Source organism: Amphiprion ocellaris, chromosome 3, assembly GCF_022539595.1.
Source record: "Amphiprion ocellaris isolate individual 3 ecotype Okinawa chromosome 3, ASM2253959v1, whole genome shotgun sequence".
NCBI lineage: Eukaryota > Metazoa > Chordata > Actinopteri > Pomacentridae > Amphiprion > Amphiprion ocellaris.
The window spans coordinates 24047788-24191966 of record NC_072768.1 but is presented as its reverse complement, the minus strand read 5'-3'; the positions used below and the strand labels follow the sequence as shown (position 1 = coordinate 24191966).

The window sequence follows — 144179 nt, the reverse complement described above, 5'->3', positions numbered from 1 at the left end:
AACCCTTTTAAGTGAACAGACTTTTAAGCAGAATGTCTGAGCAATCTACCCCTTTATATCAGACAGTTAGTTTACAATGATCATTAAAAACAAATGTTTTTTGCTCTCTGTCATTCCTTGCTAATGCTAAATATTCCATTATGTTGTATTTTATTTTATTTATTTATTTATTTATTTGGATGGGACAGTGCATGTTAATGAACATACAATCTCATAATATTTTACACAAGGTTGCAGTAAATACACCAGATTTAGCACAAGGCTAATTTCCATCCATTATCCCACACATTAAAGAAAAAAAAACGATAAATAAAAATGTTCACCAGGTATTTGCTAAATGCGGCCTCTATATACACTACCGTTCAAACGTTTGAGGTCACTTAGAAATGCCCTTATTCTTGACTGAAAGGCAATTGTTCATTTTCAATGAAGATAATATTAAATGAATCAGAAATACAGTGTAGACATTATTAATGTGGTAAATGACTATTTTAGCTGGAAACAGCTGATTTTTAATGGAATATCTCCATAGGGGTTCAGAGGAACATTTCCAGCAACCATCACTCCTGTGTTCTAATGCTACATTGTGTTAGCTAATGGTGTTGTAAGGCTAATTGATGATTAGAAAACTCTTGTGCAATTATGTTATCGCATGATAAAAGTGTGAATTTTCATGTAAAACATGAAATTGTCTGGGTGACCCCAAACCTTTGAACGGTAGTGTACATATTGCAGTAGCTATGTGATCCAGTGCTGATTATAGCTCATTTAAGTTAAATTTAATGTTAAACCACACTCTGTTACCCTCCAGGCACTTTTCGTTTTAATCTTAATTTGAAAACCAGTTTAAAATATTAGCTTCATGATCTCTAGATTATTCCTTTTTTCTTCTTTTACGTTCATGTAGTCCACATAAGGACAGTAAGAATAAACACACAATCACACAGACACTCTAATGCACCCACTTAACATAAAACAAACACTCCGCTTCCTCCTCCTCTTTCTTTTTCTTCCTGACAGACACACACACACACATGCACACACATCCTCTGGGCAAGCCTAAGCGGGACAGTTGCTGAGGTAATGGTCCTCGGAGAGGCAGCCGTTCTCCCCTGAGCTCCTCCTGCATTATTGAAAGGCCAGTTCATTCATGTCAACAGGAACTTCCTGCCTGCCTAAGCAAGTGTAAGGGATACACACAAGGACCTGTCCGCCTGCACACTCAGTAACTGGAGAATGCCAAGGCCTGGCTAAGAGGAGCTGCCACATCCGCCGGGCCGGGCAGGCCGAGTCGGGTGTATGTGGGTTGCGTAACCCGCCGGGACCTGACACCGACGGCGGCGACAATGGACTGTTTGGAATTTTCTCTGCTGTGATTAGTGATCAGGAGGCAGAGAAAGAAGGGTTTAGTTCACAGGGCTTTTTTTTCACGAGGACAGAAGATGGTTCACTACTCAATGAACAGATCTGAGAGGGATGACATGCTTTCAGCAAAGGAGAATAGCTGGTGCCACCCAATCCTGAACCCTAAAACTACAGTGTTAGACCCTGCTGTCCATGCTAATCAAACTTTTTGGAATTTAAATCTTAGCCTCAAAATTAGGTCCAAACCTCAAATACTTCTCTGGAATTGGTAAAAGTCAATATCTTAGACATCTGGATGGATGCTGACCTTAATCCCAACAAAAACAAGAGACAGGACAAAACAAAATTGTCCATCATGAAGTCTGTGGCTAATTAACAATGAAATTACTTGAACTTGAGTCATGTAAATGTCACGACTTACGACTTGACAATTTAAAAAACAAGACTTGCAACCTGAGAAGTTTGATTAGATTTAATAAACATGACAACAGATGATAACATTTGGTGGTGGTCAACTAACAAATAGACAGTAACATGCCAAACATTTTGAAAAAAATTACAAATTTTATTATGGTCAGGAATAACACATTTTGTTTGTGATTCTACTTTTACATGTTCTGCACTTTAGCTAATGCAACCCTGTGGAGCTTTTTGGCCACTAGCAGGCTCCAGTGCTGTGGAGCCATGTTTTAATGTACCAGCAAACAGAAATGAGCAAATTTAACGCAAGCATGACTGCAAGCTGGTTAGCGTGGACCTTTAGGCGTAAACTTCATTCATTGTCATGCCAATAACCTCTTATCTGGTTCCTAACATCTAAAGGTTGTCTGTATTTCCTGTCCAGCCCTAGGCATTGGAAAGGCAAATATGTAAGTCCTTACGGCAGCTTTCTTGACTGAGTCTATCACAGTAAAGTCAGTAAAAAGAAGCTGGACGTGACTGACTGAGTCTAGTTTGTTTTTCTTTCCACTCTCAGTATGTACATCCATGTGCTTCCTTCCCCTCTGCTACGTTGCCCATTGTGATGTCCCAGCTATACCATACCAGGGTTTGTTTCTTCCCGTTTTAACCTGGTAATTTTTCCTGCTTGTTTTTGACCTCTTGACCAGCGGTTTAGTGCTATTTGTTTAAGTATCATCATATTTGTTTAAGTATCAGATTGCACCTTTGACACACATGCACATGTATTTTTGAAGGTTTTGCGTCCACTGTTCCTACATCGGATGGTTTATATGGCTTTAATGTACACTACCATTCAAAAATTTGGGGTGGCTTAGAAATGTCCTTATTTTTGATCTATATATTATCTACACAGGGGTACAGAGGCAACCATCACTCCTGTATTCTAATGCTACATTGTGTTAGCTAATCGTGTTGAAAGGTTACTTGATGATTACAAAACCTTTGTGCAATTATGTTAGCACATGAATAAAAGTGTGAGTTTTCATGGAAAACATGAAATTGTCTGGGTGACCCCAAACTTTTGAACAGTAGTGTAAGTGAACTTTATCATGCATTTCAGTTTTGTGTCTTTAAGCTGTAGCATAAGAATGTGTCCAAACATTGTATGTCAATGTAACTTGCTGTGGATAATAACTTTACATTGTACTACTAAAAGTCGTAAAACAGGTATTCTTTGACATAAACCTACTGCATTGTTATACTATACTCAGTCTGCACTGACATGCTGGGTGGATAGATAAACTATTCCTGAAGAAATAGTTGAAGCATTTTTCTGTCCATGTACATAATAAACAGCTTGTCAGTTTGTCAGCTCTGTAGTTATTTTGTGAAGCTCGAGGATGGAGGGTCAGTCCTTTACCTGTTGACTCAGCGTTTTTTTCGCAGGTAGTCACATCTTGACCCTGATGAGTGCCAATATATGAATCTTTGTTCCGGATATTTGAACCATGTCTTCATTCAGTGCAACATGAGTTGTTGTTGTTGTCAGTTGATCCTTGATCAGAAGCATCTGCATATTTTCATGGAGCTTGTGGTGCGCTGGTTCACTCCTCAGCTTCCCCCTGTTAGGCCAGACCATCTGCCCTCAAAGGATGTCATGGGATGCAGAGGCGGAAGCCAAATTTAACCACAACGGTTCACATGACTGCTTATCAACAAACACTGCTATTCAAGAAGCAAGTATTACTAAAGCAAAGCATGTTTCACTCTGCATGTGTGTCCTGTGTACTACTTTACTCATGTGCTTTTAAAAAACTAGAATTTGACCAGAACAAGGATCAGTTTTATAGCTGTGAGGACTTGCATCTCAGAGCTCTACTCTGTATTTACATGTAAACTTTGGAAATCTTAAGTTCTTGGGTTCAGATACTTACAGCAGAATCACATAAAAAAAACTTAAACTGAAAACTGAAAACCCCCATTGTTTAAGTGAATTTTAGATGTTTCAACTCATTGAGAATGACAACGTTAGGCTTTATGTTGCAACTGTGGTGGAAACTAAACTATTCGGACAAATATTTACCAAAGGAGAGGGCATAATGACAATGACAACTTAAAAAAATTATAAATAACAATAAAATGTCCATAATTAGGAAATATAACCTCTGACAATGCGTAAAGTTGACTATCTCTTTGTTCACTACCGTTTTGCAGCTACATTCATGGGTTTTTCGATATTGACATAACAGACGAACTCTTGCTGTGGCTTTGAATGACTGCTGATTTTTTTTGTCAAAAATAGTTGTAGAGCAAAACCAATTAGAATTACTAATTCATGCCTGTATGATAACCAGTCGATTTGCAGTTCGCTTTGACCTTTGACCTTTTGTATGTAAATGTTATGTTTTGTTTTAGTATTAGTCAAAGTTTTTGGTTTTTATCCAATTCAACCCTGTAACAAAAACTAAAAACCTTTTAGTCTCATTTTTGTGTTTTGAATTTTTATTTCTTCTTTTTTAAGGCCGGAGCTCTCAGCAGCTTTGTGTGGCTTTGTTTTTTATGTTGGCATGTGCACGTTACCATGGCTACGATGTTATTCTCATCAGTCGTGAGGTTAATAGAAAAGGCTACTTGAAAGATATCCAACTGAAAGTAACATTAGCATTGCATCACACAGACTGTATTGCATCAGTAGTGTTACAGCTTACGTTTGTGTAAATGTTGGCTGCTGCCTGCATGTTTGGAGTTGGTCTGTGGTGTTGTTGTGTCTGCTCATTGTCATTTGTTGAGGAGTTTAGTTCAATAATCAGTTTCTTTCAAGAACTCGTATTAAATAACATCACTGACGGGCACATAACATGACTGTGAGGTCTTTCTTTTTAATAACAGTGCAACACATTTGGGAGTGTTTGTTAAAAGGCGCACTGCAGCATTTTGCAAGAGTTGCAGGCAGCTGATGGAAAACTGGGAGATGCCAATATAAAGTGCATTGCAGCAGTCCAAGCTTGAGCTGATAAAAGCATAATTAGCTTTTCCAAGGTTGACTGGATTAAGAAAAGGTTTGACTTTGGCCAAAAGACGTAGCTGAAAGAGACTTGCTCTGACTATTGTGTGAATTTGTTTGTTAAATTTCAAATTTCTATCAAACATCATCCCAAGGTTTTTGCACATATGACTGAAACATCTGATATATCAGTATCCCCAAACACGATGCATTAAGTTTTGTCTTCATTTAAAACTAAAAAGTTAGATGACAGCCACTCCTTACTGTCCCAGTACAGCTAGTTACTCTACTTAGTGCCTCACTTTCTGTTGGTTGCACTGGTAGGTAAATCTGAATGTCATCTGCATAACAGTGGAAAGACGGATTATACTTTGCTATAACTGACCTAAGCAACAGTATACAAAGGGAGAACAGAGAAGGGCCAAGAATTAAACCTTGCGGGACTGCGAGAGGAGGACAGACCACCAATCATTACTGAAAAACTCTGATCCGTAAGGTAGGAAATGAACCACCTAACTGTGGTGCCACTGATTCCAACATACTGGCTCAGACAAGACAGGACGACTGTATGGTCCACAGTGTACTACAGTCAATGAATAAAAAATTTTAAAATTTTAAAACTAAACTGGTCACAGTGACTTTGAACTTTGATCTGTGATCAGTTCATACAAGTAAGCGTTTAAAGAGATATCGCAATGGGAATAGCATCTCCAGCATGGCAATTAGCATGCCTACTCAAGAGACTAATGGTCTTAGGCTAGTTTCTAGCACAACTTAGGCTAGTCTTTCACATTCTGAAGTTACAACAGGGACCAATTAAATCTACACTGTCTAGTGCAGTGGACATTGATGGAAGTGGATTGCACTCACAAACAAAAATAAACAAATAAAAAACCAAAACAGTGGAGACCTTATCTCATAAATATGACTTGCTATCTCATTACAAGAGAAGACCTCATATTTATGAGAAATGTGCAGTGGGTTATCTGTCATTGCTACGCTTGACAAGACAGATGAGATGGCATTACCTGATTTAATCTAAGCAGTATGACCTTAAATGTACAAAGTGAATATAAGAAAACAGTTTGTTCTGGACAATGTCACAGTCAATGTGAACAACACCTTAAATGTTCTTCTATTTTACCAGATCTCTTAAATCTGACATATTTTCTTGTAATTATGCATTTTTAAAAAATGCAATACATTTCTTGAGAAGTACACATCATCCAGAGGAGTGCATCGGGATTTAAATCTTGCAAGAACCAATGCAAATTTCACAGGAGGATGCGGTTTTACCAAAACAAAAAAGATGGCGTCAACTGGAAATTGAAAAGATGATTAAAGTTTTACATTACAAAAGCAAAGCAAGCATGAATGCATTTGTGATTTCACGGCATTATTACTAACAAAAATAAAACTCTTTATTAACACTCCACAATAAAATCACATTTTCTCTGCAGGGCTGGAGAAGACACAAACTCAAAGGAAGGAGTTAGTTTGATATTGACTCTCTGGACTTGAACAACTAATAGAACAATGAACAAACTAAAAGCACTCTATCAAGGCTGTCCATTCCCCCATTTGGCATTGTCAGAAATGCAGCATTTGTTTATTAGTTATTGATGATCATAAATCATGGAAACATAGAATGCAGCCATTTAATATAGATGTACCCACAAATAAAATGACCTTGCGCTAAGCACAGGTGTGTGTTATGCATGTGTACGTTATGTGCGGATACTGAATCATGTGACCTAAACATGTAGCTGGCGGCAGGAATTGATGGTACTCGAAAACACCCCCACAGTTTAATCAATAGCAGTGTTTCCTTGTATAATTTCTGATAGATAAGCCTTGATAAGTCTGCAGCAACTGATTTCAAGTAGAATTGCAATCATGTTATCATCAACAGGCAACTGACGTAGTGTTCACTTGTTGTCATAGTTACAGTGATGCCGTGTCGCTATCTGCCAACGATACAGGAATCTTTAACAAATCTGTGGATCCAGACTATAAGTCGCATCATCGCCATAATCTAGTCACTTGGTCCTGGTGTCATTTCTGACCTTCTCTGAAAATTTCATCCAAATCCGTTATTCCATTTTTGAATAATGTTGCTAACAGATAGACAGACAAACAGATGGACAGACAAACAGATGAACAAACGTACACAGGTTGTCACATAACCCCGCCACATTCCTTGGTGGAGTAATAATTCTCAGTAGAAGCTGCAGTCAGTAAAGAGTTTGTTCTGTTGGAGAAACAACTGTATTTCAAACAGCTCAGCCTTTCAGATGCCGACAACCAAAGAACAGAACAAACAGCTACAACATAACAAGAAAACAAGGGCTTTAAAGGGTGTCATCCAAACTGTGCTGCACAAAGTGCTTTTAAAGCTGACATTCTTGTTCCTCGTGGACTACCATAAAGCTTTATTTATTTAACCTCTGAGCCAGGGGTTGACTGCTTGGCCCTTTAAGGCTGAACGGCCCTCATTTGAAGTGGGCCACTTGTGGAATTCCCAGCAGACCTTTTATATTGCAAAAAATTCCTGTGCATCCTGGTAAACACTGAGAAGTTTGACCTCATCCTAACAGGAAGTTCAAAAGGCCACCATAAATTTGGGGGGGGGGGCGGAGCCTTCTCACACACCTGATAAGAAGTAGATTACAAGCTCATCCCCGAGGGAAGGTCTCCTCTGGACCCTTTTGAGGAAGACCACACAGAAGCAAAAGGATGATGTAAGATAATAACAATGTGATCAAAATATGTAACTCAAATTAGTAATGTGCTCCATCACAATTTATCTTGCACTCAATTAATCAGAGGATAAATGATTCATTCATGCATACAAATAATCAAAACTTTCACCCTGCGGATGATCACATACTAGCAGCTCATGAGTAAAGTCACCAGTAGGGTCATGAAAGAGGCTTTCTTAGGATGAATCCTTTCCTGACAGTGGAAAACAGTCCTTCAAGGCTGTAACAATAGACCCAGGTTTCCTGCAGTTTTTAAATAGGGTCGTCAATACTCATACGTCAAACATTTTTATTGCGTTAAGTGGAGAGTAAGGACAATAGACAGTATATCTGTGCTGTGTTCACTGACCTATTTTAACCCCTCTCCCAGCCCTTGCAAAATGATCTAAGCCTGTTAAAGTCAAACATCTGACTCAACATGGCATCACTGCTGAGCGGAAGCAGAGGCTTGTGAGGGGCTGAAATATTGATGTTGTGAAAGGAGGCGTGAGCTCCCAGATTTGCCAGGGTTCTGCTACAATCCAGGGAAATGATGCAGTTATCACAGTTCCGCTACATAATGCCTTGGCCTTGCAGTCGAAGGCTTTAAAAAGACTCAACTTCATGTGTTCTTCTTATACACAAATTTAAGATGTCTTTGTCCATTTTTAAAATTTCTTGTTGAATGGATAAAGCTCTTTGTTCCCCGTGAGAACAAACAAAAAGTTCTTGCATTTCAACATCAGCAGCTAATAAAGCTTTTGGATCAAGTGATTAATGGAAAGAGCAAATTAAGATGACAAATGATGTGTTTGATGACTCGTGTGCAAAATAAACAAACAAAATCTGCTTAAGCAGTGCATTACTGGGCATCAGACTGAGTCTGAGAATTTGGAAACCAACATGTTGGCCACTCAACTCATGACACCATGTGGCTGCTGTGTGTAACTGTTTTACAGGTGTTTCTCAGAGGTAGCACAGAGCAGGAGAGATGCTCCTGTACTTCTTCAGTTTTCTCTAAAAAATGTTTTCTGGTTAAAAGTCCTTTGTGTTCTCTAAAAACATATGCATGACAGCAAGTAGATTCTTGAGGATTGGAATAAGATTATTCTTAAGGTTTCCTAGAAGATCATGTGCTTATGGGATGTTGCGTAATAAGTGAGTCAGACTGGCTTCAAAAAAAAAGTTAATGAAAACAACGTGTCTTCTGTCTGTGTGTGTGTGCACAGGGTTAGCTGTCACTGGGTTGTTTTGTGGACATAGTTAGACAAACATGTTTAAGTGTACAGTAATGAATAGCAGCACAATTAGTTTTATGTTTCGTGTGTGTGTGTGTGTGCGTGTGTGTGTGTGTGTGTGTGTGTGTGTGTGTGTGTGTGTGTGTGTGGTACCTGTGTGTGTATCTGATAGCAGTAGGTAAGTTTTTTGTGTATTGAAAACAGCTCATGAAAGGCGGCAGGTCTCCTGTTTAGTTTACCTGCAGCAACTCACACACGGCTTCCATTCACTTACATCATGACTCATAAGTAATGCAATGGCCATCCGTCTTCATGTGACATACATGTTGCCTCTGACTGCACATGTTGTCCTGAACAGCTGCAGATAGCTTTACATTATGCAACATTCACCTCTACTGAAATAATCTGGTTGGTCAGACTGGACTGGTTGAACAGTAAATGATCTGCACCTATTTATCCAGAGGTACAATGCACCTTACAATGTGTTTCTCATTCATCCATTCACACAGACACACTCACACACCAATGATGGTTATATCTCTGTGCTGTTATTGCTCTGCCAAGGAACGCGGCAGAGTCATGTGACGATCTGCATACATTTGTCTGTCCAACTGTAAGTCTGTCTGTCTGTCTGCAACATTATTCAAAAACGGACTAACGGAAGGTAATTTTGTTTTTGTGTACATCTATGTTAAATGGCCACATTCTATGCTGCCATGATTTCTGATCATCAATAACTAATAAACAAATGCTGTGTATTTCTAAAAAAAAAAAAATAAAATTTTTTCTGACAATGCCATATGGGGGAATTAACAGGATTGGTGGAGTATTGCGATCTCTGAGTGCTTTTCTAGTTTTTAATGGCGTATCACTACGTGACACTACTACACTTTTCATTAGTACTACTGTTCATTTTCTTTTTGTTTGTATTCCCCATGTGACTACGGCAACCACAGCAACCACACCGAGTAAAAAAAATGATGCCGTGTCTGTAATTTAACCGGAAATTTCAGGAGTTCCCTGAATTGTGCAGCAATGAACAAAAACTGTCGTGGAACATCAGCTCCAAAGTTTGCTCATGAAGTGTGGTTGTGAGCCAGAGGCTGTGGAGATGAGCTGTGCTGCTGCTTATTCTATTATTATATAAGTAAAGAACACCCATGTTACTAGTGAGTGTTGGAGATGTGTACTTCATGTCTGTGATCCATTTGGTGATGACACTTACCGTGCATGACTGAATCATCGCAGCGTTTTAAAAATACATCTTTCATTGTTGGCCTTGAGAGGCTGTCGTGCCTCTTCTATCATAGTGTATCTTTTATTTTTGTCAGATACAAGATTTAGCGTGTGAATGACAGTAAGCTGAAACATCTTGAGCGAGTAGCACAAATAAAAATGTCACATTGCAGTTGCTGAAGTGTTGTTGCACATGACAACAACAAACCCAACAGGCTGGCATTGGTGTGAAAGCTTCATTAACAGAGTCCACCCACTGCACCCAGCAGTCTTCTGCACTCATCTAATTATAGTGTATGTTAATGTGGATTTGACTGTGATCTTAGGGAGCTTTTAGAACAATGAATCATATTGGATTTTGAATAAACATGATGGAAAAACAGCAATTTAAAGATGGAAAGACTGAATCATTACACACTCAACTGTAAACATGTCAGCTGAGTCATTTCCTTTCTAATGTGCCCATAATCACCATCATTATAAAATTGTGTTGTGAAAACACCTACTGTGACCTCCAGGTTGTAACATTGCTCAATATGGGTGAGTCACAGGGGAAAAGTTATATCCGCAAACACCACAACTGTACACTGGTCTGAGTCACTATTGTTTTACTTCACTTGGTTCCTTAGCAAGGAGACAAACTGCTTGACATTGTTTAAATACACAGAAAATTAGGTAATCTTTTACATTTTGAGTTAGAATAATATATAACACATTCCATGTTACTGATGATGTGCAAGTAAAAACAATGTGATGTTGAATCCAGATGTTTCCAACACAGCTATGATGGATCTACATTAAATCTCTTATGAAAACATCCAAGTCAGAATCTCCACATATGTAGTGGTGCTTCACATTCAGACCATACATGGAGATGCATCTTTAAACAAGTGGAACAGAAAAACTTGGACAATGACAGTAGACGAGAAACATCAATTAGCACCGTAGAGTAATGACATTGAAATTACACCTCACATTCCTTCTGGAGATAAATCGACCAAGATCTGGTTAAAAAACTAAACATAAACAAGTTCACCTTTACAACTGTTGCATTAGCATTTTACTCTGTGCAGACATGATTTACTCTAGAGGGTGAATCCTAGTGATTTTGTTGATCTCCTTTTTCCACTTGCACTGCAATGAGGTTCACATTTGTGGTAAAATGTCTATTGTTGGATGGATCGCCATGAAATTTGCTTCATGTTGCCCTCACAATGACTTTTGATAACTTTGTTAACCCCTATGCCACTGGGGTTTATGACCGCAGATCAAGTGACATGAAAATCAGCTGCACTTTGTGTTTACTACTAAAAAGCAACTATTATACCGTAAACTAAGAAGATGAATATTATAAATATTATATCTGCTGAACATCACAATGAGAACTTGCATTCTTGTTGCCATTCATTGGTGTGTTGATGGTAGCATCTATCTCAAAGGACCTGTTAAGTCCTCTAGTGGCCATGTGGTTGGCACTGGACTTGTACAGCCTCTGTGTATTGAGATGGCTTGTGGAAACTGCATTGTTTACAGCTGGCTGATGACCGAGCTCCAGATACCAGGTAGACATCGGGAATGACTGGCCTGGAGCTCCAGGCTTGCTCTCAGCCCTGGTTCTCCCCAGCCTCCCGACCCGTCAGACTGGTCCACAATCACAACTCCTCTTTCCACAAGGCGGAAGCCAACACCACACCTGCTATAAGCCTACAACCAAACTCTCAGTCAGAGCAGCTGGGATTTAATGTGACTAGTCCGCCCTGGTGCCTCGTGTCTTTCTGTGTCAATAAATTCCTTTGCTCTAGCTAACGACATCTTGTTGTTTTTGTTACACCCAGCTGACCCTGGGCTGGGTCGGAACAGGACCCCCATGTTTAACTATAATTTCTCAGAGCTGCTAGCGCTGCTGAACTCTTCATTTGAATGCAGTGCACTGGCTACAGCACTTTGCACCACCAAATGAGACCTGGTGAGTTAAACTGAAATAAATATCTCAAATGATGATGATTTTTAGGTAAAATATAAAAAATTGTCAAAACCCAATGCTGTCAACTAGAAATTACTCACTTCCAATGTGTTTTTTCAAATTCACACCTACACTAGAAAGGCTAATTGATGATTAGAAAGCCCTTGTGCCATTATGTTAGCACATGAATAAAAGTGTGAGTTTTCATGGAAAACGTGAAATTGCCTGGGTGACCACAAACTTTTGAATGGTAGTATATCTTACAAGTCTCGCTATTGTCTTTTATGAGCAAACTGGCATGATGTGAAAGAAGAGACCTTTGGATAATTACAGGTGCTTACAGAGACTGTGCTCAAATGATCTGACATAAGACAGAAGCAGGAAGTCTGAGGCCACTAATTGTCCTTAAATTGCGCTTCGGGCCACACGATGACAGCAGGGAACATCCTAGGCTTGACTCAGACACACAGACACACACAATGATCAGATTACTAAATCTGATCTCAGATTAGTCAGAGTGCACAAAGGGTGGAACCATGTTCACTTCCCAGTCTGACTGTTGATTTTAGATGCATCGGAGCAGCTGGAGATGAGAGACGAGAGATGTCTCTTTCTCACAACCACACCAGCTCACACTGTGCAGGCCAGCATCTTGCTGCAGCACCTTGGCTTCTCACCTAAGCACCACATCATTAAAAACCCATGAGTCATTTTTTTCCTTCCTATTTTTACCAAGGGTTGTTAGAGCAGAACGCTGACCTCACTGATTGCCTGGAGGCTAAATTATGTATGGGTGCCCCGAGATGACATCATTCAAGAAAGTCCTCTGGAGGGAGGCCACGTCACTGGTGTTTCCAAGCTTAGTTGGATTCTGCAAGAAATCATACTTATTTCAACAGTGAATATGCTTTAAGAGTAAGGTTTTCCTGTTGCTAGTCAGCTGCTGGAGGAAACTATATATTTATTGTTTGGAATAGTGGTGGGACACAAACAAAAAAAATAATCTAATAAATTACACGCTTTGTAATTAATTAATCACGATGAATCATAGTTTTTTGTCAAATAGCAATATTTGACACAATAACAAACGTTTTTCAATTCAAATAAATTATGGTTGACTACTGAATTAATGAATAGACATATACATGAACTTAAACAACAAAAATGTTTATGTTTCATTTATATTTATCTGTGCATTTTTCATCTGTCTACTACATTCACAGAATACTCCAAACTCAAAGTCCAATTGTTGCGAATAAATTCAACATTGTAAGACTTAAAACTCAAGCACTTTCAGTGTCTTGAAAAGTGGTCTATTGTGGGCTAGCTGCACTGTTTGCTGCCACCAGAACCAGAGCTTATTTGCATAAATTTGTTTCATTTATGCAAATTAGCGCGGGGATCAGAGGTCCGTCGCATCGTGAAACGTTTATTAAACGTCTAAACCATAGTCGCCGGTGAACTGAAACGAGGAGAGATTCAGCAGCTTATTTGTCACCTCAAATGCTTTCAGAAATACTTTTTGCTGAACAGTTTTCATCATAAAATAAAACGGAAAGTTTGCGACCGAGCTGCCATATTGGTTCAACGTATCTACCGGACTGAAGCGGAAAGCACTGTCATGTGACTACGAAGTGGCCCGCAAGTGACCCGCCCACCAAGCTAGCGATTTTCAGATGCGGCATACGGATCCTGCGAACACGTACACTGTTCACCAAACTTGGCAAACAGACTTTAGGTGCATTATCGCCACCTACTGGGTTAGAGTGTGCATCAGTGTTACTGATGTGCCAGAAAATAGAGAACTGAGAATGGTGCGATTAAATGCGTTATTTTTTTTTACTTGTTATTTTTTTCTGTAACTAATTAATCGCAATTAACATGTTAAAGTTCCAGCCCTAGTTTGGACATGAGGATGGTATCAACATTTTTTTTCTAATTGTCTCCAAAACAGCAAAAAGCAGATTTCCCCAAATGTTTCCCTTCTCTTTAACATCAGCCAAGCAGTTCTTTTCTCCATCCACCGTGTCCTAGAGAATATGTTCCTGTACAACTAAATTGCCTTCCCATGTTGTGGTGGCGAAGTCATGGCATGGCTTGTGTTCAGCAGAAACATTTTGTTTAGGATAAATTAAGCATCAAATTTATGAACTGTGGAGTCAGCAGGAAGTGGTTGAGGTGGATGGTGGGCGAAAAAATCCTTTAATTCCACCAAAATACAGGCTTCGTTAGGTTTGTGTAACAAAGGCCCTTTGGGCAAGGTTAGGAAAGGGTTTTGGTTAAATCCAAAACTATTTTACGTTTGCAGTCAGAGTCTGGAACCTAATGCAGAACACACAGAAGGAATGTTTAAGAGATCATTTATTTGTACAGTTCTGGTTTGTGGTGAAGGTTGCTCTGTGCAGATCCAAGGAGGGGATGCAGGAGGGAATCCAGGGAGGTCTGTAGGTTTGAGGGCAGAGGGCATGATGTGGAACAGGTGAGGTGGCTGGAATGACTATTTAGAGGTTGGAGGAATTGATGAGGGAGTCTGGAGCTTTCAGATGGATGTCTAGGTGAATGGTGAAGCAGGGGCTGGTGTTACCGGGAGGCTTAAGACTGGAACCTGTGTAGCGAAGTCATAGAATAACCAAATGCACAGGAGAAACAGTAGAAAGAGTTCAAGATTAGATAGGGTGACACTAGCACAAATGTAGGCAAATCATTTAGCCAAGAACGGAGGGTTTATGAAGCTGGACGATGATTGGGAATGGAGCTCTGGTGTGTCCAATGATAGCTGACATTAAGAAGTGTGTAAGCCACACCCAGGAACTGACACACACACTAACACCCTGGTTGTGGTGGAAGTTCATCACTCATACATTGATTTGTTCATATCTTTCTGTAATCGGATAGATTTTTTTGTATAATATGTCTGTAAGCAATTTAAAAGGGGGGAAGTTGTATGGTAATATGAGTGCCTAAACATAACCATTTATAGGATTGCTAATACTGTGGTCACTATAAGTAAACCGTTCAAAAGTTTGGGGTCACCCAGGCAATTTCATGTTTTCCATGTAAATTCACACTTTTATTCATATGCTAACATAATTGCTCAAGGGTTTTCTAATCATCAATTAGTCTTTCAACACCATTAGTTAACACAATGTAGCATTAGAACACAGGAGTAATGGTTGCTGGAAATGTTCCTTTGCACCCCTATGTAGATATTCCATTAAAAATCAGCCGTTTCCAGCTAGAATAGTCATTTACCACATTAACAATGTCTAGACTGTATTTCTGATCAATTTAATGTTTTCTTCATTGAAAGAACTGATTTTCTTTCAAAATTAAGGACATTTCAAAGTGACTTCAGACTTCTGAACAGTATTGTATTTGTTAGCAGTTTCTGTAAATGTATGTGTTGACTTGATTCCAAAAGATTAGTACAGAAGTAGCGTTCTTATTTTGACCTCTGGCTGATCACTAACACCACCTGACTCCACACAATCGAATCAGGTTAAACAGGGACAAGTTCAGCTACATAACACCAGTGAAGCAGGAAAGATCTCAAGTCTGCCACCTTACAGTACATGACACGTCAGTGCGATGTGTTTTGTTCTTGCCTGCAGAGCAAACATTGACACTACAGCTTAAATTACCTTCTTCCACTGCAAACTGTCAATATCACACTGGTACGTTGCAAAGATCCAGGAGGCTCAAGTATATTCCAACAATTTTCTTAAGCTACACATATAAGTTCAATCCAGCATTGTAAGCATTTAGGTGTTGTCCCGTCATGTTAGTGGATGGAGTTTGGTCAACCAATCAATGCAGAATATAAATTTAAATTCCACTGATTAAGAAGTGAGAGATAAAACAATCAGCCACAACATTAAAATTATGGACAGGGGAAGTGAAAAACAGAACATCTCATCCATGGCGTTTATATGGATGTTCCTTAGACATGTACCACCTACCTAAACATTCCTGCAGACAACAAAGAAAATTAAAATTACATATTTATTTTACACATTTACAATTTTTAGAACCCATAAGGGAAATTCTCAGCATTCAGTCTGACTGTTAAACATTGAATGTGGTTAAACAATACTGGGAGGGATGGGTGAGATATGTGAGGCCTTTGAGACCTGATTTTGATGGGATGACTGCATGAATATGGACTTCATTTAAAGGAAGGAAAGAAATGTTTTTCTGTTTTTTTTATTGATTCTTTACTTTGAAATCCTGTATGCCAAGGCAATAATGAGCTGCTGTAAATGGTGTTGCTTTCTACATCTACTCTCTGGATGTATATAGTTTGTGTATATGTGTCTAATTTTTGAGATATTGTTGAAATCTTAACTTCTTTCAATAAAAAGAGAACTGAAAACAAAAAAGAAAGTGGTTAAACATGCAGAATGAAGACATTCAAAGGTTTTATTATGCTCTATAACAATCTAAAACTTTTGTTATTATTGTTTAGCCAACTTATAATATTCATATTATTTGACTATAGTCAAATTTATCTTCCCATTTTTTTCAGTTTCATCCAAAATATTATTGTATGTTTTTACCATATTTACATTTATTTAAGACAAGTTATTTCCAATGTTACAAGATATGATTGTACCATATTCAATAAAATTACAACAGGCTGAATACTGTTATTGTGTGTATCCTTATTTAACAAGCAGCACAACTGTTGATTTTGTACCATGTGTGAGTCAGGTGGAGGGGGATTACACAATGTTGTTATTTAGAGTGTAACCTCAAAATGAGTTCATGAAGAACAAATCACTTTTTTAAAAATTTACAACTATAGCAGTAATATGTTACTGCAGGAATGGCTGTGCAGTTACTGAAGCCCAGGCTCGCCCTTGTGCCCCTAATCCAGGCCTGCATTTATGGATGGAGGGCAGAGGGACAGAAGTGGAGAGAAGGAAATTAGAGCACATGGGAAAAGGTGACTCAGGGGTATGAGAGTGATGTGAGTAATTCTTGTGAGATGAGAGGGGATTTCAGCACACGACAGAAGCTGGAATGAGTGTGCAGGCCAAGAATCATCCGATCGGTTTAATGTAAGAATGAGGATGGCAACTCTTTTAGCAGCCTGTTATCAGCAAAGTCCACAGGATAAGCCCTTTACTTGCATGCTGGGCAAAAATAATACAGACAGGTATGAGTTAGTAGTGATAGTGTAGGTAGTTATTTCTGTCCTTTTTGTTTTTATGCTATGTGTTTATGTATCATGTGACCAGTATATCAATTCACATACAGGTACAAATTTACTTGGACAATCTGTCTTACATCCAATGATGGAACTATTTACATGTACATTTACTCGAGTAAAACATCCACTTTACAGTTTCAAGGTACCATCTGACTGGAATATTTTTATTATATGCTACTCGTATTGTTTTTCTCCACTCTGCATCAGAGGGAATAGTACTGTATTACATTTACTTTACAGTACAATTACTAGTTGCTTTTTAGATTCTACATAAAAACATGTTATAAGTTTCATGACTACTATAAGCTTCATGACTTCATTAAAGTATATGTAAGATTTGGGAATGAGCTAACAAAACAGGGAATTATAGATGAGCTTGTCTTAGTTTGATGTTCAGGCTGTGCTTAACTGTGCATATCAATATTTATGTGCTCATTTTCTTATTAAAACTTTAAAGACTTCAGCATGTATGTCTGCATATGTGCTATTGTCTCATTTTAGATGCTTGTATTTCTCCTAAGGATGTCATGTGGAAAGCTAGCTTCTTCTGCTATAAAATACAACAGCACTACAGTTTGGTATGACTAGACAACATCTTAAACAACGTCACGTTTCTCTCATATTCTACAGACTCTAAGTCAGCTGACATGCTGTGGCTCTCCTGGCTTATTCATCTTGTTATTACTCCGCTAAGGAATGGCAGAGTTATGTGACAACTGGCGCACGTTTGTTTGACTGTTAGCAACATTACTCAAAAACGGACAAATGGATTTGTATGAAATTTTCAGGGAAGGTCAGAAACGACACAAGGACCAACTGATTAGATTCTAGCAGTGAAGTGGCTTATAGTCTGGATCCACAGATTTGTTCAAGATTTCTGCATCATTGCAAGATAGCGGCACAGTGGCACTGTAACTATAACTACAAGTGAACACTACGTCAGCTGCCTGCTGACGACCATAGGATTGCAATCCTACTACAAATCAATCGCTGCAGACTTATTGGGACTTATTCATCAGAATACAAGTAACAATTGATGAAATTGTCGGGGTGTTTCCGAGTCCCATCAGTTCCTGCTGCTAGCTACATTTTTAGGTCACGTGATTCGGTATTCATAGATAACATACACATGCATAACACATGCCTGCACTCAGCACAAGGTCATTCTGTTTGTGGGTACATTTATATTAAATGGGCACATTCTACAGTGCCACGATTTCTGATCATCAATAACTAATAAACAAATGCTGCATTTCTGACAATGACATATGGGAGCATGAATAGCCTTGGCAGAGTACTGCGCTCTCTGACTGCTTTTCTAGTTCATAATGTTATCTACTTCATGACATCAAATGCTTTAGAAATAATGTCTAAGGAAGATTACAAAGTTACTATTAATTATCTGCTTTGAATTTAAAGTAAGTCTGAATTAGCAAAAATGGATAAGGTCGACTGAGTAGACACATACATCCTATTGTCCAGCAGCATGCTATTAAGAGTTACAATGAGAGACCAAATGAAGCTTATGCTTAACTTCTGTACAATCTGTGGACCTCTTGGTGTCTCTGTTTCCGACCATCGATGATACATCCCACCTTCTCTCCATCTCCACCTCATCCATGTTACACAGAACACCTTAACTAGTCTCCATCAGCTCATCTGCTAACTTTGCTCCACCAACACCAGCATCTAGGTTCTGGAAGGTCCAGTCATTATCTCCTGCTTTCATCTGGGACTCTGTCCTATCAGGTCACTGCTCATCTGAAATAAGTTGGAAGATTATTCAAAAATGTAGTGATCTTCTGTTATTTAGGTGCACAACCACGATCTGTTGCAGCAACTTGCTTTTACTTTCCTGTATTTCGTATTTCATGACACATCTGCTTGAAGCTACAACCATGCCCTTATGAAAGTGGACTCTTGCTTTGAACACAATAAGAGAAATAAGAATTAAGGAAAGATATTTGCCTGAGTTTTTGATATTCACTCATACAATTTCGGGGAACTGGTTCCAAAATTCTTGTAGGCAAGACTATAGTAAATTTGCAAAACTGTTTAGTGTGTTAAGAATTTGTAACATTATCACACACTAGCCTTAGGGGTTTAATCATAACCACAGAGGGACTTTAAAAGTCATTAAGATGAACATAAAGATCTGACTGTCAGTCATCTGTGGCAAGCTATAGGATCCAAAGAGAGAAATATGTCAAGTACAGATGAAGATGCTGAAGTTTTGTCACATTTACATGCCGAATGAACAAATTTAATTGTTGGTCATCTAATGTATCTAGTTGTAACTCCCAAAGAGATCAGTTCTGTCACTCAGGTTTTTCTGTTATTTCTGTTACCATATTTCCATATAACCATGACACTCTGGATCTGCTGGTGTCTGCTGAACTGCTGGATTAGAGTTTAACACTGCGCCAAAGTAGCATACATGTTGACTGTTAGGTAAAAATGGCAGCCAGGTGTGGGTATATACACAGTGGAGCTCTTGGCCTGGTCTGGTCCTGTTTACCAGCATCAGGAAGTAGAGCTGGGTGTAGAATGCCTTTGATGTGGTATGTCTCCCACTTGGAAGCGTTCTGAGGAGATGATGTGTTTGTCTTTAGCCTTCATGTGCTGCTGGCACAGGCAGGAGGCTTTCCTGTAAATCTAAAGATAGAATTTGGAATTCTGTTTTCCTTTACTGCTGTGATCACTTTTACCTGCACATAGCATTTGATTAAACACCGACTCCTGTTTAAAGCTTAAATGTGATTTGATTTGTTGTGCTGCCTCTCTTTTTTGTATGTGTAATTAAATTCTTCAAGTTTTTATGTTTTAATCCAGTGCAGGTGTATCCATGATGGATTTACTGAGATTTAAATGCATACTTCAGCAAGTCCCTCCTAGTTAAATGTACATACTTATCTTTTCTTCTTTTAAAAATCTCCTGCCTGCACTGTAAAAAAATGCTCATAAATTCCACAGTGAAAAACCGTCAAACCATGACAGTAAAAGTCTGCAAATTCTAAAACAATTTGATCCAGTTTATATAACACTGAATAACCACAAATAAATTAATCAGGAAAAAACAGCATTTTTTAGTCTTTTTCTCTTGAAAAAAAATATTTTACTACTCTTGCACAGTTATTTAACATGTGTATAACATTCCATGTCTGCACAGTGGTGTAGTGGTTAGCACTTTCGCCTTGCAGCTAGAAGATCCCTGGTTCGCGTCCCGGCTTTCCCGGGATCTTTCTGCATGGAGTTTGCATGTTCTCCCTGTGCATGCGTGGGTTTTCTCCGGGTACTCCGGCTTCCTCCCACAGTCCAAAAATATGCTGAGGTTAATTGATCATTCTAAATTGCCCGTAGGTGTGAATGTGAGAGTGATTGTTTGTCTCTGTATGTAGCCCTGCGACAGACTGGCGACCTGTCTAGGGTGTCCCCTGCCTTCGCATTAGTCAGCTGCCTTTGCAGCTGCCCCCCCCAAAAGGCATCAAATTTTGCAAAATTGCAGTTGAGAATCTTTAGAACAGGTTCAACACCATCATTGTCACTGTCTCAGTGTTATCACACTATTATTTACACTCTAATTCTCAATAATCATTTTCCAGATACTCTCTAGCCCAGTGATGAGGAGGCTGAAGGTAGAGCCAACAAAGCCTAAAGTCGTTAATTTTGGTCTTGTGGAATTAATGACTTACTGATTACTGGATTTGGAGATGCTTTTTCGGGTGGAAATCCAAAGAATCCCACAAAGAATACCACAATCCCTCAAATTTACTACTGTTACCCCCATCCTTAAAAAACCCCGGACTCAGCCCTGATATCATGAATAACTTCCGTCCCATTTCCAACCTCCCTTTTCTGTCAAAAATCCTTGAACGTGTCGTAGCTGCCCAAATCAAAACCCATCTCACCTCCAATGCCCTGTTTGAACCATTCCAATCTGGATTCCACTCACAACACAGCACTGAAACAGCCCTTCTTAAAGTCACCAACAACATCCTCCTCTCTGCAGACTCTGGCCTCCTCACCATCCTCATCATGCTCGACTTCACTGCAGCTTTCGATACCATCAACCGCTCCATCCTCCTCTCCCGCCTGGAATCACTCAACATCAACGGTACAGCCCTCTCCTGGCTCAGGTCATATCTTTCAAACAGACAACAATTCATCAGCATCAATAACTGCACCTCCTTCGTCGCTCCTCTGCTGCAAGGCATCCCCCAGGGTTCAGTGCTTGGCCCCCTCCTGTTCATCCTCTACATACTCCCTCTTGGCAATATCAACCGCAAACATGGTCTCCACTTCCATTGCTATGCCGATGACATACAGATCTACATTTCAACCAAATCCATCACCCCAACAACCTGCTCCACCTTGACCAACTGCCTCAGTGAAATGAAAACATGGATGCAAAATAACTTTCTTCAACTGAACTATGACAAATCAGACATGATAATCATCTTCCCCAAATCCCTCACAAAAAACACCGACAGCTTCACCCTGACCATTGATAACTCCACTGTGTCCCCATCACTTCACATCCATAATCTGGTACTCGTTCTTGACTGCAACCTCACCTTCAAACAACACATCAACCAGATCACCCGGACCGCCTTCTTCCACCTCAAGAACATCGCACGCCTCCGCAAGTCACTTTCCTTCCCTGCTGCTGAAACCCTCATCCACGCGTTCATTACATCCCGAATTGAATACTGCAACAGCGTTCTTTATGGTTCATCTTCAAAAGTCCTATATAAACTCCAGCATATCCAGAACTCTGCTGCCCGCCTCCTCACCCACTCCCGCTCCCGTGAACACATCACCCCTGTCCTCCAAAACCTTCACTGGCTCCCCATTCCACAACACATCCAATTCAAAGTCCTGCTGACCCACAAAGCTCTCCATAACCAAGACCCCCCATACCTGAGAGACGTGCTCCACCGTCACACTCCCTCCCGCAACCTTCGTTCATCTACCGCAAACCTTCTCTCCCCTCCACTCAGAACCAAGCACCAAACCTGGGGGGACAGAGCATTCTCTATATCTGCCCCCCACACTCTGGAACTCCCTGCCACAACACATCCATGACAGCCCAGACCTGACTACTTTCAAATCACTCCTCAAAACCCACCTGTTCAAAACTGCTTTTAACACATAATATGAACTTATTTTTATGATGTATTTTATGACTTGTTTTATTTTTAATGTTTGATGATTTTTATGTAAAGTGTCTTTGAGTGTTTTGAAAAGCGCTATACAAATAAAATGTATTATTATTATTATTATTATTATTATTAAAGAATTGCCCAGAGCTGAATTTATATCTTTAATGGTAACTCCATTATTTAGATACACATTTGGTCACAAACGAAAGCAGTGAATAAATTTTGACTTGATGATGACACTAGGTCATTAGCCTACATCCTTCCAAGACCTTGGATGTCTGTGTCACGTTTCATGGCAATTCCTCCGGTATCAGTTAAGATGTTTCCGACTGTACTGCAAAGTGGCAGACCAACTGACTAACAGGTTTACCAACCATACTGCTAGTGGGGGCTAAAAACTGCTGAATGTAGTCTTTATATGACAAAGTATGCCCCATAATGTGTGTGTTCAACTCCACCTCTTCTCAGTCCATTATGAAATCTGCTTCCCATAAGTACATTCCCATCACACATCCATTGACAGACCAAAACAGTCTGATTTATGCAACACAGCTAACCACAGTAATACACATATATGTAAGTGGCAGCAGTGTTACACCTAAACCGCCTCCTCAATTTCATGACCTCTCACTAGAATTCACATGTATGGGTGAATTGGCAGCAGGCTGTACTGTGTCTCCATTTCAGAAACCCCCCCCCCACCAAAAAAAAAGGTGCGATAAGAACGGGGACTAAGAATAACGCATCATACATCGAGCACCATCTCACACTTCCCAGAGCTGTGAGAGAAGGAAGAAAATGAGGGAGTGAGGCGTTGAGATGACCACTCCCAAACACACACACACACACACACACACACACACACACACACACACACACACACACACACACACACACACTGTACATTTAGCATGCTGGACTAATGTCTGCTTGCCTTATTTAAGCTTCCAGACTTCTCACTAGCCTCTTGTTTATTGTTTTCTTCTCACCTAGTAAATTTCTAATCATTTTGCTTCCTGTTTTTGTCTTACAGTGTTTATATGTATGAATAAATTCCCCACTCTAACAGAAGCCAATACAAGACTGTGCTATATGCCTAAATCGAACTATGAAACTAGTGTAAAAGGCATCTTATCCCAAGTAAATGAGATAATACAGATTCAGCAGTGTTTGAGGGTTAGGCTTCGTTCTCCTCTAGTCTTTATGGGTGAGGTGATGCATCTTAACCTGGGGATAACATCCATGCATACATACATTGTCTATACGCCGCTAAATCCTCATTAGGGTCGTGTGGACTGGAGTGTAGTCCAGCTGACTGAAGCCTGTTTTATGCTTTCCGCATCGGCGAGGTCCGTGCAACTCCGTCATTCCGTCATTTTAGCAGCCACGCCCCCTCGAGCGGCCTTTCTCACATGGAAAATTTCTGCGCTGTGCACCTCCACATTTTTCTAACTACATGGACGGAGCCATGCGGAAAAACATGGCAGAGGACCAGGACCTACTTGTAGCTGAAGTCTAGAAATATGGGAACTTATACGATTCATCACACAGAGATCTTATACGATTCATCACACAGAGATCACCAGGACAACCGGGTTATGAACAATTCATGGTGTGAAATGAAAACTAACTTCTGAAATGCTTTTATTCGGTAAAATGCCATGTTGTAAGTGGTGTAAACAATGGCAAACTTCTTTTACTCTAGTTTAGTACTAGAGTAGACCAGGTAGACATGTGTTTGAGATACACTGCCCCCTGCAGGTTGGGAGCAGACGACGCACGGAGTATAAAGTCACACACGTTCTCGCGCGGATTTCCATGTGGCTCGTTCGTGGGGAAAGTATGACTCAACCTTAACCCAGCCTTTAGGGTGAAGGCAGGGGACACCCTGGACAGGTCACCGGTCTATCACAGGGCTATATATACAGACAAACAATCACACTCACATTCATACTGGTAGGTGTGTCCTGTCTCCACTAATCTTCTCCCTCTACACCAATGACTGCACCTCCAAGCACCCTGCTATTAAACTCCTGAAGTTTCCACAACAGTCAGTGGCTTGGGCTAGGACAGTGATGAGTCTGCACATTGGCAGGGGGTTAAGTGGCTGGTGATTTGGTACAGCAGAACATCCTGGAGCTGAACATGTTCAAGACTGTGGAGAGGATAGTGGACCTTAGGAGACAGCCTTTGTCACTGCTCCCCCTCACCATCAGCAACAGCCCTGTCAGCTGTGGAGTCCTTCAATCTCCCAGGACCTGAAGTGGGAGAGGAACATCCACTCCATCCTAAAAAAGACTCAGCAGAGGATGTATTTCTTGTGACAGCTGAGGAGACATGGCCTGCCACAGGAGTTGTTGATCCAGTTCTACACTGATCGAATCTGTCCTGTGCACTTCTGTCACTATGTGGTTTGGAGCAGCCACACAGCAGGACAGAAATATACTACAACGCACAGTACGTACTGCAGACAACATCATTGGAACCCCCTGCCCTCAACCCAGGAACTGTTCTCTACTAGAACCAAGAAGAGGGCAGGGAAGATCATTAGAGACCCCACTCACCCTGGACATAAACCACTTTAGAGCCCTATGCACAAAAACCACCAGACACAAGAATAGTTTCTTCCCCACTGCCATCACCCTAATAAACAGCCAAGCCATTCCTTCACACCTGTACAATATACCAATGTATATATACATATTGTTGCACTCAGAACAGTATTCTCTGCTTTTTGCACAGTATTATCACTGTAGCAATTATCAGTTTGCACTACTGTGTTTATTTATTTTTATTACTACTATTATTTTTTATTTAGTTTTTTAATTTAAAAAAAATCTCTCTTTCTTCTTCTATGTATAATTATTTCATTATTCTCTTACCTTATTCCTAGGGTGACACCAACAGTCGAAACCAAATTCCTTGTATGTTGCGTACATACTTGGCCATTAAAGCTAATTCTAATTCTGATGAAACTCTGGAATCTCAATCAGTGTTTTGAGCTGTCATTGGTACATCAGTGGAAAAGCTCAACCGATGTTTTGAATGCCTTTTTTGGTCATAATGTGTCTTCTAGCATAGGTACAAGGTAAAAACAAAAACAACAAAAAACGATTTCCCCCTGAGGTAGTCTGGTAGATGGTAAATAGAGAATTTTGTACCAGGCAGTGTTTTCAGGTCAGATTCATTTCATGTGATGTGATGCAAGTGGACGCAGATTGCCCAGAAGGAATAAAGAAAAAAAAAAAACAGAAAACAAAGCCAAGCTAAGTCCAAAGAAAGCCGTTTCTCTTTTAAGGAACTGATGATTAACATTAGGCTGATTTAGGGCTGCTTTTCACCTTTTGAATGTGAAATATTTCATGATGTTGGGACAAATTACTTACTACAACTTAAGGTCCCAAACCCAAAAGTTTCCAAAGATATTTCAAATGATTAAATTACTATTATTAAATTGTGAAGTGTGAGAATCTTTTAATCGATGACTAAGCTGTGAGAACAGCTGGTGACAGAGAACAATAAGGAGGGAGGGAAAAGTACAGAATGCATGGGTGGATGAAGAAAAGCCCTGAATCAAAAAGGAAAAAGAGGAAATGGAAGACAAGAGAAACAGGAGGAGACACTGTTCAGAAAGCATAATGTGCAAGTGATGTAGGGGGTGAGAGGAACAGAGGAAGAGTTTGCTGCTGGTGGTGGGGTGGTCTGATTCATCCACTCCTATAGGCTATTTATTTTGGTTGGATGGAACAACAAAATCCATGAGGGAAGTTTGGACGGCTCTGCAGGATGACGTAAAAGGGATGTGTGTGTTTGGGAGGGTGATGGAGGGGGAGTCACAATCACAAGTAGGCCATTGCATCGACTTAAGGGAAATCAGCAGATACAATACTGCGCAGGAAAAAGTCCAGGAATTACCCACAGCCCACACAGCCTAACATAACCTCCTATCTGCAAGGCATTTTACATGTACAGCACATTTAAGGAATTTAGTGTGGCGAATGCTGGTTAAAACAGAGTTTTGTTTGTGTGCTTACGTATCTCAGCCTGCAGGATTTAATAAAAACTAGAATCACATAAAAAATTATTTCCATATTTTCTCATTTCCATATAAAGGAACATTTGTTTTGATACTAGCGACAATGCATTCACATGCAAACATATTTCTCCATTTGGCCAACACTCCCCACAGTCATGTGTTGCCCTGTGATGGCCCATTTCTAAATGGGTCTTTACACTGTGCTTCCTTTTCATATTGGACAGGGACTGAAGTCACTCAACTGGAGGACACAGTTTATTGTACACACACAGACACCCTCTAGTGTTGCCTTTTTATTATTGTGAAGAATTTTAAACAGTCCTTTTACGAAAGATGCAGCAAACTTGCATTTAAAGTTTGACACTGAAGAAATGTCTCATTTGTTAGAACCTGACTCCGACAATGTCCACATGAATGGCAAAATCAACACTACTTTGGCAATGCTGGAGGCACATTTCTTTGTTTAATATTGTGGCTAGAGCTAGGCTTTTTTTTTTTTTTTTTGCATCACTGGGCAAAAATCCCACTCCAACTTTCCAGCATACTGAAATTCAAATGCCTAGAAGGAAACCTCCTGGCTAAGTTTTCAAGCTTTCAAAAGTCAAGCCTGTGATGGGACATTTTAGCCAGTGCTGGGGCTTTTCAGATGAGATCGTAAGATCAGCAATTAACCCTTAAATGCAGAAGTGGGTCAAAAATGATCCTATGAGGTAATTTTTTTTTTTGCAATATCTTCGTAATGAAAAGTTATCATTTCATATTCCAGGTATTCCTCAAAAACGTGTTTTTGATATCATTCCTTTTAATTTTTTCAGTTAGTTTTATACTTTTTAAGAAATTATAATATTTATATTACTATCCCAGGCTTCCATAAGTGGGTCAAAAATGATCTGCATGCATTTCCCATAGAATCTCATGGAAACCTGTGATTCTTATCTTGTGACTGTCAGGAATATATTTACTGTGGACCACACACACTCTGTCAGAAGTGTCATTGATCAGGAAGATTATTTTAACTGTAAGGACTTTTACTGGAGTAAGTTACCTCCCACCCAGAGCAGAACACCAACACCAAGCCATGACATCCTGAGAAGTCGGCTGGGACCTGCACCGGTCCTTACCACCACCATCTCACCAAAACATGCAAGGGAGCTCTTTATCAGTGATAATATCATACAAGAGGTGATGAAATACATAAACTTGGAGGGACGGAGAGCAGCAACAGCTGGAGGAAAAATCTCTGTGAAATGGATGTCTACATTCTTCCATTGCTGTTGTGTGTAATATTCTTCTTTTTCAGTTATCATAATGTTCAAAATCTGATATAAAGTGAAAAACAAACATATTTCAAACATGAAGTCATTCTTGTGTGGACCACAATATAACACAAACAGTAATACAAATGATAATTCTCAATCAAAATGACAAAAATGGCATAAAAATACATGGATTCTTATATGGGTCATTTTTGACCCACTTATGGAAGCGTGTAGAGTCCAATCACTCGTGCATCTAAGGGTTAATGTGCATGTGAACATGGACTCTGAGTCCAAACATGCCGCTACCTTTGGATGTTGTAGAGCTCAGTGCTACTCCTCTGCATCTCACTCAAAGATTCCTGGACTCCTGATTTAAAAGATCTGGCAACCTAATGGCTTTGTCTTCTCGATAGACATGGTGTTACACCTGCCATGTTTACCTATGACGTAATACATTGTGTAAGTGTGTCTGCAGGACTGGAACGATTTGGAGGGCACAGTGGGTGGCTTACAAAACGTCGTTTTTGTGGGTGCTTGCTGACAAGCAATAAGGATTCTCAGACTGGGTTATGCAAGACATTAGTCATCGGGGCATGATTCATCTCTTGGTTCACTTTCTTTTATTCTCTTGTTCCTCTTCCCAGTCTTTAACTCCCTTTCGGGTTCATATCTCTTTCCAGTGGTGGTTCAGGCGGTGACACGTATCGAAACACTGGCCTCTTTATACTTTTTACTGTAGGTGGAAAAAAAACATTAATCTGGATCAAATAAGATTAAGCAAGTATCAAGACCACTTATGTCAGAAGTGTGCTTTGAAATATATCAGCAATGCACAGGAAATAAAGAAACCCAAATACAAATAGACAATGTGACTAGTCATTTCTCCATGACGATTAAAAACTAAATACAAGAGAAGGTGCTTTTGATTAATTTTTGAGTTGTCAGTGGAGAAACTTTTCTACTGTTTGGGGCCCAAAGCAGAATATGTCCAAGAACCACTGGATTTAAACTGGAAGTGGAAACAAAACCAACACTAGATGTATACTACATGCACATAGCAGCAGCTGGTGCATAAACATCACAGACAGCGCAAAAGACACTTGTCTTTAGTTCATGGACATGCACACACACACACACACACACACACACACACACACACACACACACACACACACACACACACACACACACACACACACACACACACACACACATTCCAAAATAACACCTTTCATGTTTGTTAAGTTTTCCCTTTACTCAACATATTTTCTTTCACAAATTGAAATGTCTGTAAAAATTTCTGAAGTTTACTTTCCTCCAAGTTTGTTGAGTACCTGCAGCATCAGATGTTGGCAGGACCCATATTAGCATGTCCAAAGTTGTGCTCATTTATGATTGTGACACACACAGCATTGGTAATGTTATTCATTACTTCCAGTTCTATATTAACCCCTTGATGCCTATTGTTGCGAATTCACAACATACTACTTTCATTCAGACTGCAGCCGAGATAGCGTATCCATTCCCCCAGTGCCGGTTTGTGCACATTCAATACGTACCTCAGAACCTTTTGCAAGCACTGGTTTCTCGTGGGACCGGTCGGAGTGGGACCTAAGTATTATTTATCTGTTATTATTACTATATATCTGTTCTATGTGTAATAGATAAATGAACAATCTCCACTTATTTTAGCATCAGCTAGAAAGCAAAAGCACATTTTTTTTTTTGTTTTTTTTTTTTAATTGTAAAGAAATTCAAGCGTCAAGGGGTTATCCAGGTCTAAATTATTGCAGACCTGGAGATCAGGATACAACCTCAGACAGGTGAGCTATAACACAGGGTCACAGTTTCTCAGCTGTAGATAAATATTTTTTTACCCAGCAGACTGCTGTGCTCCACTACAGCCAGATATTATTTTACTGTAAAAGTTTAATCTTTTGACAAAAACCTAAATATTTTACTTTCAAGTTTTTTGTTTCTTTTCCTCAGCAGGATATCTGCAGCTATCACATTAAATAGTATGCATATGGATGCATGACAGAACATAAGGAGGAGGTAACAACAACAATATATTTTATTGTATCAGAAGTTGCCATAGTTTGATGAATTATCATCACACATGAAAAAAATGTTCAGTGCTGAAATCACAAATAAACTATGGATGTCTGCTTATGGGGGAACGTTTCCCTTCACATACTGTGCAGCATCTTCTCTTGCACTATTTTGAATGGTCATGCTAATAAACAAAATGCGCACTTTAACTGTAATAGTCTATGCATATTTGACTATTTTCAACATTAACTATAAAATTAGAAACCCAAGTTGGTGATTTATCACATATTGATGTAGTTTTCAAAATACCAACTCTTGAAATTTAGTTATAGCCTTTTTATGCGCCACCCTAAGATTGTCAGTGGTCCCATTGAAACATTTCTGAAGGAGCCACTTCATACCCAAGTTCATGCAGCTGCTAGTTGTCTAGGTCCAGACCTCTGCTTGATATTCAGTCAGAACACTTTTAATCAGGCTATAGTGGCTTCCATTCTGCCATCAATAACCTTTTCCTGTCCCTGTCCTTCTTCATCACCTTTTAGCAAAGTGACCTCAATAATTTTCCAGTGTGGACGGTTGCACAGAGATGTACACTACCGTTCAAAAGTTTGGGGTCGCTTACAAATGTCCTTATCTTTTAAAGGAAAAGCATTTTTTTTCAATGACAATTACATTAAATCAATCAGAAATACTCTCTAGACATTGTTAATGTGGTAAATAACTATTCTAGCTATAAACGGCTGATTTTTAATGGAATATCTCCATAGGGGTACAGAGGAACATTTCCAGCAACCATCACTCTTGTGTTCTAATGCTACATTGTGTTAGCTAATGGTGTTGAAAGGCTAATTGATGATTAGAAAAAACTTGTACCATTATGTTAGCACACGAAAAAAAGTGTGACTTTTCACAGAAAACATGTAATTGTCTGGGTGACTCCAAACTTTTGAATGGTAGTGTATATTCAAAGCTGTGTCCTCTGTACAGTAATTCTGAAATTCAATGCAGTCATTCAGATTATTGTGAACAGACAGTACCATCAGTCTGGGGAGAATGGCTTTCAGGGCTTGCAGCTAAAATATACAAATAAAATAGGTAAATCGCCTTCTGATAATGATGTTAGTGGGGCCGGGCCATCATGAAAAGAATGGGATTAGCGCAGCTGGCTGGATCGCCTCCTTTTTCTTTCTCTATTTTTCCTCCATCTCCACCCTCCTTCACCTGACCTCACCCCCAGACGCTCCTCCCACTCACACCCTCCCTTCGCTCTTCGTTCCTGCTCTCTTGCTTACGTAACAGGGTGCTCACGGCTGTCCACTGGTCTGACAGGCGATCTGAATGAAGAGGAAATTATGAATGAATAAGCAGCCATTCTTAATTTTGTCTCTCCCTCCCTGCTGTCTGCACATCCTCTGTCTCTGGGTCTCTCTTTGGAGCCATGTATCTCTCTGTCATCTTCCTGTCTTGGCATTTCCTCTTTGTCTTCCTCTCTTGCTTCCTCTTCCTTTTGTTCCTTTCTCTATCCTCTTTTGCTAACCCATCAGCTGAGCGTTGCAGCAGCATCTGGCGGCTGTTGCCATGCAGATTAAATGCTGTACTGTAATCCTGAAACGTAGGGATGTGTGCGCATGCATGTGAGAGGTCTGGGTGCGTGTCTGCGCACGTGCACAATTGTCTGCAGAAGACCGGATGTTTCTCACTGCCGCACACCATGGCAACAGCAGTGGTTCATGATCAGGATGTTTCGGTGCTCATTCAGGAACAGCAGCTGGATGAAAGAGGGGGAAGGGAGAGAGAGGACTACTGAGCCGGAGTGGGAAGGGAAAGGATGCCGTCATCAGTGGGAATATACTCATGCTCATTCAGAAATAAAAGAGGGAGGCATATGCAGATGGGTTATAGCTACAACATTTCTGTAACAGCACTGTGGACCTTGCAGTTTAATGTAGCAGTTTGAAATGAGGCAGAATAAAAGAGAGAAAGTGACACTTTTACCACGTTTTTTTTTTTTTTTTTAAATAAAAAGAAAATAATTTGTAACTAAAATGCCAAAAACAACACAAAAAGAAGAACAGGATGATCCAAAAATGGAAGCAATAGATTAAGCAGAATTAATTAGTGATTTAATTAACATGGGCTGGTAATATTCATAATGTTTATCAGGATCAACATGATTGTGTAGAAATCATTGAAAATATTTCAGTGCACAGCCAACATCCTGAAACTCTACGGTGCAAAGTATATTCTGCATTACTTTGATGCAATGAATTGAATAGGGCAACACAGAGTCAGGAGAGCTCTACATGTACTGAAATAAAAAGGAACAGAGCATAGTCACAGGGTTTTTCTTCTCTCAAGCTGCTTCCCAACAGTAGGAAATGTATTCATGTTTATATATATATATATATATATATTTATCTAATATACAAATCTTAACAAACTAGGAGAAAAGAATGTATGAAAATATTTTGAAAAATATCAAATGAGTCTGGAGTTCCCCCTAAAATACCATTTTTTTTCTTGTCCCACCCCCCTGATGTCTCTTGTAAGTGTGGGACCATTTTGTAATCAACATAATATTTTAAATAATAAGTATTATGCATGGAACATGTGTCCCACAACAACCCAGTTAGAAAACCCAGGTAGAATACAATGAATCACATGATTCGCTGGAATTCACATCAGCAAACAGTTTTCCAAAAGAATGAGTAAAGCAAAGCTATGTCTTTGCTTCTATTCTTTATATTTTCATAACATTGTCGGCCTTGATTGAATGTCTCACTCTACCTCATACAACCCTGTTATGAATATTATCAGGATAAGGCAAAATATTTTTACTTTTTTCTTTACTTTTTTCTGTCAGTAAGTTTGTCCTCTTGGTCAGCAGTAACAGCTAGCTAAATATCTAGCTTCTGCTCCTGAGAAAAAGCTAACATTAGCATGGATTAGCAATCCTGTTATTGTGATCAGAGAAGGTTTAGCAAACAACAAATAAAACATGGAATAAAAACGGTACCACACATGTGTAAGCTGAGCCAAACAAGCCTTTGATAGTTTATTACCTGTTACTGATGAACCAAAAATTGTAAAAGAGAAGGTATATTTTTCAAATATTGTGTAGCCCAAATGTCCTGCAATTCTGGAATGACCCATACGCATATAGCTATATGATTAGTATATATTAGATATCTAGAAATACTAGCTGGTGAATGAATAGCCACTTTCCTTAGTCGGTTTGTTGGATAAATGGGCTAATAGCCAGGCTTTCAAGGTTCTCTCAGTGTGCAGTGGTGAGCAGCAGTGGTCTGACAAACCACGAACCAGTAGCAGAGTGTTGGAAACCTAAAGGATCTGCTGTTAATGTATTGGTGCTAGAGGCTACGGGGCAGCTTCACAGGTCTATAGAGTCCATTCCTCACTCTCCTGGAAGCCGAGGTGATCAGCATGTTTTGGCTCATCAGCGTAGAGCTGACTTTTGCTCATGAGCTAGGCAGTTGACTCTACAATTAATGTTTTGCACTCATAAGTCATTATTCTATACTTTTTTTCTTGTCCTTGTTAAAATGTTTTTAAGAGTAATGGTAGATGAATTGAAGTTTAGTCTAATGTGTTCCATTCATTAGGTCGTTCACGGTAGGTCAGTGTATGCTAAATGCCTAAAACGCCATTGTAAACTGGGTCAGTCAAACTCACTGAGGCCTCAGGCCATTTTTGTTGACCAGTGGCTCACACACAAATAGAATTAGAGGTCAGAACAGGAGTCAGGAAGTGTATGTGTGTGTATGTGTCAGTGTTGGGGTTAAATTGATTATTTTCAATGGCCCATGTGTTTGTTTGCGTCAGTACTGTGTTTGTGTGTTAAACAGAGATGCAGGGATTTTAAATATGTGGTTATGTAAAGCTTTTTTTTTTTTTTTGCAAAGCAGCAAGTGATAACAGGAAACAAAGTGACCTGATTTACTCTAAATGGAGGCTACATGTCAAGAGCACTGACTGTGTTTGTTTTCCATTCATGTGCTTTCTATCAGCACTGAGAGTTTGTTGGTGAATTTTCATTTGCATATTTTTATGTCCATCTCTACCTTATGAAAAAAACAAAACAAAACTCCCCCTTCTCCCCCGAGTTCTAAAGGCCTTGAAATGTCGTTAAAACCTTGAAATACTGCTCAAAAAGTTTGGATGCTTGGTTAAGGTGGAAAAGGTGGCATATTGATTCAAGAAGAATGCAAGAAAAATACGACTGAAACTGAATTTGCCTGTACATTTAGTATAGAATTTTAACATCCACTGAAGATTTTGCTGCACTGAGGAAATTCTAAATGGTAAATGGTCTGTATTTATATAGCGCTTTACTATACCTGTAACGATACCCAAAGCGCTTTGCATTATACATCACATTCACCCATTCACACACACATTCACACATTGATGGCAGAAGCTGCCATGCAAGGCGCTAACCATGACCCATCAGGAGCAGTTAGGGGTTCGGTGTCTTGCTCAGGGACACGAGCTCTCTAGGCCAGGGATCGAACCGGTAACCCTCCAGTTACAAGACGGCCACTCTACCCACTGAGCCATGTGGCCCCAGCAGCACATCTGTGTGGAGTGATGAAGAAACTAGCTTTCCTCAAAATGATCCATAAGACAAAACTGTGGGTGTGGCTGCCAAAGGAGAGATGGACTGATTACATGCAGCTCAATGAAGCATGCACTGCAACAAACAAGTGTGCAATTTAGTTTTCTAGCACTTAAATGTGGACGAACAAAATGTGGGCCTGTGTGGGGACCACGTGCAGACCCACGTGGACACATAAACCATAAACTGGCCTTTTACATTCACGTGGCGAGCCATCCTTTGTCAGCTGCTCAGCTCTAATTAGACTATTACTTCTGCCTCTGGGCCTCTGCCCACTTCCTGTGAACTGTTTCTCCATCTAACTGACTGAGTAGAGAATGAAATGAAAACACTCTACAACACTTGTCTGTCCAAATTTTCTGCTTAAAAAATTATATGTATATATTTGCCCTTTCTGCATTATGTGACCATAGAAGAAATTCACCACTGATCCCAAGGCAGATGAAGTTTCTAAAGATAAGCAGTGGTCATTACACATTCAAGATTCAAGCATTTTTGACACTTTAAAGGAAGATGAAGAACATAATATACTCAGCAGGAGATTTTTCATGATAAATATACAAGCATTTGTTATCCACTTGCTCCCAAGAGAGCTTAATACATAGTACTATTGTTATGAGCACTATAGTTTCACTGAAACAACATAATGAGTGGCAGAATGGATGGAAACTGAGAGCCTGGTCTCATTTTCATCTCATCAGATGCGGCTGCTTTGTCAGAGCCCCTTTGTGTCACATTTGATCGTGCTGGGCAGCCTTTTGCATGATTTTTCAACATGCAGGGTCATTAGTTAGACCGCTGGTGAAAATCTGGGATTGTCTTAAAGAAATGCCATGCATCCACAGCCAAATGATCTCTGGTGTCCTCACTGTCGTTCCTTTTCCAGTAGCAAGAGATTAGCCTTCTAACATGTGGTGAATGTTGTGAAATAGTGTATTTTAACCAAAACCCATGATCTTTTCCTAAAACTAACCAAGAAATGCAGCTTTAGTGTCTAAGGTATAGAAATTGTGATTGAAAACAAAACTGAAGTCACAAAATAAAATGAAACTAAGTGAAAAAATAATGGTCTGACAAAAGACACATGGAAACTACCAACAGCCTTTTAAGGCTCCTTTTAACAGCATTTAACTCCTTTACATCAGTTGGCTTTGGGTGACACCAATATCAAAGGGCATCTTCTGCATATCTGTGGGACACCAGCAGCTTGGACAAAATGGCAGAATTTGACATCCTGGGAAATAGATCTGGTTAAAACTGAGAGCTAAAATTGAAGATGGTTTTGTTTGTGGAAACATAATAACAGTACCATGTCAAGGCTCCTCCTCCCATATACCATTGTCAGAAATGCAATTTATTTATTTATTTTAGAAATGCAGCATTTGTTATTTTATTATCGATGATCAGATATCACAGCAACATCGAATGTGGCCATTTAATGTAGATGTACCCACAAACAAATGACCTTGCGCTGAGTACAGGCATGTGTTGTGCATATGTATGTTATGTTACCGAATCGCGTGAGCTAAATATGTAGAGGGCGGCAGGAATTTACGGGACTCGGAAACACCCCCACAATTTAATCAATTCTTCCCTGAATCATTTCTGGCAGGTAAGTTCCAATAAGTCCAGAGCGGTCGATTTGTATTAGGATTGCAATCATGTGAGTAGGCAGTAGGCAGCTGACGTAGTGTTCACTTGTAGTCATAGTTACAGTGATGCTGTGCTGCTATCTCACAAAGACACAGAAATCCACATATCTGTGGATCCAGACTATAAGCCACTGCCAAAATCTAATCACTTGGTCCTTGTGTCATTTCTGACCTTTGCTAAAAATTTCATCCAAATCCATTAGTCTGTTTTTGAGTAATGTTGCTAACAGACAGACAGACAGTGTAGCAAACCATTTGGAGGTAGCCAAGTGTGATGCATTTTGATACAGAACTAGGATTACTGAAATAATTGTCATTTTCCTGTGCTTCATTTTATTTGAATCAAATTGTGTAGAGTTGTGAATTTTTAAAGCCGGTTCAATAACATCAGTGTGACTGACTCATGGTCATAAGGTTGATATTTACTCTGTAACAGCATTTATAGCTCTGACCCTGAACCCTGAAAGCCTGGCTATTAGCCCTTTTATCCAACAATGTGACTATGGAAAGTGGATATTCATTCACCAGCTAATATTTCTAGATATCTAATATATACTAATCATATAGCTGTATGTATATGGGTCGTTCCAGAATTAGAGGACATTTGGGCTACAAAATATTTCAAAAATAAACCTTCTCTTTCACAATTTTCTGCTCCATATTCATCAATAATAGGTAATAAACTATCAAAGGCTTGTTTGGCTCAGCTTAAACATCAATGGTACCATTTTAATTCCATGTTTTATTTGTTGTTTTCAAAACTTACTCTAGTAACAGTAACAGGGTTGCTAATCCATGCTAGTGTTAGCTTTTTCTCAGAAGCAGAAGCTAGATATTTAGCTAACTGTTATTGCTGACCAAGAGGACAAACTTACTGACAGAAAAAAGTAAAGAAAAAAAGTAAAAATAATTTGTCTTATCCTGATAATATGCATAACAGGGTTGCATGAGGCAGAGTGAGACATTCAATCAATGCTGACAATGTTATGAAAATACGAAAAATAGAAGAGAGGACATGGCTTGGCAATACCCATTCTTTTGGAAAACTGTTTGATGATGTGAATTCCAGCATATCATGCGATTCACTGTTTTCTTCTTCTTCTCCCAGCTAAAAAGGTTATGCTACCTGGGTTGTTGTGGGACACACGTTCAATGCATAATACTTATTTAAAATATTATGTTGATTACAAAATGGTCCCACGCTTACAAGAGACATCAATGAAAAAAATAACACCAAAAAAAGAGATATAAATGTCATTTTAACTGTTTTCTTTGAGATTGAATTTGGTCATCGGGGGTGGGACAAGCGAAAAATGGTATTTTAGGGCGAGCTCCAGACTTATTTTGTGTTTTTCAAAATATTTTCAGACATTCTTTTTGCCTACATTTTTTTTTTAGATTTTATCTCAGGACAAGCATATTTACACAACAACTGCATGTTTTAGTATTTTTTTACAATTTGATGGGTGGGACATAAAATGTCCTCCAATTCTGGAATGACCCATATACAATAATACTGCAAGGCAAGATGAGAGAGCATTTCTCCAGGATCTAATTTAAAGCAATTAAACAAACTTTACACTAGAGAAAAAAAAGGGTAAAGCTAGTAAAATAAAAGTAAAATAAGCTAAGATCACATATACTTATGCAATCACACACCCACCCTCCCTCCTGCCCACACACATGAACACATCCCTAAGATGTCGTTTTGGCACGGTTGACAAAATCAGCAGTTGAATTCTTATGAAGTGTCCATAGCAGCAGCCTGAGATGTAAAGTGCATAACAGTTAAAGTGACCTTGTGGAATGATAAATAATTTACATACTGAAACTAAAACTAAAAGTGCTGAAATTAAATTTAAGGTGCAGAAGTGAGTGTATATCTGGATCAGTAGTTCAGCATTCTGGCAGCTTGTGGAATGAAGCTGTTGATCAGTCTGGTGGTTCTGCCTGATGGCAGCAGTTCAAAGAGTTTATGGACAGGGTGTGAGGAGTCCCTGACAATGTTCAGTGCCCTGCTCCTGCAGCAGCTCTGGAAGAGTTCTTGGACAGAGGGGAGGGAAACTCTGATGACCTTCTCAGCCCCCCTGACTATCCTCTGTGGGTCTTTTCTGTCTGACATACTGCAACTGGATAACCATGTTGGGAGGCAGTATGTCAGGACGCTCTCGACCACACCTCTGTAGAAAGTCCTGAGGATGCTGGTGGGGAGAAAGGCTTGTTTCAGCTTCCTCAGGAAATGCAGTCTCTGCTGCTACTGGTTGATGATAGTTGAGGTGTTCTTATTCCAGCTCAGGTCCTGTGAGGTCTGCGCTCTGAGGAACTTGATGTTCTCCACTCTGATGCTGAGGGGAGCATGCTCAGGTCGTGACCTCCAGAAGTCGATGATCATCTCCTTCATTTTGTCCACGCTGAGGAGCAGGTTGTTCTCACAGCATCCGCTCTCTAGGTGCTTAACTTCATCCCTGTACATTGATTCTTCCTTTCCACGAATGAGTCCCACCACTGTGGTGTTGTCCACGAACTTGATGATCTGGATCCCCTTGTGTGTGGTGGCACAGTTGTGTGTTAGCAGTATAAACAACAGTGGACTGAGCAGTGTGATGGAGTTGGAAATGTCCTTTCCGGCCTGGACAGACTGGAGTTTCTCGGTCAAAAAGTCCAGGACCCTGTGACATGTGGTTGTATCCAGGCCAAGTAGGAGGAGTTTCTCCATTAGTATCTGGGGCATGATGATATTACATGTTGAGCTGTAGTCAATATACAGGATTCTAGCGTAGGTGTCTTTATTGTCCAGGTGGGGGATGACTGAATGCAAGGTGGTGGATATTGCATTGTCAGAGGCACTTAACTGTACTTAATTCAAGCACTGAAAGTGATGCATACGCCTACCTCGACTACATGTCAGATATAAACAACATGATCAGTCTTGATGCCAAGTAACAATGAATTGTTTAATAAATGAATGGGTCAGTGAATACTATTAATATACAGAATATACAGCAGAGCAGCCACCAGGTATCATTTGTTAGTGCATTTTTTCTCTGTGGCATCAGTATCTTGCTAATGATTAATAGCACAATGCACCTCCATGTGTTCTATAAGGTGAGACTTCCTCCTGCTGAAGAATGTTTTCACCTCCATTTAGATTTGCTCCTCCCATAGCACTCGTCATCACTTCTCGCCGGCTTGCAGACTGGCTGTGGAAGAAGGACTTTATCCTGTGAGTCTCTTAAGCTCCCAAACTCTCCTCCATTTGCTGCAGTCATCACACATAAGGACATAGTGATAGCCCACCTTTCTGAGCGGTTGAGTTCTCGCAGGACCTACATGGTGTAAATCCTGGGGTCTCAGTGTAGGATTACCTCTGATAATCTTGCTCTGCAGTGAGATGTAATGACCTCAAGGGGCTATGGCTAAAGATTAGGATTTACCATGTTCATCCAATGAATGTACCTTTGTAAATGTTGATCTATGCATGAATGGAGTGTATGTGCTCAATGAAAGGGATTACAAGGAACCTAGACAAACCAGGATTTGTTCATACCAAAGTATGTAACACTCCTGAGTAGTGTTTGAACAGTAGGGAAACGGAGTTAGTCTGGCAGTTCTGATCTGCAAAAATTGCTTGTATTTTCTTTTTTTTTTCTTTTAAGTGTGCTGTAGATCAGTGGTTCCCAACTTGTTTGGATTGGGGCCCCCTCTGTAAGTTGCACCCCCACCCCCCCAAACCATCCCATAAGTACGCTAAAAAACATCAGAGAGAAGTCATTGAATTGTATTATTAATAGAAAATTCCCTAACATTAGGAAATTATGAAAACTTTTTTTTATGTCAATCCAAGAGTTGTACTATGACGAGGAGGAGAGAGTTTATGGCTGCAGTAAATTTGGTGACACTACAGTGCATAAGATTTAAGTTATTGATTTTTTTTTACTATAAAAAACATCCTTAAAATTTTGGAAAAAAATATGGTTGGTGAACCACTGCTGTAGATGGACACTGCTGCTCTGCAAGGGAAATGAGAAGTGAAAGTTTAAATTTATTGCAATGAAAAAAAGAACTTAAAAGATACATAAATAAGCATGAAAGTGTGTTGATTTCCTTCATCCTAATACCATATACTAAACAGTTTCTGAGGTTTATCATCATCCAACTTGTAATTATAGCTAAAAGCTCCAATCTATCAGATTTGGTGTTTAATAATACATAAATGCTGACACAACCACGGATAAATCAAAAAAGACAAACACAGATGAGGTTACGCTCATCAAACCCACATTTAATTAATAGTGTTTAGTTATCAATGTACATGACTTTAAACCCACACATATCCAACTTTGTCTTCACTCAGTTGCTGATGATCAAGTTCCCATCTCAGTCCCATAAAGTGTAATTCTGACAGAGCTGCAAATCAGAGTGTACCAAGAAACTGAATGTCCATCTACGGTCATTGAATAAAAACCCTAGAAACTCATTTTAAATTTTCCCCTTGAAAGTAGTCCCTCCCTACCTTAAAATAGCTTAGTTGTAACTCCACACTGTTGCCTCTCTGAGAATGCACAGATCTACATAGTACCTGCCTCTCTCTCCACTCACCCCTCCTTCTCCGGGCAGCTCGAGTACACCAGCTTACCCACAGCTCTGCTCAAACACTGTAAAAGTACTCTATACTACACAACGGCAGCTTGTACTAATGCTGAAATTCATCTACATATGTTCAAACCGAAAGCCGATTCCGAAGAATAATGTCAGACCAAGGCCCACCCTGTGATCTGACTGATTAGTTCTTTATTACTCCACCAAGGAACGCGGCGGGGTTATGTGGTGATCGATGTTGGTTTGTCTGTTTGTCTGTCTGCTAGCAACATTACTCAAAAATGGACTAACGGATTTGGATGACATTTTCAGGGAAGGTCAGAAATGACACAAGGACCAACTGATTAGATTTTTGGCAGTGATGCGGCTTATAGTCTGGATCCATGGATTTGTTAAAGATTTCTGTATCATTGTAACTACATCACTGTAACTATGCTAGCTGCCTGCTGATGATCACATGCATACGATCCTACTACAAATCAACCACTACGGACCACACATTTTTTAAAGAATTCATCCATCGGAAATCATACAATGACTGAGCAGCCTTGGCGGACTACTGCGCTCTCTGAGTGCTTTTCTTGTGTTTCTTACAGATGACAGTCTGGAAGTCTGAATCTTCTTGTTTGAGAAAGTCACCAGCACACAGCAGTTTTTAGCTGGAAATGCTCGGCCATGGCATCAAATATTCATTGTGCTCATAAAATGTTGCCGAGCAAAATAAACAACACCATACGGACATGTTAACATACTGAAAAAAATGGTTTTCACCAGAGAGGGCCTTTCATGAAAAAATGTACAATGTGACGTTAGGACACTAAGACGATTGGTTTAAAAATGCCATAAATAGGATGAAACTAATAAAAAAAACTGTTAAAATTTCTGGACTGGAGGAAAACAAATGTACAAAAATGAATAAGGATGCAAATTATGCCACTTTCACAGGTCCAGTCCAGTCGTTGACACATCTTCTTACATGTCGGGGAGAGTTACTAGTTGTCCCACTGTAAAGTCTGTTTAAGGCCGCTTTGTAGTACTGTTTAAGCTTTATCTGTCCACTTCATTTAAGCATGTCTGCCGTACGTGCTGCAGAGTTTGTTTGAGTAATCCGCAAAAAACAGAATGAGAAGTACAATGTCTTTGTTCTGTGTTCATCATTGCCTGTCATTCAATTGCAGTTCTAACAGTGATATTAGCTGAATGTAGTAATTAATACAAGCTACTTATTCAGGCTACACATGACCTTTAAACACATCTCATCTTCTCAAACATCATTTTAAAGCCTTTGAAAACACCTGTGTGGATGCACCATATCTATGGATGTAAACTTTATTTTGTGCATTCCATCTGCTTTAGCTCTTCCATGCTTTGACACTGGTACCAAACCACTGACATATAAATCAGTTTTTGTATTTCTCTGTGTTGAGCATCTCAGCATGTGGACTCTCACTTCTCAGCTTTGGCTGTACTGCCATCTTGTGGGCAAACATGAGACAATGGCCTTTTTTTTTTAACATACTAACTTTAGCGATAACTGTGTTCAGTTTAGTGAATCCGGTTGATTCAACGCTCAATTTTAAAAGCAAGGCAGTTTTGATTTAAAAACACAGAAATACCAATACAATACAGCACACAGGCTGATCTGGCAGTGTTAAGAATACTCTGTGCTTCCTTTGGTTACTTTAAGTAACCTATGACATGTCTGATGCACTGAAAAGATGTGGTGTCAGATGCTGGAATCATTATCCCCATGGAGGTCACCAGTAAGTGTTTATTACTTCTCATAGCGTTCTTAAAAAGTATGTTAACAAGAGAGATACATTCGATCCTTTGTCGTCAATTTAAGTGTGAACACCTAAAATCCAACGATGGAAAATTAACGTGATGGACTTCACATGCTCATAAATTTCACAGAAAAGACCATGCTGGTTTGATTGTTTCCACTATCAAGGATGTAAATAAGGTAATGGCTGTTGTCCAGGTGTTTCCCTTCGCATTAATTGTTCAGACAGTAAAGGGCCATAGGTTTCCAGCCTTCATTTCAGTCTGCTTTTTTATTTTAAATTTACAAATGGAGCCAGAAGGCAAAACATCAACATGAAGTACAAAGAGGTGATTCTGATGGAAGTTTAATTCATCTTTATGAGGAGAAAAGGAAACATTGTTCGGAACCAGCCACGCCAGCAAATTCGATGCAAGAAGAAGCTCAAACATGCCAAGATTTTATCTCAGAAAGAGCAAGTAACTCTGCAACTGCTAGTTTTCATCTACAATAAGAAAGAAATTGTAAGCATTTCAGTTTACATACACTTGTTAAGACTGTTGTATCATGGTAGTCTTGAATTTGCAATGACTCCGACAACTGAATTTTCTGTGATGGTATCATTAGAACACGTGTCTTTGTCACAAAAATGTGTTTTGGTGCTTTCATAGTTTTATTATAAGTATTTTGGCGATATGAGTAAATCTGCTTGGTCAAAAATAAACTTAAAGAGTATTAAGATCTGCACATATCATACACATATTCATGTCCATGCCATAGAAAAATAAAGCTCACTGCTTGAACAATTGCAGCTAAAGTCTCTTTTCCCTCTGTATTCACAAAAAGCTGCTTGCATTTTATAGTAATTATTTCTTCCCTTGATTCCACACATGGAAGGAAAGAGTTAAAACCACACTCACTGAAGTGGCCACTTATTTATGTAATAAACAGTAACAGCATCGTAGTATTTATTATGTTAAATACACTTATTGTAGATCATGCTGCTACTTTACTCACTGTCAGCTTTTAGTTTGTAGATACTTTGCTTCTATTCTTAATCATTCATTTCATATTTTCATCTCCCTATCTATCTGTCTGTCTGTCTGTCTGTCTGTCTGTCTGTCTGTCTGTCTGTCTGTCCGTCTATCTGTCCGTACGTGTGTGTGTGTGTGTGTGTGTGTGCATGCGTGCATGTGTGTGTGTGCCTGTATAGTTCTGGAACAACACCCTATGGACAGATGGACAGATGAGACAAAGATCAACTTATGCCAGAATGATGGGAAGAGAAGAGTCTGGAGAAGGGAAGGAACTCCTCAAGATCTAAAGCATACCAGCTCATCAGTGAAGCATGGTGGTGGTAGTATCATGGCGTGGGCATGTATGACTGCCAATGGAACTGGTTCTCATCTATTTATTGATGATGTGACTGTTGGCAAAAGCAACAGGATGAATTCTGAAGTGTTTTGGGCAACATTATCTGCACATATTCAGCCAAATGTTTCAGAACTCATTGGAAGGTGCTTCAAGGTGCAGATGGACAATAACCCGAAGCATGCTGAGAAAGGAACCAAATAGTTTTTTAAGGCAAAGAAGTGGAATGTTCTGCAATGGTCAAGTCAAGCATCTGACCTGAATCCAACTGAGCATGCATTTCAATTGCTGAAGACAAAACTAAACGGAAAATGTCCCAAAAACAAGCAGGAACTGAATACAGCAGCAGTAGAGGCCTGGTGGAGACCAGGGACTAAACCCAGTGTCTGGTGATGTCTATGGGTTCCAGACTTCAGGCTGTCATTGACGGCAAAGGATTTGCAACCAATTATTAAAAGTGACAATTTGTTTTATGATTATTTTAGTTTGTCCAGTTACTTTTGGTCCCATGAAAAGGTGGAGGGCACATCTAAAATGTGTTGTAATTCATACACTGTTCACCTGATTTGGATGTAAATACCCTCAAATTCAAGCTGAAAGTCGGCACTTATAACACATCTTGATCGTTTCCTTTCAAATCCATTGTGGTGGTGTACAGAGCTGAAATGCTGAAAATTGTCAGTGTCCAAATATTTATGATCCTGAATGTACAAACTTAGCTTGGCTTCTTTAATGTTTGGTTAAAGGTTTTTTTTTTATTAAGTGTTTCATTAAAAACTAAACTGAAAAGCAAATCAAAAACACACTAAATGACCAAAGGCCGCTCTTTATTTCAACAACAAATGCAACAGATTGACATCAGTTGTGTAATCAAAGTCATTATTTGTTCATTTGATGTTCACAGGAACAGCAAGTTCCCTTGGTGACCTGTAATTTTCTCACAGTATTTTGATGTCTTCAGTGCTATGAAATATAACTTTGAATGTCCCCAAGATGGATTCCCTTTCATGTTTGTCCAGGCCCGCTTTTCTTCAGCCCAAAGTTTTCCCCGCAGCTGTTCAGCTTCTGCTCGTTCCCTGCTTAATTCTCCAGACATCTTGTGCTATGTCCATCCACTGCTGTATCCTGTAAAAAGTCCAAAGTCTCAGCTTTCCAGAAACATCTACAGGAGCAGCATGTGTTTGGTGCAATGTGATAGTCTGCAGCACACACGCACCTATTGTCAGTGCATGGGGATGCAGAAACCATAAACTGACCCTCAGAAAAATTGTCCCACACAACACATGGACCCCAGACTCCTGGATGAAAGTCCTTTTGTTTATAAATGACCTCACCTCCCCTCCTAACTCCTCCACACAAACAACACAGACTCGATACTTATTTCACACTGGAAGCGTTGCCTGCTACATCATAGTCTTACCTTTCAGGGAGAAAGAATAGTTTCTATAAAAATGTAACTAAGTAAACAGTTTTGTTGCATAGGAAAATTAGTTTTGTAATATTTTGTAATATAATTTTGGTCAGATATTTGCCCAGTTTAGGGAGAGAGTTGAAACTTTTCAATTTGTCCTATATGTTCACTTTCCATTCTTCACACAACTGTCTGATTGTTTTTGTGTACGCTGATGAGTACAAAACAATAAATGCCTTTGAGGAAAGACCAAAAGTGTCCGAAGGCGTGCATCTCGATCTTAAACTGAACAGTTATTGCACCTTGTTCCGCACTGTGACACCAGGATTTACCTTTAAATTACAACTTAAACCAGGCTGTTTCAAGCATACTTTCTGGCCTCTCTGCTTTGTGTTTATAATAATTCAACATGCTATAAAAACCCTCTGATTGATAATGGTGATGTTCACCATCCCGGGGCCTGTTTCAGAAAGTCAAATTCATAAGCTCCACATACCTGGGGGTTGAAATGAGTCACTTGCAGACACATTTTCAAGTTCTTGAGCCCTATTGAAACATGGTGTTTCTACATCCATCCATCCATCCATCCATCCATCCATTTATTTCAATGTATTATTATTATTTTTAGGCACTTATCCATTTATTGACAGTGGCAGACACTGGCAGGAAATATGAGTTATGATTATGTTCTGTAGCAGAGCAAACGGAGGGGCTGGGGAGCAGCTGTCCCAGTTCTCCTCTGCTACAAAGATCCCCAGTATAAGCTTAATGTGGCTCGCTCAACATGGATTGTGATAATTTGCTTGTAAAAAAATAAATAAATAAATAAAACTAAAAAAGCTTAAAGGGGGATTATGCAACCAAGTCACATTACTGCAAATCATTCAAGAATACGTTCGATTTTGCTTGGTTTAAATGTATTGGAATTTCTGGAACTTAGACACAATAAACTCTTGTCAGAGGGGATTTGAAAAACAGGACCAGAGTGCAGACACAGATGGGAAGCACTGTGGTTAATTAAACTCACGATGGCTGGAGAATTTAGAGATTCATAAAAACTAATCCAATGAGAAAAGAATCCAATAGATCTAAAAAAAAAAAAAAAAAGAAAAAGCACAAGAATAGGTCACACAAAAAACAAAAAGAAAGGGCCTTTCAACACCATTAGCTAACTAACACAATGTCGCATTAGAACACAGGAGCGATGGTTGCTGGAAATGTTCCTCTGTACCCCTATGGAGATATTCCATTAAAAAATCAGCAGTTAGAATCGTCATTTACCACATTAACAATGTCTAGACTGTATTTCTGATTAATTTAATGTTATCTTCATTGAAAAAACAGCTTTTCATTCAAAAGTAAGGACATTTGTAAGTGACCCTCAAACTCTTGAATGGGGGGTTTGAATGGGGATTCATAACGTTACCAGAGTTCTCTTCACTGACTTCAAAGATCTCTGAATGCATTCATAAAACAATCACGGTGCTAACTATGATGACTAAACTGATTTTCATATGTATCTATTTTTATGGAGCAAGTCCATGGGAAAAAAATTCAGTTTAGAAATTAGATTATTGTGCATTTAGTAGTGCTATTAAAAGATAAAACGAACACCAACCATATCAGAGTGTATTTTTGAGGCCCCTCCCTCTGTATCTCTTCTCTGTAGACTCTCAGTGTTTGCTCTTGACCTATTGTACTTGCTGTATATTACAGCCTCATTTCACCTTGCTCTGTTTTACTGATAGTTTACATTGAAATATGTTTGAATTATGTTAGCACATGTGAGTTTTCATGGAAAACATGATATTGTCTGGATGACCACAAATTTTTGAATGGTAGTGTATATACACACGTGGACAAAATTATTGGTACTCCTCGGTTAATGAAAGAAAAACCCACAATGGTCACAGAAATAATTTGAATCTGATAAAAGTAATAATAAATAAAAATTCTATGAAAATTAACCAATGAAAATCAGACATTGCTTTTGAACCGTGGTTTAACAGAATTATTTTAAAAAATAAACTCATGAAACAGGCCTGGACAAAAATGATGGTACCCTTAACTTAATATTTTACTGCACAACCTTTTGAGGTAATCACTGCAATCAAACCATTTCTGTAACTGTCAGTGAGACTTCTGCACCTCTCAGCAGGTATTCTGGTCCACTCCTCATGAACAGACTGCTCCAGTTGTCTCAGGGTTGAAGGGTTCCTTCTCCAGATGGCATGTTTCAGCTCCTTCCACAGATGTTCAATAGGATTTATATCAGGGCTCACAGAAGGCCACTTCAGAATAGTCCAATGTTTTCCTCTTAGCCATTCTTTGCTGTTTTTAACTGTTTTTAGCTGTGTGTTTTGACTCATTATCCTGTTGCAAGACCCATGACCTGCGATTGAGACCAAGCTTTCTGACACTGGGCAGCACATTTCTCTCTAGAATACCTTGATAGTCATGAGATTTCATTGTACCCTACACAGATTCAAGACACCCTGTACCAGATGCAGCAAAGCAGCCCCAGAACATAACAGAACCTCCTCCATGTTTCACAGTAGGGAAAGTGTTCTTTTCTTGATATGCTTCATTTTTGCATCTGTGAACATATAGCTGATGTGCCTTTCCAAAAAATTCCAGTTTTGTCTCATCTGTCCATAGGACATTCTCCCAGAAGCTTTGTGGCTTGTCAACATGCACTTTGGCAAATTCCAGTCTGGCTTTTTTATGATTTGTTTTCAACAATGGTGTCCTCCTTGGTCGTCTCCTATGAAGTCCACTTTGGCTCAAACAACGACGGATGGTGTGATCTGACACTGATGTACCTTGACCTTGGAGTTCACCTTTAATGTCTTTAGAGATTGTTCTGGCCTCTTTTGTTACCATTGGTATTATCCATCGCTTCCATTTGTCATCAATTTTCCTCCTGCGGCCACATCCAGGGAGGTTGGCTACAGTCCCATGGATCTTAAATTTCTGAATAATATGTGCAACTGTAGTCACAGGAACATCAAGCTGCTTGGAGATGGTCTTACAGCCTTTACCTTTAACATGCTTGTCTATAATTTTCTTTCTAATCTCCTGAGACAACTCTCTCCTTCACTTCCTCTGGTCCATGTTTAGTGTGGTACACACCATGTCACCAAACAGCACAGTGACTACTGTAACCCTATAAACAGGCCGACTGACTGATTACAAGTTTGTAGACACCTGTGATGCTAATTAGAGGACACACCTTGATTGAACATGTCTCTATGGTCACATTATTTTCAGTCTTTTCTAGGGGTACCATCATTTTTGTTCAGGCCTGTTTCATGAGTTTATTTTTTAAAATAATTCTGTTGAACCACGGTTCAAAAGCAATATCTGATTTTCATTGGTTAATTTTCATAGAATTGTTATGTATTTTTACTTTTGTCAGATTCAAATTATTTCTGTTACCATTGTGGGTTTTTCTTTCATTAACCGAGGGGTACCAACAATTTTGTCCAAGTGTGTATATATCCGGGGCTGCACAGTGGCGTAGTGGTTAGCACTTCTGCCTTGCAGCAAGAAGGTCCCTGGTTCGCGTCCCGGCTTTCCCGGGATCTTTCTGCATGGAGTTTGCATGTTCTCCCTGTGCATGCGTGGGTTCTCTCCGGGTACTCCGGCTTCCTCCCACAGTCCAAAAATATGCTGAGGTTAATTGATTATTCTAAATTGTCCGTAGGTGTGAATGTGAGAGTGCTTGTTTGTCTTTGTATGTGGCCCTGCGACAGACTGGCGACCTGTCTAGGGTGTCCCCTGCCTTCGCCCGAGTCAGCTGGGATAGGCTCCAGCACCCCCCGCGACCCTAGTGAGGATTAAGCGGTGTATAGATAATGGATGGATGGATGTGTATATATCCATCCATTATCTAGGGTGAAGGCAGGGGACACCCTGGACAGGTCACCAGTCTATCACAGGGCTACATATACAGACAAACAATCACACTCACATTCACATGTACAGAAAGTTTTGAGTTATCATTTAACCTCAGCATGTTTTTGGACTGTGGGAGGAAGCCGGAGTACCCACAGAAAACCCACACATACACAGGGAGAACATGCAAACTCCATGCAGAAAGATCCCAAGCCCAGGCTGGGATAGACTCCAGTCGACCTGGACCCCAGCCAGCCCAACAGATAATTAAACAGTGTATAGATAATGGATGTTACTGTACAGCTCATGAACGATGGTGACGTTTTTTAATCTTAAAGGATGAGTCAGTACTGATAACTCTAAAACAGAATTTAGCCACTTTTGGAGACAATGCAAAAACTGTTAACATGACATTTATATTTTCTGTTGCTCTGGCAAACATACAATCAACTAGTTTCCTATTCAAAATGTCACCAATTACCATTGATTTGGGTTGTTTTTCTATCCACCTAATGGACATCCAATATTATCACTTTAAAAAAAAAAAAAAACAACTCTTCTCTGGTCTTTATCAAGTCTTGAGACAAATATTTGGCCTTTTAGCATCTTAAATGCTGCACTGCTGTATACTAGTAGCAAACCAGTTACAAGCTCAGTTGTTCATTGTATGATTTCAGATGACAGATAAGAGACCCGATTAAGGCTGGGTTATGCTTTCTGCACGAACGTGATGTGCAGAAATAAGACACTTGGAAATCCGCTCGAGAGAATGTATGTGGCTTTATACTCCATGCGGTGGCTGCTCCCATACTGCAGTGGGCAGTGTATTACAAACACACCTCTACCACAGTACTAAACAAGAGTAGAAGAAATTTGCCATTGTCTACACCATTTACAACATGGCATTTTACCGAATAGTTGCATTTCAAAAGTTAGTTTAAATTTCATGACATGAATTGTTCATAACCTGGTTACCACGGTGATCTCTGTGTGAAAAATCATATAAATGCCTGTATTTCTGAACTGCTGCTGCTAGGAGCTCCTGTTCTTCTGCCAGTTTTCCGCATGTCTCTGTCTCCGTTGTTAGAAAAATTTGGAGGTGCATGACACGGAAATTTTCTGTTTGAGAACGGTCATGTGAGGGGGCGTGGCTGCTAAAATGACACAGTTCATCTGCACGGAACCGCATGGACCTTGCGACTGCGTCAAACATAAGTCCGCAGCGGTTGATTTGTTGTAGGATTGCAATCATGTGATCGTCAGCAGGCAGCTGCTGCAGTGTTCGCTTGTTGTCATAGTTACAGTGCCACTATCTCACAATGATACAGAAATCTTTAAGAAATCTGTGGATCGACACTATAAGCCGCATCACTGCTGCAGTAATCTAATCATTTGGTCTCTGTGTCATTTCTGACCTTCCCTGAAAATTTCATCCAAATCCGTTTGTCCGTTTTTGAATAATGTTGCTAACAGACAGACAAACAGACAGACAAGCGTATGCCGATCGTCACATAAGTCCACCACGTTCCTTGGTGGAGTAACAACAATAGAGAGAAACATTTTTAATAATGAAAAAATAAATCACAGGAAGAACAACAGGGGAGGAATCCCTCTTCTAGGACACATATACAAATATAATTTATGGAGTAATTCTATTTGAATGATGTTTTTTCTCTTCTAGATATGCCACTACTGTCCTCCTCTTCCTCTAATACCTCTCATCTTCATCCAAGCCAGTTTAACTTGAAGTGCATCACCTCCAGACCAACCTCCTTCTTCTTCTTCTTCAACATCTTTATCCCCCTCCCTCTCTGCATCCTTATGCTCGACCTTGGTTTCAAACACCGGAGGCAAAAACACTCCATTTCCTCAGCAACAGCAATGAGTCCATACCGATGGCTTCATTTACCACATGGTCACCATGGAGCTCACTGGTGTCTTTGGAAAGATCATCTGCTGTAGTCAAGTTTACACTAATCAATTAAGCATGTTGTTTGTTGGTATCTGTCTTTTTCTTACACCTGGTTTGGTCAGACATTCTTACACATCCTGACCTGTGCGGAACGTCACCTGGCTGTCGTGCATCCCATCACCTACCTGAGCCCGAGAAAAGAGAGTGGGATCAGAATCAGAACTGTCAACATTGGCTGTGTGTGGCTGCTCAGCATTGGAGGGACGGTTCTGATGATGACAAATGACTCTTCTATCTATCTATCTATCTATCTATCTATCTATCTATCTATCTATCTATCTATCTATCTATCTATCTATCTATCTCAAGAGATAGATATATGAATGATCGAAACTGTATTTTGATAAAGATTAACGCTTATACACTAATTTACATTTAACATTTTTGTTGCAATAGTAGAAGATAGAAGATAGAAGATATATTTACATAATTAAACTTTATTATTATTGAACAGGATTACCAGTGACAGCATTAGACAGTTGCATCTGTTAAAGAAAAAGGAAAGATTTCTGATTTATCATATATTTGACTCCTTATTTAAAAGAAATTCTATTTTCTTTTCTTTTTTCACAGATGTTTTTAATGTTGCTTCACAGTAGACGTTTAAATTCACAGCCTATTTATTTATTGTATTTCAAAACTACATGAAAAACATCTGAAATATAAATGAAAGAAGACAATTCTGTGTTGACATTGGCCTCTGATGTAATGTAAATATTACTAAAAACTTGTGGCTTGTTTTTAAAAAAAAATTGATTTAGTTATTTTTTTAAGATAACTTTAGCGCAGGTAAGCATATGTAAAGATGCTTTCCTGGATCACAGAAGAAAGGAAGAACTAGGGAAGCGTCATTTCAGCATAAAATCTTCCTCAGCTGTGGTCAGTCAGCTGGACTGTCACATGTGCCACATAATGCACATTAAACCATGGCGGTCATAGTTAGGTTAAGCATTTACCTTTTAATTTCAGCTGTGAGTACCCACATTTCACATTTTTCCTTACTGTGCATTCCAAAGGCAACATACCAAATAAAATAAACCAAAAACGCACCAACTTCTTTCGCCATTGATTTTGGTTTCTTTCTTGATCTGTTCTATTTTCTGTTTCCTAAAAATTACTAATATATTTTTTTCCCAGCACAAATCTGCTTGAAGCAATCCTGTGACCTGGATGTCTGTGTCAAACCATTTCATGTGACTAGGGATGGCTAGGGGAGGCTGTGTGTAGAGTACAGGAATTTATTGTCTCCAATACAACTTCTACAAATGCATATCATTTATTCTAAGCTCTCTGTTAAGTCAAATGTCACTGCTTTTAAGTCTAGGAATAGATAAATCACAGTGTAATGATGAAGATCAAGGCTACATCAAAGTCAAGATAATGCATTTAATTTCTTCAATTTCTGGCATACCAGCAACACTGATGAACACTCCAGCCCGGTAGGTGGCATTAATGCACTTAAAGTCTGCTTGCCAGCCACGAAGAAGATGCACAGGATGCACTGAGTGATGTCAGCACACAAGAAAGTTTGGTGAACAGTGAAGGAAGATGAGACCGCATTGAGCTTGTTGGGCAGAAAGTTTTCTTTTAAAAATCTTCCTGATGACAGCTTGGATAAAAGCATGGTTGTGTGCAACAAAGACTTTACTTATCACCGCAGTACTTCAAGCCAATGGTATCACCTCAATACAAAACATGTTGCTGTTAGCACCAGAGCTAACATTAACTACGACAGTCCTGGTATCAGAAAAAGGTGTAGCCATCGCACAATCGACCACTTTTCAAGACACTGAAAGTGCTTGAGTTTACAAAAAGTCTTAAAATGTTAAATATAATTGCCATAATTGCATTTTGGGAGGGTACTCAATGAGATGGTGCTAAAAGTGTCATTTCCAACCCATACAACGTGTGATCTCTTAGTTAGAAAGTCAGGCAACCAATTACAGGGACAGGGGCTGAGTCCCAGATGTGTCAGTCTCCCAACTAGCTGCTGTGAGTGCTGACTTGAAATCTTTGAGAAGCATTCACATATATGAGTCCTTTGTGTCCAGATGGGTGAAGAGCAGGGGCGATTGTTTTCTCAGTAAGCAAACTGAAATGAGCCCAAAAAGGAGGGAGGATGGATTTGATGTGCTTCATGATTAGCCTTTTAAAACATTTTGTGATTGTAGAAGTCAGTGACACAGGGTAGTAGTCGTTGAAGCCGAATGGAGAGGACTCCTGTGGCACTGGCATGGTGGTTGTTTCTTTGAACCACGTGGGAACAGCAGCCTAGCTTTGGGATGTGTTAAAAGATGTCTGTGAGGACATCTTTGAGCTCCTCTGTGCAGTCTTTCAGCACATGATCAGGAATGTTGTCAGGCCCTGCAATCTTGCTGTGTTAGTCCTTCTACATGTGATTATGTTGGATTCATATTATGTAGTTGGAAGAATGCACTGTAATGAAAGGATAAGAAAGAATGGTGGTTCAGGTAGGTTTGTACAGAGTGTTCTTATTCACAACAACCTCTGAATGAACGTTTTGGTGGTGGAGCAGTCCTTTGCCAAGACAATTACCCACCAGAAGCCCTTTTTGTCATGATCAGGCAACATCAACTAATTGATTAACGTGAGGGAAAGTCATGGTCATGGTAGCCAACCTCAGTAACTCTGTTTCATAAGGTGTGGGAAGTTGTCCTCATGGAGCAGACAGACAAACAACTCATCCTTGTCCCTTCTATCATAGATGAATCCTTTGTATGCATCATCCACAATGACCTCCTTCCTGTTCCAGATTTTCACAAAGGTCTCAGTACATCTTCTTCCCACTACATCAACATAGGTTAATCAAAGCTGGAATGGCAACTCATGCTGATCACTTGCTCGCACATTCGTCAGGGACTACTGTCTGAACGCCTTTTGTTTGGAGCATCGCAAGTGTCCACGGTTCATCAGAGCCTGGAAATGAAGCTCTGATCCATTCTTTTCATGTTTTGTTTGAAACTGTCTACCAGAACGGTTTGATTGTTAGAAATGTATGTGTTACACTATGATGTTCATAGTGTTTACAATATACTTTTCTGAAGGTAGGCTTTCATTTGTCTATGGTATCTGACAGATCTGGTATAGTATGTACAGTAAATCTTGACTCAACAAAAATGTAGTCACTGATTTTGTGGTTAATGAAGCATCAAAATTACACCGTTTAAATTTTCTCAGGATGGAAATTATCCTGCTTCTTTGATTTTATCACGTGAGACACTCACTACAACACCGCTGTGAACTCTGAGCTTACAGGATGAAGGTACAAAGAACCTTTTCAGTGCAAGGAGTACCATGTCGAATCCCTTTAGAACCCTGCCATACACATTTTTAACAGCAACTTTGTGAGAGAAGATCTGTAAGTTGCAGAAACCATCAAAGAAAAAATGCTTGAGTAAATGGAAATGCATGATAACTTATCAAGTATTTGGCACTTTGAATTTATCCTGTTGGCTGTGGCTGCTGATGTTTGTGTGGTGTTGAGACATGCGTACAACAGAAACAGTGTAGAGCAATATTTGCAGTTTCAAAGATTTGGGAAATACAGAATGTGACCAAGGGGCCTCTTTGTGTTGATGATGTAGATACATGAAGACAGGGACAAATAAAATCAATGGGTGGTCGTTCACAAAAGAGCACTGAATGCCAACACCACTCTTTAGAGTGCTTTAGAGATTCATGCATATGTCAACCCGTATTTGTAAAGCGAACAGTCACAAGCTGCTGTGTCTCCTTTTAGTCAGCTCTGCATGGTGCAGCGCACATATACAGGTTATCTGTTGCTTTTGCACATAAGCAATGAATTAGCTTCCTATATTTAAGCCAGTCAGCCTAAGAAAATGTATAGAAAAAAGTGCCAACAAAACAAAATATGTTTTCAATTTTAGTAGATACAGTATTTCATATTATGCCAAGAACACCAACTTAAAAGAAAAGACAACAAATGAAAGTTAGTCAATGTGGAAAACTTCAAGAGCTTTCATCAAGGTTTCTTCAAAAGGAGTCAAAAGGAGTCTTCCTTTCCTGTGACCAGGAAAGGAAGACAAGGAGTGTGTTAGAGTTATCAGCATTTTACACCCGCCAGTTCTGCTGCCACTTAGTGGCAGACTCCTTTTTCCCTTTCCCTTCCACCTCTCTCTTCTCAAGTGGGCAGGTGCATGGCATGTGATGTGAGGACAGGTGCTGCCAATGATAGTCAGCAGAATTGGTGGCCGAGTAGGTGGGAGCAATTATCAGTCTACAGTCTACTGCCATCGCTTGTCGCTGGATCATTAAACTATCTAGTCAGTACTGACCTTAGTTCTCTCCAGCCTCCTTGTTACTCCTGTAACTCATTCTTTTCTCAGTCTGGATTTCCCACCTGCTCGACCGTCCACCCAGAGTCTCATTCCACACCACGGTCTGCCTGAATCCCTCTGTTTTCTGTCGACCCTTCACCCCACTGAGACAGCCACAGTCCAACCGGCTCCCTCCTTTCTTGCAGCACCTGTCCGGATTCTGATCCCTTCAAGCCACACGCCGGTGCACCTGACCCACCAAGCTTCTACGGTTCCCCTCTATCCAAGACTGTGTACAACTCAGTTCCCCGCTTGCCTTTAAGAGCCAGCCAGCTAGTGTTTGTACTTTTCTACTTTGATACTCTGAGTCGTTGTTCAGTACGCAACTCTGCTACTAGCTTTAACCAGTCCTGGTTAGAGTGTGTTTCCTGTTTTAGAGTTACTGGCTAACTTTTGCCTAGCGCCAAATTCTCCAGCTTCCTGCTTTAGTTTATCCAGTTTATTCTTGTGTTTACCTGCTGCGTTGTTACTGCATTATGGGGGCAACTTGTTAAATTCTCTATTTCGTGAACCAAGTCTGGTTAACGTTTCTTGCTGCTCCACTAGGAGGCTCTGTTGATCCTGAACTCTAGTTTTTCACTTCCATTTGAATGACCTTTTGTGAGGTCATTTCCTGTTGTGATTCTGTAAATAAATCATACTTAAACTCCTACACCTGCCTGATGTATCTCCGTTGTCCTGTGCCTGAGTCTGTGAGCCCCAGTATCTGTAACACAGCCTCCGAATTTTCCAGTGTACAGTACCTCAAACAAGAGCTTACGTCAATACTTCCCAGATTTTTGGTTTCAGAAAGTAAACTGATTGCATGCATGGTTTCAAGCATAGACGAGGTGTGATGGTGTGTGTTTGTTGAAATTCATTTTGAATTCAAGACAACACCTAATCAGTCTGACTATTGGCTACCACAACTTTCTACAACAACAGCATTCCATCTAGTGTTAGCTTAGTGAAACCATAAGTAGTTTTTCAACAGGATAAAACCCAAAACCCATCTGTCAGGTTTTGTAAGGAATATTTGTCCAAGGAGCAGAGTGCTGAAAATAACTTGTCTTCCATCACCATTCTAAACCCGAGATGATTTGAGATTAGTTGGGGTATAAAGTTAAAGAGAGCCAGTCAAATGCTCAGCATATGTAGAATCAGTTTCAAAACTGTAAAAAAAAAAAAAAAAAAATCCTGAATGATGTCCTCATGAAGCAGCTTGAGAGAATAGAGATCGTGCAAAACTTTACCACAGCAGCAAGTTTCAACTTTGAAGTAGGAAATGCAAAACATACATTTGCACTTTGTGTGCTCCTTTTATTCAAAAAAATGTGTTGTTTCATAGCTTCGATGTCTTCAGTTTTGAAAACACATCAAAAAGGGTAAGCTTTGGTCTATTTACCAATGTTAAATCAGCCTAGTACATATTTTGCACAATTCTTTATTTATTTCCAACAATACCAAATGTTTTATAACTTGTGCAATAAATGTTATTTTCTTATTTGTGGTCAAATCTGTCCATGTCTAACTGTGTTGAAATTCAGCTGCCTCTGAACCTTTTCTCAATGACTGCTACTCTCGTGACAAGTCTTCCAAAGATGGCATGACAGAAAAGTGAATTGATTTAGCATGCAGGACAGCTGTGTTAAACATAGTATTCATGCTTGTTTTCGCCTACCCAGTGTGTCTGATGCCTGAGCATGCATGGCAATGGGAGCAGGAAGGAGCACGTTTGGGTCAAGCAAGGTTTCAGTTGTGGATAAATTTCAAAGCTTATAATGATAGAACTAAGGCTTTAGGTTTAGCACCCAGTACCACTTGGGATCTTTTGAGAAACTGAATGTAGCACTCACTTTGCCATAGTTCATTGTTGGCCATCAGGAATCCCAACATGAACTGACAACTGCCAATCAGTCACAATCAGTCACTTGCATAGTATTGGACCTTCTCACTGTCACTCACGACACCTGAGCCAATCACCTGCAGTCTCTCCCACCTGGAATCCACCACTGTTCCTTTGTTTGAAGCACATCCAGCTTCGTTTAGTCACACACAATAGCCACTTGAACAGCAGGAACACACCACTCAGCTCTGCAAAACTATTGACTTTTAACAGCCTGGAATCCTGGAAATCGGCGCATCAAGGAAAGTGAGTTAAATATCATGTTAAACAAGTTGAAAGCTGTTTGGTATCATAGATAATGCTCAAGCTAATACTAACAGGCCTTCACCACTACAACCATGCCCTTGGATTTCTGGATGCCACCACAATGAACCAAATATTTGGCTGAACATTGGTGAGCAACTAATGAAAGATGTGATGAGTGTTAACCTGGAAAGACTGATGATGACTATAATGATGAAGCCTGTTTGCTGAACAGGTTAGGTTTTTATGGATAAAGCGAATTTGGATGGATGGTGAGCTACCCTTGAAAAGACTGGAAACATTCTGAGAAGATTCACCCCTTCACCCACCCCACTCACTGGCAGGCCTCAAGCCTAACAGCTCCATCCCTTCCCCGATGGTGTGGTAGGATTTGTTTCATGGATTAATTACTTTGATTAGCACCCCATTGGCAACACTGGAACCGCATTCACTTTTCACCGGAATCAAGAACTGCCGTTGCATCACTGACATTTTGTAGGACAGTCACTTTAAATTGCTTTGAAGTGAATCTGCTTTATTGTCATCTGCAATTGATTGAATGGATTGGAATGTTTGAATGACAGGTGAATCTTATGTGAATGTTTGATTTTCTGAACTTTGTTATTATTTTGCTTTATTATTTTGATCATTGATTTTCCTTGATACATTCAAGTGTTTTCTGTTCATTTATTTATATATTACCAGTAACATCATTTCTGTGTCTTGTGCTCATTAATCCTCACTCAGCTCCCAGAGTCGAACCTTTCCCTAGCTTAGCCCTTAGCCCTCCTAATGATAGCATATTTTCATTTTAAGTGCTACATGAAGGTTACAGACATTTGTTGTCTTTTCAAACATGGCTACAAAATGTGTATGTTGCGGCGCTGCTCCTTGTAAATGTGTTCTTGGTATTAATTTACGTATTAATCACATAGACAGAGGGATTTATCATAATTTTTGGTTGTTATTATTCGTATAATTTTTTAAATAATTGAATTGTGATGGGTGCAGTGGGTTTACTGCAGATGTCGTTGCTTCTGTGTCCAGTAGACCCTCAAAAAGCCATATCAAAGTGTTTGATAGAGGGGCGATTTTAATTCTGTTTATGTTCGGTCAGTCATTTGAGAACCCATTTTCTGCATTGGAGACCATTATGTCTATGAAGGCTGGAATCTAATCCTTTGGCGTTTTCTGACTGGCAAGTTCCTGTGAGGAATGACAACAATGGCACAAAGAATGATCATTCTGAGGAGGGTCATCACAAGTTGTTGGGGTTGGGGGACTTGTCAGGACCCTGGCATATCGGAGCCTGTAACAAAAATAGGATGAGGTTAGTGAAATAAGGATATTGAATAATTAACTGCCTATTCAAGTACAGCAATGGAGACAGTAAAACACCATCTAAGTGAGTTGCAATTAACCAAATTAGTAACTGGCAACCTGGTGCCAGTGATGGAAACTGCATAAAGTTGCTGCAAAAATGAAGAAAAAATGGTAATGGAAAAGCATGAAGGAGCTGGAAAGAGGAAGACAGTCAAATCATTAACAGGCAAACCCAGTGTTGGGAACAAAAACAGCATGGTGTGCAAGAGGTGTTTTAGAAGATTGAAGATAGAAGACGAACTACACATCATAAGCAAAATAACCTGTCGGCGCCATATCTGAGCATCGCCAACTTGAAACAGTCTCAAAAACATCTCATTGAATGAAATGATGTAAGAAGACACATGTTGGTTACTCACAAACCTCAGTTTCTTGAATCAAGGCTGCAATTGCAGAATGGGTTTAGCAGCATTTTTACTCCAGTAACGTCAGTTGCGTTAGTACTTGGAAACCCGGTGTCAGTAGGAAGTTACTGTGGTCAGGATAAAATAACTAAATTAATAACTGGAATACACAATATGGTTATAAATGTTAATCAACTCTTTATCAGTGGCTTTTTCATACTGATACCCTGCCACCCTTTTCTGTAAGTAAGTGGTTGAACATTCCATTGGGGGATCCTCCAGATGAATTGAAGAGAGAGGAGCAAAATCAATTGCTGTAAGAAGAAGAGTTGCCTCAACCTGGCAGCATCTGTCTTGTTAGTGATCTATAAAGCATTAAAAAATACTTATTAATCATAAATAATAAACCCTTTAATTACATCTTATAAACGTTTTTATAAAAACTGCATTATTAACAAACCCTGGATCACAAGCGACATAAAGGCAATCCTCAACCAGAAAAAAAGCTTTCAGAGACGGCGACTCAGAAGTACAACATGAGTTGAAGAGGAGACTGAAGATGGCAAAGATGGAATACAAAAAGAAGATAGCGAGGATTTTCAACAGAGCAACATCTGTGATGTGTGGCGAGGAATCAGTACGATCTCTGGACATAACAATAAAAAGAAAAGGAAGCCAATAGTGGGTGACGTGGAAAGGGCTGATGAACTCAACCTGTTCTTCAACAGATTTGACACTGTGGACACACCTACTTCCTCTGCTGCTCCTCCTTCTTCTCCTCAACATATGGAAATCCCCACTATAGCTCCTTCTTCTCCTCCTCCGTCTCAGTACCATCTCTGGACACCATCTCTGTAACCTTCTCAGTCACAGAGACAGGGGTGATGTTGGAGCTTGGGAGACTTTGCTCTGGGAAGGCAGTTGGCCCAGATGGTGTGTGTCCAAGGCTGCCTAAAGACTGTGCTGCACAACTGTGTCAACCTCTCCACAGGATCTTCAACCTGAGTCTACAGCTGGGGAGGGTGCCTGCTCTATGGAAAACATCCTGCATTGTACCGGTACCAAAAGTCAAATGTCTGGCTGAACTCAATGACTACAGACCTATTGCCCTTACCTCACACATCATGAAAACTCTGGAGCAGCTGGTTCTACGCCTACTGAGGCTTGAGGTCAAAGACAAACTCGATTCCCTGCAGTTTGCATACAAAGAACACATTGGAGTGGATGATGCCATCCTCTTCATGCTTCACTGTCCCCTGTCTCATCTGGAGGAACCTGGAGTTTATATGAGAATCATGTTCTTTGATTTTTCAAATGCATTCAACTCCATCCAATCCACCATACTTAAAGACAAGCTCAAAGAGATGGGAGTGGATCCTTCCTGTGTTTTTTGGATCATAGATTATCTGACAGGAAGGCTACAGTTTGTCAGGCTGGGGAACTGTGTTTCTGGGACATTAATGAGCAGCACTGGGGCTCCACAAGGAATAGTCCTGGCTCCATTCCTGTTCACACTGTATACATCTGACTTCAAATACAGCACTGAGTCCTGCCATATTCAGAAATACTCTGATGACACTGCTATCATGGCATGTATCAGAAATGAACATGAAGGTGAATACAGGGATCTGATAAGTGCCTTCAGTGACTGGAGTCACAAAAACTGCCTGCTACTCAATGCCTCAAAGACAAAGGAAATGATCATAGATTTCTGCAGATCCAAACCCCCTTTTCAGCCAGTGAACACTTGTGATGTGGACATCGAGGTGGTGACATCGTATAAATATTTAGGTGTCCACCTTGATAATAAGTTGGAATGGTCCAAAAATGTAGACTTAATCTACAAAAAGGGCCAGAGCTGATTGTTTTGCCTCAGAAGATCTTGATCATTAGACATCTGCAGTAAGATGCTGCAGATGTTTTATCAATCTGTGGTAGCAAGTGTCCTGTTTTATGCTGCAGTCTGCTGGAGAGGCAGAATAAAAAACAGGGATGCAAGGTGTCTGAACAAACTGATTAAAAAAGCTGGCTCTGTGGTTGGAATCAGATTGAACTCATTGGAGGATTAGGTGGAGAGACGTGCACTGAGCAAGATGAAGGCCATTCTGACAAACATGGATCATCCACTTCATATCTGCCTCAATGAACAACAAAACATCGGTGGTGGACGGCTCCTATCCCTGCACTGCAGGACAGAAAGATTCAGAAAATCCTTCTTACCATCAGCAATTAGACTATTTAATTCTAAAGTAAATAGATGAGACCCCAGACAATTGAATTTCCCTTTGGAGATTAATAAAGTTATTGTATTGTATTGTATTGTATTGAACTGTATTAGAGAGTGGAACCATGAAGGCATCCTTATCTAAAATGTTTATCTTTAATGAGATGGTGACACAAAATGTTATTTATGATTAATTATAGTTTACCAGTGACAACTCAGGCTTTATTAGGGATTTCATAATTCTGTTGAGGCTGCATTTAATAAAGTTTGCTGAAACATTGCAGCTTTGATTTTAAAGAATGCTGAACACTGAACTGAAGCGAGTTAAAAACTTTTACATTTAAACAAGAAGAAGTAGATAGCCTAACTTTGGTTTATTTGGCCTAATTTTGTTGGTTACTTTGTCTTGAAGTCAGTGAACATAACCCACACGGTACTTGCGCCTCTCATTGAAACGGGAACAGAAATTAGCTGTATGGAACCACATTTTTAGGACCAACTCCACCACCTTGGATTTATGGTTATATAGCACTTGACATTCTGAGACCTAGTTAAGAAAACTTGTCTCTTCTGTTCACTCGTGATGTTTTACATTTTCTCCAGGATTAAACAGAGCTAAACAGAGCCAGGCTGCACAGTGGCTGGTGGTGGTTAGCACTTTCGCCTTGCAGCTAGAAGATCTTCAGTTCACGTCCCGGCCTTCCCAGGATCTTTCTGCATGGAGTTTGCATGTCCTGCTTGTGCATGCATGGGTTTTCTCCAGCTACTCTGGCTTCCTTTCACAGTCCAAAAACATGCTCAGGTTAACTGATAACTCATTTAATCTTGTCTTCACTGGAAACTGATAGGTATGAATGCGAATCTCTTTGTCTGTATGTGTAGCTGTCTGAACCCCTGCCTTAACCTGAAGTCAGCTGAGATAAAACACAAAAATACTACTATACACTATTGTTCAAAAGTTTGTTGTAACCCAGGCAATTTCATGTTTTCCATGAAAACTCACACTTTTATTCAAGCGCTAACTTAATTGCACAAGGGTTTTCTAATCATCAACTAGCCTTTCAACACCATTAGCTAACACAATGTAGCATTAGAACACAGGAGTGATGGTTGCTGGAAATGTTCCTCTGTACCCCTATGGAGATATTCTATTAAAAATCAGCCATTTCCAACTAGAATAGTCATTTACCACATTAACAATGTCTAGACTGCATTTCTGATTCATTTAATCTTGTCTTCACTGGAAAAAAATGCTTTTCTTTCAAAAATAAGGACATTTCAAAGTGACCCCAAACTTTTGAATGGTAGTATAAAACGAAAGTTGGAAAAGTAACAAGGCAAGTTGTAACTGAGAGTTGAAAGTATAACACAAGCTTCTGACTATGAATTGAATGCACCATGACCCCAGGCTTTAGTGCTGGAGCAGCAACACCTAATCTGAGATAATGTGAGTCAGACACAATGCTGTGTTTGTGACATAATACAAGCTATGATAATTATTGCTCTATCTGAATGTCAAGTATTTTATTGTGTCAGATGGTAACATGGTAATGATTGTACCACAGGTGGATTCCAGGGCTTGAACTGTCTTTTCAGAGAGACACTTATTAACCAACTTTCTTAACTCAGAAACCATTGATAAATGTAGACAAGTGTGACAAATGAAAGATTCATGTGACAAACGTGCTTGTTTACCCTCAGTAGATGTATCGTCACACAACAGCAGGCACATGACCGTAAGTCAGGGTAACTAAAGCTGAGCAGCAGACCAGAAACGTTTTAAAGCCGGAGAGACGATTACAAAATAACAGAGCCTCTCTTTTTTTCTTTTACTGTGATACTCAGTTTCCCTGGTGACGGAGGTGGTTGATCACGTTGTCCCCTTTACATCTGCGGTCAGTCCGAGTTGTACTCCCACCGTGTGCTGTTGTGTATTTGTAGCCTACAGAACCAACTGTACAGCACCTTGCTTCTTTTACCAGAATGCATCTGACTACAGAGGAGAAGATGGAGCTGGGACTCAAGGAGCACGGGACGATCAATCCTGCATTTGGGGTAAGTGAAGAGTCACCTCTCTAAATTTGCAGTTTGACTTTGTGACACCAACAGAATTGAAATACGAGTACGTGTGAAATATAAGCCACTGTGGAATGTGAAATCACCAAAGTCACCACGTGTTCCACAAAAGACAACATATTTCAATGCAGTTGGTTGCACAGTTTCAAAGTTTGTGGTGAGCCATGAAATCATAAAATGTCAACCAAGAACCACGAACTGAATGAAGTACACTGAAGTTGTGGTGTGCGGTGTGTGTGTGTGTGTGTTTGTGTATGTGTGTTTGGGTGTGAATGGTAAAAACAGTGGACTGCATGTGGTGTGCAAGTGTACACAGCTGAGTGAAGGGTTGGTGTTTCTTTTTTTCTCTCTGTGTCTATCAACTGAAGAATTTAGAAAAATAAGAACATAAAACAAGCTTGACAGCAGTTGAGTCAACATGTCAGTCTGTCAACATCTGCAAAAATATACATGCAAAGGCACAGGGCCTCATTCATTATTTTCAACCTTGTATCGTATACTTGACACTTGCATACAAAGGCCCAACCTAAAATGAATTCAAATATGTTGAAATGGGGATTATAAAGCTTACAAATCCAGTGGAGCTTGCCAACTTTATCATCCAGATTAAGTTTTCATTTTTCAGACTTTGATCATGTATTTGACAAAACTCTCTTTCTAGCATTGTGCGTTGTTTTTTTCCACTAATGCTCAAGTATGTTGTCCACAAGATGAGTCTCACATTAAGTCTACCTCTTCGTCTTTCTGGTGCATTTAAGCTCCGTTGGGACCAGATTAAAGTACATTAAAGGCTTTTTATGAGCTCCATCCTCTGTGAGCTTAGAAGTTTAGAAAAAAAAACAGACGGAGAAGGTTCTAAAGTTATGGACACATGATCTGTACGGGGCACTTCATGCTGCATTTCTAACAAACAAAGGATGTGTCATTGTGCTGGCATATATATTTTTTCCTATGTTAGATTTAATGTCAACAACTGAGTAGCATATCTAGTGCCCTTTTAAGATTTTCTGCAGTGTTTAGGGTTAAAAGCAAATTCCTGCAGATAACTGATTCCAACCATGATAAGATGGAAGCAAATTAGGATCTGCGTCTTCAACGGTGGGACAAAACAATTCCAGCAAATGCAATGATCCTCATTGTCTCTGATATTTTTTGTTTAAAAAATGGGTAACTTAAGATTTATATGGTAATCAGTGAAACCCATGACTTCTGCCTTCCTTTTTCCTTGTCCCATCTTGTTACTGTACAATACAGCGAATACAGAATTGTCATTTCTGGAGCTCACGAGAGCAAAAATGTTGAAAGGAAAAGTAAATGTGGTTTTGGCATTTTCCTGCAACATAGACAAGAGAGCATTTGTTTGTCAGTGCGAGGGAAGTCAGGCCATGCCGGTGCATTTAGGGTATCTGGTGTCAATGGGATAAACTCCAAAAACAAAGGCCAGCTTGATGGTCAAATGGAATATATTTACTTTTACAGGAACCTCGCCACGGTACAGTGACTCTGACCCTTGAGCTCCACGCTGGTGTTGTTTTTAGTGTTGGTGATGGGAAGTTTTTGATTCATTTTTGCATTTTAGATTTTAAGTAGCAGTATTTCAAATGAAGCAAGAAAATACATTGCAGTGGACAGCTATGTTGTCAGATATGGCACATACTATATGTGTACTTGTGCATGCATGTTTCTCTGAGGAGTGTGCAAATCAATAAGCAGAAGGTCAGTCATCTGCTAATCTTCAATATGATTCACTCTGCTCATTAAACAGGTCAGAAGCCTTTAGCTAAAGCAAAGATGTTGATTAGGATTCACAGTTTTTGAATGAAAAAAAACTGTTATACAAACCTAATGTTTACAGTCGAAAACATCACAGTTTGTGTGGAACAGGAGGTGAAGCAGGTCAGTGGCATATTTGGCTACTAAACATGTTGGATATTCACTGTAGAGAAACTGCTTTGACTATCAAGGGGAAGCAAACAACAGCAGCAGGACTGAGAGTTCAGTGAACTTGTTTGAGGGGAAGTGCACAGTACATTGTCTAATTTAAGAAAAAAAAATTCTTCTAATCTCTATAATGCAAATGGCATTTCTGTATTGCTTCAGGATTTTTTTTCTCTTGAATTTCCGAAAAGCACTATTTGTAAAAGCTACAACATTGAGGTAGTTAAGGTGTTCAGATATGTGAGCATTAGACTAAACAATAACCTGATCAGAAGAGCATAACAGTTAATCAGTCATCTGCAAACAATAGCACTTGTCTTCACCTTGTGTCACGGCATCACTGGTCCAGTCCTTCAGTTTTCTTAAGTGTGCTTAACAGTCACTGACAGAAGAAGTCTCTTTACGATTGTTCTACAGCCAGCAAAATAATTTTTTGCAGCCCAACTTATCCGTCCGTATCATCACAGCTGTGATGTGAAAGGCACACATCTCAGCACATGATGCTATGCACAAAATAATCACACTGGTTAGCTTCAGTGATGATTTGCCACGCATAATCCGTACCATCCATCCATCCATCCATCCATCCATCCATCCATCCATCCATCCATCCATCCATCCATCCATCCATCCATCCATCATTTTCCTTTACTTAAGTACTCCATTACAACTAAAAAGTGCAACTTTGAAAATGTTGCTTAAAAGTAGATAATTCATTTAAATATATACACTACCCTTCAAAAGTTTGGGATCACTTCAAAGTGTCCTTATTTTTGAAAGGAAATCTTTTTTTTTTACAGTCTAGACATTGTTAATGTGGTAAATGACTATTCTAGCTGTAAATGGCTGATTTTTAATGGAATAGCTTCCAGCAACCATCACTCCTGTATACTAATGATACACTGTGTTAGCCAATCATGTTGAAAGGCTAATTCATGATTAGAAAACCCTTGTGCAATTATTTTAGCGCATGAATAAAAATGTGAGTTTTCATGGAAAATATGAAATTGCCTGGGAGACCCCAAACTTTTGCATTTTAACTAGAAAAGCACTCAGAAAGTGCAGTACAGTTGTTGTATTTCGGCTGAAATCTTGAAAAAAAATTGTATACCCAGACTATAAGCCTCATCACTGCCAAAATCTGCTCAACTATGATCAAAATAGATGCCACTTTTCTGCTAAATTGGCTCAATGATTAATCCACTAATTCTTTCAGCTGCACTTGGATTGTGAACTGTTGTAGAGTTTATGAAAAGATACAATGTTGTTAATTCTTCATGGATTTAGTGTGGACTGGTAACTGAAGCTGCAGATAAATGCTGTAAAGTAAGGAGTGGCATATTACCATCTGAGATGTTGTGGAGCAAAATAAGAAAAGACTGATGTACCTCAAATTACTACTAAAGAACAGTTCTTTATGTCTTACCACCTTGTAGCTGTTTTTCATGTTAATAATTAGAGATTGATTTATACAGTAAATCTTTTCAACAAGTTCACCCAAATCACACATATATTTTATTTAAAATAGTAGTGTAGCCATGCTGGTCTGTAGTTGACAGATGTGACAGCATATGAGGGAAGAGGGATAGGATGACGTTTCAATTAACAAATGTTCCCAGCTATGTTTACAGCAGGAAAATTGCAATGATGTGGTCACAGAGATATTAGTCTCTCCCGGTGTCTGCTTCCACCCAGATAAACTGGAGGTGAATGAAACTTTGTATTTGGTACATAGTTTTACTGTGAGCTGCTACTATGGTTGTAAAAGTGACAGTATTTTGGGAGATTTTTTTTTTCTTTTGTTTGGAACACCACATTAAGTGACAAGTCTGAGAGGCAGTATTGCAAGACTTGACAAATACGATCATGCAGCAATGGGCTACATCAGGGGTGTCAAACATGTGACCGGCGGGCCAAAAGTGGCCCACCAGAGGGTCCATTCTGGCCTGTGGGATGACTAAAGTGTTAAAATTACAGAGAATACATTAACTGCAAATTGTAAGTTTGTAAATCTGTAAATTTTAAATAATTTCTAGACCTTGACAAGTTGTTGATCATAAAGTAAAATACTATATTGCTCATAGTTCTTTTGTCGTTTTTTTTTTACCTCTTTTTGTAATATTTCGTCTTGTTTTAGGATTTTTTTGTCTTGTTTGTTGTTTGACTTTTGTCATTTGTCTCATGTTTTTGTTGTTTTGTTTCTTATTTTTATCATTTTGTGTTTCCCCTTTGTCTTGCTTGTGGGTTTTTTTTTGCTTATTTTTGTCATTTTATGTTTCGCTTTATTCATTTTTTGTCTTGTTTTTGTCATTTTGTGTCTTTTTTTCTCGCTTATGTCATTTGTCCAATTTTTTTTTTATCACTTTGTATCTTGTTTTTGTAATGTTTTGTCTTGTTTTTGTTGTTTTTTGTCTGACTTTTGTCGTTTTAATCATAAAGTAAAATACCATGTCATTCAGTTCCAGATACCTGCGACTAAATGTTTTGTGCCTTTGTAGATAAACTGTGATCTATAGGTTGTAATGTGTCAATGATAAACTGAGGCATAATGTTTTTGAAATTGCACTTATTTTTCTTAAGAAATTTCAGGTTGCTCATGATGTTTTGCAAATAGATAATTCCTAAAATGTGAACATTTTCAGAATGTACTTTTTTTGCACTAAAACAAAGGAAAAATTTGGAGTTGTCATGATTTATCAGTTATTATGCTCGGATTTTACTGGCCCAGTCCACTTGAGGTCAAATTGGGCTGAATGTGGCCCCTGAACTAAAATGAGTTTGACACCTCTGGTCTACATGGACTGAACCTGCCTCTCCTGGTTTCTAAGAAATCAACCCACTGCTGGTCACACTTGGATGGCCTTCCCTACAGTTAGGCTGCAGATAAAAAGCCACTAGATGGAAGCAAATGGTCACGTAATCGCCAAAGAAAACATCTGTGGACATTACCTACTGAAACTTTGTGACCATGAGAGCAAATCAAAGGCAGGGAGCAAATGTGGTGCAGATTTGTCTGCTGCTGCTGTAACCTGTTTCACAGTGTGTGAGTTTGACTGAATGTCAGGTTCTTCCTCTGAAACATAGCAGGTTTCAAAGGAAACGCTGCTCCTTTGGCCTCCTTGGTGGAACATTTATGTCAAATAAATTCACTTGAGTCTGGATGTTATCTTGTGATCCATTTAAATGCGTGAAGCATCTACAGAGAATTTTGGGGCAAAACTCCATCGATAGCAGGTTTAAATTTTAATTTGTTGTTTTCAAGACCATTGCAGAAAGTACTTTCTCAAGATTACAGCTGTAAAAGCTACAGAATGTGATCCTTGTTCTGTCATCATCAGTCTTCCTTTTCACTATTCCCTACATGTCCATGAAAAAGAAACACCAGGACAGGAGTGCAGACAGGGTCACAGAAGATTTGTAAAATATGTGTATTATTGTTAAGTCAGATGTATCTTAAAATCAGCATGTAAAGTCACGAGGGCATATAAAACAGACTTTCTTCCTCACTGTCCTGTTAGGTGGTCTACTTTAGTGGATGAGGCTGATTTAGACTGACCCAAAGGTTTGTTACAGTGCTAACAACACATGCTACATTAAAACACAAAATATCTGAGTTGCCATGCCACTTGTGTCAAGATGGATACAAAGGAGTGAGCGATTTGTGTTTTAACACAAAAAAGGTTGCTAACTGTAAAAATGAATCTATTTTAATTTTTCAATTTTTATTTTTTTAAATGGGGAGTTAAAGAAAGAAAAGTAAATGTGCTGTAATATAAAGATAACAAGTCAGTTATTCAAGTGAAAATGTAACCAATGCAAAAGCCCATTCTGACTGGTCATGTGTAATCAAGTGAAAAACTGCTGCAGCCAATTAGGCTCTTCCAACTGGAAGTCTGCCATCACAATCCTCAATGACTACCCCTCCAGCACCACCCCGGTCATTATGAAGTGCTTCAAAAGGATGGTGCTGTCACACATCAAGAGAAGTATCCCTACAGATCTGGACAGCCATCAGTTCACGTACAGGGCAAACAGATCTACAGAGGATGCTGTCTTGGTTGCACTTCATACCACCCTAACCCACCTGGAGCAGCCAGATAGCTACGTTAGGATGCTCTTTGTGGATTTTAGCAGTGCCTTCAATACTGTAATCCTCCATAAACAGGTACATAAACTCACCAACCTTGGACTCTCCACCACACTATGTTCATGGATTATGGACTTTCTGACCAACAGGCCTCAGAATGTTAGGATGGGGAACCTGACATCCAGAATAAAATCATGAACATAGGCACACCAGAGGGGTGTGTTCTTAGTTCAGTACTCTTCACCCTCTTCACCATGACCATGTCCCCACCCACTCCTCCAACACCCTGATAAAGTTTGGCGATGATACCATGGTGGTAGGCCTTATCAGGGACAACAACGAGACCTGGTATAGGCAGGAGGTCCAACATCTGGTAGGGTGGTGTGCAGACAACGACCTGGTCCTCAACACCACCAAAACAAAGGAAGTCACCATAGACTTCAGGAGGACCAGGAGAGTTGTGCAGTCCCCACTCCATATCAGTGGAGAAGAGGTAGAGAGGGTGAACTCAGATTCCTTTGCATGCACATTACCAAGGATCTGACATGGACACTGAACACCTCCAAACCTGTGGAAAAAAAACCCAGCAGAGGATGTTCTTCCTGAGGAAGCTGAAGCAGGCTGGTCTGGCTCCACAACTGCTCAGAAACTTCTACAGAAGCACCATGGAGAGCATCCTCTGCCAGGGCTGCACAGTGTGGTACAGTTCCTGCACAGCAAAAGACAGACAAGATCTGTCCCGGGTGGTAAAGGTGGCACAGAGAATCGTGGAAGCTGAGCTCCCGGACCTGGACTCTGTGTACACTAAGCGCATGCAGAGAAGAGCACGGGTCATCTGCATGGACGTCAGCCACCCAGGACACTCCCTGTTTGTCCCCCTGCCGTCAGGGAGGAGGTACCGAGCCATCAGAACACGGATTGCCAGGCTGAGGAACAGCTTCTTCCCCAGAGCTGTTGCCTCCATTACACCACTACATCTCCTCCCTCCCCCAACCCCCTACCCCCACAGACATGCACAACCCAGAGATGGAACTTTTACCCACCCCCCACCCCCCTGCTCTCAAACAGAGACTCACTGATGGACAATAATCATTTTAATGTGCAATAACCATTTCATACCGAGCATTTTACTTGCATCAGACACTTTAAAGCAGACGTTGCACCTCATCGCACTATTACACTTTTTAAAATACTTGTTCTATTTACTTGTATATACATATTTAATCCTTCTTTTATACAGCTGTTTGTTGTTTGTTATACTATGTTGTTTTGGTTTTTTTTTTGGAAGTGCCAACAAAGTTTCATTGCAGAAATGCAATGACAATAAATATCCTTGAATCCTTGAATCCTTGCTCGGAACAAACTTGGAACATTAGAACCTGAACCTTTTCAAATACAGTGAATAACCGTTCAAAATTGGCAAATTATCTCATATGTATCTCACATGAAGTTTTCGTGTCAGCATTAAAAAAGAAATTCTGCATGTTAACTCTGAAATGAAAGCATAGAGCAAATAAACAAATGAAGTTTAAAAAAATAAATTCAGAAATCAAAATGTATTCTAAACTTTTGACTCATCAAAGTAGCCACCTTTGACAGATATAACAGCTGAACACATTCATGGCATTCTTTGCACAATGAAAATCAAATATTCTTCAGAAGGTTCCTCTCAACTCTGTTGCAGAAATTCCCATAAATGTGTGGCACTTGTAGGCTGTTTTGCTGTCACTCTTCTGTCCAGTTCATACCAAAAAACTCCATGGGGTTTATGTCAGGAGACTGTGCTGGACACTCTATGATTTCAAGCTTATCATCTTGTGCTTTTTTCCCAAGGTAGTTCTAGCATAGCTTGGACTTATGTTTTGGGTCAATATCTTGCTGTAGGATGAACCCCTGACCAACTAGGAACATACCTGAGGGTACTGCATGGTGCTGCAGAATGCTGTGGTAGATGTTTTGGTTCAGGGTTCCTCTCACTCTGTATAAGTCACCGACCCTGGATCCAGCAAAACAGCCCCAGACCATCACACTTTCTCCTCCATGTTTGACAGTTGATGTCACACACTGAGAAACCATCCTTTCTCCTACTTGACGGTATACAAAAATCCTGATGAACCAAAGATTTCAAATTTTGATTCATCAGTCCATAATACCTTCCTCCAGTCTTCAGTAGCCCATTGGCAGTGTTTCGTGGCCCATGCCAGCCTCTTTTTCTTATTCTGACATCTTAGCAATGGCTTTCTTGCTGCAACTCGGCTTGTCAAACCTGCAACTTGAAGTCTTCTCTTCACAGTTGAAACTGAGACTTGCTTTCTACAACCACTATTGAGCTGTGCTTGAAGCTGTTGTCCTGTGAGTCGCCTATCACCAAGCTGTTGACTCTCAGAAACTTGTCTTCTGATTCTGTTGTGGCTTTGGGTCTTCCAGACCTCTTCCTGTCAGAGTTTCCCCCGGTTTCTGAGAGCCTTTTGATGGTGAAGAAAACTGTATTCACTGACACCTTGACTTTCTTTCCTCTGTAGGAAAGACCTACATTTTCAATTCCTCTGTAGGAAAGACCTACATTTTCAATTCCTCTGTAGGAAAGACCTACATTTTTAAGTGTTCTGATGGTTTATCTCTCTTCTATTGTTAATTGCCTTTTACTCTCCATTTTTAAAGCAACACACTACTTTCTGCAGTATAATACTATTTGAATAATGCTCTCAATGGTATGGTGCCACAGTGTGTTCCAACACTACTTTTATGCAGACAGAGGGGGTTGTAAGTAATCAAGAACAGTTGGGACACCTGTAGGATTTGGTAGCACCAACTTTCAAGGCTTGATCAACCACCATTGCTGAAGAACAACTTTAAGATGTTAACCCATTTCTTGTTCCCTGGAAAAGGCCTTTCTGTATAATTCTGAAACATTATTTTTCAGTTTTGGGTAACCATACCTTTTTTAAACCTCTGGCAGTTCACTATTTACCTTTGCACCATTCAAAGTAATTTGTTGGACTTGAACTACTTGGATTTCAATAAAAAAAACTGGAAAAATTGGGGCGTTCTAAAACTTTTGACTAAGAAAACTTTTATTGCTGAACGCTGTAATGCAAAACATGCAGATGATCTTTCCATTTTGATCTGTGTTTTGTGCCGCAAATGTGTGCATTTCTCATGATGACTTCATAGTGAACAGTTTTGAAACACTACAATCGCAACAAAAGACATAGTCTTATTTGTCTTGTTCTTTTTGACATGTACAGTTGGAGCTGGCTAGAAGACTGTGGTGAGATTTAGGACATCTCTGACTACTAATTACAGTTTCAGAGGATTATTTAGCCTTTAGTCTATTTTGAGGTGAATGAATATTTCTTCACCTCTCATTATCACAGCTATATATATATATATATATATATATATATATATATATATATATATATATATATATATATATATATATATATATTTTTTTTTTTAATTTATTTATTTTTTTTCCTTAACTTGTAGACAAACCTCAGGTACCAAAGATGGCAGAGATGTACACTACACAGGGCAGAAGCATAACCAGTCAAGATGTTTTTGCAGCAGTTTATTTCTTGGTTCACATTGAGTGTCAGGTGACGGCTGTAAATGTGGGTCCACGACCCCCACTAAAGTAAACAGTTTAACCATTTCCTCAGTTCCCCAGCTATGCTACTATATAAATAAAGTTTTGGTCAAAATGAAAATCTGACAGACAAATTTGCATCAGTTTGTCTTCTTCGTCAAATAGAAAACATATTCTAAACAGGGCTGGCTCTCTACAGATATAAAAATATGTAAATCCTGACAGTAGATTTGAAAAGGTTTAGGGGGCTTGTTTTGTTGTTTTTTTCTTTGTCCATTAAATCACATTTTTTTGAACGATCACAGTTTTGTTACTGATGACTACTCATATGTCACTATCTTAACCCTCTCTTACAGCTTTAACCCACTCCCCATGAACAACTCGGTCACATTGTAAACACGGGTATCATCTACTGAGTTGCTTTCACTTCTCTCTCATCTCAGGAGAGGATGTGTCAGGTTGTATAGACCCTTTAGAAACTGCTCTGTCCCATGTGGATTGTGTTAAGAGGGAATTGACCTCTTTGCATTTGAAAACAGCTCATGACTCACTCATCTAATGATATACTGTATACAAATAAACAAACAATAGAAAATAAATATTCCTGAGAACAGAATATGTTATGGTTACCATAAGTTACTATTTGCATTTCTTTGTTATACAATACCTGAAGGGTTACTCATTCATTGCACCATGAAACCAAACATAGTTCAGCTTTGAACAGGCAGTTCTTCAAATGTGTTTGTACTGACCGAAAATAAACTGATCTGTCCCATGCGGCCTGCTTTAAGAGGGAATCGACCTCTTTGCACTTGAAGACGGCCCCTGGTGTCACATGTCAGGTGGCTATTGAAGATCACTAGGTCACCATTGTCATTATTATACACTACTGTTCAAAGGTTTGGGGTCACCCAGATAATTTCATGTTTTCCATGAAAACTCACACTTTTATTAATTTGCTAATATAACTATAATTGCACAAGGGTTTTCTGATCATCAATTAGCCTTTCAACATGATTAGCTAACACAATGTAGCATTAGAACACAGGAGTGATGGTTGCTAGAAATGGGCCTCTGTACCCCTATGGAGATATTCCATTAAAAATCAGCTGTTTCCGCCTAGAACAGTCATTTATCACATTAACAATGTCTAGACTGTATTTCTGGTTCAGTTAGCATTATCTTCATTTTTAAAAAAGATACTCACACAACCCTTTGACAAAGGCTTACTTTTCACACTACTGCTACTACAGCTGCATATGAGATATAACCAAATGGACACATTAAAGGACAGCAGAAGATGCTGGAAGAGAATTTTTGCCTCTGCGGATATGTTCCACAAACACGCTAGATATCTAAAAAGCCAATGCTGGTGCAGCTGACACATTTACGAACACTTCAGGAAGTATTTAGTTCTCTTCTCTTTGAATAAATGCTACGTTTTTGCCCACACTCAATAACCCATAACAACAGTAAAAGATATTTTTAGTTAGAAGTGAGTATGATCAAAAACAGACATCTCTCATTAAAAAATTTCTCAGAGCCTTAAGTTAGTACTTTGGAAAAGCTCCTTTGTTAACAAATACAGTGTAAAGTGTTCTTTGGTAAGTCTTTACAGGTTTTATCCCATTCTTCCCAGCAGATCTACTCAAGCCTCATCAGACCTATGGGGAAGAATGTCAATACAATGGCATATTCAGGTCTCTCCATAGATGATCTATGGGGTTTAGATCTAGGCCTTGACTGGGTCCCCTCAAAGACAGTTAACAGCTTGTCCCAAAACAACTCATTGACATGCTGAATCCTGAACATGATTCCAGTCTGTTTTTTCCTGCTTTCATACTTTCCTCAGTTCTGAATAGTGTCCTGAAGTTGAGAAGCATTATCATAGCATGATACTGCCACCACCATGCTTTACTGTCCTGGTAAAGCATGATGTTTTCATACTTCTTAATAATTATTGAGGCCACTGTACTCATGGCAACCATTAAGTTTGAATTTATACTCCTATCCCAATTAACTCCCCTGCACCATTTTATAATGGAGGTCTTCAGAGAGCTCCTTGGATTTATTGGCTTGTTTTTCGTTTTTATATGCAATGAACATTGTAGGATTTTATATGCACGCCTTTCTAAACTCTGTCTACCAACTCTACCAATCAGTCACAACATTGAAACCACTGACAGGTTAACTGAATAACATTGATCTCATTATAATGCATGCTCTGCTGGGAATCCTTCAATCCTGGCTGTCATGTGGATGTTATGCTGACAGATGCCATTGTTGCAGACCAAGATCACAGGTCGCCCATGGCAACAGCACTCCCTGACAGCAGTAGCCTCCTATAGCAGGACAAGCCACTCTATGCCGTGACAAAAGCTGCACAGTAATGTCTTAAAGAACACGAGAAAGTGCCCAAGGTGTTGATTCTTCTAACCTTTTTTCCACTAAGCATCTAAGGGAAACAAAGTCAATCCTTTGTGGTGACACTCCACCATCCCACTGCCAACATACTGGTGCCAGACATCATAAAACACCCCCAGACATCCTGTGTCCATACCCACGGTCAGAACTGTTTTGGCAGCACGAGGTGGACCTAAACAATATTAGACAGGTAGTTTTCATGTTATTGCTGGTAAGTATATAGACTGTGCCTAAAAATCTTGCATTTTCACACAAAAAAAAGAAAACCTTTATGGTCACTAAAAGATGTGAAAGAGCCAACAACCACATAAAACTAGTGACTTCAAATAGACGCTTGACAGCTGTATCTTATGCGAGCTTTTACACTGTAGTGTGTTATTTAAATGTGACACAGGACACTGTCAACAAGCCATTCCCTTCAAATTAATGTAAATATAAAGCATTCCATGCCATGCATATTCAAAATGCCCTGAACCTTAGTCTCCTCAGGTATTTAAATTCCCCTGCACACACATACTTGCAAGTATAGCAAAGTAAGCATGTAAACCATAACCACCTGCAACAGCTGCAACAAACTGTGGGCTGTTCTATTTCAGTTCAACAACACAAAATGTAAGCAAACAGAGTGTGCTGAGTATTTATCTGGCAATGAAACTACAGAAGCAGAGGGGAGGAAGGACCTTCCTACAAGATATCAAGACGCAAGATAGGGATGCGTGGGGCAGTGGTGTCAAGGCCCTTGAATATGCCTTGCAGCTTGAAAGGAGCGTGAACCAGTCGCAGCTCGACTTGCACAAGCTCTGCTCTTATCACAAAGACTCACGCATGTGTGACTTGATCGATACGCACCTTAATGAGCAGGTGAAGTCCATCAAAGAGTTGGCAGACTGGGTGAACGACCTGCGCCGCATGGGAGCTCCTCAGAACAGCATGGCGGAAGACCTGTTTGACATCATTCCTTCTTCATAAATCCAACAGCTCTTAGTGGGTTGGACCACCACCCAGGAAACCTGTCTCACATCCCAGTCCAGTGTTGTGATCTGTGAAACTGTCAGAATGGGTGGTGTTGGGGAATAGATCATAGAGCAATATATAGCAAATATTAATGACATTGTCTGTAAAAGGTCAGATTGCTCTGTAGAAAGACCACCAGAGTAGTTGAGCTTTAGCACTTTTATCATCAGCACTCTAGCATTTGGGACAAGGTGTTTTTCACTGGGCCTAACCTCCACTATCATCTATATAGACATTCCACTTGTCATAATAAATCCACTGGGTATGCTCAGTATTTTTTTTTTTCATCTGGAAAAAAAAAACAACTTCACTTTCAACTTTGGCAGACACTGATGATGGAAGGCTTTCCCTGACCTACCCTCACTTTCAAACACATTGAATAACAAAACCATTAAGGAATCCTTGCCTCTGTGAGAGTGTCTGGTATGCTCACAGAAAAAAATAGAGAATAATTTCTGGGGGTTGGTGTCCAGATAGTCTGGGTACAGTTAAAGTGCATTTCTTTCAAGAAAGTCATTATTTAAATTTTTTGTTGCTTGGATAAATGACATCAGTTGATAACTGACTAGTTTGCCTTTGCTGTGCTTTTTTCCAAGGACAAAGAAAGTGATGAACAGCCACAGCTGACAGTTGACATTGAGGAGCCACAAACAGAGGAGACTCTGGAGGAAACCGTAGACAAAGGTGTTGACCTGGTGTACTCCCTCAATGACAGGCCTCCATGGTACCTCTGCATTTTGCTCGGCTTCCAGGTACTGCAGAAAACATACTGCATTCATTTATTTTTAGCTTCCAGATGTTAGATGAATGCCAATGCAAGGTGACAGACATGCAGCCCTATTATATTATGGCCTCATAAACCTATGTTGTCTACATAAAAAAATAATATTTATACTTGTAGGCACAGACAAGGTCACATTTGTAGTCATTAGTCATTTTTTTGTCCAGCTGATTAATGAAAGTCCAGTATTTGCACTCTCTATAGAATTATATTTGACTCCAAAAACGTATTTAGCTCATTAATTTCCTGGGTAGATATTCCATCATCTGTTGGCAATTTGCTGTCTGCAAATTAATGCTGACCAGTTAGCAGCAAGGAAGTAGCTTTATCAGAGCATGATTTCTGAAAATCACAGTGTCTAGTTGATAGAAACAAGACTGTAAAGTAAGATTGGAGTGTTTCTAATTATGAATTCACAATGTTAAAGAAAATGTCCTATTTACTGGATATACTGAATATAATCAATGTGAAGCATTTCACACCAAAATCCATTCATCATCTATACGCCGCTTAATCTTCATTAGGATCACGGGGGGCTGGAGTCTATCCCAGCTGACTCAGGCTGAAGGCAGGGGACACCCTGGACAGGTCACAAGTCTATCCCAGGGCTACATATAGGGACAAACAATTACACTTTTATTCACACCTCAATGGACAATTTAGAATCACCAATTAATCTCAGCATGTTTTTGGACTGTGGGAGGAAGCTGGAGAACCTAGAGAAAACTCATGCATGCACAGGAATGCAAACTCAATGCAGAAAGATCCCAGGAAAGCCAGGATGTGAACCAGGGATCTTCTAACTGCAAGGCAAGAGTGCTAACCACCAAGCCACTGTGGAGCCCCAATGTGAAGTATTTTTACAACTAATGTGCTATAACTAAATGGAAAAATACTGTTACAGAATACAAAAATCTCTTACCACAGGATAAAGGATTCCATGTGTAAAACAACATAATATTCTTGTCATGTCCATGTTATATCCTAAATTCCCGTAAACACATGAAATTGGGGCCATGCCAGTGACATTTCTTAAGCTTCAAAACAATTTTTTAATAGCCGAGCTGCTTCAGAGCACAAAGAGGATGGTGCTTTTTTGAAAAAAATAATAATTTTGCCATCTTCTGTAGTCAGAAAGATTACATTTCTTTCCTCCTCGTGTTTTGTGTCCTAAAATCAATCAGCAAATAGATTTTTTGAAGCCAACCAGTGGCTCTGAGTGTAAAAGAGCTGCAGCATGTGTGTGCGCTTGTTAAAAATTTTACAGCACTGAACAACAGTTCCGCCAGCTACTTGCTGCTGCATTTTCTCCTGGTTGGTTTGGAAAGAAACCAGAAGGAAAGGGACTGTCAAGACAAGTTAGCAAGCTCTTTAGAATCCTTTTATATACTACCATTCAAAAGTTTGGGGTCACTTAGAAATGTCCTTATTTTTGAAAGAAAAGCATTTTTTTTCAATGAAGATAACATTCAATTAATCAGAAATACAATCTAGACATTGTTAATGTAGTAAATGACTATTCTAAATGGAAATGGCTGATTTTTAATGGAGTATCTACATAGAGGTACAGAGGAACATTCCCAACAACCATTATTCCTGTGTTCTAATGCTACATTGTGTTAGCTAATGGTGTTGAAAGGCGAATTGATGATTAGAAAAGAGCAGAGCTTGTGCAATTATGTTAGCACATGAATAAAACTGTGAGTTTTCATGGAAAACATGAAATTCATCCCTCCAGTAGAGTTTCATAGATATGAACAATAAGCCCGTTTGGCTCTGATGACAACAGCTGTGCAAATGAAGATGTACCTCACACTGCTAATGACGAGGAAGTTGTTTGTATTGCATTCAGAATTTAGATCATTTAAAAGCTGAAGTAGAGCATACAGGCAAATATGCAGTTGTGATATTTAAGTATCAAGAGACCATAGTTATAGTTCCAAGTAACACAGTTTGAATGTATGGGTAAATCTGGATATATTTAGGTGCCTGGTCACCAAACTAGAAAAATGCCCTGTGCAACTGAGTGTTAAAAGAGAGCTGAAGCTAAGGCATCATTCATGTAGTGATGACAAGTTAAATCATCAAGTTTGAGGCTTATCCTACAGTATTTACAATTAGATTTTTTCATGGGTTTGAAGCCTATATGTTGTGGTTATTATAGCTCTTTTTAAGTAGCTGTTTCATACATTAAGTCTGCAATCTACAGGCTTATAATTGTAAAATTAAAGCTGACATCGTCTGATCCAGCCCTGCTTATACTGCCAAATCTCACAATGTGGACAGTACTTGGTTCAGAGCACTATGTTGGGTTTATTACAAGTGGATGTTAAGAGAATGTTTCTGATTTATAGAGTAAAGGTACAGAGAAAAGAATATAATGTATGAAGTGTGGTGTTGTGGTTGCATTCAGAAATTAGAAAATCAGACGGTGGTGATTTCCGAGCTTAGCAGCCGTGACATTGGAATCCCGATAATATGGCTCAGATGGAAACACTGGAAAATGCTAAAGCTCTGAAGTGTTTGTCATCAAAGACTGTCATGCTGGATTCGTTACACTCATCGGGTGCTGAGTTTAACTGTTTTTGATTTATATGGTATTATTTATGAACTTTTCTTCAAAGAAAACAGTAAACCAGCATGCATTTTGGAACAGAGCAAAGACACAGTTCACCACTGAGGAATGTATTTACACTGATATGTTTCTTGTATGTTATTGATTATTGCATCAATTGGGTTTTCCAACAGTTTTATACAGTCTCTTTGACAATGGTGGTCTATGGGCCTGTAAATGGATTTCTTTTGTTGCAATACCATGAGTGACCACTGGAACGGATTGGTGGTGAGCCTGAATAGTGCCACTGTACTCTGGTTCACTGGATGTATTGGATGTAGGTATAAGCCTGCCATTGACTGCTCATGTCAGCCAGCTATTGCCTCTCTCTCAGTATCTGCATGTTGACATTTTCAAAATCCACTTCACTATAGAAAACAACAACAACATATGAGCAGGAACATCCCGCAGTAAAAATGTAAAGTTTTGCAGAGCATGTATATTGTACACAAAACACAGCTATGCATGTTCTTTCAATGGATGATCCATTCTAATCACAACTGTCATCTCCAAGCATACAAATTGTTGTACCAAAAAAAACTATTTCACACATCTCTATTTCGAAGGAACACTGCATCCTTCACTTAGCTACACCCACAATGTCTGCGATTGGTTTAAAGAAATTCTAACAAGCCAGAACGTTTTTACGCCCACAGCAGTATGATAGTGTGATGCAGCCAGACCATAGTTTTCCACAGAGTAGGCTGGTTTTGCAAGATTAGTGTCACCTTATGCAGCTGCACAATTGATGGAAACGTACAGTCAGGAAAAGACAATATTCAGAGAATGGAAGAGGAGCTTTAAACATGTCATGAAAGGGTCTTATTTTAACCCAAACTCTGCTGTTTTCCTAAAACTAACCACACAGTTTTGGCACCCAACCCTAACCAGAGACAGTGAAAATTGAAACTAAACAATGAGATGAGTGAAAATAGAACTTAAATCTAAAAATAACTGTCTAACATGGCAGATGCTGCTGCTGCCATCCTTCTCTCCTAGTGTGGACTTTGTAGCTCTTTCATAGTCAAAGAATTTTCAAAATGTTCTTTTTAGGATGAAAATAAGGTTCTTTTAAAACATTAATGAGAATGAAATTTATATTTATAGTAAAGTAAAGGAAAAGTTTGGAATTGGACTAATAGGAGGCCTCACTACAAGTTATCAAAAAAATACAGATACATATTGCCAATAAAAGTTTGAAAGACAAAATTGGAAAAACTACAAGCAGAACGTTCTTGTCCATGTGAGGAAATTGTCATCTTATTTTTGACCAGTTGGGTCCTATTACTTTTAAGGATCATTTCCCTTCCACATGTCATTTTTTACAGCTCAGTGCTCCTTTTTTTGTGATCCCAAACGGGTGATTTTAATGACGCTGGAGCGTCTTCCAGCTCTGGCTTCTTTTCGTTGTTGCTAGCATTAGCCATCCCATTCTTGAGCCATACAGACATTTATAATGAAGCGCAGGCAGGAGAATAAACGATCCGTCACATCCTGTGGTTCACTGGAAACTCTTACTTGGTTTTAGTTCCAAAATACTGCGTGACTAAGCCAGAGAAGGTCCACTGCAACTGTGAGCACTATGAAGTTTTAGGTTTCGCAATTAAAACAATTCTGTACATTGGCCATTCTTAATAGTCTTAAAATTTTCGTACACCTCTGGACCAAACCGAAAGGGCCTTTACCGTACGGTTCAGTACGAATACGTGTATCGTTACACCCCTACTGGCGATGCATTTTGTCATTCCCTGGTGTCCGTCATGTACCCTGTTGAGCATTTCCTCCTGCATGTTGGTTGGAATGATAAGTTTTTCACATTTCGTCAATAGTCTATCTGCAATGGACAAGTCTTGGTGGTACTGCCAATACACTTGAAGGTCAGTTGGAAAAGCCTTCCTTCTGATAAGCCACCCTGTTTGTACCAACTCTTTCAGTCTCCTGCATGTCTTGTCCATTTCCTGTGCTTGTCTGATTTGTGCAAGCTTACTTTCTGATGATGGAAACTGTTGCAGAATCTGGTTAATAGACACGCATACGTCATCTTCCAACTGCTTGTCCTGCATTGTGGGTGGGGTCTGGATGGGTGCTCTGGACAGTGTATCTGCTGTGATTAATTTCTTTCCTGGGACGTGTTCGATTTTGTATGTGAAGCCAAGTAGTCGTAATCTAAACCTTAGAATAAGAGGTGGCAAATCATCCAGAGCTCTGCTGCCTAGTAGGGAAATGACAGGCTTATGATCTGTCTGAATCAAGAAGTCCATTCCTACCAGGTAAGACTGAAACTATTCACATGCCCAGGTCAATGCCAGTGCTTCTGTCTCAATTTGGGCATATCTGCACTCTGCGTTTGTCATGCTTTGTGAAATAAAGGCCACTGGACGCCATTCTCCCATCGGTTGCTTTTGCGACAGAACCCCTCCAAATCCAAAGGAGGAAGCGACGGTTGCAACTTTTGTCTCTCTGTTCAGACAGTACTGGGCAAGGACCGTGAGAGAGCTCAGTTCCCGCCGTAGTTCATCAAAGGCACACTGCTGTGCTGTCCCCCAATCACAAATGGTGTCTGCTTTGAGCAGTTCTCTTAGTGGCTGTGTGAGTTCAGCTACACGTGGGGAAAACTTTCCAACATAGTTCACCATGCCCACAAACCTTTTCACATCAGCAGCATTTTTGGGTGTAGGCATCTCCTTGATTGCCTGGGATGATACAAGTTGTTCCTTTGTGTACCAAAGTGTACTCTGGTTTGAAATTATATTGAATTTCTGCGCTGTCTCCAACTTTGTTCTGACATTACGTCCTGCTTTGTATGAAAAATAATGGATTTGCTTTTCACTGCAATGATTTTTAAATGAATTTTAACTGATGACAAAACTAATGCCAAAAGGCCATGCATCCTTTTTACTACTGTTCATTTTGATTGCCAAAAATGTTTTTTGGGGATTCCATCTTGGATTGTTCAAAACAGCAATGATGCACTGACTTTACTTTTATTATTTTGTATTTTCTAAAAGACACTATGTAATTTTTAGTTAGTAATTTATCTCGATATATGTTAGAGCATTACTTTTTCATCATCCATTGCAATGGCAGGTAAATGAATTTTTCAGAGACACATAATCATATTAAAACAAATACACACGTGGATTCAGAATAAACCAAGGAGCTTAGATTATTTTGATTCAAAGAAAAATGTGTTCTCCCTTCAAAAGACTGACTGTATTTATCCATTTCCCACAGCATTATATCCTTGCTTTTGGTGGCATCATTGCAGTCCCGCTGATCCTGGCTGAACCACTTTGCATAAAGGACAACAACGTTGCCAAAAGCCAGCTCATCTCCACTATATTCTTTGTGTCAGGATTATGTACGTTGCTGCAGACGGCTCTTGGAACCAGGTAACACACTTTTACTGCTTTACAGTGCCAGCAAACCAGACAGACACACACGCACGCATGCACGCACACAACAGTTAATTTTTTGAAGGAAAAATGCTGTTCAGCCCATCTTGCCCTATCTACCAATCTACCAAATGACCAAATTCATTTGGCAGTTAGATTCAAGGTTTCACCAGCCACACCCACGTATGATTCCTGCCAGGCTTGTTGAACCGAAACATCACTAAATAGAACCTGTTTGGTACTGTGAAGTAGCTAAAGGTTCTCAACAAGCAGCCCATGACGTCACGTTCTAAAGAGATTCAAGAAGAGAAGCAAAACAAAGTCATTGACATTTATCAGTCTGGAGGGTTACAAAGCCATTGCTAAGGCTCTGGGACTCCAGAGAACCACAAGGAGAAATGTTATCCACAAATGGAGAAAACATGTACAGGGTAATGTCTGTCTAATTGATTCAACAATAAGGAAGACACTGCCAAAATGGCGTCATGAGAGAGTTGCAAGAGGCAAACCACTACTGACCAAAAAGAACATAAAGGTTTGTCCTGCATTTGCAAAAATAAATATTTGGATGAGCTCCAAAACTTTTGGGATAACATCCTTTGGAAGACATGGGTCCATTACATCTGGTGTAAAGCTAATACTGCATTCCCTAAGAAGAACATGATACCAGTGAAATTTGGTGGTGTTAGTGTAATGGTTTGATGACCTGTACGACTTGTCATAATTGATGGAGCCATGAATTCTGCCCTCTATCATAAAATCTGCCTGGAGAATATCCATGAACAGTTCATGACCTAAAGCTCAATGCAAATGATTTATGCAGTATGACAATGACCAATGCTCAAAAGCAAGTCCTCCTCTGAGTGGCTCAAAAAGAACTAAGTTAATGTTTTGGAGTGTCCCAGTCAAGTCTGGACTTCAATCTAATAGAGACGCTGTAGCGAGACCTTAAAAAGTCAGTACATGATTGAAAACCATCTAATATGACCAAATTAAAACTATTGTGCAGAGAGAAGTGGGCCAAAATTCCTCCATGGTAATGTAAAAGACTGATCACAAGCTGAAACAAACATTTAACTGCAGTTGTTGCTGCCAAGGTACCAATCAGTTCTTAAGTTCAGGGGGGCAATTACTGAAAACCTATACCACCCGTGTGAAAAAGTACTTTTTTTTATAGGTTACATTGTTTATAGTATTTGATTCATAGGTCTCACATGATGAAAATCAGATTTTTTTGTATTTTATGAAGTTGTTAATAAAGACATTCATTTCTTCCTCAAGCTCCTACCCCCTAAACTAGGGAGCCTCCAAGCTTTAAATGCAAGTAAGAATTTGATCCAGGTGCTATGTAGCACTCAACTGACCAATATGGGTCATAAAACTAAAAATTCTTCTCTGTGTATAAATGTGTCCCGTGACATTAACCTATGTATAGCTCAAAATGGCTTGAATGTGCCTCTACACTGTAGCAGTGTTTCCTCTAGGACTTTTTTCAGCAGCGGCGGCAACTTATTTATTGAATGGCCAGTTGAAAGTAGCTTTTTAATGGCTGAATGTAAAAATTAAAAATAAAATTATTTGAACAAGCTCATCTGAAAATGCAGTCAGCAATTACATCATGGTGTGTAGATATTAGCTTAATGTTATCAATAGTTTACTCACGTTAGCGACACTGAGTTGGCACCGGGCCCAATTAACTGAAGCTATCAATACGTTATGTAACATTAGCTGGCCATCAATATTTTGCAAATGTCTATTTAAGTTGTTTTCTTTTCTTTTCTTTTCTCCGGTAAGTCGCTGCCCTATTTTCCAAGACAACACTCCTCTGACTCTCTGACCTGCTGCCTGAGTGCTTGACATGACGTCACTTTCAAGGCCGAGTAATTAACATCATATTAACCGGACGTATCAAAGAGTATATACTGAGCAAGATAGTTATCTGTAGTTTACCTTAGTACTCGCGAGTACCCGACACAGTGCAGAACTCTGCTGTGAAGGTGGAGACGTGCGGTGGTGTTGTATTTGCAACAATTTAAAAAAATAAATAAATAAAAAATTTGAAGGAGCGGCGGCTAGGATTTAGGAATGGCGGCCCGCTGCTCCTAAATGAATGTAGAGGAAACACTGTATAGTATCCTCTGGATGTTCCAGATCTAAGAAACCTCCACTCACCTCTCCCATTCATTGTAGCTGGAGCACACCAGCTCACCTATAACTCTGCTCAAACAGTGTAAAATTACTCTATGCTACACAATGTTAAGGTGCACTAATTCAGACATACATGTTTGAACCACAAACTGATTCTGAGGAAGTTCACAGGGTTAGAGTCCTTAGTTATTGTCAACCTTTCCATGTGTGGAAAGGTTGACAAGGTCAACCAGCTTGTTTGTTACTGGAGATGGTCTGTAAGATTCCCAGCAGATGCAAAATGAGGGACTGCACTTAAAAAAGTTTCCTTTATACTCTGGTAGATTAACCTTTTCACCTTTGCTCTGAATGTTTGACATCACCAATAAAGACAAATCATTACTTCTAATTTATTGAGGTATAGCATACCTCTGTCCTCCTACATGCAACATTTCTTTGCAGTGGTCCTGTGATGGTTTCACAAACTTCATGTCTTGACAGCACAGAACTGAGCTTTTTTGAAACCGCCTAAAGTAACAACCCCTTTGATTGTTCACATGGATTTAAACTGTGAGTCAGTCTGCTGTCAGGCTCTGCGTCACACTAAGTGGATAAGAGACTTTCCCTTTCAGAATAAGTTATGAACCGTAAGTTCTCCAAAGTTTACATGGCTTTGTGGCTTTACTGTTATGATTGAGTTGTGAAATCCTGGTAGCCATTTGACACTTTGATTACAATAATCCCATTGAAACTACTGCATTAATCTTCATGCTTTACTTTGTTCTGAAAAAAAATTGTTTGTGTGAAACACAGCACCACTGTACAATGCACTACAGGGCTCCACATACACATTCTTCTTCACTGCTGTAACAGTAAGCCTGAGCAAATAACTAATGCTTTTGTTTGAGTTTTCCACCCACATAGTTTGGCAAAAGCTTAAAGGGACACAAATAAGACCTCAACAAACACTCTGGTATTGACTAATAAGGAAGTCCATCTTTATTTCTTATTTCCCCTTTCAAACTGTGATTTTGATTTTTGTGAAACAATAGAATATAAGAAAAGACACACAAAGACACACAGACAGAAGTGCATAGAAAAATGCACGCTGCGAATCAACAAAGGCAAAGATAATAATGCATACTGCACATGCACAGTCCAGATTATACTACCAGTCAAAAGTTTGGACACACCTTCTCATTCAATGCTATTATTTATTTGTAATATTTTCTACATTGTAGATTTAAACTGGGGGCTGCACAGTGGTGTAGTGGTTAGCACTTTCGCCTTGCAGCAAGAAGGTCCCTGGTTCACGTCCCGGCTTTCCCGGGATCTTTCTGCATGGAGTTTGCATGTTCTCCCTGTGCATGCGTGGGTTCTCTCCGGGTACTCCGGCTTCCTCCCACAGTCCAAAAAATATGCTGAGGTTAATTGATTACTCTAAATTGCCCATAGGTGTGAATGTGTGAGTGCTTGTTTGTCTGTATATGTAGCCCTGCGACAGACTGGTGACCTGTCCAGGGTGTCCCCTGCCTTCACCCGAGTCAGCTGGGATAAGTTCCAGCCCCCCCGCGACCCTAGTGAGGATTAAGCGGTGTATAGATAATGGATGGATGGATAGATTTAAACTGAAGATTAACACTTTTTGTTTACAACATAATTCCTTATGTATTCTTTTATAGTTTTAATATCTTCAGTATTAATCTACAATGTGTAAAATAATCAAATAAAAAACACTGAATGAGAAGGTGTGTCCAAACTTTTGACTGGTAGTGTACATTCTGCAAAGCCACTGTAAAAGATTATTTGGACTGAAGTCTAAGCGCACAAGTTTTAATGAAGCCCTTATAGACAAAAGTGTGGAAATTGCTAAAAGGAAAAGGTGAAAATTGTTCTCAGTCCAAAAGGTTGTTTTAAGGAGTTGCAAGCCGGAAAAAGAAGCTGGAAACAACTGGTCTAGCCAATGATTTGTGAATTTTGAACATAAACCTCTGGAAGAGGATCATCTGGGACAGTTTTTAAAAACTGATTTCTACTGTTGTATGATCGAATAACATGATGATTATGCAGTTTGTAACTCGTGTACTACCTGTCTCCCCCATTTTTGAAGTCCTTGCTGGTTCAGTTATCAGAATCATGAGGATTTCTAAAGAAGTTTGCGTTAGTCCAACCAAAAGGCACTTGTGCTAATACAGTTTTGCTTCCTGATTGATCTCCCAGTCACTGAGAAAAGCAACCTGCTCATTAAAATTCTTTCTATTCTGGCTTGTGTTGAGCAGATCAAGGTCACGCTAGTCTGACATATTTTGATCCAGTGACTTCAGACCTTTAACCTCATTACGTTACTGACTTGCAGATTGCCGATCCTCCAGGGTGGGACCTTCAGTTTCATCACTCCAACCTTGGCCATTCTTGCTCTGCCCAAGTGGCAGTGTCCAGCTCCAAATTCACCTGTCATGCTATCAGTGCAGTTGCAAAATGGCACCAGCCCACTGCAAATGGAAAATTCTGATGAGATCTGGATGTCACGAATGCGTGAGGTATGTAAAATATTCACATTTGAATTAAAGGATGATTGTTTTGTACCTTTGAAAAAAACACCCACATCAAAAAAAAAACAAAAACAAAAAAAGCCCCAAGTGTGGTGGAATGCAGAAACTTGTGGTAAAAACCAAGTTGAACCTAACTACAAAAAATCTGAGGCAAAATCTGAAATACTTCAAAAGACAAAACAGGACTCAGTCCACACCTATGATGAAAAATTTTGGACCATATACTAAACTTCAATAAAATAATTAAAACCCAGAACTCCAAACATTTCAAGACTGAAATATATATATAAGCAATGTTCATGTTAAATTAAAGAAAAAGCAAAACAAACAAACAAAAAACACGCAAGTAGAATGTACAAAAATAAATGAGTTAGTGAAAAAAACATTTCATTCAGATGCAAAATTTTTGATTAAAATAGAGGTCATTTAAAATAAAAACATGTTTAATTTGTTACAAAATGAATTTTAAACAGAACACGGTAAAAATACATTATGATCAGTCATAAAAAATGCAATATATGCACCAAATAGCAACAACATTAAAACCACTTAATGAAGTATTCTGCTGGTAAAGCTTGGCTCCTGGCTTTCATATGGATGTGACATGTAGCGCCTACCTAAACATTCTTGCAGACCAGCCACACAACCTCCATGCTAATGGCAACACCAGCTTGCTACACTGCTAAAACTGGTCAGGACCAGCTCAAGGAATACAGCAAAGAGTGCAAAGGTTTTAACATGGCCTCCAAACAACCCAAATCCCTATCTGATTAAGGCAGAACACGACCAATTCAAGAGGCCACTTTACAACTCATTCAACCCAAAGGACCTCGTGTCCATGGGCCAAAGATTCAGAGCTATTTTGGTGGGATGAGGGGGGGCCTGCAAAATATTCGGCGGGTGGTTGCAATGTTGACACCAATCAGTGTATACCCAATGCTTCATCATTTAAGACTGATATAAAACAGCCCTTGTATGTTTAAGGTGGAAAAACATCCTCACATTTAGTCAGTAACAACTGCAAAACTGTGAGGTCAGCATGAACAACCTTATGCTGTGTGGGCCAGAAATACAATAAGTCTCCTTGTCCTCATCACCAATCAATAGTGAGATCTGAAAAATAAATAAAAATAAAATTGTACTTGTGCCACATTTAAAAAAAAAATAAAAAATTTTTAAAAAATTAAGCTGCAAGCAGCATTGGTCGAGTCGTTGCATTCTTGCTGGTCAGCAAATACAAGCATGTGTCTTTCGTCCTATGGCCTTGTTGATGGTGAACTCTCAAAACTGTCCACCAGGTGACACTATCATTGTGAATGTTTATTGGACTGTGTATCTCATCAGGGCCGGAGTCTAATCACACATGTAATGTTTGAGGCAGATTTGAGCATGCACAGGCTAGTTAGACAGCACTTTCTGTTTCATGGTGATCCATCCACCAGGTGGTGCCCTCTCTGTGACTGTATTTTGCTCTATAGAATTCATCAGGGCTGGACTCTGATTGCACATGTAAAGTTTGGAGCATGTACAGTCCAGTTGTACAGTATTTCCTGTGTCATGGCAAATTGTTGAAATTCCAGGAGCCGCCATTTCCACACCCTCAGAGCATTTTGATAACTTTTGATCACCTATGCCTACCTGTGTACATACTGGTCAAATTTGAACTCTGTCAGGATTACTGTGTTTGAATTTGTAGATTTTGAAAATGTGCAAAAATTGGTCCAAAATTGTCCACAATATGACACATAATTCAAAAATGAATGATTTCCTGTTGTGTTTTGGGCATGGTTGTCAATTACATTTTCATACATCTTGATGAGCTACATATGCCTACCAAATTTCATAGCTGTAGGTGACATATACTAGCCGTAGTTCCAGATGACACTATTGAGCCATTTTGGCTCACAATTATGCAAGCCCCATAAAATATCAAATATCACATTTTTCGCCAGTCCTGGTGTGTGTGCAAAGTTTCATGCATTTTGAAGTATTTTTAGGCCTTCAAAAGTCCAATTCAAAAATCAGATGAACACAGAACAATAAGAAACCCATGGTTCCAAGAGGTTCCTTGCAACATTGGTGTTCGAACCCTAAAAATAAATTGGGGAATAAAAACACTTTCTGAAAACAGCGAGCCAATGACACTGATATTATCCAACCTGTTCTGCAAAATCTTAGTTGAAACTCTACAAAACCTATAATGGTTAACGGCAAATGCTACATTTACATAATTTGATTAGAAAAAATTGAATTTTTATTGCATTTACAGCCAGTTCCCAATGCAGAAACCTTCAGGGTAGAAGGTGTTACTGTGAGCATCAAGACAACTTTTGAAGTTTCACCTGAATTAATTTCAGCTTAGCATATTCAGTATTTTGTGTCCCTGTTAGCAGAAATCTTTGCTCATGTCTGTACAGTCAGTTGCAAATGTTTCAAAAGGGAGACTTCTGACAGCAACTAAATACTTACCACATCATCACATATCATGATTGATGGAGACTTGACTGAGCTTTGCTGTAAGTAATGTTCTATCACAGTTGCATGCTTTCTGACGTAAAGACAGGTTTTCTTGCTTTGTGCTCTTTAATTAGAGTGGAAGGGGTGCTTTAGCATGACGCGACAAGGAATACAATCAGCAGGTTTGAATGAATAAATCTGTCGGCAACTTTGAATTTATAAAAACCCCAACTTAAACAAGTTTTCCTTGATTTTCCTTGACATGTCCATTCCATCTGCAGCGCTGTCTTTCTTCATTCAGCTACAAATAATTACATTAAATACATTGTATTTTTTTCCCTCGAACACTGCATTACAAGGTATTCAAAAGTATCAAATATCACTTAGAAAAGTTCTTAGTGTTAACAATTTTAGCAAAAAAAACAATAAAATTCCAGACATACCTCTTCCCAGCAACGTTTTTAAATTACTTTCTGAGGGATCCTGGGGTGCTAACAGGCCTGAGATATGTGATACTGCCAGTTAGTTCTGGGTTTACCCCAGGGTCTCTTCCTAGTTGGACATTCCTTAGTTGAAAATCTAATCTAAAGAATGGCACCAAGGCAGCAGCTATTCTACTCTGAGCTCCTCACCCAATTTAGAAATCTGAGCCCAGCCAGCCTGCAGAGGAAACTCCTTTTGGCAGCTTGTATCCACGATCTCATTCGTTAGGTCATGTCCCCAAAATGATGGTCACAGGTGATAGTTTGATCAGCTGGTACATTAGCTCAGCTTTCTCTTCACCACAGTGGTCTGTTACAATGCCGACGCTATACCAATCCATCCATTCACCTTGTCAATAAATTCTTTACCTCAACCCAGGCTTTTAACTTAAAATTAATTATTCATTTTTATGGTTGCTTAATCCATCCATCCATATTTTGCACCTTATTCTCCTCCAGGCATGTTTAATAAATAAATAAATCTTGGCTCTGCAAAGTTGTTTGGGCCATTTTTTCACAAGTTTTTGATGCTTTATAGTCTATAACTAATGATTGGGGAAAAATATTGGGAAATCACATGATGACAAAAATAATTGTTGCAACCTATAATTGATTCGTAGAAATGAATCACAGAAATGTGAAATACAAATAAATAAAATGCCATTTATTATGCAATATGCTCAGTCAATTATTCCAACACTCATCATCTGCTGCAGTCATGAAATAGTTATTGGATTTCTTTTTATATGGTATTAAATCTGTGTTCAAATTGTTCTAGTTCTGCACTGAAGGCTTGATGTCAGAAGCTAAAAAGTCAACCTGAAGCCTTAGAAAGGCAAAAGATGCACAGTATGTTGAACTGTAGATATGAAACACTTGTTGCTGGCATATGTATTGGAATATATATGCATTGTCCCTCTTGCCTTGCTTTCCACAGATCCAAGGAGCCATCCTGGTGGCCTCTCTCCTTCAGATCGTCCTGGGCTTTTCTGGGCTGGTGGGCCTTGTGCTCAGATTTATTGGCCCTTTGGCTATTGCTCCCACCATCAATCTAATTGGCCTGTCACTGTTCATTGAAGCTGGAAAGAAGTCAGGAGGTCACTGGGGAATTGCTGCTCTGTGAGTGGATGTGTTTTACCAAGTTGTTGTTCTCCACACTGGCTTCTTCTTTCTTATGTCTCATAATCTTTATGTATTGAGCACTTTCCAAAATCTGTAGAACAAAGCTCTTGGCAGGCTAAAACAGAGTTTAAATTAATCTGATTTTTAAAGAATACAGTTAAAAACACTCCTGGATATTTACTTCAAAGCAAATCATTTTAATTTTTAGTTGTTGTGAGGGACTTAAAAGAGATCACTGAATCCTCTGACAGATTGTTTCACAACACTGAAAATGCACCATCCCTATTTTGTTTTTCAGCCAGGTCCTGAAACAGACAGAAGACTTCTTTGTTCTTGGTCTTTATTCTTGGAATAGATGTTTCAGAAATTCTCTGAGCTCTCCAGTGTCAAACATCAGTCCTACCTCATGTAGTGTCAGAATATATATCCACTCACTGAGCACTTTTCAAAACAACTTCAGTTCTTTGTATCTTCAATTCCACACCATGTTGGAAACCTACTCCATGTCAACATGATTTATCACATCATTTCAGCAGATTTATCATCTTCACAAAGGTGCTCTACTGGATTCCGATTTGATGACAGGGGAAGGGCACTGTCTGTTTCATTAAACCAGGTCACTGAACTCCACTGCTTGAGGCAACTTTAGTTTTGTGACATGACACATTAACCTGGTAAGAAGGAACCATTAAAACAATTCATTTTGGTGATAAAGGGGTGGGCAAGGTTAGCATTAAGTCCCAAATGGAACATGGCATTCAAGCCATGACTGATTGGTATTAACGTGACCCACAGTGCTAAGAAAACAATTCACTCACAATTGCAATACCACCAGCCTGAAGTGTTAAAAAAGGGCAGGTTGGATTAATGGACTCATGCTGTTGATGCCACATTCTAACTCTTACCATCTGTGTGCTGCAGCAAGACTCAGACCAGGCTCAGTTTTCCAACTGTGCAGTTTTGGGAAGACTGTGTTCACTGCAGCCTCAGGTTTCTGTTGGTGCTTTGTTGTTGTAGCCCATCAGAATAATACAGGGTATTCCCAACAAAATGCTCATTCGACTATATGTAATCCATGCAATAAACCGTACCTTCATAAAGCTTGTATCAGAGGAGAGCTGAACTGAATTTTTATTCCTTTTGGAGGCTGTAGTTTTGGGTGCTATTGAATTGCACTTTGGATGCAGTGGGTTTTGGAGTAAGGAAAAAACATGAGTGAAAAATAGAATTATGTACACTACCATTCAAAAGTTTGGGGTCACCAAGGCAATTTCATTTTTCCATGAAAATTCGCACTTTCATTCATGTGCTAACATAATTGCACAAGGGTTTTCTAGTCATCAGTTCAGCACCATTAGCTAACACAATGTAGCATTAGAACACAGGAGTGATGGTTGCTGGAAATGTTCCTCTGTACCTCTATGTAGATATTCCATTAAAAATCGGTTGTTTCCAGCTAGAATAGTCATTTACCACATTATCAATGTCTAGACTGTATTTCTGATTGATTTAATGTTATCTTCATTGGAAAAAAATCATTTCTTTCAAAAATGAGTATATTTCTAAGTGACCCAAACTTTTGAACGGTAGTGTATTGTAGGAGCAAGGATAATTGTTTTTCTTTGATTAATTTCTGTTTTTCTTGAGTTGTCCCCAACTAGTGGCTAAAAGATGGGGATAAAAGCCAGGGAGGGTGCCAGGAAGGTGTGGTTATCAAGGAGAGACAGTCTTTTGACCACACCACACATCCAAGGCCTGCAGCAAAATTCATCCTTAGTTTATCTTCAGCATCCTAAGCCGTTTTTGTTTCTAAGTTTCAAAGCAGTTTTGTTACAATAAATAATACTTTATTTTTAAACCATTTTTTCTGTGGATATTATTTTCTTTTGGATGGGTGTCGGTTCAGACACCAAGGTACAGCCACCACAGTGGCTATATAGGTGTAGGAATAGCCACTACACAAATCAAAAGACTCTTTTCACCAGGAGAATCCACAGGACTTCCATCTATGAGGAAAACTCCAGAGACAAAGGGGGGATTTGAGTTGGAATGCAGAGATGGAAGATGCTGACCACATGACCTCTTGTTTGAGAGCTTGGTACGTACTGTAAATCTTTGTCTTTCACAAACAAAAGAAGCAAATAAAGGAAGTCTGCGATTGGAGTGGACTATAATGAAAGGATTCAAACTGTGTAGTCCACTATAGGAGAGGACAGTTGAAATATTTGGACCATTTCTGGATAAAGGATTGAGAAAAAAATGGCTCATAGTGCAAAAGAAGAGGAAATAATGGACAGTTGCCCAAACAAAGGTCAAGAAATGGATGAGATTGAACATATATCCAAGTTAAAACATGTCAGAAGAGGAAAGCTTGAACATTTAACAAAAAGGAAAAATATTATGATTGAACTTATGGAAGATGTGTCTTATGTGCAAGAAGTTAAAGACAATGTTGTGAAGTACAAGCAACTCTTGGAAGATTTTAAAACCACACATGAAACTTATTGGGAAGTTCTGAATGAAGAGGAAGCAAGTAAAGATGAACATGAGTGGTTTGAACCTAAATGGCAGAAATTAATGAATTTCTTTCTTCTGTGTTTGAGTGGCTGTCTGGAATAACTAAGGCTGAAGCTGTTATTGTCCAAGAGATGGAAATTGGCCCCAAAGATCATGCATCCCAAGTCTCAAGCTGTGGGTCCAATTCAAGAGCTTCTTCTGTTGCCTCTGCCAGGATCCGAGCAGATGCAGATCGATCAGCCCTCATGGTCAAAATAGCAGCACTGAGGAAGAAACATGACCTGGAGGAAAAGGAGGAAGCACTAAACAAAGAAATGCAGTCAATTAAGCACAAACGCGAGGCCTTGGAGCTGAAAACTCAGTTGGAGGCCTCGTCTTCAAAACTTGTTGTTCTTTCCTCTGCAGTAGAAGAACAGGACGCTGCAGAGCTCCATCTGACAGCAAAACTACACACTGAAGAGCAACAGCCATCTGCAGAAAACCAGCCAACTGAAGGTAAAACTAATAAAACTGTTCCTAGTGTTCGGCCCAAGGACGGTGCCCGTTTTCAGCCTGTCTTAGTGCAATCAGATGAACTAAATGCAACAGTTTCAATTCCAGCTGTGTCTAAAAGAGCATCAGATCAGCTCATGCCTTCCTCACAGAGCAATATAAACCATGATAAGTTGACAAATATCCTTCAGTGCCAAAATGATATTACAGTATTTCTTGTAAAGCAACAACTCTCCAATCTTCCACATAAAGAGATTCCAATATTCAGTGGTGATGTTTTGTCATATAGACCATTTATCAGAGCCTTTGAACATGCTGTTGAACTGAAGACTGACGATGCAGATAGACTTATTTTTTGGATCAGTACACAACCAACCTTCCCAGAGATCTTGTAAGGAGTTGTCTCTACATGAGCCCAGACAGAGGCTATAGGAGAGCAAAGGATCTGCTAAAGGAGCACTATGGAGACGAATTCAAAATTTGCTCTGCTTACATGAAGAAGGCATTAGACTGGCCTGCAATTAAATCTGAAGACCCGAAAGCATTACAAGCCTTCACAATATCCCTGAGAAGTTGCTGTAATGTTATGGAAGAGATGAAATATTCAGGAGAAATCAACCTATCATCAAACATGATAAACCTGACCGTGAAACCTCCTTACAAGCTGAGAGAAAGGTGGAGATTGCATGTGTGTGAATTTGGGGAGAGGCGAAACAGTCGACCAAGATTTACCGATCTTGTTGAGTTTTTAGAGAAGCAGGTGAGAATAGTATCTGACCCAGTGTATGGTGATATCCAGGATAGGCCCCCTAAAAGTAAACAGAAACTGTCCAGTAAAACCAAGTCTAAGTCCAATGGAAACAGCTTTGCAACTACAGTCTCCACTGCTGTTTCTCAGCCTGCTGAAAACCCCAAAAGCACTAACTTTCATCTGTCTTGCTGCCTGTGCAGCAGAAATCACACTTTGCACTGCGTTCCAGGACAAGAGACACAGAGATAAAGTGAACTTCTTAAAATAAAATGATCTGTGTTTTGGCTGCTTGCAACATGGTCACATAAGTAAACACTGTGGACATTAACTTACCTGTTCAGTGTGTGTGTGTGTGTGTGTGTGTTCTAAACAACATCCAACTGCCCTCCATATGTACAGAGCACCAAAAATAGAAAATCAGAGACAGAGCAGTAAAACAGAAGCAATATTAAACCCCTCTAGAGAAACCATGGTACTGCATCCCAAAGCATGTGGGCATATTGGGGCTGGTACCAGGGCTGGCAATGTACTGTCAGTGGTACCTGTAAAAGTAAAAGCTGGTAAAGGTCAAAAGGTCATAGAGGTGTATGCGTTCATAGATCCAGGCAGCACAGATACGTTCTGTACAGAACGCCTCATGTCCCAGCTAGGAAAATCAAACATCTTACTGAAAACTATGAGTCATGAGAAGTTGGTGCCAACATATGTAGTTTCAGACCTTGAGGTATCAGGATTGGATGAAAACGACTTCTTTAAGCTACCGAATACATTCACCCAAAAGGAAATGCCTGTCACTGCTGACAACATACCAAGAAAGCAGGATCTTGCCAGATGGTCATATCTGCAAAATGTTAAAATTCCAGAGATGGACAGTAATATTGAGCTACTGATAGGAACCAGTGCCTACAAAATCATCTAACCCTGGGAAATTGTTAACAGTCAAGGTAATGGACCATATGCTGTGAAGACCCAAGTGGGCTGGATAATTAATGGACCTTTAAAAGCAGGTGAACTCAGTGGATGCAGTGACTGTTCTCATGCTCCAGCAGTAAATAGAATATCTGTTGCAAATTTTGAAAAATTGGTGATAAGTCAGTACAATCACGATTTCAGTGAGAAGGCATCAGAGGAAAAGCGTGAGTTGTCATATGAGGATAAAAAATTCCTCCAAATTGCAAATGATTCAGTCTCACTGCTAGATGGACACTATGTTCTTAACTTGCCCTTCAGGAAGGATGTGCAAATGCCAAACAATCGCCATATCGTCATGCAACATCTCCTGAGTCTACAACGAAAATTTAAGAGAAATGAATCATTCCACAAAGAATACACAGCCTGTCTCAGTGATGTTATAGCTAATGGACATGCTGAGCTTGTCCCACAGGTTGAACTGAATGAAGCTGATGGTAGAACCTGGTATATCCCACATCATGGAGTCTACCATCCCAAGAAGAAAACCCTAAGGGTGGTGTTTGACTGTGGTGCTGCATATCAGGGTAGGGCACTCTATTCTGAACTTCTTCAAGGTCCTGATTTAACCAACTCATTAATTGGTGTCCTACTCAGATTTAGACTGGAGTCTGTTGTACTTACAGCAGATGTAAAGTCTATGTCTCACCAAGTCAGGGTCTCTAAGCCAGACATAGTCTTCCTGCGCTTCTTGTGGTGGCCAGAGGGGGACATTGACCAGGACCCAGTAGATCATCGCATGCTGGTGCATATATTTGGAGCTGTTTCGTCTCCTAGCTGTGCTAGTTTTGCCCTGTGAAGAACAGCTGAAAACAATCCTCACTACGGACGGCAGGTAACAGACACCATAATGAAAACCTTCTATGTGGACGATTGTCTCACGTCTGTGCCTACAGTTCAGGAAGCAGTGCAGCTGACATCAGACCTTGTGCAGCAAATGAGGTTTCCACCTCAGCAAGTGGGTAAGCAACAGCAGATCTGTACTGTTGACCATAAAAGAGGAGGAGAGAGGGAAAGACATCAGATGTCTGGATCTTGATAAAGAGCAGCTACCAGTTGACCGTGCAATTGGACTGCAATGGAGTATGGAGGATGACAACTTCAGGTTTGATGTTACAATTCCTGAAAAGCCACACACAAGGAGGGGACTGTTGTCAATGGTAAGCCCCGTGTTTGACCCACTAGGCATCCTAGCACCCCTCACTCTTCCAGCTAAACAGCTGTTACAGCAGCTCTGTAAACAGAGCTATGGATGGGATGAGCCAATACCTGCAATCCAGTCAAAACAATGGATTAGTTGGATCCAGGATATTCCCAAACTAACAGACTTCAATGTGAGATGATGCATTAGACCCAGTGAGTTTGGAAAGCCATGCTGGATATGGAGCAGAAAGCTACCTTAGGATGACCAAAAATAGAGGTGAGATATACATCTCCTACGTGGTAGTAAAGGCAAGAGTAGCGCCTTTAAAGCAAATGACCATACCCAAGCTTGAGCTCCCTGCTGCAGTATTGTCTGTTAGACTAGATAAAATGCTCAAAAAAGAGGTGCAGCTCCCCTTAGAAAGTTCCCTGTTCTGGACTGATAGCCAAGCAGTGTTAAAATACATAGCCAGTGAGAGTGCAAGATTTCACACATTTGTGGCTAACAGGGTCTCTGTTATAAGAGAGAATACTGATGTTCAGCAGTGGAGATTTATCTACAGCAAGCAAAACCCAGCAGATGAAGCATCCAGGGGGCTGAGCGTAAAGAAATTCATGGAAAACAGGCGTTGAATTCATGGCCCAGAACTCCTGTGGGAACCCCAGCACACATGGCCAGCAGAAACTAAAAACCATGAATCTTTAACTCAAGATGACCCAGAGGTCAAAGGTCGCACAGTTGTGTGTAATGTCTCAGTGCAAGATGTTTCAAGTCCAACTCATAAACTTCTACACTTCTTCTCCGATTGGACCAGATTACTAAGAGCAGTTGCTTGGTATCAAAGGCTTGGAAAGATCCTGCTAGCCCTGGCTGCTAAAAGAAAAGAGCTGGCTTCTATGGTCAACACTCGTTCTCAACAGCAGAAGTTGATGAAACAACTGCAAGCCTTCAAATCTACACTCAGTGGTCAGTGTATAACTCTGAAAGATCTTGGCAATGCAGAGAAAGACATCATATCATACACTCAGAAGCAAGCAATCCAATGTGAATATGAGAAATTAGCAACGACACCATCTAGCATCCAAAAATCAAGCTCCATTTTCAGGCTTGACCCATTCTTGAAAGATGGGCTGCTGAGAGTAGGAGGAAGATTGTCACGGGCAGCCCTGTCTGAAACCATCAAGCACCCCATCATTCTTCCCAAACGGGGTCACATCTCTGACTTGTTGCTCCACCACATTCATAAAAGGTATGGTCACTGTGGAAGAAATTATATTCTTTGACAGCTGCAAAAGAAATAACGGATAATTAACGGAAACTGCAGCAAGAAGAGCCATTTCAAAGTATATTTTCTGCAGAAGGCTTAAAGGCAAAACAGGAGAACAGAAGATGGCTGATTTGCCTCCAGAGAGAACCCTACCAGATCTCCCACCTTTTACACATGTTGGTATGGACTACTTCGGGCCAATAGAAACCAAACAAGGATGAGGTCTAGTGAACAGACATAGTGTGCTTTTTACCTGTATATCTTCCAGAGCTGTGCATCTGGAGATGGCCTGCTCCCTCAACACAGACTCCTGTATCCATGCTATAAGGAGGTTTATCTGCCGACGAGGTCAGGTAAAACACATCCGGTCAGACAATGGCACCAATCTTGTCAGTGCAGAAAACGAACTAAGAAAAGCTTTGTCCAGTCTCAGCCCCAGTAAAATCCAGGATGCCATGATGGACAGAGGTATGAGCTGGAGCTTCAATCCACCTGGAGCGTCTCACCATGGCGGAGTGTGGGAAAGGTTAATTAAATCAGTAAAGTGGGTTCTGAATTCACTGCTGCACTAACAAAGAGTTGACGACGAGGGTCTATACACATTGCTCTGTGAGGTGGAAGCAATCCTTAATAATCGCACAATCACCATCATGTCCTCTGACCCTTTTGATTTAGAGCCACTTACACCAAACCACATCCTCCTACTGAACTCTCAACCTGTTCTTCCCCCCGGTGAGTTTTCCAAAGCTGACTCCTACTCCAGGCGCCGGTGGAAGCAAATACAGTACCTGTCCGACCTGTTCTAGAAGAAATGGACACAAGAATACTTATCACTGATGCAGGAAAGACAGAAGTGGTCCAGTGTCAAGAAGAACTTTAATCCTGGGGACATTGTGGTAATAGTAGACCCTACCTCACCACGGTCTAAATGGCCTCTAGGAAGAATCTTGGAGACAAAGCCTGATTCTAAGGGACTGGTGAAGTCAGTTAAACTCAAAACAAAAGCTGGCATTTTAGAGCATCCAATTACAAAGCGCTGTCTGCTCCTAGAGGAAAAGTAACTCTTCTTTTTGTTTAACAATGGTAGATATCGGCTCCTTTAATACAATGTTTGTAAATGTTAATGCTAAGACTAAACATTTAGGGGCCGGATGTGTAGGAGCCAGGATAATTGTTTTTCTTTGATTAATTTCTTTTATTAACTGTTTTTCTTGAGTTGTCCCCATCAAGTGGCTGAAAGATGGGGATAAAAGCCAAGGAGGGTGCCAGGAAAGTGTGGCTACCAAGGAGAAACAGTCTTTTGACCACACCACACATCCAAGGCCTGCAGCAAAATTCATCCTTAGTTTATCTTCAGCATCCTACGCCGTTTTTGTTTCTAAGTTTCAAAGAAGTTTTGTTACAATAAATAGTGCTTTATTTTTAAACCATTTTTTTCTGTGGATATTATTTTCTTTAGGATGGGTGTCAGTTCAGACACCTAGGTACAGCCACCACAGTGGCTATATAGGTGCAGGAATAGCCACATGTATATTTGTGAACATAGACAAAAAAAGTACTGAAAACTTCAATATGACAAATACAGTACAGTAACATAAGACAGAGGAATACTTGAGAACTGAATAACATTCTCAGGGAAAGCAGTCCTGTACTCTCCATCCCTCCTCTTAACACACTCCAAAAAGACCTGATGGCCATGTCTTTGTACAGCCTATTCATTTTGTATGTATTTCCCCGTTTTCACCCAATCTATATCATTTTTACAGCAAAGATTCACCTAATCTTCACAACTACAACTTCTATAAGTCAGCATTCCACAGAATCTCTCCCTTCATTTACATTTTACTCTGCTCTGTGCAATCCCATGAAATCAGTCTTCATTTACCACTGCCATTTGCAGATAATGCAGACTAACCTCATTACATAGAGTGATCCTTGTGGGTTTTAAAAGGTCCGGCACATTCACCTCCTTGTGCCATATATGGATGGTAATCAGTCATATCCTTCTTAGCCTCAGTGACTTGCCCTACTCCACAGGAATCTCAGTACAAGATCCCCACAGCTTGAAGGAGCACAGACATCTTGTTGTAATGTGACCCCCTTAGGGTACAAATCATCAAGATGCTGCCAGTCTTTCATAAGATACATCGGAGGGGGAAATGATGACGGTAATTCATGATGTATAGAAAAAATAATTTGAATACATCCTTCATTTAACACTTTTGAACTATTTTAAGTATTACAGTTTTTCTCAATTGATAAGACACTGTTCCTGAAAAATAGCACACATTTCCCAACAAACTGCACAGTATTTTCTTTATTTGAACACAGTTCACAAAGCACTGCACACTTGTGTCAAAAGCGCACTTTATTGTCAAAATTTGAACTTTGTTTTCAAAATTAAGACACACAAAGCAAAACTAGGACACTGCACTGCTAAATACAAAACATTCTTCTCACTGTGTTTTCACAAGAAGTATAAAATAATGATACAGTCCTCAAAAATGACAACTTAAACACAAATGCATCCTATAAATGAATCAGAGGGAGCCATTGCAGTGCCTGATGACTGTACATTTCAAAATAAAAATAATGCTAGACAAAAAAGACAGCACTGCATTGTACACAGTACAGTTTGCAGATATTTACACCACATCTGCATCAATTCTTTCAGCCTGGTCAGGCCACAGGACCTCATCAACATCACAAGCTATGTTTTCTCTGGCCAGGCAACGTGGAAAGAAAGACCTAGTGTGTCTGATCCAGCCCTGACATGCATCAATAGAAACATCACCACATGCCAAAACCACTGATTGCAAGAGATTTTCCCAAAGTATGGCTGCTGCTCATATACCTTCCACCTCCATGTAGAGAAGAATTCTTCTATAGGATTCAGAAAGGGAGAATCACAATAACTTGAGGGTTCACATCGAACCATTACCTAATCAATAGTCGTCTATGAAAACTAACATTGTCCCAGACAGCAACAAAAACTGCATCTTCTTGCCAAACGCCCTGCTGCACCCATGTCAGTAGGCCCTCACCAAGTCCATCTAGGAAAGTCAACAAATGCTGGGTGTTCTATGGGTCCAGAACTACACGACGGTGAATTACTCCAAGATTGCTTATTGCAGCACAGAGGGTTACGTTGCCCCACGCTGACCTGGACGTTGACTACAGCCCGTTGTCCAATGATGTTTCTCCCTCTTCTCCTCCTCTTGGCCAGGTTGAAACCAGCCTCATCCACATAGATGTATTCATGTGTATCATCAGAATCCAACTGAAAAACTCTCTGGAACAAACGCACATGAAACAGAGAAAAAGTCAGTCATGTACACTTTCTGTAATTTTACCAGCACTTGTGAACCAGAATTACGCATTAGATTTTTTACAGTATTCTTAGAACATTTCTGACTGCTTGTATTGTTCCAGGATAGACATGTCACTGAGGTGACAAACAACATTTACATACCATGTAAAGTGGTCCAGGACCAGGTACATGGACAGGTCCAGGTTCTGGTTCTGGCTGTGGTCTAGGTCATCCACGTTCTCTTCTTCCAACATGACCTCTTCCTCCTCTGACATCCATCCTGAACAGCTAATGCTGTTTCCCAGCAGGTTTTATAGTGTGCAGTTCAATGGCAAAAATGTTTTCAGTTTTGACCTGTTTATTTCTGTAGCCCTTCACAACAGCCCAAAAGGTGACCAAAGTGCTTCACAGTGATGTAAGCTCAAAGCACACATCTTTTGTTCATAACATCCAACTATATTGCTTTTGCTCCTGCTGTGTAGGGGTAAGTGTGTGTACAGTGTAAATCTTCACAATGATTTGAATGACTTGCTCAGAGTGCATGTGAAACACAATGAAGCTGAGAATGGACAAGATTTTTTTTTCTCTGAAATAATAATATACACTATTGTTCAAAATTTTGGGGTCACCCAGGCAATTTCATGTTATCCATGAAAACTCACACTTTTATTCATGTGCCAATATGATTGCACGAGGGTTATAATTTAATGTTATCTTCATTGAAAAAAAAAATTCTTTCAAAAATAAGGACATTTCTAAGTGACCCCAAACTTTTGAACGGTAGTGTATCTTTTTTTATTCCTAAAACTAAGCCTTGCCTTGTTAGATATTCACCCGACTTTCCCACTGACAACAACATGCACCTTGACACTACTGATCTTAAACAGAATTTCATGCACAATGTGCAGTGTGTTCAAGCGCACCATGAACTGTTTCAAGCACAGCATGAAATGCCATTCAAAGGCAGGGACTGAGTGCTTTATATTCCAATGGTCACTTTTGCTGCACCAACGCTGTTACTTACCAAAAAACCTTTTCCAGTGTCATGTATTGTGTAAAATGACATGTTTTTACTTGTTCTGACCTCCCTCTAACAGTGATATATGGAAGCATGCCGTGCTTAAATACAATGACACTAATAGCTAGGAGTGAAGGCCAGACCTGGGGGTAAATGACTGTGACTGACATATCTCATCCTGTATTCTGTTTTCCCCACAGCACAGTGTCTCTGATCCTCCTGTTCTCCCAATACCTCAGCAAAGTGAATGTTCCAATGATTGCGTACAAGGACAAGAAGTGGAAGGTTTTCCAGTATCCACTCTTCAAACTCTTTTCTGTGAGTTTCCAAATGTATCCACATTCTGCTTGTCTTCTACTATTGAATAAACAAAGACAATTGAATTTCAGGATCCACAAAACATGTTCATAATATCCTTGCCTTGCTTCAACACTACACATTTAGATTTCAACATACACTGTAAAACATCATCTGGTATCAAACCAAAGCCTGATTGTCTACTTTGAGTGGGTTGAATCGTTTTTGGAGAGATAAAAATCTCAAGACAAAGCAATTCATTATTCATAGATAGTGTTTGTATCCTCGAATCAGTTTATTTATTTATTTTACAATATTGTTATCTTCCTGAGCAGATATTTTGCTTTTATTTCTTTACTTATTTATTGTAGAAGATTATATGTAACTGAGCACATACATCATCAGCACGAATTGAACTTGTTTTCTAAAAAAAAAGATTACTGGAAGAACATGTTTTTGGCTGTTTGGCATTTTTTGAGGCTAAGTCTTTATTTGCAAGTCTTGGTAGTCAGAAAAATTAATTATTTTCACTTTGTAAAAACTCTGGCCATGTAGGAACAACACAAAATATTTTATAAATACAAAAACTAAACTAAATTAAAAAGTGCTACGCTGGGCCAAGCTAACAAGTAAAAGAATACAAAATCAGGTGCTCCTCAAGACTAAAGCTAGATGAAAGCATGATGACTCTCCCAGTTCTTATCAGTGGAAGTCTTTAGTGTTGGTCTTTGTCCAGGGTGTCACCTAGATGAATACTCTCTGAGTCGAAACATGTTGGATTATCCATCCACCAATAAAAACTTTAGTATTTTAATCAAAGTGCCTCAGATACTTATTGGATGGAAGACCAGTACTGTGTGCTTCCAGTAACAAAAAGTGGAACTTTTTTTTTGTTCATCTTTACAAAATATTCCAATTTATTCTAAGTATACACATTTTCTGATTTCAAGCAATGCCAATTGGGTAAACTGAAAGTAGTCATAATGATACAGATGTCACCTTAACCTGAAGAAAAAAAAGCTTAGAATTAAGCTAGCGTAGCTTCAAATACTGACACATTTCAAAATGTGCTTAAAACCATTTTTTTAATTGTTTCTTGTCAACCTAAGTTCTGCCGTGGTTTTTAGGAGTAGGGTGGGGATACAGTGAAGGGGAAGTCTTCCCTGTCTGATTTGATGGCACATGGACAGAGGGTGTCCTATGGCTCCTGTCAGGTATAGACTTCCTGTGATGATTGAACAGCACTGAATGATCAGTTGAGCAGTCAATGAGGATTTTTTTTGTTTGTTTTTTTAAAACATCTAGCCTTCATTCAGTCAAAGACACATGCTCTGCATAACATCTTCCCTGCTTTACATTCATGCAGTTGCATACCTTGTCTGTGTCGGGGCCGACACACATAGTCACAACTCTCTGTAGCTGTCAATCAGACACATGCATTGAATCTTGCCTCGATTTTGATGAAAGTGTGAGAGATCAACTGTGGTGTGATCTGCTTCTGAATATACAAATTAACCATTTTCATCAATGTGCAAGACATTTTAGCCAATATTGGCAGCAGTTTAGAGCATGGTTGGATGTGCTTTGAAGCGTCTGGGTGTGAATTTGTATAATTCCATGAATGCCTAGAAGGATGGTGAGGATTTGTGCTAATGAAATGCTGAGTCCACAGGTAGAGGAGCAACAGAATGACAAAAATATCAAACTGAAGGCAGAAATTTTGCCCGTGAGCTAAATACCTGAGTCAGAAGCCCTTTGAAATAATTAATGTAAGACAGCCCTACACATTTTGACAGAATGACTCAAAAATCCAGCGAAGCCTAAAAAACTGATAAAAAAAACCCCAAAGGTCTCTTATTCATAGAGTAAACAAGATCATTTGTTTGTAACTATTCATCAGTATTTCTCTTCCATCATCAAAATATGCCACACAAATTATAAACTGCTATGCTTTTGAGAGTTAAGAAATTGGATCAGGATTTATATGGAATGTAAGAGTGAGTCCACATAATCCATTATGTGAGGTTAGCTAACAACCAGTAGTCCACACAGTGTCTTTGCCAAGTCCTGTTCATAATCGAGGTATCATGTGATGCGTGACATATTTTAACCATATTAGATGTAAACAAATTTGTAGTTTAAACATGACTTGCTCTCTAATTTCTTTTCTTTTTAATGCACCACACACACTCACAGCTTGGGGGTAGGTCTGGGACGGCTCGGGGAACTTGGGTCAGGGTAGGCTGCAGAGTAGCCATCCTCTGTGGTCCTCTGGCCCGCCCCCTGGACGCCTCGCCCAGCCTCCCCACTTTTAATGCACCACATGACACTCAGGGTTACACTATCACGGTACAGGGATAATGTCTCCAGTCTGGGATCGGGAGACATTAATAGGGAGTAATGGGGGGATCTCACTAATATGGCCTCACTGGTGGGACCCGGCCCCCTTATAGCTATGGGGTGGCGGGGGTGGACCATCATCCATGTTGCTGTGGCTGGGGGGTCCCTGGGACCTGGGGGATAAGGCCTGGGGGGGTTCTCCTGCGTGCCCGACGGGTCCAGGCTGGTGCGATGGCTCTTGGTGGGCTGCGGGGGCTGGATTGGCCGTCCTGGTGGGCGCTGGGGCTGTACTGCGGGCTGGTGGCATGTGGTGGCTCTGTCCTGGTGGGTTGTCAGGGCGCATTGTGGGGTGTGGGGGCCCTGGGTGTACTGCGCTCACCTGGGGCCTGGTGCGGGGGGTATGCAGGGTGCCTCCCTGTTGGCGTCGCCAGGCCCCACCACACTGTCCATTTTTGTCGGTAGCTGCTCCCTCTTGTTCTCCGGGTTCGCGTCGTTCACGGTGGCCCCGGTGACTCTCTGGGGGCGCCACCCTGTGGCTCCTACGGCCCGGGGGGAGGGGTGCCCTGTTGGCTTGGCCCTGCCTTGCCATGATTGCTGTTCTGGGCTTCGGGGTTCTTCACACTTGCATGTTTGATCAGGTCTTGCCAGCTACTGCCGAGTCCCATTTCAGCGAATGATGGGACCCGCCAGATTGTGCTGAGAATCTCTCCAGAGTCTCTACCCTAAACTCATTCTCTCTTGCACTAGTATCCTCTTCTGGCCTATTCTATTCTATTCTATACTGTCAAGACATCCACAATTATGGTGCTCAGTACCATTTGTTTAATTATTTATTTATTGAATCTCTTTTTCTTTTGTGTTGGTTTGATTTTCTTTTCTGTTTTCAATTTTTTTCTGTTTTATTGATGGGCAGTTAGTAGTTGGGAATAACACACCACCTTACAATCTTTAATTGCAATAGCTCCGCCTGTTAATTTCTATCCCTGTTCGTCCTGTTTGTCCTGTTCGTCTTGTCCAGTCTTTGTTTCCCCCACACATCACTGAGGTGTAGCACTGCCCTCCCTGGCTTATAATAGGGAATTCTAATAAAGAATATCTGCTTAGCTTTCAGGGAGGGCCGGTGATGGTCACACACATGCACTAAATATTAAAATATTTGGCTGCAAGACTAAAATATGCATCAATCTCATACAATGTTGACACCTCTTTTGTGGAGTTAAACAATGAGAACAAATGCAGACCAAAAAAAAATAAATAAATAAACAAACATGACTTCCTTGTAAATGTCATATAATTTTCTTCATTGGCTATATAGTTGAGAGTGTGGAGATGGTATCAAAGCAAAAGTGAAAAAAAAACCCTAATAAATAGACTTTACCAGAAGGCTTTTCTTCTCTTGAGCTACTGTTTGACTGTCTTGAGGAGGCCAGGAAATGATGAAAGCATTCTTGTGCACAGCTCTTTACTCACACATAATCCCTGTAAAAATGTAAAAGAATAGCACACCGGTGCCCAAGGCATATGGTACACTTGCGCATAAGGGCTCAAATTTCTACACAACTGAGCTGCACTTTAATTAATGTTGTAAAAGAGCTTCTCCCTGAAATGTAAGACTGCGACATAATTGGAAATGTTTCAAGTTTAGAAGAGCCACAAAGTCCGTGTTAGGTGGTTGGGCTGTAAGTCCTCAACAGGACTTACACCTAGTAGATTGGGCTTCATGTCCTGTATGGGAATGTTATTCTTAAGACTTAAAGACCACCTTTGGTGAAAATGTGTTTTGTTCTACCTTGTTAACATGTTTATATGGTATTTTGTTACATGCTAGAAGATACATCATTAGTGAAATAAGTGTGTCATGGCTGAGCATTTCCACCTTGAAACTGCACTGTACCCATGACACTCGAGAAGACATCAATTCACAAGTCAGGGTTTCATATATACCAAACCTAAAGAACTCTTCCTGTCACCCAGCAGCATAGGACTTTCCTTATCATTACTCTGCCTCAGAATTGGTGTCCAGTTTTAACATTAATCGCTGAATTACTCCAATATTATAAATTGCCATTGCATAGAGGAGAATCTTTTCACTATGTTTCAGCAATCATAGGTGAGCTGGCAGAGTTGCAGTGGGTTGGAAGGTGTGGGTCGAGAAGGAGGTGGGGAGTTAATAGAACTGCACATTTTAGAGGAAAAGAAACCTCTAAATATGTTCTAAAATACATGGAAACTAGATTTTAGGAGATAAATCAATAACATAGTGTCTACTTTCATTTTCACTTGCTGTGTGGTTGTGTTTAGGCACCAAAACTATATTATAGTAACCCTCTCACTAGATGTTTAAAGATTCTCCTCCACCTTCTGGGATGAGTCCCAACCCATCTAATATGTGACTGGGTGGATTAAATAGAGTGGCAGTTGGAAAACAATAAAATAGATGGCAGAGGTATGGTATATTGACTAAAAATGTGTTTGTGATACAATATCTTTCCCTCAAAAAGTAAATGAGAATGCAGTTTTGTTGTGTAGCGATGTAATTTTTAGGAGACATAGCCACAAATTTAAAACAGGTTTAAAACAGTACAGCAGTAACATTTATGAAAAATGCCATTTCACTTATGATTCAGTATCAAACAGTTGTGGAATCATTATCAATGTCATACTTGAACAATTTATGATTATACAGGACAAAGCAGTTACTTTGCAGGAACATATGCTTCAGAAGAATTTTACCCAATAGCTGGGGTTGCAGGTAGGGGTGGACTGTTTTATTTGCTTTAAGATAGATTGTACTGTCACTGGTTGATAAAAATGAGATAAATGGCAAATAATGATTGCTATGTAGGCTATGTGAAACTATTATTGTAAGTAATTTAAATATGTTACTCTGTGTCTTCAGTGTTCAAAATATGCACTGAATAGAATCTCTTCAGGCCCTAAGGAGTTGTTTCAAAAGAGCTTTACGAAATTGGCTGAGTTAAAATGTACCAACATTTTCTCTATCTGATAATAATTTCTAGGCTTTGTTTGGCATGTGTGGTGGCTGGTTGGTCTGCTTCTTACTGACCATCTTTGACGTCCTGCCTACAAAGTCGGATCAGTATGGCTTCTCCGCCAGGACGGACATCAGCCTGGATGCTGTGAAAAACTCCCCATGGTTTCATGTTCCTTACCCAGGTAAGTGCATAGATATTATACCTTCAACCCCTCAAACACTGGACTATTTTTATACACCTACACATCCCCAACTTGATTCTGTATAGCCAAAATTAACAATCTTGAGCTCTATAGATAAATGGCACTTGGGAAACTTTTGAGAAGCAATACGTCTTTGTGTCTTTATCAACAGGCCAGAGTGGCATTTGAAAATCTACAGCAAAGTAATGACATTCTGCCTAATTCGAGAGTAATAACAGCCTTTTAACAAAGAGGCAGTTGTCTATTTTCTACTGCAGGAACTGAATTATGCCTGTTCCAACTACAAGAACCACTACTGTAGAGCCTCTTTCAGGGCTATTTTTATGAGAGAAAAAAGTACCTGCTCCAGGGTAGCTACTAATTGGTTAAACTCAGACAAGACAAATGCTAACTTAGTTAAAATCAGAGAAGATAAAATTTTTTATCCCGTTTCAATGTCCTCATTGAGTATCAGGCATCTCCTCTTCACAATGCCATTTACAATTGGTTAATATAACAAAGATCCATTGTTCTATGTCCTATGTCCTCATCAAACAGGAGTTATGTTCAGTAATTGTTATCTGTACACTACCATTCAAAAGTTTGGGTTCACTTAGAAATGTCCTTATTTTTGAAAGAAAATCAGTTTTTGTCAATGAAGATAACATTAAATTAATCAGAAATACAGTCTAGACATTGTTAATGTGGTAAATGAGTATTCTAGCTGATTTTTAATGGAATATCTACATAGAGGTACAGAGGCCCATTTACAGCAACCATCACTCCTGTGTTCTAATGCTACATTGTGTTAGCTAATGGTGTTGAAAGGCTCATTGATGATTAGAAAACCCTTGTGCTATTATGTTAGCACATGAATAAATGTGTGGGTTTTCATGGAGAACATGAAATTGCCTAGGTGACCCCAAACTTTTGAACAGTAGTGTATATGTAAAAGGAAAATTACTCTTTCCCTTTTCTAAGGTCATAATGGCCTTTAGACAGGCAGACGCTGCAGGAGATTAGATATTGTCTGTTGACGTGACTATGCAGACTAGTTGTCTCTATGCTGGTCTGTAAGCTAAATCTGACCTTCTCCCTACTACAATATATACCCAAAGATTGGAGAGAATCCTCAGAACTGATGCTGGCATTGCTCATATGCACTGCTGCTTTGTCGGTGTCACTTCTCCTGATATCAGTACACCTTATTTGCAACCTAAGTCATCTTAATCTCCATTGTGTCTTTGTTTCTGTCTCTTCATCCTCTCTTGACCTCGCTGAAATTGCACAACAGCATATATGTATGCATTTTTATGTGTGTGTATGTGTATACAGAACACATTTTACAATAACCATTTGTAAAGTAATGCCGTCTGATGTCCTGCAGTGGTTCTATCACTAAAGAACAATCTTTCAGCTACTGCTGCTTTACATATATGTCCTAACTGGTTTGACTCTGCTGAGTAAAATGGTACAATTCACTTGACATGTCTCCCATCACTGACAAACATCCAAACCAACGGAAAATTGAAGTCATGCTATGCTGCATGCTTTACATCTGCTTCTTAGTGATTCGTTACATTGTTTCTGCATGAAAAATGATCAACCACTGCTGTGACTGCTTAAATCTTATTGGCTGAAAACTTAATTAATGTCTAAAAATGTCTAAAACCTGATGATCTATAAATTTACAGATTTTTCTATTTGCATCGAGACAGCAAACCTCTTGTGAACAGTCGTTTGGCTATAGCTAACGGTTCGCAGGATTTTGCATGTGGAACATATGATTCATTGTTTCGAAAACCACATGATGTAGTAGGAAAAATTCAGAAACCTTTGGAACTGTCATTTTTTAGAACCAATCACAATAATCATGTTTGACATTAGTGTTATATAAATATTTCTCAGTAAAGCTAAATTTCATTTTTTTCACAATATTGAATGCATATGTCTGCCAAAAATATGGATTTGGGGACTTTAGAAAACTCCCTTGTAGGGTCAGTCTGATCTCAGCTTTCTTATGGATGGAAGTGAATGGCAAAGTCCATTTTATGGCTTTGATTAATTACACTTGCTACTAGCTGTTTGCAACTTGAACTTGAACATCGTCATCCACTGTAGGAGAAGAAAAAAACTGACAAATACAACAGTTTTATATGATAGCAAGTGCAACGCATCCACTGTAAATCTTTTAAAAACTGTGCATGTGTTTTTGGCAGGATCTAGTTACTAAATTTGCTTAAGGTTAGATTAGCATACTTGCATAGTGTGTTGTTCCTGCAGTGTCATGCATTAAGAGGAATAACACTGAAGAAAAATATATTGATGTTGCTATGACATAATACTCAACACATCAAATCGCATCATATTGAATTGCATTACATTGATATTATCATAATGACACAGATTCATATCAAATCTAGGGGCAGAAACCAGCTGAATTTTCTTTCCGACCTAGCATGAATAGGTGACCATATGCTTGTATGTAAGAATGCTTAAACATTTGCATGTGCACAAGGTTTACATTTGAGCATGTCTTACTGTAACTACAATTGGGGTAGTCATCGTGACAAATTTTTCATGATTGTCATGATGTTTTTCTCAGAAACAGTGGTCCAGTTGTAGTCCAACTTAACCAACAGAGTGTGCAGTGTTAAAATACTTAGAATACTAATATTAAGGTTCTTGTGTAACTGACATCTACAGAGAACATGATCCGACACATGCTTCCTGCCTTTGTAACTTGGGTTCATTTGAGGTAGAGACATTGCAGAGAATTTGAAACAGGCTTTGAGCCAACCATGTCCACAGGACTAAATACTTTGAATGCTGATTACATTTTAATTCATTGGCAGTGAACTTCAAAAGATACTTGGACTTATTTACTAGCACAACAGCCCCTGTATAACTGCACTATGAAAAACGCAAACATTTTTTTTTTACATCAGCAAACCTAATAAAATGTATAATACCTGTGTACTGCTGTGCTAAGGAGGCATAAAACACATAGCATCAGAAAAACTGTCTTAATTACAACAGTAACAGAGAGCTAGAATCTCGTATTCTCCCGTTGAGTTGTTAGTGTGAGGAAATCACAGATAATTTTTCCTCTGTGGTGACTGCTGAGATGACTTTGTTGTATTAGAATCTTTTAAAATAGTAGATATTAAAACCTTAGCATGTTTAGCTCTGTCCAGATGTCTCCTAACAATCTGAATAAAGTCTGCATGGTGTGTGTGTGTACAACTCGTCCACAAATTCCTGAGCAGTTTAAAAGAAGGGTTATATAAAAGAAAGAAAATAAATCCCTTTATTTTAATGAAAGAACCCTCTAGGTCATTTCAGGCCACCTTCTAGAAGCTTGCTAACCCCTCAGTCAAAACAAAATAAACCTTTCAGCTAAATTTTGTTAATGTGCTACCAGGAGCTGGAGCAATGATTGTTTGTTTTTATCTTCCTTCATAGTCTTGAAGAAACTGAAATATGTTTACTTTGTGTCTGCAGGTCAATGGGGCTTACCCACAGTGAGTTTGTCTTCAGTGTTGGGTATGATGGCGGGCGTCTTGGCATCTACCATGGAATCCATTGGTGACTACTATGCATGTGCTCGTTTGTCTGGTGCGCCTCCACCACCCACTCATGCCATCAACAGAGGCATCGCCGTGGAGGGCATTGGTTGCATCCTGGCTGCACTGTGGGGAACTGGAAATGGCACCACTTCCTACAGCCAAAATATTGCTGCACTTGGCATTACTAAGGTACACACCATAGTTATCTCTGGTTAGGCTGTGGGGTTCTTTAGGGTTGAATTACTTGAATTTTTGGCCACTGGGGTTCTGACAATGCCACAAGCCAGATACATCATCACCTCATTACAGCTTACATGGTAGCAAATAGTTACCACATTAGCCGCACATTAGAATTTATTTAGAATCATGTTCCTGCCAATTTGATGAATGTAGATGTAATATTTTCTCTCCTTTTAGCCATTGTTTGGCCTCCCACTACTCAGATTGTATTCAGAAATTTCACTCAGATACATTAGAGATAGTGAAACTGTCTGGCTCTTTAGCTGCTACACATTTCATTTTCTTTGCCAGATGCTAAAAGTTTGTGCCAGACTCAATAGAATGGCTACAAGTCTAATTCTGACTTTGATTCTTTGGCTGCCATCCACAAACTCTGTTTGCTTTTGGGGTTACTTGGCAGAGCAGAGGTTAACTGCTTTTTAGCATGTCCCCTTAGAAAAAATCCCCATTGTTCTCTTTAATGCCAGAACATTATGATAAAAACACAAGTGGACTTCTGTGTCTAAACCTTTGGCCTGGTAAGATGCAAGCAAGGATCACATCGTACCCAAAATTAAATGTGCTGTTTCATCATCAGTGCCTCATCTGGAACTTGATAAAAAGTACATAGTTTTAAATGTAAAAAAGCAGGATTTAGTTTTATAGAGTTGGAGAAATCCCTCAATAACATGTAATTCTTCTCTTTCATGTATACTATTAATTATACTGAAACATTCCACATTTTTAGACAATGTTTGTCTCGTTAATTCCAGACTTTTCCCACACTGCATTATCTTCACATGTGATGCACACAGTTACACATCACAACATGCCGAATGGAAGTAAAGGACAATAGGCTAAATGGCCAATGGAAAGCACAAGCAATGTTGATTGAGTAGGAATAGCTCTGCTGGCTAAGGGCCTCTTCTCTTGTAACAAATCAATTCATGCTGATGATACTATTTATGATTCATCTACTATGGCCATGATCCAGAATTTCCTGGTATAGGGTGTGAGATCAAGGGGCTGATTCAAGAAATATTTTTTTAATCCCAGATAGGAAGATTGCTCAATTCACATCCTCACTAACAACATACATACACTGAATGTAGAACAGATCAGTAGCACAACTCACAGTTATCACTGTTTTCCTTCTCTCTCTGTCTTCTGTGAATATCGGTTAATGCAACATTCCTGTAATGCCATTTTGTCCTGGACACAGGGACAAAACCTAAAATCTCAAAATGTTATCCCGGTTACATAAAGGTCAAGTATAAGTATAAATTTAAAATGTTTGTACAGTTGTGTATCAGGAGTGAAATCGTCTTTACTGCTCAATGTTTTGGTGGACAGACCTGTAAAATCTCCCAAACAGAGGCAGTAACCAGGGTAATCAGAGTCAGATATGATTTTGTTTGACCTTTTCATTATAGTCTTGTGATAAAATGGATGAGGAAGCGTGTAATTAATTAATTAAATAACTGATTGTGTGCTGTAGTTGTTTGTGAGTCTCACTGTCTGACCACACTAATCAGTTGAATGATAGCCAGATAGAACTGGAGGAGGAGGAAGAGTCTGTGTTTCACTTTCAAATACAATCTTTGCAGAACTTTTGTGAAAAAAAAAATGAAACGGATAAAATTCTGTTTGCTTGAAGTGGAAAAAAAAATTCAGACCACCATTCCATTGTAATAAATTACTGCCTTTAAAAGATATTATCTTCACACTCCGGGAAAACTGAAAAAAGGCTAAAAAGTAGAATAATTAATGATGACTGTGTAAATCTTTGAAAATCAGTATCCATAAAGATGCCGGCATGTTCTGTGTTATAAAAAAAAAGCCCCTTTGTAGAGTTGTCATGAATGGGGATATTAGCTATTGGTTTTTGCAGTAAAATTGGGTACTTGGGGGTCTATGGGGATTGAATCACTTTTGGAGTCAGTCTCAAGTATTCATTTGAGGAACTGCAGTTTTTGGCACTTCTCTGTTGGCTTTAGTTTTCACTCTTGGAAGTTGTTACTTTATGTAAACATAGCAATCGGGAGTTTAGCACCTACATCTCCTCTGTCTAAGACCTTCACCTTAATGCGGCAGTCATTGTGCTCTGACCACATCAGCCTGTCTGGTGAACTTTCCAACTATAAACAACAGGTGCCATGTTCCAGTAGAGGATCTAATGCACTCGATCACTGCTATGGTAGGATAAAAACGATTTATCATTCGTTCTAGAGGGACATGCTAGGAAAGCTTGACCCATCTGAAAATACAGACAGAATTGAAATCCACCTATTCTAACATCTGAATCCAGTCAGTGCAGAACTACAAAAGTCACTGAAACTCAGAGAGGCTGTTTCAAATGCTCTGACAGGCACATATTTACTGCAGGTCATATACACTTTTGCATAAACAGAAGAAGTGTAACACAATAGCAATAATAAACTGCATGAACACAGACATTTAACCTATAAACAAGGAAAATAATTCCCTTCTGCCAGTTTATGTCCAGAGGGTGATGAGGCCCCTGTTCAGGAAAGCAATAAAGAGGAAAGCAGAAGGCCAAGGCCAAAACAGGATCAGTCCAGCTGTACTAAACTGCCTGTGCAGCTGAACTTGGTCCAGTGTTTCCTAACATGTCTAACATTTCCTTTCATAGAGGTATAGTTTCATAGTATTTCAAAAATGCAACTATAAACCCTGTGTCAAAATCAAGCAAGACCTCCAACCTCGACAGCGTCAAATGAATTGCTGTGACATCTGTAATCATAAAGTCATTTGAGTGAATCATCTCTCCTAACTGAAATCCAAGACCTCCCCTGTGTTGGACACATGCCATTTTGCATTTTGGGGCCAACAGGTCTGTTGAGGATGCTGTTAGCTTAGCTCTCAATCACATATTACATTGGCTAGAGACATGCTGCAATCCATTCACTGACTTCAACCAATAAATCCAAACATTCTTGCAATACACTGTGGAACATGAACACTGACTCCCATATATGCAACTGAGTTTGGAGCTCACTGTGGAAGAATGACTATTTGTCTCGCTTTCTGTCCAATCACCTTGTCTCTTCTCCATGACGGCTCTGCTAGGACAAATATACAGACGAAAAAACCATAACTGACCGATATCATGAGCAGGTAGCACAAGCAGTCATGTGGTGACTTGAACAATAGCTCAATACACGAGAAACACAAGAACTACTTGCACTTTTAATGCATAGCCCTATCTCCTGGAGCCTATCCCAGCTGACTCGGGCGAAGGCAGGGGACACCCTCGACAGGTCACCAGTCTGTCGCAGGGCTACATATACAGACAAACAATCACTCTCACATTCACACCTACGGGCAATTTAGAATGATCAATTAACCTCAGCATATTTTTGGACTGTGGGAGGAAGCTGGAGTACCCGGAGAAAACCCACGCATGCACAGGGAGAACATGCAAACTCCATGCAGAAAGATCCCGGGAAAGCCGGGACGCAAACCAGAGATCTTCTCGCTGCAAGGCGAAAGTGCTAAACACTACACCAGCCCCTGCTCCATGAACCTTAGTGACCAAACCTGGCAATGCCTGAGCGAAACTGAAATCTCACCTGTGTGGTCGCTGTGTGGTTGAGAAGAATCTGGAGGCTCAAGATGTGACCTTCTTACACTAATCAGCCACAACATTATGACCACTGACAGGTGAAGTGAATAACATTGATCACCTTGTTATAATGCAATGTTCTGCTCAGAAACCTTGAGTCCTGACATTCATGTGGATGTTTGACATGTACCACCCACCTAAACATTGCAGGTCAAGCAACCCCTCAACTCCCCAGCCCTCCCATGGCAACAGCAGTCCTTGACGCCAGTTACCGCCCTCAGCAGGAAAATGCACCCCGACACACTGCAAACACTGGTCAGGAGTGGCCCGGGAAACACGACAGAGCTAAGGTGTTCACCCGGGTTCCACACTCCCCAGATCCAAATTTACTGAGCATCTGTGGGATGTGCCAGGATAAGCCTGATCTAGGTAGGACCCACTCTGCAACCCATAAGACAGACAGAATTCACTGCCACCATCCTAGTGCCACAGAACATCTCCAGAGGTCCTGTGTCCGTGCCCCACTGAGTCAGAGGAGTTTAGCAGCATAAAAGGTCCAACACAATATTAGGCAGGTGGTCATAAGGTTATGCCTGATCGGTGTACCGCAAAGTTTGAACATCAGTGGACCAAGTGCACTGAAGTCAAAAGACTATGTTGAAAAATAATGCAAGAACAGTCCCCCTGTGACATTTTCTGGTGAGATTGAGAACTTTTTGAAGTACCCTCGCAGATCAGCAATAAACTCAAAGGGAATATTATCACTGACCACATTACCAAGAAAGAGCCTGTTTTTCTACAGACTGATTTTAAAAAATCTAAGTAAAACTAAATGTCATCATTTAGTTTATAGAGCTACTGTATAATTTAGAGGATAGCCACATCATTCACAGTAATTTAGTATGGCAGCTTGGACAGCAACACGTAGGAAAAACTGCAGCTCATATTCAACAGTTCATCCAAGATTATTGATACCCTACTTCCATCAGTTGAAACAAACCACAATCAAAAAAGAAAAAACAAATCAGTTTTCAAAAAACATTGCTGTTCCCAGTGCAAAAAGAACTGCAAACACGTCTCTCTAACCCTGAAACATGTACTTGCACTTAAATCAAGCCTGTCTGAAATACCAGCACAACTCCCACCTGAGACATAAAGCCTGGTCTGTTTCGAAGTCTTTTATGACTTCTGCAAACATTAACATTCTTTTTCTGAAGCTACTTTCTGTGTTGTCACATGTCTACATGGAAACTAAAAATCCTAGCACATGTGATTTGTTGTGTCCTTATTAAAACGTATTTACAGAGGTTCACACACTGTCTTGGTCAAAACAATGCTGGCATGGTGAAAATGATGGATTAATATATGTGTGTTTAAGTGTATACACTATAAAATCATTCCCTGTTGTTATTTTATGTTAGGTTGGCAGCAGACTAGTCCTGCAGACAACTGGAATCCTGATGATTATCCTGGGGATCTTTGGAAAGTTTGGAGCCGTTTTCATCACCATACCAGACCCAGTCATTGGAGGCATGTTCCTTGTTATGTTTGGAATGATAGCAGCAGTGGGGATATCCAACCTCCAGGTAAATACATTTAATATTGTAACATATTTTATTTTCTTCACTGGGACATTTTATCCAGAACACCGGCTGCATGGAGTAGGGCATATCAATCTCATTGCAAAATCAAGACATTGGGAAACAGAACTAGACACTGAAGTGCTGCTCTGCTGCTGACCTGAGAGCTAAAATACAAGCAAAACAAAAAATGGGGATCCTATGGGGATCAGTTAGTAAACACTTCTTTTGGGTTGCATCCTTCATACATAAAATACATCTTTAAGAACTAAAAAAGCATACAAACAATTAAAAAAAAAACAACAAAGCTGAGAAATATATTAGAAATAACTATGGGAAAAGAAAACAAACTATCCAAACTAACAAACTGGAGCTCATAAGAGTGATTTTAAGTAGTTTATATACTGTAAATTACAGTTGCATATCAAAGTAGTTTCAAGTTGCGTTACTACTTAGATTTGCACTGTCTTGTCCTTAGCTTGTCAGTCACCTGCAGAGCATTTTGAATTGCACTAACCTGCATGAAAGGTGCTATTCAAATAATGGTTGATGGTTGCAAAATGCATTTAGAATAACATGGCAGTTGTTGGCCCTCTAGAGGTGGAGTCCATGTTGCATTTGTGCTTTCTAAGAGTTGTGGTACACTTCGAGTGTTAGCTGGGAAACAGTCCAAGAAACAGGCTAGCAAGTGAGCAAGGGTCAGCTGCAATCCTATTTCCTGCTACGAGATATTTCAGTGTGATTAAAGCGGGAGTACCAGGTAAGGTCTTTGGCACTGTTGGTCATTAAACCACCCACAAAGATATTACTGACACGATTCACCGCATATTAGTGTTTTGTTGGGGAAATTTCATTGCTCTTTAAAAAAAAAATTACGATCAAAGCACTGATCTTTCCTGTCTTCTTGCACAACACCAATCACAGAAGCATCTGTACAGAGCCACAGCCCCACCCTTACAGGGTATTTTTCTTCTAAAGGGTTTCTTCTATCAGTCTTTGTAAACAGATGAAACATTACACTGTTTGCCTCTTTATATTCTAACAGCTATTTTGTTTGCACTGACTAACTACTGCTCCCCTGAGTCTTAGTCATAGGTGTCAAAACTGCAGGGAAGCAACAGTGGAGTATGTAGTATGTAGAAAATAGCTGGTTGCAATGACAGGGTGCTCAGATGTAGCTTAGAATATGGACATAAAACTCCAGTATTATGTTTCAGTTTTAACGAGAAAGCTCACGTAACAGATCCTAAGTCAGATGTGGGACAAATCTTCTCTCAAAGCACATTTATAGACTAAACTGACTCCAGTATGGCCTGCAATAACCCATCATGACCAAATGAATGTGAATCTTACACTAAAATAGAATTTGGGTCATTTTTTTATTTACAGATTATTTGTAATCACATTTTAGTCAAGTTCCAAAACAGAGATGGCAGCCAGTTAATAGAGAACAACAAAATAATGGCTTGCATCTGAGAGTCAATAAACCAATTTAAACAAATTTGCATCACTTAATCTGTCCCTCTCTCCTTTCTCTCTCCAGTATGTTGATCTTAACTCCTCTCGTAACCTCCTCATCCTTGGCTTCTCTACCTTCGGTGGCCTTGTCTTACCTACCTGGTTTCACTCCAATCCGGGCATCATTGACACAGGTGATTTTAACACACATTGCTCATGAACACACTGACACTAAAACAACAAATTAGGGTTATAGAAAAGAAACTCAACATGAATATTGACCATCTTCATGAAAATACAGATTTTGTCTTGATAGTAACAGGCACAAGTGGGATAACTAGACACCACATCACAGAACAGGATTAACTGGTTGTTTGCTTATTTATGCTGCAATTTAAAAAAAAAAAAAAAAAAAAAGGAATTTTGATCCGATGACAGATGAAGGGATGGGCTGTAAAATCTGCCTCTGACCTTACACTCACTCACAGACCATGCATTTTTATTATTTATTCACAACACAGTGTTAGTGGATTAGGTCAGATGGAATTACCGAAAGTAAATGCAGTGCAACAAAACACTTGCATCTGTTGTTTCTATAGATGCCAACACACAGTGTTAACACATGTTAGTGTGGTGTGCGCAGTAACAAGAGAATGGGAAGAAGACCACGATGCCACTTGGAGGATCTCCTATGAACCAAACTTTTCATTGACATACACAACCATTCAAAAGTTTGGGGTCACCCAGGCAATTTCATGTTTTCCATGAAAACTCACACTTTTATTCATGTACTAACATAATTGCACAAGGGTTTTATAATCATCAATTAGCCTTTCAATGCCATTAGCTAACACAATGTACCATTAGAACACAGGAGTGATGGTTGCTGGAAATGTTCCTCTGTACCTCTATGGAGATATTCCATTAAAAATCAGCTGTTTGCAGCAAGAATAGTCATTTACCACATTAACAATGTCTAGGCTGAATATTTGATTAATTTAATGTTATCCTCATTGAAAAAAAGCATTTCTTTCAAAAAATAAGGACATTTCTGATCGACCCCAAACTTTTGACTGGTAGTTTAATTAAAAGAGTCTAATCGGCAGTGACTGGATGTGCGAGGGAAAAAAATGTCCTAACCAAATGAAAATTAGTAAAATGTTGCTCATCTTCGGGGCAACACAGCAAGCAAAATGGCGCAATCCATGTCCCAGTGTTTTCATTCACATGGGGTGCCTATCCTTGAAACAATATGGCACCCTGAAAGAGAGGAAGTCATTTGGAAAGGAATCAAAAAAAATAATCCAATTGGTTTTACAATCCAGACAAAAGTCAAGCAAAAACCAGAAAGCCAAACAAAACACAAAGCAGCAACAGCAAAACAGCAACAGGAGAACCTACAAAAACATTCACCATGCTGCAAACCAACGTGATACATGCTGAGGACACTACTCACCATTTGTGGTATGACGCATTGACACAGAGTAGAGTTCCAGCTCACAATATTCTCAGCCAACACGTCAGATCAAACCTCAAATGGAGGGCAGTCAACTAGGTATGCAATGTGAAAGGCTGACTTGTGCATGTTAGGCGATCACTTTAATGATGTACCTGTAATGCCTAACACTGCCAGCCACAACAGAAGCTTTGGACAGCAGCCAACAAAAAGGATGAATATAGGTCATCAGGTGCCTTATATAATCTGACTCTGATTCGGGAATTGTTTGAAGGGAGGAGTCAAGTCAAGAGGCTGTGTTCACTAATTCTACACATGATACTGCATGAGGGGAGCATATGCTTGTGAGGATGCTGCACTGGTTTGTTACCAAACATCAAAGACTGTCTCTGCTTCAGAAGGGAAGCAAGTTCTTCACATTCCCTCCGTGGGGTAGTGAATCGTAGCTACTGCACCGTGACTTCTTCGTCTGTTCCCACATCAGGTGTCTGGTGTGCTTAAGAATCCTTCACCACCTACTGTTTGGTTTTATCTAGCAGCAGTCAAGACTACAGACCCACACTAGAGCAGAGTCGAACAGCTTCTTATTTTGGTGTTGCTTTACTGTTGTTCAAAAAATTGTGACAGACGTGGTCCTGTTTCAGCGAGGCTATGTGTTCCCACTGCTCGCAGATTGCTCTTAATAGATGACAGCGGTTCTGCTGCCTAAGCTCCCAAGGCCAAGGTGTTCCCAAATCCCACATGCCCAGATGGCAAACACTCTACCTTTAGTCTTTAGCCTAGATTTTTTTTAAGTGGCAAGCAGAAAATTTTAATTAGTCCTATCTAATGCTGAAGTCTGAATATGTTTCTGTGTCGTATGCAGTTATAGATTCTTGACAGAAAATGTCATTCAGTTTGTAGCTCAGTTGGTCAGGCCAATGGGTCCAAATGGGTGCAAGAAGCAGTCTGACCTGTTGGGAGCACTGTTGGGGCTTTAACAATCTTGATCTTGATTCTCATCACATGGCTTTTTGTATGCTGTCACTGGAGGAATATGGTATTTTTTTTCTTAAGTTTAGTAATGTGAGTGAGAGGATAACTGTAAGGTCAGTTCAAATAAGCTTGTCTTGATTATTTGATATATGGTATATTGTACATGCTGTTGGGGACTGTCAAAAAATATGTTAATACTTGAAAAACAACATCAAGGACACATTTAACACACAAAAGAAGGAAAATGTATCATTACACTAGAGTTTTCTGTATTACTCTGAGATGTTATTGATTAAAGATATTACTAAGTAACGACTTATTGAGGTCACAAGGTTTTTTTTCATATATTTTTGTGTGTTTGTTTGTAGAAATATCTGTAATAGGGTAAGTACATCTGCTTTGTGTGTTATGTACATGTAAAATGGTTTCAAGTGAAAGAATTAGAGTGCTTAGGTGACAGAGGTCAAGATTTTAACACATTCCAAGGGTTAAATCTGTTGGGTTTATTGGTACTTCTGGGTTGTTTGTGTGTACCAGTTTGGGCAAATAGCAATAGCTGTGAGTAGTCAGCAGTCAGTAGTCAGTAGTCAGCAGACTATGTTTTCGTCCCTACCATTAGTCTCACTGCTGGTTGGACAGGTAGGGAGAGCAAGAAAGAGGGAAACAAAAGAGTAAAAGATAAAACAAATAAGATCAAATGATGAAATATTATTTTATGATACAATAAATTCTCTACAGCATTAAACAAATATAATTCACAATCCCAATTACACAAATAAAACAACGTGAACAGATGAAATTAGATGTGGTGAAGTAAGTAGGATCAATCGGAGATCTTAGAACCATTTAGAGATCAGTCGCAGACTATCAGATGATGGTTCTCCTCTTTTGATGACACATTGATTGGCTGCAGGGTGTCTTTGTGGCCCCCTCCTTTTGAACACCATCAAAAGAGCAATCCTCAAGATTAAATAGCTCGTCTCTGCAGACATGAGACCTTGATCCCATGAGTCATGTGATGTTCGTTTCTCCCAGGAGAGTGCTAATCCAGAGTTCATGCTGGGCATGAGGGCTTGTCTGGTTCTCTCGGGTCTAGGCTGCTTATCTCCCAATCCTCTTGGCTAGCCCCCATGTCACTGGCTGTAATCTGCCCGGCTCAGATGAAGCACTCTTACCCCAAGTCTTTCCCCAGCTTCAACACTCAGCTGATAGCTCCAGACAAGAGGAGGCCTGTCGATGCTCTTTGTACACAGACTGCTGCTCAATCCAGACATTCTTACATGCACGGGCTGCGGGACTTAAAATCGACTCAGTGGGTGCCTTGAACTTTTGACTGCTGCCTCTTTGGGCAGGAAATGTGTGTGTGTGTGTGTGCTTGTTGGGATGAGTTATGTGAACACGAGAGTCAGACTACGTCAGCGCTGTTTGCAGTTCTTGATTCAATTCAATACAACTTCATTAGGCAGTTTATTGCCGGAGGGGCATTATGAAAGCAGGGCATTGGCCAGGCAGGCATTCGCATATTCAATGGCCCTTTGTATTCATCCATGTGCTAGTAGTCACACATGCGACATGAAAGGCCAACTCTGACTCAGGAAATTAGAGCATCTCAGTGGTCTAGTGATTACAAAGGATGCCCCTTGGCCACCAACAACCCTAATCAGCCCCTATATCTGGACATCTTTGGACCTGCGGACTTCACAGGAAATGCTGTTAAATTGTTCTTCATTATCACAACTTCTTAACTCTGTGTAGCTGTCTTTTGTTCACTTACATGATTTGAAAGTCTTGTTGCACCAAAGAGATTAATTAATTAGACTTTAAGTCAATGTTTAATTAATCCAAATTACCAAAAACATTTTTCTTTCTTACAAGGTCTGAGACATCCATTGCCGTGATAATTGCTTGCACCAGTACAAAAGAGGTTAATTTAATTGTTTGTTACAAAATAATTACTTAATTTGATGAATCAAGTTTGTGGAATCGAGAAATCTCATCGAAAATGTCCTGTTCCAATAAAGCAGTGATGTTTGCAGATTGTAACTGAGACACAGTTTCACTGAGGACACAATGTTGCAGAGTGTTTAAAAATGCCTTCCTTAATCAGAAAGGAGAATAACAGATTATTTTACACATCAGTGTTAGTGTACAGGTTGGAGGCAATACAACTGCTACCTAAAGAGTTATGCGAAGCTGTTTGTGGCTGCAGATGGACAAACACAAAGCCTGATATACATTGGATGGGAAGGGAAAACCATGTGGATTTTTAACAAAAATTACTACCCGGACACAGTAATGTGTTCTTCATCTCTGTTTCAGGCTACATGAGCTGGTACTAACATAGCACAGCTAAATCAGTGAATGCGTTGTAGGGAAATGATGGCACCAGGTTTGGACTACAATGAACAATGTATGGAATTAAAAACAGACGACGCTACTAGTTTTGAATTGTAGGGAAAAGAAAGAGGGGAAATGTCAAAATTAGAAGGCTAGAAACAAACATTTTCGAGTTACAGTTACACTTAATATCTTAAGTTTAGCCATTGATTTCATTCAACTTAAATGTTTACTTCTTATGAATGTATTTTTAAGTTTGAGTAACCTATTATTTAGTATTATTACAACTCTAAATTTGCGCTTCTGTTAATTGAATAAATGTTAAAATAAATCGGTTCTGTATAATATATCCACTTCCATTTTTTTTTTAAAGTGATCATTTATTTGCAATTCCTTCTTGACCGCTTTTGATCTAAAAGAAGTGAATTGGAAACTTCTGATGCCTCCACATTCAGTCATAAATAGAATATACACTACCGTTCAAAAGTTTGGGGTCACCCAGGCAATTTCATGTGCTAACATAATTGTACAAGGGTTTTATAATCATCAATTAGCCTTTCAACACCATTAGCTAACACAATGTAGCATTAGAACACAGGAGTGATGGTTGCTGGAAATGTTCCTCTGTACCCCTATGTAGATATTCCATTAAAAATCAGCCGTTTCCAGCTAGAATAGTCATTTACCACATTAACAATGTGTAGACTGCATTTCTGATTCATTTAATGTTACTTTCATTGAAAGAAAATGCTTTTCTATCAAAAATAAGTACATTTTTAAATGACTCCAAACTTTTGAATGGTAGTGTATCGCACAAAGAAACCAATTTTTTTTAACAAAGCGACCATGTCTGACAGCATAATCTGTAGCTGTGCAGAAGTGTCCTTCGTTTCCGTTCCAGCAGAAGGGCCAGGTGAAGGCATAAAACAAAATCATCTGCATTGCTAAATTTCATGCTAATGAGTAACCTAATCCTGCATTTTGAAAAACTTTCAAAACTGTCATTTTAAGAAATGTGAAAGATATTCATTATCTAGCCAAGAAAACACTGGTGTGAGATCCATCCATCGGAGCCGGTTGAGCTGATATCCTGTCCTGTTGGATTTACTGTCAGGCCACAGATGCTCTTAGTTTTGTTGTTAAGGGCACTAGTATGTCTTTCATTTTTAGTGTGCTAAAACTGACCTTTTCCCTTTGTATGGAGGAAGCAAGTACAACGTGAATCTCTCTACAGTACTTGCAGTTGTCACATTGTTTCACAAGCTGCCAAAAGGGGTAAGAAATGACTTTGTTTATTCTCTTCTCTGTCTGAAGGAATAAAAGAGCTGGACCAAGTGATCATTGTGCTCTTCACCACACATATGTTCATTGGTGGATTTTTTGGGTTTGTCCTGGATAACACCATTCCAGGTAGGACAAAATAGTTTAATATGAAGAACAATAACTTATCATGGTAACTGTAACCTGATGGATGAGAGTTCAGGGTACATTCCACATGGATGTTAATGCCCTGAGCAAGGAGTCTCTGGTTGAAATCACAGCTAGCTGGATTATTTACTGCACATTATTCCTCTGCATGGAATTCTTTTAATATGACTAAATAAAAACAAACAAACAAACAATAAATTGATGAGCAATAATAAGCTAATGTCAGTTAACCTTATTTTTTCTTTTTTCAGGCACTGACAAAGAGAGAGGCATCAAGAGCTGGCAGGACAAAGTGCAAGGAGAGAGCAAATGCACATGTGACCAGTCATGCTATGACATCCCTTTCTGCACCCCAATTTTCAAAAGGTTTAGATGTTTTCAGTACCTGCCCTTCCTCCCTTCTTACAACACCATGCAGGGCGGGACATCCAAGTAATGAAGTGGTACCTTTCTGGACTCCGGACAGCACTGACGTTGTCCTGTTAATCACAGAAAGCAAAACAGTAGGCGGTGAGCACTGGCCATAAAAGAATAAATAAAACCTGGACATTACAACAAAAAATGGCTTCTATACTCAGTTAAACAGTTTGTGGACATGAGATTATATTGTTACATTGCAGCAGTTTTGCTCACTGTAAAATGACTGTGTTGCCTTTCTGCTCTGGTTTCCCCCCGTGGTCTAATACATGCAGATTGGTTGTTTAGTATAATTAAATCTCTACTGTTTCATCTCTAAAGCTAATAATAGTGGCTACTTTTTCCAATTGTAGGATAGCATGCATGGCATCTTTATGCAGACTGGGCTCGACCAGCTGTGGCTTTTAACCTCCAGTGTACATCTGAAATAACCATTTTAGATTGGACAGTCACTGCACACATAAAGGTGCTGATGTGGGACCAGATTTGCCCTCTTGATTATTTGCAACATTCAGGGTATTAAAAAGATTATAATCCACAGTAATGAGCCTTTAGTAAGGAAGAAAAACATATATGTTCATTGCCGCTATGAATTAAATTGTTTTGTCTGTATGTGCTGTAAAACAATACAATTCTTGACAAATGCAGCTCCTCACAGTTAGAATCCAACTAAATAAAGCCCCTTTACATCATTTTTAGTTCTTGAACAAGCAATAAGCAGTGTGATGCAGAATCATCAGTCATCATTAAGAGTGGTAATTTTGCCTTGTGAAAGAGATTTTCAAGGTGAAACACTTTTTTTCTGTTCTTTTTCAAAATGCCTTTGTACTACTCATGTTTCAGAATTTCACTTGTTCTTGTTGGACAGCAGCCAAATGACTTTCATATATCTTCAGTGAACTGATGCACTGGTCCAAAATGCAGAGTCACAGATGAAGTGAACAGCTGGTGGTGGTCAACTATCTGCATTAATGTTCCTTGGAGCCACTGTTCAGGTGTTACGAATTTAATCTGCACATTTTCAGTAGGATCATTGCTACCTCATCAAAAACAGTTATTCACAGAAACCTTTTAGATGATTTCCATTAGACATAGACATGTATTATGAGATGTCTTTAAAAGAAAATTGTCATTAACGTTATCAAGGTTACTGCTTTATATATTTTTTTCTGTCTGCTGTCATTGTATAGAGGTGGATTTTTTAATTTTTAAATATGCTTTTACATGTAAGAATCTAATTGTAATGTAATTTCACTAATTTTTGTACTACACTTATGAAACCGTCCTCAACTATTACGATGGAGAGGTGTTGGTGTCAAATAAATTCTGAACTTACTATAGATTTTCATTTGTTTCTTTAAATTTAATTTTTTCAAGTGTTTGTCTTTTAAATTTCCTAATTACATTTATATTATTGCATTTGAATGAATGAAGATTCAAACTTTTGTTAAGTACCATGAAATACAGCCCTTGTGGTAATGTCATAAATACACTGCCCGTCCAAAAAAAAATCACCTAGTCTAATATTTCGTTGGACCACATTTAGCTGTGAGAATGGCACACATTCACTGTGGCAGTGTTTCGATAAGGTTCACCCCAACTCTGTTAAAGTGAACACCACATGAAGAGATAATTTAGAGCAAAATCCAACATTCAGAAGAGTGAAAGAGATGCTTATCACAACTTTCTAAGTTTAGATAAACCTATATTTTATCGGAAGGGTCATCATGCCATCGATTACCGTGTGTGAAATAGATGACGTTTGATTGCTTTTAATGAAGAGAGGCACAGTTTAGAATCAAATATATTAAAGTTGGACTGTTTCAAAGAGAGTTTAGGGTATTTGTGCAGCTTGCATCAGGTGCATGCTGGTGGGTTGCAGTAGCATTGTTGAGACTAAACAACAAAAATCAAGAATCTTTTTAATTGCAAACATGATTTGGATCATTCTTTAGTGGATAAATAATAAGTAATGTATAGCTACTGAGTAAGAGAATGTGTTGAACACATACAAGTGCCGGTGCACATACGCCAACGTATCAGGCTGTATAAATTTAATCTTAAGTGGCCTCTTTCACCCACAGCATGCTGTCATGTTTTACAGTCAGGATAATGACTGAGGGGAAGGTTAATTGGGTTAACGTAAATGCTAAGATTAGGTTTCTTGTGTTAGCAGTTAAGGTGAGGTTTAGGCAGTGCAGACAACAGACCCTCAAAAGTGTAGTAACAAACAGGTGTAAGTGTTTACATGTGCATAGATCTGTACATGATACATGACTACGTGCACCATGTGGCCACATGTTTTGGGGCTTTTCAAATTCTTTTCCTTGAAAACAATTTTCGACTGCTGTTTTGTCTTCACCTCACACTAATAATGGAAATCTTTAAAATCTCTTCTTTCCCTAGGATTAGGATCAACAGTACACCTTATGATAAAGATTAGCCTCTCGGCCTTTTCTCAGTTCGAGAAGTTCTTGGTGATCAGAAGATCTCTAAGGTTTACTAATCAGGAACATCACAAAGGTCATATTTTTTTCCCCTTGTAGCGTTTATTTTCTATCTGGAAAGGACACATTTTATAGTGTGAAAACAAACATTTTCAAAATAAATTTAATAATAATAACATTAAACTGATGTTCCTTTAACTGAGAGATACATAATAAATCATATAAAAATATAAAAATTTAGTTAATAGTTTTTTTTTCCCCCCACGGTTCCTTTTCACAGTCAGTCAATTGCATTATTATATTTTGATCCACTTCTATACTGATCCGATTCACACTCAGGGTGGTTCAAATTTATCATTCAAAGTTCTTAAACAATCATACACTGGAATAGTACCCACTGTCAGCTTTTTTTATTTACAAAAATTATAGTTTTGATCATTTCATTTCATTTTTCATTTAATTTCCCTTACAATCTTTTCTTATTATTTCAGTTGCAAAAACAGACAGCATAGCAATTCATAGTGATTTAAAGGAACAAAATTTGAAAAAAAAATACATGCATTCACTGTGCATGGATTACTAGCTTCTTTGTGTATCAGGATATTTCATTTGATGTGCCAAAGAATTCCAAACCTCAAAACAAAGCTGAGATTATAAGGTAAACATGCAGAAAACTAAAAGACCATAATGGATGACATTTTTTTGAGGAAACATTTCATTAGATTTCATAGCAACTCAAGGGAGCCATTGACTGCTTATATCTGGATTGTTTTACAGTGCCTCTTAAAAAATATTCACCCCTTTGGAAGCTTTCCCCTTTTATTACTTTTTAAAAGTAAGTCATTACCAGCTTATTTTTCCTTTTTTGACAACAATTTATCAAAAGCGAGATTCTTTTATGTCAAAGTGAAACACTTTTAATTCTAAAATTGAGATTTTTAGCCATCAACACACCATGCACTGCACATTATCACAAAAAAACCATCCCCAACATGAAGCATGGTGGTGGCAGCATCATGATGAGCAGATGCCTCTGCAACAGACTCTGGAACGCTTGTAAAGGTAGAGTGTCAAATGAAGGCAGCAAGTGTAGGAAAGTCCGAGAGGACAGCCTAATGTAGTCTGCAAGACAACAGCAAATTCGGAGAAGATTTGTTTTCCAACAAGGCAATGAGCTGAAGCACACAACTAAAGCGACAGAAAAAAAAGGTCTAAACACAAGATGAATGCTCTGGAGTGGTCAAGTTGAGTCCAGACTTTAATCCAATAAAGAATTTGTAGCTGATTTTAAAGGTGCTTTTTGGGGCCAAATTGCAGTCTTCAGGTGTGCAAGGTTCACTGAGACCACTGCAAAAGGACTCAGTGCTGTAATTGAAGCCACAGAAGCATCTACTAAATTGAATTGAAGGGGGTAAATACTTATGCAGTCACCTATTTTAACATATATACGTATATATATATATATACTTATTTGATTGACATTGCATTGTAGAAGGCAGTTTTCAGTTTAAAAATAAATAAAACCTGGAAGACAAAATGAAAGAGTTAGAAAGTAACCGGTAAACACAAACAAACTGTATCTTCTACCCTGATAAATAAGCTTAACACAACTCGTAGAGAACTTAATAATTTACTATCAGACAAGATAGATGGGAAACCTAACATTTACCAATCAAAAATATTATGAAGATGGCAATAGAGCCAGCAGACTATTAGCATTTAGGCTGAGAAAGCAGCAATCTTCTAACACAGTACAGAAAATAAAATCACAAGACACATTCATTACAAAATCAAAGAAAATAGCAAATGTCTTTGCAGAATATTACAAATCTTTGTCTAAAAACTCAGATACCTGCACAGATGACGCTGAACTAGCAAACTTTCTTAAGCACATAAAACTGTCTGAACTATCTGAGGAGGAAGCTAAGAAGCTTGATGAGCCAATTACAATACAAGAGATTACACAGGTGATCTCATCACTCAAGAACAATAAGAGCCCAGGGCCAGACGGTTATATGAATGAGTTTTACAAATCTTTCAAAGACCTACTGAGAATCGAAAATTATGGCCCCATCTTGGACAGAAGCAACAATCGTAGTAATACATAAAGAGAGTAAAGACCCAACTGAGTGCCAATCCTATAGAGCAATATCAATGTTAAATAGCGACCTATGCATACTAACTGCAATCTTAGCGAGGAGGGTTAATCAGATAATCACACAAATCATCCATCCTGACCAAACTGGTTTTATAAAGGGGAGACACTATGGAGACAATCTAAGACACTTATTGAACATAATGTCACATCTAAAAGATAAGAAATCAAAAACAGTGATTATATTTGTGCGTCCTTAGATGCACAAAAGGTGTTTGATCGAGTGTCATGGCAGTACCTAATTCAAACACTAGAATGGTACAAATTCGGTCAAAATTTTGTCAGTTGGATTCAGACCATCTACTCATCCCCCCAGGCTTCAGTTCAAGTCAATGACTATGGATCAGAGAAACTCTCATTAGAAAGAGAATGTAGGCAAGGTTGCCCTCTCTCACCACTATTGTTCGCTATCAGTATCGACCCATTGGCCCAGCTTATTAGAGACAATAACCACATCAAAGGAATTGTCTTAGACAGAGAGGAGCATAAGCTATCACTGTATACGGACGATGTATTATTATACTTGTCAGAACCCGTATCAACCATAACGCATCTAATGAACTTGATCTCAGAGTATGGATATTACTCGGGATACAAGGTAAACGTGGATAAAACCCAGGTAATGGATGTCAACGAAAATATTCCACAAAGCATTAAATCACAATGGGGATTCAGATGGCCTAAAGATGGCATTAAATACCTAGGCATATATATCACCCCTTCTTTACAAAAGTTGTATGATCTAAGCTACGTTAAAATTATCTGGCACATCAGCAGTGATTTAGAAAGATGGACCTCACTTCCTCTCTCTCTCCTCGGCCGCATTGAATGTATTCGCATGAATGTACTGCCCAGACTACTGTATTTATTTCATATGTTACCTACTGAAATCCCAAGATCAACTGTTGAAAACCTGGACAAAATGATCTCAAAATTCATCTGGCAAAATAAGAGACCAAGAATTAAACTTAAAACCTTGCAACTCCCAAAATCAGCTGGAGGTTTTAAGCTCCCAAACCTGAAATATTATTTCTGGGCCTCGCAAATGAAGCCTCTGATGTCATGGATCCAACACGCTGGCTTAATATTGAAAAGAATATGTCTCCTGAGCCTCTGGAAACCCTCCCATTTTCGGATGGCTCTGTTAAGTGGCTAGCACAATGGACTATGAACACTTTCAATGTATGGAGGAAAATAAAGTCAGCTTTTGACCTAGCAAAACTCTCACCGTTAGCAAACATTGGATTTATAAAGACCGTCATACCCAACAACTTAGATTCTGGCTTTAGAAAATGGTCAAATCTTAAACTTATTTATCTGCGCCAGTTAATTTAAAAATGACTTCAACCTTGAGAGGGTGGACTTCTTTAGATATTTACAACTAAGAACCTTCCTAACAATGCACAAGGACTGGAAAAAAATTATACATCACAATCCCATAGAAAAGTTCCTAATTGAAATACAACTGGGGAAACAAGTTTTTAAAAATAATTGGCAAACCCACACAACAGATTCAAACAGATCAAACAGAGATGGGGGGCGGAGGCAAATAAGGACATTTCACAGGATACTTGGAAGGAGGCTTGCACTGAGGCACATTTAGCCACTAATTCAAACACATGGCGGGAATTCAAATGCAAAATAATAACTAGATTTTTTAATACACCAGTAATAACAGCTAAAATGAACCCAGCATGTCCTAACTCATGCTGGAGAGGCTATGGGACACATATCCCAAATCACACTCATGTCTTCTGGTCATGTCCCAAACTGTTCACTTTCTGGAAAGATGTTTTTGATGCTCTCCAGCAGGTCTTTCAACAAGACATTCCACAAGACCTGGCAGTTGCAGTATTAGGGGTAATACCTAATGGCCTTGATGGGAGAGCCAAGAAATACCTTTTAAACATTTTACTCACAGCAGCTCTGAAGTGTATAACTATTAGATGGATGAAACCTGATCCCCCTACATAGAACATCTGGATCCAAAACGTGTGGGACATATATCAAATGGAGCAGATTATCTATGCACTAAGACTCCAAAAATCTATATTCACTGAACGATGGAGGCCTGCCTTATCCCTGTTGATTCAATGACACTTCACCTCTTAAGAAACCCCCCCACCCCACTATCTATCTTCATGTCTACATATCATATACAGTCATTGTATAAAGACAGTGTTGGTTTACTAATTATACCTGGGAGTGGATAATCTGGAGTGAATGTGTTTATTTTTTTAAATTAATTGTTATTTATTTTATTATTTTATTTATTTACATATTTTTGTTTGTTTTGTTTTATCCTTTAGACTGTTTTGTTTTGCTTAATTTGACGTTGCTGTTTTGTCTGGCAACTGGGAAAATAAAGCAGAAACTTGTATTATGTACACTGTATGAATTTCATGAAATGAGAATAAAGATTAAATTCTAAAAAAAAATAAATAAATAAAACTTCCAAGGGGGGTGAATATGTATTATAGGCACTATATCGAAGTGCCAGCTTTGTATTGTGGTGGTCAACTTCAAGCATTACAAGCGTGGAATAAAAGACAAATAACCAGAGTGGCATCAAATACAGAAGCCTCAAGTTAGGGAGTGTTGTTTCTCACTCTATATTGTCCTCCCAGTCTATAGAAGTGAGGTTTTTGCCAACCATATGTTCACATACAATATGCTTATAACAACTGTTTCATTTAATGTACCATATGTTGTAAACCGCTTCAGTGACATAGCAAGTAAAAATGGGCCACACACTGTGAGTACCATATGTAAAAGCCACGTGGCTGGGAGCAGTGCCAAGTTTGTCGCCAAGCCTGTCACCCGGTCAAGGAAGAGGCCAGTTGCAGTGTTAAAACTTCAAGATGGTTGTCTAGTCTTGCAATTTCATTGGCACAAATCTAACAGGATTACCAAATGCTAATCAGGATTGAGTTGTATCGACAGATGTGACTGTTCATTAAGTGAAGAGGCACCTTCGGCCACAATGTTCCGAACGTGAGGTATTAGAGAAAGTCTGTCAGCTCATTACCTGTGCTGGGGTTTATCGTCCTATGGAAACGTGACTTTGCCGTGTCTTCGCTGAAAGGTTTGGATTCCTGGAGAGGTAAAAGATAGTAGATACTAAACTAAGCCTGCCAACTATATGCATGGAATCGAAACAATACAAATTAGAAAAATCTGCCTCATTCAGGGTAATTCATGCTTCCTTTAACAAAATCAATAATCTAATCATTGAGAAAAGGTGGAAAATGTTTTATTTTATTGTATTTTTTTGTTCAAAAGATTGATTTTTTGATTTTGTTTTGGTGCCCAAAAGCACCCACAATTCTAAATTATCTGCATGAAGACTGACTTTCAGAATAGACATTACGCTGGAAGAAAATTGTAAGATTTTACTGCACCAATGTAAATCAGGGAGACCAAAAGAAATTCATCTCCAAATGCAACCAAGACTACCATCAAGGATTAGAACAAAAGAGGGTACAGGTTAGTTTCTTCTTGGTTAAGCTACTTTATGCAGCTTTACTCTAAGGTACACCTCACTAAACTAATCCATGGAGCCCAGAAGGCTGGAAGCTGTTATTTATTAGTTACAGTTGGGTTACAATGATGCTTGAAAGTCTCAGAGCTGGGCAGTACTAAAAAGGTTTGAGAAAGTTTATGAAAAAAGATGTTAGATGATCATTATCTCACATCTACTATGCACTTGGCCTAACCAATTCATTGAAATGCTTGCTTCCCAAAGTCAAAATGCTCCCTGTTGTTGTTATAAATGTTTGTTTCTAAGTTATTGTTTGAACAACACTGTGTAACCAACGCTCCCATCTGCAAATTGCGTTTGGATGGAACTGATTTGCGCTGGCTTAAATGTTTAGGAAAGAGCTGAAAGACTGCATTACATTCTCTTACAACATTTTTGTTCTACTGCAGGCAAATTTTTTCATACCACAGATCATAACGAGAAGTCAGGACTGATGACTTATACTTATGCCGTTGCTAATTATTTCAACACTAAAGCCTCTCTGAATTAAGTGAGTGACAGTTCCTCAACTAGAAGGCCAAAATAAACAACCTTGAGCACACTGGATAAGAGAACTAGGGAAAAAATTGAAAATCTCCTTGTAATTATCACAAAATGAGTGGATTTGAAAATTGAGCAAAGCTTGACACATTTGCTTCTATTTAATCAATACTGCAAATTTGAGAGCCACTAAACACGTTTCTGAGCCTGTTTGGAAAATTTCTCAGCTGCAACTCTACCTAATCTGAAGCCAAACAAGAAAAGCACTCAGAGAGCGCAGTACTCCGCCAAAGCTGCTCAGTCGGTACATGATTTCCGACGGATACGTCTCGATAAGTCTGCAGCGATTGACTTGTATGGAGATCGCAATCATGTGATCATCAGCAGGCAGCTGACGTAGTGTTCATTTGTAGTCATAGTTACAGTGACGCCATGCCGCTATATCACAATGATACAGAAATCTTTAACACATCTGTGGATTCAGACTATAAGCTGCATCACTGTCAAAATCTAATTACTTGGTCCATGTGTCATTTCTGACCTTCCCTGAAAATTTCATCCAAATCCATTATTACATTTTTCAGTAATGTTGCAAACAGACAGACGAACAGATGGACAAACATACAGACACAAATGTACGCCAATCGTTACATAACTCCACTGCACTCCTTGGGAGTAATAAATGTAGCACAGCAGTGCTGTGCTTCAATACTTATAATACTTGGAAACCTCTTCACTGAATGGGTCACGCTGGATGACTTTCAAAAAAGGGGGATTGTGTTTTTGTAACAAATATAGTCCAGTCCTGTTACAGGGTTAACATGAACTTTAAATTCCTCTAACTTTATCACAGTGTTTCAGTTTTGTGTCCTTGACCATAACTAACTAATCGTGAAAATGTTTCCACTACTTTCAAATTCCACTAAAGACTTTAGTTGATTAAAATGATTCCAATTACTGTGTATAGTATAAAGTTGTCCCTTGCAATGACAAAATTGACAGTGGAGTGTGACTGCTTTCATAAAGCTTGTTTCCACCAATGACACAACTGTGACAAGCATACAAGCTCTGATAATGCCAATGAATGCTACCTACCCTTTAGTTAGAGGGGTTTAACTGTGTCAAATGCTGGTTAGGTTGAGTTTGCATGTAAATAAAATACCACTGGAGATAGGTGGACATTTTTCCATTTGCCTTCCCTCTGCTATAGAAAATACACATATTTGTAATGTTCATCACCACTGACAGGAGATTCATCAAATCACCTGCCACTATGGGTGTACCATGCAGCATTATGAAAGAAGATACACTGTAACTGCACAGACTCCTGCAGAGAAGCCAAGTTATGAGAGATAATCTGAGTCGTTGCCAGTGTGGTGACACACAGGCAAGAGGAAGGGCCAACGGATTCCCAAGAACACTTTTTCCTTGACAATAACTCGTTTAAAAATTGTTGTTGCCAAGTCTGATTTCTGACAGGTGATACTATTGAAATGAATTGCGTGCCATGAGATGCATGAAAATACAAACATGCCTCTCTTCCTGGTACCATGAATTCACTTTTATCTGGAAACACATCGCTGGCTTTCACAATAGCTGTGGAGGCAGACAGCAGCCCAGTGATGCACAGCTCATGTGACCTGTAACATTTAAACAATTGTCAGTCCATAATGACATTAACTGTACAGCTCGTTCACTGTGGCCATTTTGACAAGAACATATTGTGTGACTGACCTTTCTTTAAACTTTCTGAAGTCCTAATTACTAGTCCAGACTTTCAAATATGTCATGCTGAGTTTCAAGAAATGTGCATCAGATAATACATTGGCCATCTGCATTAGCAATGACGGCAGCTCTGTTAAGAGTAAAATCAGATAAGCCCAAGGAATGTGCCATTTAGCTCTAGATAAGAAAATGTCTAAAGTTTAAGTGTGCATGTGACCTGGCTTGGTAAAATGTAATGAGTTAGTTATTAGCAATAGGTGTGCCACTTCTTTTTTTTTTTTTTTTTTTTTTTTTTACTGTCCCACATTGCTTCCTCGGATATTTGTTTTCTCCTTTGTTATATACTTCTGTAGTGGTAAAAATCTAGTATTTTGAAGGGAAGATATAGGGAATTAACCAAACACCTGTTATTATGGGCACTGTTTGGTATTATAAGAACATATACACTATGGCTACACAGACTAGTGGAGAAAAACAGTGATGTAAGAAACTCTGAGCTTTTGCCAATTTGGACACTAGACAGAAAAGAGGAAGGGCTAACAACTTCTCAAGAACACTTCATCCTGGGACAAAGACTCATGAGTAAGTTTTTTCATAGTTGGCATGTCTGGTTTCGAGGTGTGGTCTGACCAACTTGTTATGGGATGCATGAAAATACAAACAAGTCTGTTGTTCTGAACAAAATTCCAGTGCGATTTGACAAAGTGATAATCAAACTAACTACAGAACATGTTCAATCATAGACATGCCAGATTGTGTGCATTACTGAAATCCCCCTACACCAGAATTTGATTTTAATGCTGACGATGAACTGTTTCTAAAATAGTTTTTTCCTCACATAATGTTAAGCATTCTTTTTAGGTATTGCATTGCAAAAAGTAATTAAATTAAGTAGATTAAAATACTTCGAAATGTCTCATTACTCTGCCAAGGAGGTGGGGCCTCAGGAGTTATGTGACGATTAGCGTACATTTGTCTGCTTGTCTGTCTGTTAGCAACATTATTCAAAAACGAAATAACAGATTTGGATGAAATTTTCAGGGAAGGTCAGAAATGACACAAGGACCAAGAGATTATATTTTGGTAGCGATGTGGCTTATAGTCTGAATCCACAGATTTGTTAAAGATTTCTGTATCATTGTGAGATAGCGGCTCAGCATCACTGTAACTACAACTACAAATGAACACTACATCAGCTGCCTGCTGATGATCACATGATTGCGATCCTACTACAAATCAACAGTTGTGGACTTATCGGGACTTATCTGTTGGAAATGATACAGGAAACAATTGATTAAATTGTGGGGGTGTTTCCAAGTTCCATCAATTCCTGCTGCCCGCTACGTATTTAGGTCACACGATTCGGTATCTGTACATAAGCGCAGCGTCATTTTGTTTGTGGGTACATCTATATTAAATGGCCACATTCTATAGTGCCTTGATCTCTGCCATGAATATTTTCAAGATTTCAGCCGTAGGAAATGATACAATAACTGAGCAGCCTTGGCAGAGTACTGTGCTCTCTGAGTGCATTTTTTGTTATTTATGGTATACACAAACATGAATGATTTAATCATCCTAAAGTGGGATTTAGAAAGAGTGCTTACATTGTTGAGAAATTTGTATTGTAAATATATCATCACTGACTTTCACAATACCTGTGGAGGCAGACAGTAATCCAGTTATGTGCAGCTCATGTGACTTTGCAACATTTAGACACTTCTCAGTGCATAATGTCATTAACTGTACAGCTCATTCACTGATGGCATTTTGACAAAAAAAATACTGTGTGACTGTCTTTAAACTCCTAATTCTTCGTCTAGACCACCAACAATATATTTGCAAACTGCAAGACACATGCACCAGATAATACTTGTCCTCACTGACCTTTGCTGTATCATGAGATGGATTCATAGATAATCCTTATGCAGCTCATGGAACATTGAAATCACATTTAAAAGACTGTTTGGTTATACAAATCTAGACCTGTCTCTCATAACTATATTACATCTCATCACCTCACCGTGAAATTTCAGCTTTTGCTTGAGAGCAGATTCAGACAGGAGACTCGGGGGGGTATTGAAGTGACAGTGCAGCTGACTACCTCCCCATCCTTAAACCTGTAAATCTGACATATCACTAACTATTTAGAACTCGGTTAGAGAGCCGCACACATACACATCACTTACCTGGGGAACACATGTCACCAGGATGCACTATGGGAAGAAGGCAAGCTGGCGGAGGCAGTGTGGTGCTTTGGGCAATGTTCTGGCCTGGGTCCTGCCATCCATGTGGATGTTTCTTTTACTTGTACCATCTACCTAAGCATTGTTGCAGACCATGTACACCCTTTCACGGAAACGGTATTCCCTGATGGCTGTGGCCTCTTTCAGCAGAATAATGTGTTGTCCCACAAAGCAGCAATGGTTCAAGAATGATTTGAGGAGCACAACAACCAGTTTGAGGTGTTGTCTTGGCCTCCAAATTCCCCAGATCTCAATCCAATCAAGTATCTGTGAGATGTGCTGGACAAATAAATCCGATCCATGGAGGCCCTACCTCGGAACTTATAGGCCTTAAAAATGTGCTGCTAACATCTTGGTGCCAGATACCACAGGACACCTACAGGGGTCTAGTGAAGTCCATGCCTCGATGGGTCAGGGCTGTTTTTGAGGGACCAACACAATATTAGGCAGGTGGTCATAATGTCATGCCTGATCATTGTACAACTACACATTCTATTCACCTCATGCCAGATCAATTCAGAATGTAATTTGGGTGGATACAATAATGTTATGTAAAAAGTTTAACTAAAAGGTTTAACATTTTCCCAGCAAAAGTTGAAAAGTTCATGTTGATGTCTTGTTAAACACATCTTCCAATGGCTGACAGGAAGGGCTTCAGTTTGCATTAAAGGATTTATTAAAGCCATACTGAAGTCCATCTGCTGCAACAGTCTTGAAGCTAGCTTACATGACCTGGCAAAGACTGGCAACATACCTGGTGTATTCAGTGATTCAAACAGTCGCTTTAAGAGTTTACTGATGGCTGTTTCTCTGGTGAGAGAACAAGTCAGATAATGGCCACACTCACTTGTAATTCCATCTTTTCTTCATTTTAGTCATTGCACTCTGACTAAAACAGCATTTTTTAGCTAAAAAAAAAAGTTTTTCAAAACAGGCTATGAAGTGTGTAAAGCTGAAACTGCCGTTGCAGTACGTACTGAGAAAACTATCACTATCAGAACATAGACAAAATAGATAGTGGCAGTAATGTGGCGATTAGTTTTCCTAAAAAGAAAGTAGACACTGAAGAAGGCACACAAATACAAAATACGAATATGCTGGCTCCCCCCTAAAAGCAGATCACCTTCCAGTTGTTCTGTAATGAAGCGGTAACCTTTCCCCCCCCCAAAAAAAAAAAATTCTTCCCACTCCTTTCTCTCTCTGAAATGAGTGACAGATTCAAAATGGCAGGAACCACAGCACGAACAGAAGTAGCATATCTTTTCTTGCTCTGTGGCTGGTTTCCTGCTATGTCCGCCACATAACCAGAGGACAGCTACCAGTTTAAATATTTTAATGTGGTTGGAGACATTTACTGACATAAGCTGAGACGCCTGACGTGGATATATATATATTTTTTTAAACTGGCCCAAAAAACATCAAGAAAAGCACTCAGAGAGCGCAAAACCATTACAGGACGGTGCTGTGAACCCAGAGTACAGGCACACAGAGCAGGCGGAGACAGATTAACTTAAACAAGGAATTTTATTACAATAATCAAGGAACAGAACCAAGTACGAAACCTAACCAAAGCCCAGCTAAGAAACTCAAGATTTTACAGAGAACTAAAAACTAGCCTAAACAATGAACAAGGTTAAACTAAGGATCAATCAGGCTATCAGGTAATAATAGCTAAACAAATAAAATGGCTGACTTACAGTCCCTCCAAGCGGGAGGGAGGGGGGCAGACAGGCTCAGAAACCGGCGGTCTGGGAGATGCACGCCGGCGCCGTAAATCGTACAGTGGAAGACATCGGGAAAGCCCGGGAGAGAATCGGGTCCTCTACAGAGGGCCCGGGGGTCCAGCAAACGGCCCGGCAGAACAGAGCAGGCAAGGGGGTCTGGAGCATCTTCCTGAGGCGGAACAGAATTCCAGCGGACGGCTGGATCAACGGAGCCGAGACAGTCCCGGGCAGAGCAGCCAGCGGAACTGCAGGCAGAACAAATGAGTATTTAAAAGCGATAAACCAGAAGAATGTACCAGAAACATGCAATCATGGCCTGACCACTGACAGCAAGATGAAGCTGACGCTATGATCCAGCGGAGACTGGCGCAGCTGTGCTCCCTCCACGGCTGTATCCACTGCACCGGGATCACCAGCGCGACCAGGTGCATAGCAACGATGGAGGAGGTACCAAGAGGGAGGATGAGAGACAGAGAAGTAGAGGGGAAGAGAGAAAGAGACAAGCAAGGAGGAGAGAGAGGAGAGAAGGGAAAGAGAGGAAGAGCAGGAGAAGAAGAGAGAGAAGAAAGCAGGAAGGGGGGCCCCGCAGAGACCCTGACAAGTACTCCACCAAGGCTGCTCGGTCATTGTATGATTTCCAATGGATAAGTCCTGATAAGTCTGCAGTGGCCGATTTGTAGTAGGATCACAATCATGTGATCATCAGCAGGCAGCTGACTGAGCATTCACTTGTTGTCATAGTTACAGTGACGCCGTGCCGCTATGTCACAATGATACAGAGATCTTTAACAAATCTGTGGATCCAGACTATAAGGTGCATCACTGCCAAAATCTAATGAGGTGGTCCTTGTGTCATTTCTGACCTTTCCTGAAAATTGTATCCAGATCTGTTATTCCGTTTTTGAGTAATGTTGTGCACAGAAAGACAAACAGACAAACACACACCGATCGTTAGATAACGGGGTGACAAAAGAAAAACTACCATGAAGGGTTGTTGTCTGTCTACTTTAGAAATAGGTCCTTTCCACTCCGGACCTCCCTATATCACAGCTGGCTCTGTAATTACAATGTAACCCGTCACTATTTTTAGATGTGTTGCTCAATTTAGAGTTTAGAGTATATCGTTTAGACAGAAATAAAACTGTCAGTATTTGTCAGAGAAGTTCACTTTTAACTCTGGTAATGAGGACAACAGTGCTGATTCAAAATCCTCCCAGTGTTTCATTGCACTTGCCTCCCTACATGTCTGCATTCGGGTCCTCCACCCTGTTCTCTGTGCACCCACCATGGCATCAAGACAGTTTAACTTGATTTTATCAAGTTGGGGATTTCACATCCCGAGACGTGAAACTAAAGATTGTTTGGGGTTCTCATCAATCAGCTCTCATCTATTCAAACAAACTGCAGTTTCACCAGGTATCAGCTCTAAATGGGGTAAGGGTGTCCCTCAGATTCTGACCTTGTTGCATTTTTGAAATGGTTTTAGTGAGAAGTACAACCACAGCAGTGACAGTATGCACATTTTAGATTCACTGCTGTGTGATTCATTGCTGTATTTTTTTTTAAATTAGTAAGAAAAAAATAATAGTAAAACAACTATTGTGCAGTACTGCAAATCCCTCGTGCATGTGCCCATTATTTGAATCTAGTAAGAATGGAAACCTCTGCTTCTGACAATGTAATTGATTATACAATAGCTAAATAACCTGTGCAAATGCATTTAATGGCTATAGATGCATTATTTATTGCCAGATTCCACATTTTGGTTGGACTTTCAACCAATAAGTTTGTGACTTGTGTAATGTAAAAGTGCACTTTTTAATAATTCACTGACGTATTTTATTTATCCCAATTAATTCCTACCTTCTTTTTTACCAGTGCCATCACATCCATGCCCGTAGTTATTGACTACTAATGACTATTTCATTGTCCAGAAAATACATTGTGTACCATATGTTTGTTGTTTTTTTTTCTTCTGGAATAAAAAAATCTAATGGTGACTGAGTGCCAAGGAATCCACAACAAAAATAATTCTTCAGCAAAATTTCCTGGAACACGATCCATAACTGATGTCTTGTAATCAGCTGCCAGACACACAAGCATGTGATTCAGAGGAAACTGGCAGGTAAATTGAAGGCATCATAGCCTTTTCAGTTCTCTGGAGCCAAGAGTGATTAGATAAAATGGTTCGCTAGAATTTCTGCCTGAGAACACTTTATTAGGTCTATACTCTAGGAACTGGATTATGATTAATGAATCAAGTCTTCGTTTTTGTTTCTCTAAAACTTACTACTAATAGTAAGCCCAGCCGAGGTAAAAACTTATTCTAAATTTATCACACGATTGATAGTCAGGATAGTTCTACATTGTATGACAATAAAAACAGAAAAGATATGAGTTCCGATTCAGATTCTGTGGATGAGCATAAATTCCTCAAAGATAAATCCCTCCTTTACTAAGTATTATGGATACAGTGTCAGATATTCTGGGTTACTTGACACACTTGGTCTGTTTTTGGGAGCTAATTTTGAACAGATATGAGACTGTCTCCAGATTTTGAATGATTACAACTTCTTAAGTGCACAATCAAAAGCAGAAGGTTCGTTTTAATGCGTGACCATATTCAATAATCATGGACATGATGACATTGCTCAACAGAACGTAATGCTGTGTTCAAGTATTTTCTTTTTGTGTGTTTATTCACCTCTCCGTGATCGTCAAGGTTTAAAGCAAATTGCGTGGTTTTGGTTCTATCGTCATTTGCTTCTTTTTATTTCGCCTTTCTAATTATTACTCTGCCAAGGAAGAGGCAGAGTTATGTAACGATCGCCATATGTTTGTCACAAGATTACGATCGTACTACAAATCAACCGCTGTGGACTTATCAGGACTTAACCGTTGGAAATGATACAAGGAACAATTGATTAAATTATTGGGGTATTTCCGAGTCCCATCAATTCCCGCTGCCTGCTACATATTTAGGTCATATGATTAGGTATCCGTTCCTAACGTACACATACATAACAGACACTTGCTCACCACAAGGTAATTTTTTATTGAAGACTGTGGTGGAGTACCGCGCTCTCTGAGTGCTTTTCTTGTTCTTACTATGATATTCTGTAACATAACATTTGTTGGATGTCATCCTGCAAGAAAGAATTCTCGTCTGTTCCTCTTTCTTACTTTTCTTCCATTTTTTCCTATTAAAATGTTTTTCTAGGGACAGAGGGCTTTATATGCCATACAGGCTTTAAAGCTCCCAGAAGCAAAATTATAATTTGTGATATATAATTCATATTTGACTTTGCAATGAAGCAATGACTGCAAAAGAACCTTTAATGTAGAGAGCTAGCCATTCAGTTGGGCTAGTGCCTGTCACTCACAAGAGCTTTTCTCTCTACCATTCTGTTTACTTCCTCCTAACATGAACAGCTTTTGTTTGCTCAGCTCAGCCACTAATGGGAAAACATGTCTGTACCATCGATT

The 144179-nt window shown here is 39.5% G+C and overlaps 1 protein-coding gene across 1 annotated transcript; it reads left to right on the top strand.

Annotated features, from left to right (window-relative positions):
- Window positions 1-63165: 63165 nt before the first annotated feature.
- On the top strand, window positions 63166-127711 carry si:dkey-106n21.1 (solute carrier family 23 member 2). Its single transcript, XM_023276597.3, has 12 exons — window positions 63166-63462; window positions 77135-77290; window positions 83168-83325; window positions 87812-87995; window positions 91884-92065; window positions 103737-103854; window positions 109194-109350; window positions 112855-113108; window positions 118146-118310; window positions 119848-119956; window positions 125845-125940; window positions 126210-127711. Exons 1-12 carry the CDS (start codon window positions 63391-63393, stop codon window positions 126392-126394), a joined length of 1836 nt encoding a protein of 611 aa, XP_023132365.2. The 5' UTR covers window positions 63166-63390; the 3' UTR covers window positions 126395-127711.
- Window positions 127712-144179: the final 16468 nt, after the last annotated feature.

Coding starts and splice junctions, on each gene's coding strand:
- si:dkey-106n21.1 (XM_023276597.3), top strand. CDS start 63,391: ATGCATCTGACTACAGAGGAGAAGATGGAGCTGGGACTCAAGGAGCAC. Junction 113,109..118,145: donor CTGCACTTGGCATTACTAAG/GTACACACCATA, acceptor ATTTTATGTTAG/GTTGGCAGCAGACTAGTCCT. Junction 125,941..126,209: donor CCTGGATAACACCATTCCAG/GTAGGACAAAAT, acceptor TTCTTTTTTCAG/GCACTGACAAAGAGAGAGGC.